General features: G+C 42.4%; 1 protein-coding gene across 1 annotated transcript; it reads right to left on the reverse strand.

Moving 5' to 3' along the window:
• Positions 1-12240: 12240 nt before the first annotated feature.
• LOC124766940 (glycine-rich cell wall structural protein 2-like) lies at positions 12241-61873 on the reverse strand. Its single transcript, XM_047249147.1, has 5 exons — positions 61741-61873; positions 32275-32424; positions 29182-29371; positions 26457-26594; positions 12241-12979 (listed from the first exon to the last, which is right to left on the reverse strand). Exons 1-5 carry the CDS (start codon positions 61793-61795, stop codon positions 12964-12966), a joined length of 549 nt encoding a protein of 182 aa, XP_047105103.1. The 5' UTR covers positions 61796-61873; the 3' UTR covers positions 12241-12963.
• Positions 61874-144179: the final 82306 nt, after the last annotated feature.

Raw genomic sequence — 144179 nt, forward strand, 5'->3', positions numbered from 1 at the left:
GAGTCCGATACGGGTGCGTAGATTACCATACGACTGACTGTAATACCTTCAGTGGCTTCAATATTTAATTACATGGCAAAATCCCAGCAATGTGCTTTCACGCCACACGATAGTCAAGCAGAAAAATTACCTTTGTTAAAAACAGGAAATTTCAACACTTTTGTTTTTAATTACATTACTATGTTAGCTAAGATCGAGAGCATCTTACGTTTTTCGCTCGATCACCTAATAAACGTATCGCCTGAGTTGCACCATTATTTCCTTCTGTTTAAAAATGTGATGGCATTCAAAGCTACATAGTTGTCTACTGGTCTCTTTTTACGTCTTTACTGCAACTGTTCACATCTTCACTGCAGGGTAGTCGGATCACTTACTTGGCCAGTACTGTCCAAGTTACATGTTCGATGAAGCTGTTGCCCCGAATTGTCGCTGAGTCGATGGGCCCGTAACGTACAGCTTACAACGTATCCTCATCATCTTACTTGACTGAACTCGAGACGCCTTGGCTTCCGCTCCATGTGAAACGAAATCCTATAAGATTCCAGCAAACGCGGAAGAATACATCGTGTAATGTTTACAGTAGGTTTATTATTATGATGAACGGAGTATAATATGAAGCATAGTAGTGTGAAGGATAAAAGCCTCTTGTTTACTGTGTGCTGTATCGACGAAAAATTAAATTCAAAGTAGGCGATTTTGTTACAACTGGTAAACATAAGTAAACTTTCCGGAAAGGGTTCACTCCAAAGTGGTCTACAGACACGGTCAAAATTCGAGCAGTTCAGGAGGCCGACCCGAAAACATACTGCTAGATGACTTCATATCGCGACCTGTAACAGCTGGTTTCTAGAGAACAACCACAAAAAAACATATCGATCCACATACCTAGTTGAAAAAATCATACGAAGAAAACGAAACATAGTTTTTGTAAAATGGCTGTGATTTGGCAAAATACAAAATTCCCGATTACTTCGTACGAAAGTGTATGTGTAAGGAGTGAGGCAACCAGATGTTGACATTTGTGATGCTCCAGATTATGAGATTATAATGAGCAGTACCATCTTTATTTTCCGCGAAGTAAGATAAGCCATAACGCCATATATGTTAATCTTCATCTCAACATCCCTTTTTCTCAAGACATACTAGTCATAAAGGGATGAGTTAGGTATCGTTAGAAAGATTTTTAACGGACTTCTGAAACTGTATAACTGATTTTCCTTGAAAACTTGCTGTTTGTAGAAAATTTTAACATATAAGAGACTTTTAACTCACATAGGCCTCCATGGGGCACCATGGATTTGCATCTCCATAACTATATTTGACAAAGTTAACTTATTAATCAGGAATAGTAGACTCCCTTTTAATATTATCTCTTTTCAGATACCATTTCATTTGTTTTAAAGAACTTATAAACTCAATAATTTCTGTATACCATTGTCAAGGATAATAACCGTGACCAATGAGGTACTCCATCATCTCTGCGCGTCGTACAAGTTCACATTTATAAACTTGTATACGTTCCACAATGACAAACAAAATTCTCATCTACCCATTGCTATTAAGGCCTAAAATGCAACTGAAAATGCTTGTAGAGTTTGAAGTTATAGGTTATGTGGCCCTACTGACAGTCCATGATCTTTTCCCCTCGTACAAGCTGGGACAGACATTCCTAATACAAAACACAGTTTTGGATACAGGGAAATGTGTATGCAAGGAAGTATCATGCTTATTATTTCACATCGTTCAGTTCATTTTTAAAGTTTTTTTTTCTCTTCTTTCCCACAACTACCCTTACCCAACGACTACATATATTCCAAACACTGTCATTACGTAAAACTATAAAATTGCGGAAGTTTCACATGGCTCTGCGGGTGTGATTTAATTATGTAATTTTTTTATGTGGTATTTGTGTCTGTTTCACGTTGTAAGGAGGAGATCCAGGCAGGCTATACACAAGTTTTCCACCAACACTGCAAGTCAGCAGTGCGGGCTACTAATCACAAGAGTGCTGAAGGTCCGCGACGCTCTCCGTCGGGTCGTAATTACCAGTGTATAATACAGAGATTGATGTTTGAAATGAGGATATGAGAATGTGTTAGTTCACAAGAAAGTCTCGAGCTTATATGAGCACTGAATGTCTTGTCAACGTAATGTAAATAGAAAAGAGTGTTAGTTAAACATTTGTTAACTACGTTTATTGTTTAGCCTAGTAACTATATCAACGAACAAGACTAACATCTTTGCTGCACTGGAACTTACTTCGAGATAATGACTGACGCATTTATGGTATTATAAGTGTTCTGTTTCAACCTTTTCTAAGAAATGAACGCTACTTTAAAGTTAACGGCGAGAAAATTAATTTGAAAACGTTAATCGAGTCATAATGAACTGAAATCTCGCTTAATTGAAATGAGTGTAAATTAGAATCTTGAATCATTAGAAACAGTGATAACGTAATTTTCTGGAAGTGAATAACGTTGAACAATAGCATAAAATAGTTTCATTTTATTGCTAGAGTGAATGTTTGATCTTGGTGGTCATTCAAAAGTAATCACTGAACAATATGACTACATGATGTTTTCATGCTGCAACAGAATTTGTGAAGCTTACTTATTAACAATTTCAGATTAAAGATGTGTTTGATTATAAAAGAGAAAATAGGTACTTGAATGATTAACTGTTCTTACATTCTCAAATCAGATGTTAACTGACATTTAAGAAGAAAACAGTTTGAATTGGTATATTTCGATGTTACGCAACAGTGCCGTTAAAGAATATTTGTGGCCCATCATTATTATTGTTAATGATTAATGAAAACCACACCAACTGTACTTTTACAAATTTATTGTGTCATGATCGGTTTCATTCCGTTGAACGTCTTGAGGTTGCCGAGCTATGCTGAATTTAAGACACAGAAGGGCTGGCTGTTGTATGTAATGTTAAAGACAACTATGTCTTAACTTCAGCTCAACTCAGCAACCTGAAGACGTTCAAAGGAATGCAACCGATCGCGACACAATAAATGTATGCAAATACAGCTGAGTTGGTTTCCACTAATCATTAAAGTTAGTGTCAGTTGTGGGCTCAACACGATTAAGATTACAAATTCTATCAGACTGATGCGTTATTTTTTAGTGAAACGGAAAAGCAATTTTTGCATTAAGACGAAGATTTATTGGAGGTTTAAAAGACAGTCCCTTGTCAACTAGGCAGAATAAAGAATACGTTTCATATTAAAGAAGTTACAAAATTATTTACAAAGAAATTTTCATTAAGGTGTGGTTCCGCTGAGAAACACGGTCGTTTGCATTATCAGAAAGATTCTTCGAAGAATATTAATACAATCTGCGGACATAGACTTAGTGCTTGAATGGTCCATAATCGACAGTCTAAGGAGGAACTGTGCGAAATGCCTCCTCTTTTCGTATGCAGAAACGCTAATTCTGAAAATGAACTAAAGATGACCTGCGTAGTGCCGACTCCGGTCGATGTCTGTGGAGATAACTAAGGCATTACTTATTCAAGAAACCGCGTCGTACGTTATGTGAGTGACTACGTGGTGTAATACACGAACGTGATGGAAAAGAATATTTTATGAACAAAAAATTAAATTTTTTCCATATGATAATACTATATCATTTTCTGTTAGCTTAGAATACCTGTAACATGAGAAGACACCGTAACAATGAAAAAAATCGTGGAAAACTCGCTAGCACTACCTCAAGTATGTCTAACTTCAGTACATGTAGGGTTTCGCCTTCTATTCTTCTTGGGTGTAGAACTATGTTTTCTGAACATACAACTGTCCACGCGTCTGCGCACTTCCGTCCTCGGCATCACTTCACCATGTTGTAGTTTGGGAAAAAGTTTCATCGTTCGTAGTTTATGAATATCTACATATTTCAGTTTATGAACCTTATGCTATTGACTGTGACGTGTCTTCACCAAGAAACTACCCGATCAACCCAATGCAATGTGGACTCACTCCGCTACAGAGTGAAAATTAATTCTGGAAACAATCCTGCAAGCCGTGGCTAAGCCAAGTCCTCTCCTTATCCTTCCTCCTGGGAGTGCTAGCCCCACATGATATGTGGGAGAACATTGTGAAGTTAAGAATGTTGGAAATGAGGTACTGGTGGAGGACATGTTGTGAGGGTCGTTCTTCAGTAGCCGATGTGTAGCTCAGTAGGTAGAACCGTCATTCACAAAGGGCAAAGGCCCCAGATTAGAGTCCCTATCCGACACTCATTTTTAATCTGTCAGGAACGGTCGATCTTCTCCTTGTTTGTCAAGCAGAAGAACAAAAAGTGTCCCGTTTTCGCTGAGAGATTTCGAATATTGTAATAATTAGCAGAAAAAAACTCTCCATCTATTAAATAAGAGGTATAACTTTTTATTGGATAACTATTTTCTGTCTTTTTAAATTTATACAGATTTTTTGATCAGTATGAGCATGTAGTTTTCACACAGCACTAGCATGAATATTTTCTATCCCTCTGCTTAAAACGTAATTGAATCCAAGTGTTGTCAATTTTTGATTTTTTTAGACATTACTCATAATTCATATTTTTGCCCCACTGAAATGATGACAAAGAAAACTAATTTTACTTTGCATTCCATTATTATGGGGTATAACGATATTCTCTACTAATTCAACGTTTTGCGCTTTTCGACTGTTGGGTAAACGTAAGCACATAGCCTGATTTATCTCTCCAAACACATTGATTAGTCTTTGTGCTACAATACGCTCCCATGATCTACTTCGCTCCAGTGTTAACGATAAAATTTACTGCTAATAATTCGATTAATTTTTATATATAGTGGTTATTCAGGAGGAGGTAACAAGTAATGTGCGTCATATACGTCTCGAAAGAGAGTGTTTTTTATTATCCTACGAGGAGAAGATTTTTGTTAATACAAAATTCCCAAATCTTAACTTTTTCACTTGATAAGGCACATCCAACACTTTAACAGCATACACTTCTATTGATAATCAGGGATCACTTTTCCTAATAGCTCCTGGAGGTCGATTTATTCCTATCTTAGTTCCTTTTATTTTCTGATTATCATCTATGTACCGTATCAACAAAAATCTCTGTTTAAATCTAAAGCCTTTCTCGCATTTTATTTGATACTTCCAGTGTGGAAGTAATCATAAGAAATATCTTTGAACATAATATATGAGGCTGTATTATGGAGTCCAAGAACAATACCAGATCACCTTCTCGAATTACCGTCTTTAAGTTGCCTGAACATCAGATTCATGGACTTAAGATCGTAAGAAATAGTTTCATCTCGATTATTTGACGAACTGTTGGAGAAATTCTATTTCCAGTGAGGCATGTTTTGGAGCTGGACTCCCGCTGAATTACGATGGCTTACTTCTGTCAGCTTTAGAAAAGAGAGAAACTAAATTGGAGAACTGGGTTTAGGGAGGAGAAGTTGGAAATCTAATTTCAAGGTAAGAAATTATATGTAACTAAATCATGCGATAGAACCGGCTACCCGATTACAGTTAAAAACTGTGTTAGTTGATTAGTGGACAGGATGATTTGACGACATCTACAGGCGGTCATGAAATTTTTCGTAGATGCAGTAATCCTTTTGTAATATTTACATTGCAGTGTCTGGAAAATTAAGCTTCAGAAGAGTTGGGATATAACCGAAGTACACAATGCTTAATTATCGAGCACTGGGTTTTGATTTCGAGACCATGTAACAAAAACTGAAATAGGTGTCTTGCGTAAACAAGGATTTTCGCTGACAGCTACAGAGTAAAAGACAAGAATCGCAGTTTTGAGTGTAATGAAATTGTTCATGTATGTAGTAGCACCCGAACAAAATAAAAAAACTCATACATTTTTATGAGCAGATTCGATATGGAGTAGAAATAAACAAAGTAAGCTCTTTCAGTACTCACAATGTGCACAAAACAAAGCAAAGACCCTATACAATCACAGCTGAAATATACTTTCTAAATGGGACATTAAAAACACTGTAATGGTTTTATTTTCACATTTATCGTAGAATATCCTAGGTATTCTATTCTAGAGCGTTTCTACATGTTTCAAAGTCGCTAAAGAAGAAACAGAACTGTTTACAACATTGCATATGGGCGAAAAAACCACATAACAGTTTGCTAAAAAAAGATCCCGTTACTGCTGCATTAACGGCTGCTATAGCCGTTATTAAAACATCATTTGACATGCAGCAAAATTTCGGTATTTTCCTCATTTCCAGTGGTCGGAGGTTTTTCAATGATTGCCAGTGTTGTACCCCTATTAAAGACTGTTTGACTAATTTATTCACACATTTTTCTTTTCACATCAACTATAGTATATCCAATAAGTAAAGGCAAGAAAATCAGTGCTAGGGTGTCTCTTTCACTTTGGACTGCCTGTCTGGGAAGTTCAGGTACTGTGATAACTGTATCATTGGTACTGAAAGTTTAATAATGTGCAAAACTAGAGAAATAGAAAATGCATGTGTCACAGCAGTAGTGCGTGGAAGTTTATTTTCCAGTGTCCTATTGTCAACCGAAGGTGCATGAGCATGCAAAAAAAAAAAAAAGATGATCCTATTATTTCTTCAGACTTGTCGCTGGTTTCTATTTTAGGATGTTTTTAATTGTTCATCTGATTCTATTCGGTTTTAAGTTACTAATAATTAGTTTTTCACTCATGTGCCGTGCTACCAGTAATAAACAGTTACGATAGTTTGAATGTCTTCTTACAGTTATTTATAGTTTCATTACCAATCACAAATTACAACTACTGACTGTCAAAAAATACATAAAGCCTTTATTGTCTTTGAAATAGTGCATAGAGTATACTTGTGAAGCGGGTCAAGATTTAGACCATTGTGATGAAGCACATCTTCCGATGCTACCTTTTCTACTGAATATTTAGATACTGTTTTAGTAACGAAACACGCATTGTGTGATATTCATGAAAGTTTATAATACTCTGAAGTACTTACACATTTTCCATTTTCCGTTTTTGCTTATAAATTATGAGAACGAATTTTGTGAGTTACGTTGTGTAAACATATAATGTAGAAAAGATAGTTATTCTATCAATTTCACTTTAAAAGTGAATGGAAGCATCATTTTGAGGATTATTTTTACCTGTAAACAACGTAATTTGCTTTTATTTCAGTCATTCAGTTGATAACGAATGTCACAGATACTCGCCAGATTTTATTTATCAAACAATGGAAACTCCAAATAAGAATATCAAAAATGTAGGAAAATATGTATTACGACTTACCGTAAAGATGAGACGTCAAGTCGCAGACAGGAACAATTAAATGTCACGTACACAAAGCCTTAGGCCACAGCCCTCATGAGAAAAAGAGAAACAGAGACTATACCCTCACACAAGCAAGCACGCCTCACGCAACTCCGGTAGCTCAGGTCAGAATACATTCTGTTTTTAAATGAAATCTCAGAACGTACGGTTTTGACTTGCAGACTGACGGGTTTCTTTCTTTGGAAAGTTGGCTGTTGCATTTGCAACTTTGAATATTTAATTTGCTACTTTCGCTATTAAGTCTTTTCACCATAGGTTAACTCTAAAGATACATTTCTCTACCCAGCTTATCGATAGCAAATTTGGCACCTTTGGACAGTCTGTGAGGTGTAGAGGAAATATGCTTTGCGTTCAGGCTGAGCCGACCTATCAGGTCACTGCCCACCTCGCTAGCAATCCTGGATCGCGAGTTTGAATAAACACTTTGCATCCTGGCGTGCTTGGAATAAAACTTATTTCGGGCTCTGATGCCGCACCTTGCTGTTTGTTGTATGATGTGGCGCGATTTGCAGTTTGGCTTGTGCAGTACGATTTTGTAAATCGTTTACAGAGAACGTTTGCCTCACGCATAACTATTTTCTCGATTCACATGTTGAAGTTACTGTAACTTACATTATTTGGACGCGCATTTCACATGTAGACATCCGGTATCTGTGTCTTTGTGCGTAGATTATATTTCGAGGTCCTGTACAGAATCTTGCTGTTCTTAATACATCCTAATGGTAGAACAGTAAATTCCGTCACGCTCGCTAAAAGTGACCATTTGCCAACGCTTTGTGACTCGTAGTGATGCTGCTTTGTTTGATTTTGGAATTCTGTGGAACGTGTTTTCTGAGCGCTAATATTACAGATGTCATTGCTATTTAATTACTTTTGTGAAATCAGTTCTCTTATTTTAACTACAAGTATTCTTTCGTATAAAATTTTCCTTGCCAATCATTTTACTATTCAGAAGAGTTCGTGCCGACTCGCACTAGGCAGTCAGCGGAAGATCACTCATGTGAAATGTGTTACTTTCATTCAGCAATTGGTTAATATTTAGTTGCAGTAGGAAATCAATAAACATCAAAATTAACATCGGCTAGGGTCAACAGTGTACTTCACGTTTTTTGCATGATTTTTCAGAGTGAAAGGTAAGTGTAGGTGTTGATGCAGCAGGCACGGCCGCAGCTATTTGTTGTAAATAAACTGTGGTTTACTCGACGTCTCGCATTTGTGACCTGTTACGTGATCTGTTATCCCCACAGCACTGCGCGGGTCTATTAGCACCGTTGCATTACACACTTTCATGCTTGGTGAGATATTTGCTAGTCCTACTCAGATTCAGTTAAGTTCAATTTTTTTGCTGTGCCTATCAAAAATAGTTGCGTGAATTCGTAAATTATGCACTCTCTGTCTAGGCAATAGCCTGCAAAATGTTTAGAGTCAAATGGGTTGTTAATTTGTTTCATGGATCTAAACATTACATATGAGGTCGCATTTTTCTTAATTAAGATCACGTTCGGACTTACTTGGATAGATAACGTAACCTTAATCTTCTGCCTTTGTATCTATTTTTACTTTGATTCCCTCCAGTCTACGACCATTCACCATTCGTGTATTGCCAAGAACCATCAAATTCTGTACAATTTCTTTGTTTTGCGCTTAAATATAAACAATTTAATGCTATTTCCATTTGGTCCTTAACAAGTCAATTTTGTCCTGGAGGAATATCTTAATGACAAACATGTTATTCTTCTCTGCGAAATTAGCTAACCTCTGTCATTTACGATATCGCATCCTAGGTATCCTAACGAAGAACCCTTCTTCAGTTCTTGTCCTACTTTCGAATTAAAATCTCCCGTTATCCAGTCGTTGTGGAATATGCTATCATTCATCAGTTTCTGGAACTGTTCAGATAGGTTGACTGCCTCCAGAGGCGCATTCACTCGCTCGCTACCTAGGCTTTATTCTCGGGGACCGTACCACAAAAATTAAAATATAAAAAAATTCATTGTTTCAAAACAGTGACGCGACTAATCTTGCAATCGTACAAAATGTAGAAGTAACTGATTTATATGGACTTAATCGGCTGAATTTTCAGTATACAGCTGTAGTAAGTTAATTCACCTCTCAGAAGCAACGCTCCCTCGCTTCTAATTGCCGGTGGCGGCGTCCGCTCCAACTCACGAACTTCAGTTGTCAAAATCTCTAACCCCTTTAATTTATACAATTTTTGGAGTTTTAAGTGAGTTCGATTCAACAGAAAGTTGATTTTTCCATACATCATTTTCGAATTGGGATGCACAGATGTTTTAACCTCCTGTCGCGAGGTGTGGGTTCTTAAGCTCTTGTAGCTGGAGGAAACCATTTCCGGATGACTTAATTCGCCAACAATATATGAAGAGAAATACACAATACGCCTTAAGACCCGCATCGTCTGACAAAGAGTTTAGTCAATCTTGCTGCCTTGGCAAGGTTATCCAACCGCTGTGATAGTTTTAATCTAAAAAAATGAATAAATATTTTTAAAGAAACTAGAAACGTATTTTTATGGAGACTATTTTTCGTCTCAGGAGATACAGCATTATAGTTGCACTGTCCATGCTGGTGGAGACGTGTGCATGTTCATATGACACTTAATGTGGCCTGGATGACATGGTCTGTATTTTTCCTAATATTCTGAAATACATTAACGCAAAAACTTTAATAGATACCGAAATGAAATTTTAACCAAGTAAATACTGCACTGTGACCTTAATGTAAAAAAATTTAAATACTATGAAATTCCTCACTCAACGCGGCCCCCCCCCTCCCCCCGCCCCCATGGATCTTGCCGTTGGTGGGGAGGCTAGCATTCCTCAGCGATAGTGGTAACTGAACTGTGCCGTAGGTGCAAACACAGGGGTACCTGTTGAGAGGCCAGACAAACGTGTGATTCCTGAGGAGGGGAAGCAGCCTTTTCAGTAGTTGCAGGTGCAACAGTCTGGATGACTGTTGAACTGGCCTTGTAACATCAAGCAAAACAGCATTGTTGTGCTGGTACTGCAAACGGCTGAAAGTAAGGGGAAACTACACTGTAGTTTTTCCCGGCGGCATGTAGCTTTACTGCATGGTTAAATTATGATGGCGTCCTCTTGGGTCAAATATTCCGGAGGTTAAATAGTCCCCCATTCGGAGCTCCAGGTGGGGACTGCCCAGGAGGACGTCGTTATCAGGAGAAACAAATCGACGTTCTACGGATCGGAGCATAGAACGTCAGATCCCTTAATCGGGCAGGTAGGTTAGAAAATTAAAAAACGGAAATGTGTGGGTTAAAGTTACATATTGTGGCGGGAGGAACAAGACTTCTGGTCAGGAGAAAAAGGGTTATAAATACAAAATCAGGTAGGGGTAATTCAGGAGTAGGTTTAATAATGAATAAAAAGTAGGGAAGCAGATAACTTGGAACAAACAGCATAGTGAACGGATTATTGTAGCCAATACAGACACGAAGAGCAAGCCTACCACAGTCTTAAAAGTTTTTATATGTCAACAAGCTCCGCAGATGATCAAGAGACTGAATAAAAATGTATGATGGGACAAAAGAAATTATTCAGTTAGTTAAGGGAGACAAAAATTTAATAGTAATGGGGGACTGGAATTCGACTGTAGGAAAAGGATGGAAAGGAAAAGTAGTAGGTGAATACGCCGTGGGTGTAAGAAATGACAGAGAAAGCCGCCTGGTAGAATCCAGGGAGAAGAAATAAAAACCTTGGGATTTGACGATGACATTGTAATTCTGTCAGAGACAGCAAAGGACTTGGAAGAGCAACTGAACGGAATGGACAGTGTTTTGATAGCAGCACATAACATGAACATCAACGAAAGCAAAACGAGGATAATGGGATGTGTTCGGATTAAATCAGGTGATGCTGAGGGGATCAGATTAGGAAATGAGACACTTAAAGTAGTAGATGAGTTTTGCTGTTTGGGGAGCAAATTAACTGATGTTGGTCGAAGTAGAGAGAATATAAAATGTAGGCTTGCAATGGCAAGGAATGCGTTTCTGAAAAAGAGAAATTTGTTAGGAAGTCTTTTCTGAAAGTAATTGTATGGAGAGTAGCCTTGTATGGAAGTGAAACATGGAAGATAGGCAGTTTAGACAAGAAGAGAATAGAAGCTTTTGAAATGTGGTGCTAAAGAAGAATGCTACCCATCTGGGTAGGCGATGTAACTATTGAGGGGGTACTGAACAGAATTGGGGAGAAGAGGAATTTGTGGCACAACTTGACTACAAGAAGAGATCGGTTGGTAGGACACGTTCTGAGGCATCAAATGATCGCGAATTTAGCACTGGATGGAGGCGTGGAGGGTAAAAATCGTAGAGGTATAACAAGAGATGAATACAGTAAGCAGATTCAGAAGGGTGTAGGTTGCAGCAGTTACTCGGAGATGAAGAAGCTAGCGCAGGATAGGGTAACGTGGAGAGCTGCATCAAACGTCTTTGGACTGAAGATCAAAACAACAACAACAACATGTCTAATTTTTATTTTAGGTAGGCTTTACTTCCACACCATTTAAAATAAGAGGTCAAAACAATCGGTATACGGATCACTTTCCAATAGAGCTGCCAAGTATTCGTATCAAAATCGTCATTACATTTGGTCACTGAGTTACCCGCAGTACATTTGGTCGAGGGAGTTGTGAACTTTGAATCAACACGTATGTTTCCCAGTATATAGTTATTCCTCATAAAGCGACGCTGCAACAGCTGCCCGGCATAAACGTCAAGAGTGAACACTGTGATGCCTCCTGATTTCCTAACCCGCGTGGCTCCCTCAGTCCTAACTATGATGTAATTAATGGTTCTCCTACTGTTCTTCTGCGAAACACGTTTTTCAGTCCATTGCAAGTCGTTATGTTGTTTGAAATAATTGGCTGCTTAAAGCACTGACATCATTTGAAATGATTTGGTTTTGTTCCTTTTGACAATTTATTGCGAAATATCCATTTGCTGTGAAGAACTTAGAAAACATTCATTTGTCACGGTATGCAAACGCCTGCTGTTATGGTACAGCCCATGAAAATAGTTGTACCCTCATAAGACGATATGTTCACTTAATGCTATGCTAAATGAATTTTTTTAAATTTAAAGACATATATTTCCATTACAAAAGTTATACAAGCATTTGTCTTAATTTTTACTATTACCAATGACTTTTCAGTTTTCAGAATTTATTAAATGTGAGTCAGTTTCAACACGACAATTTCTAATTTATCACCAATTACCAAATACGTATGGCTCATGTGAACATTAATAATGGTTCGTCATTAGTTACCCTATAACAGTTTGTGCTTGGGTCTGTCCTTTTATAAGTGTACTTTTAACACTTGGCTAGAACGCAGTTGCAATATGTTCACTTATGTCATATATTCCACTGAACACACTCACAGAGGTATTTTTTATGGCGAAATTTTTATTGTTTTACAGAACCTAGTTCGATTTTCTGTTTGTAGAAGGAGACACGATGAATAATGAGTGTTCGTAATATGTTAAACACAGTACAACCACGACACACGTACAAAGAGTCAGCCAGATATAACACGATGAGAAACTCTAGCGGAGAGCAGAACGTTGGCAGACAGTTACTCGTAGCGTCGTGGCGAGCTGCTCCTGAGTGGTGTCGACGCCTCATTTTCTTCGACCCCTGGAACAATAGAAAAAAATATATTTCATTATCCCTATTTAGTTTGATCGTATATGTTCCGCAATAACTTTAACATGTATGAAATGAGAGTTTAATACAACTGCATTTGATAGAGACAGTGTTGTTGTTATTTCTTCATTAGCAGTTTTTGCGCCTTTCACGCTTTGTGGTGAAAGACCGGTTCTCACATGTTATTGGGGGTTGGTGACTGCAACTAATATAAACTCCGTCCAAATAGACCTCGGAAGACCCAACCGTACCAGCCCATAGTCCTCAGTCGGTAGGCGTCACGGGATGCGGATATGGAGGGTATGTGATCAGCACACGCTCTAGGCCTAGGCGTTGTCAGCTTTCGTGACCAGAACCGCTGCTTCTGAGTCAAGCAGCTCCTCAACTGATCTCAGAAGAGCTGGGTGCACCCGGCTCGCAAACAGCGCTCGGCAGACTCGGACGGTCACTCATCCAAGTTCTCGCCAAGCCCGACAGCTTCGGTGATCTGACGGGAATATGCGTCACTGCTGACCGGTGTCTGAAGCTGAACAGTATTGACGTGGCGTTCGAGGTCCGACGGATGGATTTTGCTAACGATATTTACGTTGCAAAGATGTTTCCAAGGCCTTACATATCTGTTCCCATACCAGACGTGTTATTCCGGTTTACTGTCACACTAAATGTGTTCAGTATTTATGAGGGTACTTGTGTACTTTTTTGTGAAAAATGTTTTTCAAACGCACTGTGAGTACATTAGTTATTATGGACTGAATCCAAACACCCTATTGTGTCTCTCATACTCGTTTGCCCTAAGCTTCTACCAACATGTCCAACTTTCCCCGACCATTCTACAAGTTTTCACACCACAACTTCAATCGCCTTCCACTCTGACGCTATGGCATCATCTCACAAATCTACCTCACCTGTCAGTCATTATCTGCCCTGTTCCCTCCTCCCAAATGAGGGCCTAGACTTATTCTTTTCCGACGTAAACACAGAACTACTCACCTCGAAACACCTAAATTCCATCCATTATTTTTTTTATGTAGACAGGTCGTTCGTTTTCTGTAAGGGTTTTACACCTGCTAGAAGGAATTATTTCGGCGATACTGCTGACGATGCCACCTCATAATGAATATTAAATTTGTCTGAAAATAGTTGTGTAACTGCCATAAAATTGAATCGCAATTTTCATTGTTTTAACAATCACTGCTACTCTTTAGGCACTTTGTTTGAAATTTGTAATCTTACTGTTACACGCCGGAAAAATACACCGCTGTCCGTTAAAATAGCAGTACGTTTAATGTGTCATGCAGCATACATCAAACTGGCAAGACGCGTAGTACATGCCTGGATATGCGAATATCTGCGTTACATTCTCGAACAAAACGTGACTTCGAAGACAGGGCACAGCGACCTGCCTTAATATTCCAGAAATGAAATGGGCTATCAGACCAAATGTGATCATGGTGCGTACACAGTGGCTCCACGTACCACCAAACCGGGTTCTGAGCCTATTAAAAAGGTAACGTAATATCGTTCGTTCTTCACAGAGTCCCCAAATTCAGGTACGTCTGTCGTGATGTTGGATGCATAACTGGGGCTCGTCTGAAAAGGCGCCAGGTTCTCACTGCTGCGGTTGCAGGCACCACAGTCGGCACACCTCTCTCGCACTCAGCCACTCAATTGAAGCCACAACAATGGTCACCAAGCTGTCAATCCGTGGTGTTCAGTTAGTCGTAGCTTTTTCCTTTTGTATACTTGTCTAGCTGTAAACAAAGCCATTTCCTGACTGAACGTATGTGACGTGGCTGCACGATCCTGTACAGCCGAGTGACCATTTTATATCTCTCCTAACTGGTGCTTGTCAGATGGGGATGCTGAGGTCTGTTATGGCGTTGAATATGGTAGTATTACAGTCGTCTCATCTTAACGGATGATCAATGCATGCAGCACTGTCACAGAATGACAGGCCATAATTCTACTGCTGTCGAATTCTGGCAGGCACCATGTGATGTTCCTTCTTCTTACACGTGTCATAACACAATTTCCTCACGCACAACCAACATTCATATCTGATTTATGAATCAGAAAATTAACAACCAACATTCAAATGTGATTTCTGAATGAGAAAATTATTGCCTACTTTTTCGTTATATACTTTGCGTGGTTGTGTTGATTGATGATCACTTGCATATAGTACACTTCATGCTAATTTGATATCTGTTGCTGCCACCTTAGCGGTGTTACAGTTTTCACGATTTTGTTGGCCAGTAGTGCATTCTCTCAGGACCAAAGAACGGAGAAGAAATAAGAGAACAACTGAGAGAAGAGGATGCTGAGATAGGTTAAAATGTGTTTGATCACACGTAAGAAAATATTTATAAATATCTAATTTTTATATGTGTACAGTCATCCAAGGAATTCAGTGTAGCTGTAAACATTTCGTATTGTGGAACTGAGGTGGAATTGTTTCAAATTACAGGTAATGACACTTAGTTTTGCAGGTAGGCTGTTAACTAAGAAGATAGGTTCTGAGTAACTCACACACACACACACACACACACACACATATATATATATATATATATATATATATATATATATATATATATATATATATATATATATATATATATATATATATATATATATGGTGTTACAAAAAGGTACGGCCAAACTTTCAGGAAACATTCCTCACACACAAATAAAGAAAAGATGTTATGTGGACATGTGTCCAGAAACGCTTAATTTCCATGTTAGAGCTCATTTTAGTTTCGTCAGTATGTACTGTACTTCCTCGATTCACCGCCAGTTAGCCCAATTGAAAGAAGGTAATGTTGGTTTCGGTGCTTGTGTTGACATGCGACTCATTGCTCTACAGTACTAGCATCACGCACATCAGTACGTAGCATCAACAGGTTAGTGTTCATCACGAACGTGGTTTTGCAGTCAGTGCAATGTTTACAAATGCGGAGTTGGCAGATACCCATTTGATGTATGGATTAGCACCGGGCAATAGCCGTGGCGCGGTACGTTTGTATCGAGACAGATTTCCAGAACGAAGGTGTCTCGACAGGAAGATGTTCGAAGCAATTGATCTGCGTGTTAGGGAGCACTGAACATTCCAGCCTATGACTCGCGACTGGGGAAGACCTAGAACAACGAGGACACCTGCAATGGACGAGGCAATGCTTCGTGCAGTTGACGATAACCCTAATGTCAGCGTCAGAGAAGTTGCTGCTGTACAAGGTAACGTTGACCACGTCACTGTATGGAGAGTGCTACGGGAGAACCAGTTGTTTCCGTACCGTGAACAGCGTGTGCAGGCACTATCAGCAGCTGATTGGCCTCCACGGGCACACTTCTGCGAACGGTTCATCCAACAATGTATCAATCCTCATTTCAGTGCAAATGATCTCTTTACGGATGAGACTTCATTCCAACGTGATCAAATTGTAAATTTTCACAATCAACATGTGTGGGCTGACGAGAATCCGCACGCAATTGTGCAATCACGTCATCAACACAGATTTTTCTGTGAACGTTTGGGCAGGCATTGTTGGTGATGTCTTGATTTGGCCCTATGTTCTTTCACCTACGCTCAATGGAGCACGCTATCATGATTTCACACGGGATACTCTACCTGTGCTGCTAGAACATGTGCCTTTACAAGTACGACACAACATGTGGTACATGCACGATGGAGCTCCTGCACATTTCAGTCGAAGTGTTCGTACACTTCTCAACAGCAGATTCGGTGACCGATGGATTGGTAGAGGCGGACCAATTCCATGGCCTCCACGCTCTCCTGACTTCAACCCTCTTGACTTTCATTTATGGGGGCACTTGAAAGCTCTTGTCTACGCAACCCCAGGGCTGCATCAGAGCATCAGGGATTCCATGCGACGGAGGGTGGATGCATGTATCCTCGCTAACGGAGGACATTTTGAACATTTCCGGTAACAAAGTGTTTGAAGTCACGCTGGTACGTTCTGTTGCTGTGTGTTTCCATTCCATGATTAATGTGATTTGAAGAGAAGTAATAAAATGAGATCTAACATGGAAAGTAAGCGTTTCCGGACACATGTCCTCATAACGTATTTTCTTTCTTTGTGTGTGAGGAATGTTTCCTGAAAGTATGGCGGTACCTTTTTGTAACACCCTGTATATTAATGACTTGCCACTCTATATGCACAAAGATGCAAAGCTAGTTCTCTTTACTGGTAATATAAGTGTAGCTATCATACCCAACGAAGAAGAAATAACTGAGGAAATTTTAAATAATCTCATTCAGAAAATTATTAAGTGGTACTCTGCAACAGGACTCTCATTAAGTTTTGATTAAATACAGTATATACAATTCTGTGAAGTATATGACACAACACCATTAATAAATATGAAGTTCGAACAGAAGCCTGTAGCAAAGGCAGATTATACCAAATTATTGGGTGTATGCATTGATGTAAGATTGAACTGGAAGAAACACATTGATAATCTGCTGAAACGTTTGAGTGCATCTACTTATGCTATTAGGGTTATTGCATATTTTGGCGATAAATATGTGTGTAAAATGGCTTACTGTGCCTCTTTTCATTCACTGATTTAGTATGGCATCATATTTTGAGATAATTCATCATTAAGGAAAAAAGTATTCGCTGCACAAAAAATGCAGTCAGAATAATTCCTGGAGCCCAACCAATCTCATCTTGTAGACATTTATTTAAGGAATATGGGATACTCACAGTAGCTCCACAATATATATACATATTCATGTACGAAATTCGTTATTTAGTAACGCATATCAGTTCAAAACCAATAACAATGCGCATAGCTACAACGTTAGGAGAAAGGCTGATATTCACTAGTTTGGGTTACATCTAACTTTGACACAGAAGGGGGAGAATTATGCTGCCAAAAAATTATGTGGTCACTTACCAAACAGTATTAAAATCTGGCAGATAGCCAACCAACATTTAAAAGCAAATTAAGAGAATTTCTGGTTGACAACACCTTTTACTCAGTGGATGAATTTTTAGATATAAATTATTAATCCCACAACTTAAAAAAAGTTTGAATTGTGGCGTGTAAAGAAACCTTTTTCTAAACTGACAAGTTTCACATCATTACAAAGTGTTCTATTCATAACCTATGAAAAAAATATTAATGTAATCTAACCTTTAATGTTCTGTTCGAAGCCAGCTAAGGTGAGCAGATGGAAATGAAGCTTCTAACAGGGTAAAACTGATAGAATGCGCGAGATAATGGCAATGCATTTCGCATGATTTGCAAAGTACACAAGTGGAGATGGATGAAGTTAATCATTTATTGTGATATCTGAACATTCTAAGTGTGATGTTGTGAGATTACTAATGGTAGCTAGCTAAAATCTTGACAGAATGCAGTTAAGATCCGATAGGTCTTTTTTCGAGAAACTAACGCGAAGGTGGAGTTTAGTAACAGCTGGTCTCAAGGCATAGCACCAAAAGTTGCAACCAGTGTACGGAATTGTGTGGGGAGAAAACATTTCCAGGAACAGTGAAAGCAGGTAAACCCATTGACAGGCTTAGGCGAACAGTATGGACTGGGATGACTGAGAAAGCTTGACTGAAAGCACATTGTTTTCCGAATAATATTAATTTTTTTGAGGTGTAATACATTTACAGAAAATTAAAAATACATTATTTTACTTGTCTCGACGAGGAAAGTTCAGCGACTTTTCAAAACACTCTGTACGACATTTATTAACGGAGATACCGCACCGATTAAGAATGACAATTTTCGCAGCCAACAATAAACCACAGTTACAAACTCCAATAGATGCAGAGACTTATGATATCTCAAATGGAAGATAATGTCACCAAATATATTTTACTGAAATTCCATATCTATACATACAGGACATTCGTTTCTGGTTGGCGAATGCGTACACTTCATCATACCCATTGCGTAAGTCTTCACTGTATTTCCAAAGAGTGCTGCCACTCACAGCTGGATGGTACTAGTATCGTTTTTCTCGCTGTGGCCCAGTAGTAACTTAGTTCAAGAGAAAAACAACGCTATAGCAATAAAGTAGTGTGTCAAATATTATAATGAAAGACAGGTTAGACAGAAGTTATTGAATTGGAAGCTAATACTCGCTTATTGTTTTTGTTTTTCTAAGTAATAATAAATCACTTGTATCTTTCATCTATGATGATGTCAGATATGAAATTTTGTCTTTAACGAACATATTTAAGGGCTTCAGGCATTAAATTTATTCTTCATTTTGGTCAGAGGTAAAGTCTGTAATTGAATTGTTTTTGTTATGTTGTAAAACTCTATTTTTATGTATAATGAATCATCAGAAATACAAGGAACTATAAAGCTCAGAAATTACTTAACTGAGGGAGCTTATATTTCAATTGTGCTGTTGTTGTGGTCTTCAGTCCTGAGACTGGTTTGATGCAACTGTCCATGCTACTCTATCCTGTGCAAGCCGCTTCATCTCCCAGTACGTCCTGCAACCTACATCCTTCTGAATCTGCTTAGTGTATTCATCTCTTGGTATCCCTCTACGATTTTTACCCTCCACGCTGCCCTCCAATACTAAATTGGTGATCCCTTGATACCTCAGAACATGTCCTACAAATCGATCCCTTCCTCTAGTCAAGTTGTGTCACAAACTCCTGTTCCCTCCAATTCTGTTCAATACCTCCTCATCAGTTATGTGATCTACCCATCTAATCTTCAGCATTCTTCTGTAGCACCACGTTTCGAAAGCTTCTATTCTCTTCTTGTCCAAACTACTTACCGTCCATGTTTCACTTCCATACATGGCTACACTCCATACAAATACTTTCAGAAACGACTTCCTGACACTTAAATCTATACTCGATGTTAACAAATTTCTCTTCTTCAGAAACGCTTTCCTTGCCTTTGCCAGTCTACACTTTATATCCTCTCTACTTCGACCATCATCAGTTATTTTGCTCCCCAAAGAGCAAAACTCCTTTATTACTTTAAGTGCCTCATTTCCTAATCTAATTCCCTCAGCATCACCCGATTTAATTCGACTACATTCCATTACCCTCGTTTTGCTTTTGTTGATGTTCATCTTATACCCTCCTTTCATGACACTATCCATTCCATTCACTGCTCTTCCAAGTCCTTTGCTGTCTCTGAAAGAATTACAATGTCATCGGCGAACCTCAAAGTTTTTATTTCTTCTCCATGGATTTTAATACCTACTTCAAATTTTTCTTTTCTTTTCTTTACTGCTTGCCTAATATACAGATTGAACAACATCGGGGAGAGGGTACAATCCTGTCTCACTCCCTTCCCAACCACTGCTTCCCTTTCATGTCCCTCGACTCTTATAACTGCCATCTGGTTTCTGTGCAAGTTGTAAATAGCCTTTCCCTCCCTGTATTTTACCCCTGCCACCTTTAGAGTTTGAAAGAGAGTATTCCTGTCAACATTGTCAAAAGCTTTCTCGAAGTCTACAAATGCTAGAAACGTAGGTTTGCCCTTTCTTAATCTAGCTTCTAAGATAAGTCGTAGGGTCAGTATGGCCTCACGTGTTCCAACATTTCTGCGGAATCCAAACTGATCTTCCCCGAGGTCGGCTTCTACCAGTTTTTCCATTCGTCTGTAAAGAATTCGCGTTAATATTTTGCATCTGTGACTTATTAAACTGATAGTTCGGTAATTTTCACATCTGTCAACACCTGCTTTCTTTGGGATTGGAATTATTATATTCTTCTTGAAGTCTGAGGGTATTTCGCCTGTATCATACATTTTGCTCACCAGATGATAGAGTTTTGTTAGGACTGGCTCACCCAAGGCTGTCAGTAGTTCTAATGGAATGTTGTCTTCTCCCGGGGCCTTGTTTCGACTTAGGTCTTTCAGTACTCTGTCAAACTCTTCACGCAGTATCACATCTCCCATTTCATCTTCCTCTACATCCTCTTCCATTTCCATAATAGTGCCCTGAAGTACATCGCCCTTGCATAGACACTCTATGTACTCCTTCCACCTTTCTGCTTTCCCTTCTTTGCTTAGAACTGGGTTTCCATCTGAGCTCTTGATATTCATGCAAGTGGTTCTCTTTTCCCCAAGGGTCTCTTTAATTTTCCTGTAGGCAGTATCTATCTCACCCCTAGTACGATAAGCCTCTACATCCTTACATTTGTCCTCTAGCCATCCCGGCTTAACGATTTTGCACTTCCTGTTGATCTCATTTTTGAGGCGTTTGTTTCCTTTTTGCCTGCTTCATTTACTGCATATTTATATTTTCTCCTTTCATCAATTAAATTCAATATTTCTTCTGTTACCCAAGGATGTTTACTAGCCCTAGTCTTTTTACCTATTTGATCCTCTGCTGCCTTCACTACTTCATCCCTCAGAGCTACCCATTCTTCTTCTACTGTATTTCTTTCCCCCATTCCTGTCAATTGCTGCCTCATGCTCTCCCTGAAACTCTGTACAACCTCTGGTTCTTTCAGTTTATCCAGTCCCATCTCTTTAAATTCCCATCTTTTTTGCAGTTTCTTCAGTTTTAATCTACAGTTCATAACCAATAGATCGTGATTAGAGTCCAGTCCCATCTCTTTAAATTCCCATCTTTTTTGCAGTTTCTTCAGTTTTAATCTACAGTTCATAACCAATAGATCGTGATCAGAGTCCACATCTGCCCCTGGAAATGTCTTACTATTTAGAACCTGGTTCCTAAATCTCTGTCTTACCATTATATAATCTATCTGAAACCTTTTAGTATGTCCAGGCTTCTTCCATGTATACAACCTTCTTTTATGATTCTTGAACCAAGTGTTAACTATGATTAAATTGTGCTCTGTGCAAAATTCTACCAGACGGCATCCTCTATCATTTCATAGCCCCAATCCATATTCACCTACTACGTTTCCTTCTCTCCCTTTTCCTACTGACGAACTCCAGTCACCCATGACTATTAAATTTTCGTCTCCCTTCACTATCTGAATAAATTCTTTTAATTCATCATACATTTCTTCAATTTCTTTGTCATCTGCAGAGCTAGTTGGCATATAAACTTGTACTACCGTGGTAGGTGTGGGCTTCTTGTCTAACTTGGTCTTAATAATGCCTTCACTATGCTGTTTGTAGTAGCTTACCCGCACTCCTATTTTTTTATTCATTATTAAACCTACTCTTGCATTACCCCTATTTGATTTTGTATTTATAACCCTGTATTCTCACGACCAAAAGTCTTGTTCCTCCTGCAATCGAACTTCGCTAATTCCCACTATATCTAACTTCAACCTATCCGTTTCCCTTTTTAAATTTTCTAACCTACCTGCCCGATTAAGGGGTCTGACATTCCATGCTCCGATCCGTAGAATACCAGTTTTCTTTCTCCTGATAACGACGTCCTCCTGAGTAGTCCCCGCCCGGAGATCCGAATGGGGGACTATTTTACCTCCGGAATATTTTACCCAAGACGACACCATCATCATTTAACCATACGGTAGAGCTGCATATATTTCAATTATGTGAAGTGATATATTGTAATTATTAGTAGTGTTTAAGAACGAAACATGTTCGTCGACACTGAACATTCTGTAAAAATGTAAAGCAGTAACAAGTGAGTGAAAATTGTTGTTATTAAACAGGAAGGAACGAATGTGAATGATATTTTGATGTTATCTAGTAAGAAATTTTTTTAAGAAGATTGCTATTCCAAAATATTATTGCTTTTATCCGTTCTTCTGATTGGAAATAGACACGAAATTTCTTACAGTCTGTCAACTGTTTTGTGAGAATACATATAGAATTTTGGTTGGCATGACTGAAAGGAGTGTTGCTGCATTTTCAAATGGTAATTTTGTGCATCATGGATTTGAAAGCGATGATGGAAACAGGATGTTAGCTCTGGTAGAGCAATAAATTTACGGCTGAGGAATGACTGTGGAACCAGATATAAATTTCAATGTGTGTTGCCCAACAAAATTGCACTTACGTGGTTACAACACAACCACACTGCACCTGCTTGTTTGCGATGTAACTACCGTAAAACTGCACCACAGCCATAAATGCCTTTCTCGTTATAGCTAACCTTCTCTTTACATCAACACTTTCAGATTCATTCTGTAGCATAACACCGGTTTAGATCCCAAAGACACGAGTTTCAGCCAAGTCAAACAAAACTCCGTAAGTAACCTCAGAAATTAATTTATCAAAGAATTAATGATACCTCAAGAAGCTACTGTTTTCAAATTACGAAATTTGTAGGAATTGTGATTTTATTTTTGTTGGAGAAGTGATGGTGAAAGACGCTTTTACAAGTGATGGTCAAAATAGAACGTTTGTTCGCTTTGATATTTGCTGTTAATGGAACTGGTTGGGTCATCAAGTGGCACACTGGAGGCTCAGCTGAGCTTAAATGTCCATGGTGCAGTTTTGTGGAGAAAGATCTGTTTCCTATGCAACCGCGCACGTACCTTGGCCAACTTATTCCTGGAAAACAGAGATCTGACTTTGTTTCTCCGTTTGTACATTTCATTTACGTTCCCGCTTCACAGAATATGATTATTTTTATTCAGTCTTAATTTTACTATCAAAAATGCCTCATAGATTTAAGATAAAGTTCTATTGGCCACTGGCATCCTGGAAACAATATTGTTTGTATTTTTAATGATTTTAGTTACGGCTAGTGGTACAGCGTTCGCTTCACCGCCGAAGTCGCATTGTACGTGGCTAATGCTGTAAGGTTACAAAAGTATAACCTTGCTTCAATTAGGCCTTCAGTGTTAATTACGCTTCTCTTCCTATTCCAGTGCGTTGCTCTCGTATTAAAGTTTGTGGTTCTCCAAAGGGTTCAGAGAGAGCAGGATGTTTTTAGGGGAATTGATTGGTTTGACTGTGTAGTGTATCTCAAATTTTTGGTTGTCACAATAGACAATATCTCAGTAATTATTCCACTGAACCGATTTAACATGTTTCTACTTTTTCTTGTGTACTATTCTAATACTTTGATGTGATGCACATTATCTGATCAAAAGTATCCGGAGACCCCTGTGTAATCCGTAATTGACCATTTTATGTCACGAGAGGCGGACCTGCCAGCGTAAAAGGTGTGGGGAACTGTGTTGCCAGTAGAGAAGTAGCAATAGCAGAGTGTGCCAGTGCGAAGTGCTCAATGAATTAGTATTTGGACTAGTCGTTATATATCACATTAGTAACAAATTCATCAGGGAAATTTCAACGCATTAAAGCTGCCGAGGGCTACATTTGGTACTGTGGCAGTAGAGTGAAACGAGAAACAAAAACTACAGCAAGACCAGGCAGACCTCAGGAACTGTCGGATAGGACCCACCGAGCACTGAGGAAGGTGTCTGTAAGAAATCGTGTGAAATTTGCGAAATGAATCGAAATGCTACCAGCTGTCCAACTAGCAATGACTCTGTTTAGGGAGTTAAAACGAATGAGGTATTACGGTCAAGCCACACATCTATGCAGTCAGTGCTACGGCACTGGTGTAAAGAACGGCTACTGGACGGTGGCTGATTGGAAACGAGTGATCTGGAGTGGTTAATCACGTTATATCCTGCGGCAGTGCGCTGGGAGGGTTCTGGTTTGTCGAATGCTTGGAGGAAGTTGCCTGTTATCAAGTGCAATAACAACAGTGAAGTATGGAGAAGACGGTGTTATGATATGGAGGTAATGTCGTCGTCAAGATGTAGACTCCTTACGGTAATTAAGAAAACGCTAAATTTGCGAGGATACGAACATATTTTACTGCATTGTGTGCTGTGTACACTAGAGGAACGGTTCGGAGACTTTGATTGTACCAGCACTCTGTCACAAAGCAGCATCTTTGAGGCAATGTTTTATGGATGGTAAAACTCCTGAAATGGACTGTCCTGTCCACAGTCCCGACCTGAACCCAGTTAAATACTTTGGGATGAGTCAGAATGTCAAACTCAGTCCAGATCTGACACTGGACCACCACAACCTTCCCTGGTATCGGCTCTTGAGGAAAAATGTCAAACTCAGTCCAGACCTGACACTGGACCATCACAACCTTCCCTGGTATCGGCTCTTGAGGAAAAATGTCTTTCAGACACCTAATTCAAACCAGCAGAGTCCAAGCTGTCATAAAGGGGAAGGGCTTACACTCATATTAATGCCCGCTGATAGGTGTCCAAATACTTTTCACGAGACAGTGTACGTTGCGCACTTCATGTTTTTAAGTCCTCAAATGTACGACGATGAACCAAAATATTATGACCACCTGTTCAATAGCACGTTGTTCCACTTTTCCAATGCAATACAACAGCCGGACGGTGGGGCCGAGCGGTTCTAGGCGCTACCGTCTGGAACCACGCTACCGCTACGGTTGCAGGTTCGAATCCTGCCTCGGGGAAGGATGTGTGTGATGTCCTTAGGTTAGTTAGGTTTAAGCAGTTCTACGTTCTAGGGGTCTGATGACCTCAGAAGTTAAGTCCCATAGTGCTCAGAGCCATTTGAACCATTTTTTGTAATACAACAAAAACTCTGCTTGCCATGGATTCTACAAGTTCTTGAAAGGATTCCAGAAGTATGTGGCGCCAAATGTCTCTGCACAGGCAAGCAATTCCCGCAAATTACGGGATGGTGCTACGGGCCAGCACCTGGCGCCGGATATAAATTCCCCCATCTGAGTTTTGAAAGGGAGAATGTATTGGTATCAAATTATGAATAAGATTATGTTTCAAGCTGTTGTTAGTAGAAAATGCTATTCTACAATCGTACTTGTTTTCGAGGAGACGCTGAATCCTGTAAGATGCAGGTCCCAGAAACGGCAAAGAATTTCTTCTTCTTTTCATTACGGTCGTTATTAGGACAAGTAGCAAGAGTCGTGATTGTATTATTAATTTTTGAAAATATCATCCACTATGTTTGGTTCGTATCCATTATTGACTGCAATAGCTTTAGTAAAATTAATCTCAGCATCAATAGTTTCATCAGATAAAGGAGTAGAAACAGCCCTATGAATGGAAGAAACAAAAATTACTTTTTTATGAGAATGAGGATGTATTGAACAGGACGACACTGTTTGATCAGTGCAAATTTATTTGCTAAAAATATTGAAAGAAACTTTTTTATCAGTTATTGATAATGTTCACCGACGGAACTAGTTTTCGAGCTCACATGCGAAAGTAATTTTTTCGTGAAGTTCGATAAAGACTTTGAAGAGGTGATCAGTACCGTTACTAGACCCTCTGTAAGTAATTAAAATGTTGTGTAAATATCTGGAGTATGAAAGAACACCTGCAGCGGCAGCTAGATATGATATACGAAATACTTTTCAGTTTCTTATGTGGTATCTACTATACTCCCCACATCAGTATCACCGTAGTAAAAAATAAAAACATATTGTCGTAAGCGTCGATGTGAATATGTGCTATTAATTAGCATTTGTGATAGTTCAGTTAAGGAAAATCTGGGTTACTACTTTTACTAGTGAATGCTGGAATGAGTGTCTCACCACGCGTAGCTGGAAGACTGGCTTGAGCTGGAAGACTGGCTGAAGGAGCCGCCGGAGGGGTAGTAGCCGCCGCCCCCACCACCTCCACACACGTTGCAGTAGCCGCCACCGCCGCCGCCACCGGGGTGGTACCCGTACCTGTTTATTCATTTATTGCTATCTTATATATATATATATATATTGTCTATAACTATAAAATAGGTCGTGATTACATGATTCTTAGAGTTTGTTACATGATGTAATTGATAAGAAAGATGTCATTCAGTTTTCGGTTATTATCAGTAATGATAATAATAATAGTAACAATAATAATAGTAATAATAAGTATATGTTCAACAATAAACCGAAACGGTATAGGGAATTACAAAAATATGTGCAATAACGATTGTATACGAAGAATTGGAAAAATTATGGATTACAACACAGCAGTCAAATTCAAATGCCTCTACACAAGTGAAAGCATAGCTCCGTATTACAAATTAGACAACCTATTATTAGTACATATAAGAATCATGAAGAAAATTGTCCAATAATAAGCAAAGAACTCTCGAATCAGTGACTAGATGTATCACAGTACAGAAAAGAAAGCAGCTATTTATTGGAAGTTTATACAAGACGAATGACAATAGCGAAAAAAAAACAAACTTTCAAATATCTCTGCGAAAAGAAACTGACAGGAAATGGAGAAATACAAGTAAAGATCGAAAAAGCAGATGAAAGAGACATTTCTCATAAGGAAAGTGAGGGATTCGAAACAGCGCAAGTAAGATAACAGCTGTGAAGTGGTCTGAAGAATGAAAACGGATAAGCGGTGAAAAGAAGAAGAGAATATGGGAGGAAAAAAAAAACCCGGCGAAAAGAAATTACTCCTTTGTTAGCTAAACGGAAGAATTGGAATAGCATCTCACCATCGAACGAAGCGGGGGATGTTGAGATCTGAAAAGGTCAGTGGAACCATATACACTACTGGCCATTAAAATTTCTACACCAAGAAGAAATGCAGATGATAAACGGGTATTCATCGGACAAATATATTATACTAGAACTGACATCTGATTACATTTTCACTCAATTTGGGTGCATAGATCCTGAGAAATCAGTACCCAGAACAATCACCTCTGGCCGTAATAACGGCCTTCACACGCCTGGGCATTGAGTCAAACAGAGCTTGGATGGCGTGTACAGGTACAGCTGCCCATCCAGCTTCAACACGATACCACAGTTCATCACGAGTAGTGAGCGGCGTATTGTGACGAGCCAGTTGCTCGGCCGCCATTGACCAGATGTTTTCAGTTGGTGAGAGATCCGGAGAATGTGCTGGCTACAGCAGCAGTCGAACATTTTCTGTATCGAGAAAGGCCCGTACAGGGCCTGTAACATGCGGTCGAGCATTATCCTGCTGAAATGTTGGGTTTCGCAGGGATCGAATGAAGGGTAGAGCCATGGGACGCTACACATCTGAAATGTAACGTCCACTGTTCAAAGTGCCGTCAATGCGAACAAGAGGTGACCGAGACGTGTAACCAATGGCACCCCATACCGTCATGCCGGGTGATATGCCAGTATGGCGATGACGAATACACGCTTCCAGTGTGCGTTCACCGTGATGTCACCAAACACGGATGCGACCATCATGATGCTGTAAACAGAACCTGGATTCATCCGAAAAAATGACGTTTCGCCATTCGTGCACCAAGGTTCGTCGTTGAGTACACCATCGCAAGCGCTCCTGACTGTGATGCAGCGTCAAGGGTAACCGCAGCCATGGTCTCCGAGCTGATAGTCCATGCTGCTGCAAACGTCGTCGAACTCTTCGTGCAGATGGTTGTTGTCTTGCAAACGTTCCCATCTGTTGACTCTGAGGATAAGATGCCTGTCATCTCGGGTGCTAGTGATACGAGACCGTTGGGATCCAGCACGGCGTTCCTTATTACCCTCCTGAACCCACTGATTCCATATTCTGCTAACAGTCATTGGATCTCGACCAATGCGAGCTGCAATGTCACGATACGATACACCGCAATCGCGATAGGCTAGAATCCGACCTTTATCAAAGTCGGAAACGTGATGCTACGCATTTCTCCTCCTTACACGAGGCATCACAACAATGGTTCACCAGGCAACGCCGGTCAACTGCTGTTTGTGTATGAGAAATCGGTTGGAAACTTTCCTCAAGTCAGCAGGTTGTACGTGTCGCCACCGGCGCCAACCTTGTGTGAATGCTCTGAAAAGCTAATGATTTGTATATCACAGCATCTTCTTCCTGTCGGTTAAATTTCACGTCTGAAGCACGTCATTTTCGTGGTGTAGCAATTTGAATGGCCAGTGTACTTTCACCTGATTATAGCACCTATTCCTGGGTTTCAGGCAGAATCCCCCCTTTCTTCGATGCTGAGGTGCTATTCCAATTTAGCTGTAGAACGTCTGGAATGCCAGTCGAGTTTAGTAGGAATACCAAGTTGTTCAATTTTAGTGGCCATGCCAAGTGGGCTAAGGCATGAATGGGAATTTAGACTGAGAAGGGAAGCATGCTAGGATAGTCCGCGCAGTTGTACAAAACCACTATGCCCGGGGTGGGTTTGAATCCTGGCCTTGGTACAATCATTCATTCGTCGCTTCAGTCCGCATACATACATCATAGACGTTTGAGACTTGGAAAGGTCTGTGGAAGCATATAGTTTCGTTAAAAACAAAGAAAATGAAAAATGGAGAATGAAATACGTACCCGTAGGACGGCCGCTTCTGCACCGTGACGACCACTGGGATCACCACGCCACCGCCCCCGTAACCACCGCCCCCGTAACCACCGCCGTAGCCGCCACCATAGCCGCCTTTGTAGCCTCCGTAGCCACCACACTTCTTGCAGAACGTGCGTTTCGGTCGCGAAATTCCTGCGTCTGCATTTGATTCTGCCCCTGATGAAAAAGTAGAGTTTAGTTAGCTGGACACCACATAATCCACACGGATACTGTGCAAACCACCATGAAGTGCAGGGGTAGTTCATATCGTACCGCTTATTCACGAATGGATCGTGGGGATAATGACAGCTTAAATACCTCTGTGTGCACTGTAACCTTGTATTCCCGCTTCCTATGAGTGCGATACGTAGGGGTTGTACTGAATCCCTAGATTACTCATTTAATGCTCATTCCCGAAAGTTTTTAAGTTGGTTTCAGCGGGGCAGCTGGCGTCCATCGTCAAGCATCCGCCAGTTCAGCCTTTTTCAGCATTAGCGCGGCGCTCTCGCATGGATGAGACAAAGCTGTTACCATACATGCTCCCCCCCTTTGCATACCTGCTATAACCCCTCATATTTCTCTTTGGTATGGGGCGTACACATGCGACCGATGTTGTGGGTGCCTTGAGTGAGTCTTTTGTAAGATATCTTCTCTGTAGACTGATGGGATATTTCAAATATCCTACCGATGAACCAAAGTCGCCCGCCTACTTTATCTACGACTGAATCTATGATCACTCGATTTCATAGCTGTACAAAATGTTGCACTCAGGTATGTAAGAGCTGACTCGCCCCAATTATGTCTCAGACATAATGTAGTCATGGGATTCTAGGCTCTTGCTTGACAGATCACTAATATCAACATCAACAACAAAGTTATATGTACATAATTGTGAGGTACCAGATGATAATTCTGAGAGAGTTGATGTTGAGATTGGTCGTTGATTCTCCCAGTACTTTAATTTTGTGTATGTATTCCAACGGGGAGTTAACAAAAGTTGAAAAACATGGACGAAGGCTGGTGACACTGTGAATTAGTACTCGGTAATATTGTGTCCTACCCACGACGTAATAGTGTACTATTTTCCTTTCCTATCGAAATATGAAGAGTTAAAGATATAATCTTTGTGCCAATTAACTGCGCTGGAAGTCAGCGAATATGTACGCCCAGGATAATGAGAACGGCGTAGCATTGCCATCTGTATTTTGTCCTGTATAAGAATGCGTGCTCGTCTTTTCTTTCTCTCTCTTTAGTCGTGCGCCTTTCCGACAGCATCTTACACTATCAGACTCCTATATTCTTCCATTTTGTTTCAAATGAACTGAAACTGTATTCCTGTTAGGAATTTGTTTAGTTGTGTCATTATTATCGCTAATTGCGATTACCGAAATGACTTTACTAAGAATATTTTTCTTTCGCTCCAGAATCGAGCTGAGATTACTGTAATTTCTACGTGTTTCGCCGAAAATCGGCACAATTCTTTATTTTGTACAAAACTGTGAGATTAGTGTTCGAGATGTCAGCTGTCCTTATAAAAAAACTTACTTTGGAAAATAATAATTGCTTAATTTGGCATTTCCGCTTTCATTTCATAGTAACGATTATCAATCCCCAATTAATAAAATGTTACAGATTTTGCTTTACTATATTTTTTATTACGTTGTCAACGCGATACCTACGAAATTAATTTAGAAATGATCTGAATTTTCTCTCGAGGAGAGAAGACAAGTTTCCATTCCCCTGAGATTTTAAGATCGCAAACTAAACGTTTTTTCAGCTCGTTAAGAGTCTACTGATCTGCACTTCAAACGCCAAGATTAAGAAAGTGATTTGTGTATGCGAATGAGATATTGAAATTCATTTTACTTTTCATCTATTAGCTTTCCTCCTGACAAATCAATTATTGATTACACATTACAAGAATAATAAGTAACCTATTAATTATTTATATTATTATTTATTATTAATATTATTATAATTATTAATTGCGTTTTCGTAATGAATATAATTCTATGGAGACATATTCTGATTTACAGAATAAATTTTCACTCTTCAGCTGAAACTTCCTGGCAGATTAAAACTATGTGCCAGAGTCGCAATCGAACTTGGGGCCTTCGAGCTATCGAAGCACGGGTCACAACCGGCAATCCCCCCCCCAACCGGCCTTTTACGCTTCACATCTTTCACGAAAGCGCACACTCAGATGCAGAGTGAAAATTCAATTTGGAAACAATCTCCTGGCCGGGCCTAGCCATGATCCGCAATATCCTTTCTTCCAGGTGTGCTAGTACTATAATGTATGGAGGGGTGCTTCTGTGAAGTTTCAAAGGTGGGAGATGAGTTACTGGCTGAGGTAAAACTGCGCAGGCGGCTCGTCAGTCATGCTGGGATAACTCAGTCGCAAAAGGCAAAGGTTACACGCTCGAATCCTAGTCCAGCACACATTTTTAATCTGCTCACAAATTTCATATTTTGACCTATTAGTCATGTAACTCAGTGCAAAACATGTCAACCCTCCGACCAAACTCACGGAATGGACCGCAGCCAGTTTAGTTAATCGTAGTAGCTGAGATCCGTAAGTTCGACTTGCGGCGTCAGTTGAACAGGGCTCATATTTGCATTTTTTTACTCGTATTTACCTCAAGCATAGGAAACGCCACACCCTTTATGCCTGGAATGCCGGTTTGGTGTGCAACCGCATAATGGTCAATGGTATCAGTTTCAACGCTGAGATCCACAGAGGGATCAGCTCTATTTGTTGCCAGTAATGTGATTATTTTTACATGAAGAGTGGTCTACCGAACTACCTGTTTTATTTAGTTTTGAGAGAAGTTATTTGGTATTGTTTCGCAGGCTGTATTGCCACGACCACCACTTACGAAATGGTAACTATCCCAAACGACCGTGAGATGATTAGTCTCTCCGAAAGATGACAGTGCGATTTGGTAAAATGTGCACTGGTGAACTTATGTTTTTTTAAAAGGTCTCACGGCTTGGTCGGTGCACAAATCTCTTGCACGAGGAATTCGGTAAGGACACAAGTTAGCCGAACTTTCGGCGTGGGGAGTTGTTGTACTTACCTTGCAAGGGGTCTGCGCCGACCAGGGCGCTGAGTAGCGGTCCGTGTCCCACGTAGCCGCCGGCAGGTGCCTGGCTACCTTGAGGCACAGCCGCGAGCAACGCAGACGGCGGCGCGACGCCAGGCGTCCCTGCCGCTTCCGGGGACAAGTCTGTTCCACAGAAACCAGCAAGAATACTTTACTCATCTGGGCACAATGAGAAACAGGCCTTCTTATTCTGTAAAAAGTTGCTAACATATGTGGTATCTAGCAATTTTCTCTATCTGCATGGACAATAAAACATACATACAGTGAAATGACAAGTCGTGGGATACCTAATATAGTGCCGTATCTCCTTTTTCCAAGGGAAGTGCACCAGATCGACGTAGCATGAACTCAACAGGTCGCTGGAAGTCCCCTGTAGAAATATTGAGCCATGCGGTCTCTATAGCCGTCCATAATTGCGAAAATGTTGCCGATGCGGGATTTTGTGATCGAACTAATCTCTCGATTAAGTCCCGTGATGGGCGATTTTGGTGGCCACATCTTGGCACTAACTGTACGGAATGTTCTTCAAACGATACGCGAATAATTGTGGCCCAGTGATGTGGAACATCGGTTGGGAACATGAAGTCAATGAATGGCTAGGAAATGGTCTCCAAGTAGCCGAACACAACCATTTCCAGTCAATAATCGGTTCAGTGGGGGCCAGAGAATCCAGTCACTTCCATGTATACACAGTCCACACGATTACGGAGCCACCACTTTCTCGCACAGCGTCTTGTTGACACCTTGGGTCCATAATTTTGTGGGATTTGTACCACACTCGAGCCCTGCAATCAGCTCTTAACAAAAGACTCATTTGACCACATCACGGTTTTCCAGTCGTCAAGGGTTGAACAGACATGGTCACAAGCCCAGGAAAGGCGCTGCAGGCGATGTAGTTCTGTTGGAAAAGTCACTCGACTCGGTCGTCTGCTGCCATAGCCCATCAACACCAGATTGTCCGCCCCAGGTATGTGAATGGTCAGCGTGACGGATTGTCACTCCTCTGGGCCCGGGTTCGATTCCCCGCTGGCCCAGGGAATTTTCTCCACCCAAGGATTGGGTGTTGTGCTGTCCTCATCATCATCCTATCACTCTCATCGACTGCAGGTCGCCAAAGTGGCGTCAAATGGAAAGACCGGCACCCGGCGAACGGCCTGCCCGACGGGGTGCCCTAGTCATACGATTAAATAAATAAACGCCAGATGTCACCACACTGTTCTAACGGATACGTTATTCGTAACAGATACGTTCGCCGCACCTCTCACATTAATTTCTGCGGCTATTTCACGTAGTGTTACTTGTCTTTTAGCCCTGACAACTCTACGCAAACGCCACTGTTCTCGGTCATTAAGTGAAGGCCGTCGGCCACTGCGTTGTCCGTGGTGAGAGGTAACGCTTGAAATTTGAAATTCTCGGCACACTCTTCACACTGTGGACCTCGGAATACTGAATTCCCAAGCGATTTCCAACTACCATTCGGCATTCAGAGTCTGTTAATTCCCATCTTGCGGCAGTAATCACGTCGGAAGCCTTTTTACATGAATCACCTGAATACGAATGCACTGTTCTTTCTTACCTTGTGTATGCGACACTACCGCTATCTGTATATGTGTGTGCCGCTATACCCACGACCTTCGTCACTTCAGCGTATGTATGGAGCAGAAATCTGTGATAAATGCTACTCGTTTTGATAATTTATAGACATTTCACCTGTTCACAAATTCATTTTGGATACAAGCAGAAGAGCAGCGGAGTTTAAGGAAATAACAATCGCCTAGTGAGTATGTACTAAAATTAATAGAATTAATTCAGAAAAAACGACGGTTTGTATAGAACTCCATAGTTTATTCACTTATAATACATAAGAATTTGACAAAGTTTCCAGATAATAGCTCTGGGAATTAATGAAAGATGCAGAGTTTGATTACAGTGATTACAATTGGGGGGGGGAGGGTAGGAAATGGAGTGGGGTGGGGCCGGGAAGGGGGTAGAAGATGCCCTGCTACAGTCACAAACTCACAATCAAAAATCTAAGGTTTGCATCGTTCTGGCTATTCCTCTTTCAGTGCCATTACTTTACATTTACCTAGGTTGTAGAACAATATCGAGTTGAAGAGTTTCTGTTTGACGAATTGTGAGTCATCTCTTTACCTAAGACAATCGTTTACAACCGTTCGCTCGACGAAAGATCCGTACCCAAAGACTGGAAAGTTGCACAGGTCACACCAATATTCAAGAAAGGTAGTAGGAGTAATCCACTAAATTACAGGCCCATATCGTTAACGTCGATATGCAGCAGGATTTTAGAACATATATTGTGTTCGAACATTATGAATGACCTCGAAGGAAACGGTCTATTGACACACAGTCAACATGGGTTTAGAAAACATCGTTCCTGTGCAACGCAACTAGCTCTTTATTCACATGAAGTGCTGAATGCTATTGACAAGGGATTTAAGATCGATTCCGTATTTCTGGATTTCCGCAAGGCTTTTGACACTGTACCACACAAGCGGCACGTAGTAAAATTGCGTGCTTATGGAATATCGTGTCAGTTATGTGGCTGGATTTGCGATTTCCTGTCAGAGAGGTCACAGGTCGTAGTAACAGACGGAAAGTCATCGAGTGATTTCAGGAGTTCCCCAAGGTAGTATTATAAGCCCTTTGCTATTCCTTATCTGTATAAACGATTTGGGAGACAATCTGAGCAGCCGTCTTTGGTTGTTTGCAGATGACGCCCTCGTTTATCGACTAATAAAGTCATCAGAAGATCAAAACAAACTGCAAAACAATTTAGAAAAAATATCGGAATGGTGCGAAAAGTGGCAGTTGACCCTAAATAACGAAAAGCATGTGGTCATTCACATGAGTACTAAAAGAAACTCGTTAAACTTCGGTTACACGATAAATCAGTCTAATCTAAAAGCCGTAAATTAAACTAAATACCTAGGTATTACAATTACGAACAACTTAAATTGGAAAGAACACATAGAAAATGTTGTGGGGAAGGCTGCGTTTTATTGGCAGGACACTTAGAAAATGTAACAGACCTACTAAGGAGACTGCCTACACTACGCTTGTCCGTCCTCTTTTAGAATACTGATGCGCTGTGTGGGGATCTTACCAGATAGGACTAAGGAGTGCATCGAAAAAGTTCAAGGAAAGGCAACAAGTTTTGTATTGTCGCGAAATGTGGGACAGAGTGCCACAGAAATGATACAGGATTTGGGCTGGAAATCATTAAAAGAATAACGTTTTTCGTTGCGACGGGATCTTCTGACGAAATTCCAATCATCAACTGTCTCCTCCGAATGCGCAAATATTTTGTTGACACTGACCTACATAGGGCGGAACGATCATCATGATAAAATAATAGAAATCAGAGTTCGTACGGAAAGATATAGGTGTTCATTCTTTCCGCGGGCTATACGAGATTGGAATAATAGAGAATTGTGAAGGTGGTTCAATGAACCCTCTGCCAGTCACTTAAATGTGATTTGCAGAGTATCCATGTAGATGTAGATGTAGATGCAGACAAAGAACAAATCGCCAGCAAAAGTAATTCTTTCTACAGTGCGTTGCGAATTCTAAAATGTTTTATATCTCTTTACCACTCTTTTATAATAGCGCAACATTGATGTTACGTTATGAGCACTTGTTCATTAGAAGAATTGTGTTTCAAAGTAATGACGATGAACAAGTGCTCATACCAATTAAGACAACCATTTTAGAGCACATGTTTAGTGGACATATTTTTCTTGTTTTGGTCCATACTACCAGGTCCCAAAATATGGAAAGCAAAGAGGTTGCAGTAGAAGATATTAGTTTCAAAGTATTAAATATCAAGAATTGCTCATAGCTCTTAAGGTATGCGTTTTAGAGCCCATGTTTTCTTGTCATGTCGCTGAATATTGACCATCACTTATGAAACACCCTATATATGCTCTACCAGGTGGCTCACGCAAGCCGTTTTATGTTTCCCACATGCGTTAGTGCAAGAAGGCTTGCGTCGTCGTTGTTCTCCAAAGGGGAAGTGCACGCGCAAGCAAACATCCACTGAACTGTGCCGCCATCTGCGTGCATTTTCCTCCAGGTTCCGCTCAGATAAGATCGCGTGGCCGTCTGTTTGTATTTCGAGTCAGGTCTTTCAGTTAAACAGGTAACAACTGCAATGTCCTGCAGTGCAGACTAAACCGAGATGCCCTGCAGTGCATCTGAGGTCAGAAGGCTGCATTCACAACGTTGTCCAGTGCGACGTCTACTTTCCGCGCATGTTTTTAGATGTACAGGGATGCCTTAAGAACCGAGAGAGTTTCCAGGTACAACCGCGAGGCACATCATGTTGTCCGGAACATCCCACGCACGGTAAGCATACGCGTGCGTACAGTGTAGTATAAACTAAAGTGTTAGAGTGCTATTGCATTTAGTTTGCCGTATTATTTGCACCTGTAGTAATAATAACACTATTGAGGCAATTATTATTAATATTACAAAAGTCATTAGATCTCGCCCAATAATACCTATTTCTCATCGTAATTAGGACAAAAAAGAGCTGATGTGGCCCTGGGGATACCGAGGTCTTCCGTACAAAGAATTCCGGAGGAACGAAAATGGCAGCCCTTTAATCTGCACCTACTCCAAGAGTTATACGGAAAAGATTTCCAAAATTGGTTAGCGTTCTGCAGACGTTTCGTAAATAAAGTAACTGTAAATCCGGATTTTATCAGGCAGATTTTATGGGGAGATGATTGCTATTTCGCCAATGACGCCACTGTCAATGGACACAATCTACATTACCAGGCTCCTGCAAATCCTCGCTGGTTTTGACCACATCACATGCAAGAGCAATGGGGTGTTAACGTATGATGCAGCAATCTAGGAGACCACATCATCTGACCACTTTATTTGGCTCCCAGACTAACTGGTCGGCTATGTTTGCAATTCCTACAAAATGAACAGAATCTTGGGCATCTCCTAGAACACATCCCACCTCATTTGGCTGTGGAATACTGGTTTCAGCACGATGGTGCACCACTCCGTTATTGTAGAGGGGTTAGGGAATATCTCAGGAATGTGTTCCCCGAACGGTGTATACGTGTGGTGGTTGCTTTCGATCGCCAGCAAGATCGCTTGATTTATCGCCGTTGGATTATTTCTTATGGGGTTATATCAAGGTAAGGGAGTAGGAAACGGAACCGGAAAAGCCGGATTTGTTACAAGAACGAATACGTCATGTTTGCGCTTCAGTATCTGCGGAAATATTAAGAGATGTCAATGCTAATACCGAGAGGCGCTTACATCAATGCATCCAACAAGGTGGACATTCATTTGAATACTTTTGTTATGAATAATGCAGTTTTAAATCTGTGAGTCTGAAACATAGGTTTAAAGGATGATCATTTATTATATTCATTATATTCATTGTTGTTAATTGCAAAGATATGATAGCCTTTATGTAATACTGCTAATTCTGAAGCATGAATTGGTGCATTACATGTTGTTAAAAAATTGGCTGTCATATGTTGATACCCCTTGAAACATATAATTAACATTCTCTGGCTCTTGTGCCTATTATTTTGCTCAAGTACAACCATTCTTCTACAAAGACACTTTTCTCGAGCACAGGAATCGAACCTGGCTCTCTTCCTACAGCAAGAAAGTTTTCTAGGGACGAGCTGTAGGACAAGTTATAGCTGTAAAACGTTTGTTTTCAAGCATTGGTCCTACGTTTCGCAGTGTCCCCTCTCTCTTGGTGTGGAGTCCCCTTTACTGTTCTTCTTATGCAAACCTTTTGGCATCTGTGGTATCCAGGCTTAACTAACGGCAGCGGAGGACGGCGTATGTGGGCCATCTGCTGTATACACTGTATACACTGGAGAGCCAAATAAACTGGTACCCCAACCTAATATCGTGTATGGCCTCCGAGAGCATTCAGAAGCGCAGCAACACAATATAGCATGGACTCGACTAATGTCTGAATTGGTGCTGGAGGGAGATGACACCATGAATCTTGCAGGGCTATCCGTAAATGCATAAGAGTGCGAGGGGATGGAGATCTCTTCTGAACAGCACGTTGCAAGGCATCTCAGATATGCTTAATAATATTCATGTCTGGGAAATTTGATGGCAGGTGGGAGTGTTCCTGAAGCCACTCTATAGCAATACTGGACATGTGGGGTGCGGCATTGTCCTGCTAGAATTGCCCAAGTCCGTCACAATGGACGCGAATGGATGCAGGTGTTCAGGTGGTATGCTTACATACATGTTACCTGTCAGAAGCGTCCCATATCACTCCAACTGCACGCACCCCACACCATTACAGAGTCGCCACCAGCTTGAACAGTCCCTTGCTGAAATGCAGGCTGCTTAGCTTCACGAGGTTGTCTCTATACCCGTCCACGTCCATCCGCTCGATACAATTAGAAGCAAGACTAGTCCGACCAAGCAATATATTTCCAGTCATCAATAGCCCAATGTCGGCGTTGAAGGGCCCAGGCGAGGCGTAAAGCTTTGTGTCGTGTAGTCATCAAGGGTACACGAGTGGGCCTTCGGCCCCGAAAGCCCATGTCGATGATGTTTCATTGAATGGTTCACACGCTGACACTTTTTGATGGCCCAGCGTTGAAATCTGCAGCAATTCGCGGAAGGTTGCACCTCTGTCACGTTGAACGATTCTCTTCAATCGTCGTTGGTCGCGTTCTTCAAAATGTTCAAATGTGTGTGAAATCTTATGGGACTTAACTGATAAGGTCATCAGTCCCTAAGCTTACACACTACTTAACCTAAATTATCCTAAGGACAAACACACGCACCCATGCCCGAGGGAGGACTCGAACCTCCGCCGGGACCAGCCGCACACTCCATGACTGCAGCTCCTTATACCGCTCGGCTAATCCCGCGCGGCGTCCCGTTCTTGCAGGATCCTTTCCTGGACGCAGCAATATTGGAGTTTTGATGTCTTACCGGATTCCTGATGTTCATGGTACACTCGTGAACTGGTCGTTCGGGAAAATCCCCACTTCATCGCTACCTCGGAGATGCTGCGTCCCATAGCTCGTGCGTCGACTATAACCTCTCGTTCAAACTCACTTAAATCTTGATAACCTCTCGTTGTAGCAACAGTAACCGATCTAACAACTGCGCCAGACACTTGTTGTCTTATGTAGGATATGCCGACCGCAGCGCCGTATTCTGCATGTTTAGATATCTCTGTATGCATACAGACACCAGTTTTTTGGCGCTTCGGTAGAGATATGTACGAAAGTTGTTTATGAGTAACAGAAACATGCTTTATATAAGTTCGACGACGTATAGAGTGGATCGTTTTAATACATGATGGCCAATATCTCAACGAGCAGATAGAATTTAACAATCCGAGAATTCCTGTGTCAACGTCCTCATCGCTGAAAAATTTTCCTTCCCTCAAGAGAATCTTTCAACTTGCTGAAAAGGTGTAAATTGCATGATGCAAGGTCTGGACTGCAAGGCAGGTGCTTCCAAACATCCCATCGGAAACGGTGAAATAAAACTTGCGTTGTGCGTCCTGTGTGAGTTGTTGTTGTTGCATTATCGTGCAGGAGAACAATATCTTTGCTCAAGGTTTAAACACTACTGTAGAATTTTCAAAAATATAATTTGTTTTTTATTGACTTAGAAAATCCTTTGAACCTTCTAAAATATGAGGTAAAAAGTCTAATCCTTGAAAAATTATATGTTATGTTAAATGCTGAGCTCCTTCTCTAGCTCCCCGGATGACATAAAAAGGCCTATCTGCGCCAACTCAGTACCCCATGTAGTACCTGGATATAGTTAGAAGCATTTCACAGTAATAACGTTGGCATCAGCAAGCTTCAGAACATGTACTGAAAAGACAGTTCTTTCGCTTTGAATCTTGCGTTTTGTATCCAGTTTTGACAATGATGGTGTACTTGTGATCTTACAGTATATAGTTCTGTCTTTCAAGCAATAATGAGTTGTAATGTACTCGGGCAGAAAAGATACGAAAACATCGTATCATACGGAACGTCGAAGCAGTATGTAATCACAGCGTTCAAAGAATGGATATGAGGTTGAAAGCAGTTCGGAAGGAGTCAGTGCCACTGCTACGAAAATGAAAGACAGTCACTAGGATTATGATGTGAATTACGGATTGAGTTGCAGGATTATAAAGTTTCCTCATTTTCTATGTTATTTCTCAACACATGAAATATAAAACGTGCAATACAGACATCACGTTGCAAGAACGAAGTCCTCGAGGCTTGGGCTTTACAATAATTATTGCTTTTCATGACTGTTCAAAATTTGTTACACCAAGCGGGAGGTTTATACGCAACGCATATGAAATCAGCCGCCGAATCGTCCTAGAAATTTGCGTGCTTGGAGTGGGATTAAACGGAATTGTGAAGTTTCGTGCATTCACGGAATTGCCACGACTGATATTTCGATTGTTCTACGATAAACTATGGAAATGAGTTCAGTCGCCAAGACAACAGTACGACGTGCCAGTCCTGGGATAGCAGATTAATGGCAAGCGTTTTCGAAGAGGAATTATTTCATTGTTCGTACCTATAATACATTTCAAAACATCTAACGCCTTTTTCTCGGAATATAATTTTTCAGAACGACACGAAATTTAATTGCAACAAATTTTATATTTTTTCTAGAAAATTTAACCATGACTTGAAAATTCAAACTGAGCCACGTAGGTGATTTTTGATTTGTTGGTCTGAACAATAGTTACTAACAAATGACTGTCCTCTTTTGGTGGAAACTCTACGACTTTATTAAAAATTCGTCAATTGAAGAAAAATCAATATTTATAATACCTCTATGTGGTTTACTAGCTACACTACTGTAGATTACATATAATTTGTTTGTCAGATTCTAAATGGCACCAGTTACAGTATGTGCCGCAGATCTCCTCAAATTCATCGTACCATTTTGTAATATTCTGCGGCAAAATGTTTTTTAATGTACTTCAATATATGCTTAAGAAGTACCCAAATATTATTTCCTTATCATCTATACTTCGCCCGAAAAAAGCTGTAAGTAAAGCGCTTTTCCTTAGGCTGTTACAATGGTGTAACCCCTTAATGCTTGACGCTGGCGTTGTGCAGCGATGTCAGTATTGCACAGTATTGATGATTGTGCCCTTTTTCATTAACTTCTTCACATGTTAAGAAAACGGTGGCCATGACCTTCCCTACTGATGGCGTAACTTCGCAATCCTTCCGCGAAGGTAGGCAGATGTGTCTCCATTTCATAGACGTTCTAGTTTTTGCCGGTGTGAAACGTCTCACGCTCATAATGATGCGGCCTAGGAGATCACTGCTTTCCACGAAGAAGCATTCAAAGAAGTCCAGAGACGCCATAAGTGTTGCGCCTTTGTGTCCAGCTGACAGCGATCACGGAACCAGGCACGAGCACAATTTCCGATCCTGCAAAAGATCTGAGACGATTTAATGAGCACTGCCTAATGAGACGCGTATCTGCTGAGCAATGTCTGCAATAGTTACTCCTACGATTCCTGCCAGTCAGCTCCTCGACTGCCTCGATAATATTGTCTGCTGGTGATGTCGATAGCCTTTCTTCCCGATCAGCGTCACCCACGTCAGTTGTTGTTGATGATGATGATGACGTTTGGTTTGCTGGGCACTCAACTGCGCGGTTATCAGCGCCCGTACAAATTCCCAACCTTTGCTCAGTCCAATCTCGCCGCTTTCATGAATGATGATGAAATTATGAGGACAACACAAACACCCAGTCATCTCGAGGCAGGCCCACGTCTGTGCCGCCTTGGTCAGATTGTTGGCACCATATCACTACGGCTGTACGTGATATTGCATTTTGTCCATTTGCCACCAGAACATTACGGACTATCAACGTCGTTTTGTCCACTAGAATGGTATTGTCCCACATACTTTAAATTTGGAGTACGTGACAACAAAACGATTATTCACGTTGATGTATTGAATGTATGAGACTGGCGATATGCCACCATAATTTCGAAAAAACATCAGTCACACAATTCCCAAGATTTTAAGGGCTCAAAAGTGCGGAGTTGTCGCACAATCAGCTTAAGAGCTCATGCATCCAAATTGCTCACAAGAATAGTGTACAGAAGAATTGAAAAGAAAATTAAGGTCTGTTAGATGACGATTAGGAAAGGCAAAAGCACCAGAGAGGCAGTTATGACGCTGCAATTGAAAATGAAAGGAAGACTGAAGAAAAAACAAGACATTCACAGGATTTGTCAACCTGGGAAAAGCATCCGACATTGTAAAATGGTGCAAGATGTTCGGAATGCTGAAGAAAACAGGGGTAAGCTATAGGGAAATACAGGTAATATGCAATATGTACAAGCGCCAAGAGAGAACAATAAGAATAGTAGAGATCTATTCTTCGAAGGAGCAATGACGACAATAAAATAAAGATTCAAGAGTGCGATTAAAATGCAGTGAAAGGATATCAATGTTAAGATTCACTGATGACGTTGCTAATCTCAGTGAAAGTGATGAGCAATTACGGGTTTGATGAATAGAATGAAAAGTCTAATGAGTACAGAATATGGATTGAGAGTAATTCGAAGAAAGTTGAAAGTAATGAGAAGTAGCGGAAATGAGAACAGCAAGAAACGTAACTTCCGGACTGGTGATCACGAACTAGATGAGGTTAAGGAACTCTGCTACCTAGGCAGCAAAATAACCCATAACCGACAGAGAGGGACATCAAGAGCAGAATAGCGCTGGCAAAAAGGGCATTCCTGACAAAGACAAGTTTAGTAGTATCAAACACAAGTCTTAGTTTGAGAAAGAAATTTCTGAAAATGTAAGTTTGGAGCACAGCAATTTATCGTAGTGACACGTGGAGAGTGGGAAAACCGAAATGGAAGAAAATAGAAGCATATGAGATATGGTTCCACAGAAGAATTTTGAAAATTAGGTGGACTTATAAGGTAACGAATGAGGAGGATCTCCGCAGAAGCGGAGAGGAATGGAATGTATGGTAAACACTGACGACAAGAAGGGACAGGATGACAGGATATCTGTTAAGACATCAGGGAATGACTTTCATGGTACTAGAGGGAACTGTAGACGGCAAAAACTGTAGAGGAAGACGGAGATTGGAACACATCCAGCAAATAATTGAGCACGAATGGTGCAAGTGCTACTCTGAGATGGACAGTTTAGTACAGGAGAGGAATTCGTGGCGAGACGTATCACACCAGTCAGAGGACTAATGGATCAAAAAAAAAAATCTTTCCAGGTACAACGCCATTTCACTTCGACACTGTCATGTATCTGCTATTCGTATCTTAGAATATACATACTCTCTCCTCTGACAATGTGCCACGCTTGTCGCGCAAGAGTCTTAGCTTGAGACGCCATCTGTAACTTACACTCTGAAGTCATAATGTAGAGCAAGCAGCCATATGGTGAGAAGACGTGCGAATGGGAACCAAACGGAGTATGCTACATTCTCTCGACAACATTCGCTAACATTTACCATTCTTCCAAGCCTCGAAGAAGCAAAGTATTCTTCAAAAGTGGTAATAACATACACTACTGGCCATTAAAATTGCTACACCACGAAGATGACGTGCTACAGACACGAAATTCAACCAACAGCAAGAAAATGCTGTGATATGCAAATGATTAGCTTTTCAGAGCATTCACACAAGGGTGGCGCCGGTGGTGACGCCTACAAAGTGCTGACATGATGAAAAACCGATTTCTCACACACAAACAGCAGTTGACCGCCGTTGCCTGGTGAAACGTTGTTGGGGTGCCTCGTGTAAGGAGCAGAAATGCGTACCATCCCGTTTCCGACTTTGATAGAGGTCGGATTGTAGCCCATCGCGATTGCGGTTTATCGTATCGCGACATTGCTGCTCGCGTTGGTCGAGATCCAATGACTGTTAGCAGATGGAATCGGTGGTTTCAGGAGGGCAATACGGAACGCTGTGCTGGATCCCAACGGTCTCGTATCACTAGCAGCCGAGATGACAGGCATCTTATCCGCATGGCTGTAACGGATCGTGCAGCCACGTCTCGACCTCAGAGTCAACAGATGGGAACGTTTGCAAGACAACAACCATCTGCACGAACAGTTCGACGACGTTTGCAGCAGCATGGACTATCAGCTCGGAGCCCATGGGTGCGGTTACCCTTGACGCTGCATGACAGACAGGAGCGCCTGCGATGGTGTACTCAGCGACGAACCTGGGTGCACGAACGGCAAAACGTCATTTTTTCGGATGAATCCGGGTTCTGTTTACAGCATCATGATGGTCACATCCGTGTTTGGCGACATCGCGGCGAACGCACGTTGGAAGCGTGTATTCGTCATCACCATACTGCCGTATCCCCCGGTGTGATGGTATGGGGTGCCATTGGTTACACGTCTCGGGTACCTCTTGTTCGCTTTGACGGCATTTTGAACAGTGGACGTTACATTTCAGGTGTGTTGCGACCCGTTGCTCTACCCTTCATTCGATCCCTGCGAAACCCTACATTTCAGCAGGATAATGCACGACCGCATTTTGCAGGTCCTGTACGGGCCTTTCTGGATACGGAAATGTTCGACTGCTGCCCTGGCCAGGACATTCTCCAGATCTCTCACCAATTGAAAACGTCTGGTCAATGGCGGCCGAGCAACTGGCTCATTACAATACGCCAAGATCTGTTTGACTCAATGCCCAGGCGTATCAAGGTCGTTATTACGGCCAGAGGTGGTTGTTCTGGGTACTGATTTTTCAGGGTCTATGCACCCAAATTACGTGAAAATGTAATCACATGTCAGTTGTAGTATAATGTATTTGTCCAATGAATATTCGTTTATCATTTGCGTATCTTCTTGGTGTAGCAATTTTAATGGCCGGTCATGTAGACTGACATTTATCCTGAATTTTCTATTAAAATCCTAAAATCTCATACTGAGTAACCTTAATGGTTTCAGATAATTCTAATGCTACATTCTTCGCAGTTCTTGTAGGACGACACTGTCAGCTAAGGAACTGTGAATAGAAAGAATTCTAGGTATCCTATAGACAAACTCTTTACTCGCATTTCGGAAGGTAATACTGGATGCTTGCAACTGACTGTCATAACGCATCCACGTTGCCCATGCTGGCAACCCTGTAACACTTGGTTAGTACACGGGCAATGGAATTACTTCCAGCGTCAGACGACGTCAGTCAAATAAAAAATGGAAAATGAATTTTCGTCTGGCAGCGACACATGGCCTTCAAGAACAATCGTCTGCCTTTGAGGTGCAGCTTAGTTGCGTCAGAAGAATCCTGTGATCGTAGCTTAGATAGTGGACAATTAACTCGAGCTACGTTTTAATTCTCCACGGGTCCATGGAGGCGTCAAGGACACCACGCTCGCTGACTACTGCGGTACTTCTCTGTGGTACAATGGAAACTGTTTTGAAAATATCTATTTTATGATCCACGGCACAAATCTGATTTCGTGGTTTCAATATTGTTTTGACGGGGCATCTGTACAAAACGGTGAGTCTTTAACATATTTGGAGATAAAAGCAAATAGGTACAGGACTAGGGCAGCGCTTCAGTTAGTAAGGATAAAGCCTAAAACGTTGGGGGTAGATTTTAAACGGGAACTAAGTCTTTGATGTATGGGCATCCGAACCCATACAGAGTAAAACGCTGTATACATGTTATCTGGCTATTTGCTTCCAATTTACACCTCTCTCGTAGATTTGCCCCGCAAAAACAATTTTCGGAGTGTGGTGAAGTGTGTTTCGGGTACTACATCCATTTCCTGTCTTTCGTGTTCCAATAGCGTTCCATTTTCGGTCTTTCGTGTGCCAATCAAGTATGGTGCTCAGGATGAAAGATTACGGTTAGCCTAGGTATGGGCTGGAATTTTCTTATCATGGTTGCTTCACGAGATCATTGTGGGACGAAGAAATAAAGAATTTATTGACTCTCTTACTGGCATGAATTGAAGTCATTTCCTCTCACATATGTCAAGGTCATCCTTACTGATGTGTCTACATTTCTGTATCCTTTTGGCAAAGGATTCAATGAACGTTTGAGCATTTAGTCATATTTGTGAAATTGTGGTACCACTGTCATTTACGCAGTTTGGTTATGTTCTTATACTCTTTTACTGTTCTGTTCCAATTGAAACATATGGACCACATCGTAGGTAATATACTGTTTACTGCCTTTACCTTTAATCAGTTCCGTTTACTGCCCTACTTTGACTAGTGAATATTGGAAGGGTATTGGGCTGCTAACTGACAAATGAACTGGAATACTCAATGCTTGTGTATTCTACATCTTCATCTGCATCTAACTCAACATGACTGCTGTGCAGTACACAATTAAATACCTGACATAGGGTTCATCGAACCACCTTCAAGCTTTATCTCTACCGTTCCACTCTTGAACATTGTCAAGGAAAAACGAACACTTAAATCTTACCATGTGAGCTCTAATTACTCTTATTTTATTACGATAGGACTGTGATTGTCGTCTGTGGAGGCGAGCTGACTTCATTCGCAGCTCCAGGCTGTGTTGGCTTCGGTTACATAGCCTGAGGTCACAGTGGATGGGCATCACTGTTGTGGGCGGACGAGGGGATCCAACAGACGTCCAGCACGACCCAAGAGTCCGCCAATCAGTCTGCACCCGTGAACAGCCCAATTACTGCTCACACCAGTGGTCGAGTGGGAGCTCGCCTTGGGACTTCTGGGGGAAGCCAAACATAATGCCTCCCCCGTTAGTCTGACCAACAGAACCTAGGTGCTGTCTGTAACTGACACTATTCCTCAGCTGTATGCAGCCGCTTGTCATGTTTCAGAAGAAGCGTCTCAGTATGTAAGGATCGGGCAGTCACGGAGGGTTGGATTACTGGTAGGTGGGAGCCCCAATGTTAGGCGCATTATGGGGCTCTTTAGGGACACAGCTGCCAAGGAGGGAAAGAAAGCTAGTATGCACTCCGTGTGCATACTAGGTACAGTCATTTTAGAAGTGGGAGGGGTCGTTCCAGATGCTATGAAGAGCACAGGGAGCAGCCAACTGTAGGTGCTTGCTCACGTCGGTTCTAATGATGTATGTCACTTTGGATCAGAAGAGATTCTTGCTGGTTTCGAACGGCTATCTGAAGTGGTAAAGGCTGCTGGTCCTGCTTACGAAATGAAAGCAGAACTCATCATTTGCAGCGTAGCCGACAGAACTGATTGCGTACCTCTGAGCCGACAGAACTGATTGCGTACCTCTGGCACAGAGTAGAGTGGATCGTCTGAATCAGAGGCTCTGACGGTTCTGCGACCATGCAGGCTGCAGATTCCTCTACTTGCGCCAGAGGGCCGTGGGATATCAGGTTCCACAAAACAGGTCAGGATCCCATTACATGCAAGAGGTGGCTAGACGGGTACTGGGGGCTGTGTGACGTGAACTGGCGGTTTGTTAGATTGAAAGCTCTGGCGGAAATACAATAAAGGACTTCTGTGTCAAACTCTGCAGGTCGACCATAGGAAGAACGTAGGTCAAGGAACCACCGGTATAAAAGTTTTAAATTTTTGTAGCTATGTTGGGAAAGTCCCAGAACTCCAAACCCTAATACAAGGCACTGATGTCAAATAGTTAGAGGCACTGAAAGTTGGCTCAAGCTGGAGGTAAGTTCACCTGAATATTTATCAGAGGACCTAACGGTATTCAGAAAGGATAGGCCAAATACAGTTGGTGATGGCGTATTTGTTGCAGTTAGAAGCGATTTATCTTGTAGCGAAATTGAAGTAGATAGTTCCTATGAGTTAGTGTGGGTATAGGTCATTCTTGTCAACTCAAATGATACAACTGCTGAAAGGTTCAAAGAAAACGTGAGTCTAATTTCAAACATGTATCCGACTCATACAATTATAGTTGGGATGACTTCAATTGACCCCGATACGTTGGCTAATATACATGTTTAAATCTGGAGATACGCATAAAACATCATCCTAAATTGCGCTAAATGCATGCTCTGAAAATTGTTTCGATCAGTTTGTTCATGAGCCCACTTGAATAGCAAATTGTTTTGAAAACACGCTTGACCTCTTAGCAACAAATGATCCTGAGCTAATAATGAGAATCAAAACTGATACAGGGATTAATGAATACAGTTTTGTAGTAGGGAGACTGAATGCCCTAACTCCCAAATCTATCAAAATGAAACGAAAAAAATATCCACCCAAAAAAGCAGATATAAATATGCTTGGCGCCTTCCTGAGAGACAGTCTCCACTCTTCCAAATTAACAGTGTAATTGTAGACCAGATGTCGCTTGAATTGAAAGAAATAGTATCGACAGCAATTGAGAGATTTGTTCCAAATGAAACAATAAACGACGGAGCTGCTCCCCCTTAGTACACAAAACAGGTTAGAACACTGTTACAGAAACAATGGAAAAAGCATGCCAAATTTAAAAGAACGCAAAATCACCAAGATTAGAAGCTCGAAATATACCGCGGACTGCAGTGCAAGATGCTTATAATACATTCCACAAAGAAACTTCGTCTCGAAACCTGGCCAAAATCCAAAAAGATTCTGGTCGTGTGTGAAGTAAGCTAGCGGTGAGATACCATCAATGCCTTCTCTGCGCAATATCAACGGAAATATTATCGATGACAGAGCTAGTAAAGCAGAGTTACTAACCACAGCCTTGCGAAATTCCTTCATCAAAGAAGGCGAAGTAGATATTTCAGAATTCTAATCACGAACAGTTGTCAACATGAGAAACTTAGAATTAGATATCCTCGGAGTAACAAAGTAACTTAAATCACTTAATAAAAGCAAGTCTTCCAATCCAGATTGTACACCAAGGTTCTTTCAGAGAATCTGACGCAATAGCTCCATAGTTAACAATCACGTACAACCGCTCGTTCGACATAAGATCAATACCCGAAGACTGGAAGGTTGCATACGTCGCACCAATGTTCAAGAAAGGCAAAAGGTGTAATCCCCTAATTACAGGTCCGTATCATTAACGTCGATATGCAGCAAGTTTTTGAGACATATATTGTTTTTGAACATTATGAATTACCTCGAAGAGAACGGTCTATTGACACATTGTCAACACGGATTTAGAAAACATTGTGATGCACAAGTAACTCTTCACTCACACGAAGTACTGAATGATATCGACAAGCGATTTCAAACTTATTCTATACTTCTAGATTTCTAGAAGGCTTTTGACACCGTACTTCAAAAGCTGCTTGTAGTCAAATGGCGTGCTTATGGAATATCGTCTCAGTAATGCAACTGGATTCGTGATTTCCTTTTAGAAAGTTCACAGTTCGTAGCAACAGCCAGAAAAGTCATAGAATAAAACAGAAGTGATTACTGGCGTTCCCCGAGATAGTGTTATCCTTATAAATTATTTACGAAACAGTCTGAGCACCCGTCTTAGGTTGTTTGCAGATGATGCAGTCGTCTATCGTTTTGTAAAATCATTACAAGATCAAAACAAATTACAAAACACTTAGGAAAGATACCTGCATGGTGATAAAATTGGCAGTTGACCCCAAATAATAAAACGTGCGAGGTCATCCACATGAGCGCTAAAAGGAAACCGTTAAACTTCTGTTACACGACAAACCAATCAAATCTAAAGGCCATAAATTCAATTAAATACCTAGGAATTACAGTCACGAACAACTTAAATTGGAAAAAACTCGTAGAAACTGTTGTGGGAAGGCGAACCAAAGACTGCGCTTTATTGACAGAACACTTACAAGATGCAACTGATATACTAAAGACACTGCCTAGAATACGCTTGTCAGTCCTCTTTCGGAGACCTGCTGCGCAGTGTGGATCCTTACATCCTTACCGGGTAGGACTGACGGAGTACATCGAAAAAGTTCTAAGAAGGGCAGCACGTGTTGTATTATCGAGAAATAGGAGAGGGAGTGTCACGGATATCCTACAGGGCTTTGCGTCGACATCATTAAAACATAGACGTTGTTTCTTGTTGCGGCAGGATCTTCTCACAAAATTTCTCCACTAGCTTTCTCCTCCGAATGCGAAAATATTTTGTTGATGCTGACCTACATAGGGAGTAGCGATCATCATAATAAAATAAGGGAAATCAGAGCTCGCACGGAAGGACATAGGTGTTCTTTTCTTCCGCGCTGTTCGGGAGTGGAATAATAGAGAATTATTGTGAAGGAGGTTCGATGAGCCCTCTGGCAGGCACCAAAGTGGGATTTGAAGAGTAGCTATGTAGATGTAGTTGTAGATCTAGGTCATTTTTCACCCTGTGTAGGTGGGCGCAGCAGAAGTATTTTCACATTCTGAGGAGAAAGTTGGTGTTTGCAATTTCTTGAGAAGACCCTGCCGCAACGGATAACGCATTTGTTTTAATAATTCCCATCCCAATTCACGTATCATATCCGTAGCAGTCTCTTCCTTATTTCGTGATGTTATAAAATGAGCAGGCCTTCCATCGAACTTTTTCGATGTTGTGCGTTGTCCTATCCGAAGCGGATTCCACACCGCGCAGCAAGACTCCAGAAAAGAGAGGGCAAGCGTAATGTAGGTGGTTTCTTTAGCAGACCTGTGATACCTTCCGGAAACAACTCTGTCTCCGAAGTTCACCAAACCGTACGCCTTATGTACGCACGCATAGAACAACGCAATCACTCCCAATGAAGTAGGTAGCAATCGATTATTTTCGAATCCCAGATAGCCGATTAGGCCACTACATATGTTTGGATCTGAGGTATCATTGCTAACCATTTCAGCTTAAAAACTTCTAAAACTGAGAGGCGAATCCAGCGAAGTACAACTGGGGTCATTCAGGGAGACTGCACGCGGAGAATTAGAACAAATACTGAATGTCATCTCATACAAAGCGATGGCTTCCTGAGGGTAACATAGAACAGAAGAATAGCGTGGTTGGTATATGTTCTTCGATAACGGATAGCTAACAAAACTGGTAGAGAAACGGAGACCAACTGCGAAAAGACAGAGAGGAAGACTCCTTAAAGCGATGGTGTAGAAAAGATGGTGTAGAAAAGAGAAAACTACGTATTTTAGAGAATGCAGTAGAACTGTCATTATCAGGGCAGAATGGGGACACATTGTTAAACTATCCATGACCGGTGTATGGTTATAATATCATGAGAAAATGAATAACAAGAAGGGGAAGGAGGAGAGAGGAGAAAGAAAAAGGGAAGCAGAGTAAAATGAGAAACGCTCTGATACTACGATTTTTCAGCTAATAGAGTAAGACCTACACGAAAATATTGTCCATATTGCAGCAGAGTTAACTTTTAGCATCTGAAGAGCCGGAAAAATCAAATGGTTCAAATGGTTCAAATGGCTCTGAACACTATGGGACTTAACTTCTGAGGTCATCAGTCCCCTAGAACTTAGAACTACTTAAACCTAACTAACCTAAGGACATCACACACATCCATGCCCGAGGCAGGATTCGAACCTGCAACCGTAGCGGTCGCACGGTTCCAGACTGTAGCGCCTAGAACCGCTCGGCCTCCCCGGCCGGCCAAGAATCAAATGTCGACGAAAAAGTTTATTTCTTTGCTCATGAGCAATAAAATTATTAATTATATTACCGTTTATCATCTTCACAGTCTACTTGAAATTGCTTGCGGGCGTAGTGGGTTGGCGTTGGATTTAGGCTGTAGAACCTTTTCATCATCGTAATTGGCAAAAGTGAACTGAGCAGCATTACTGAAGAGTCTTGTGGGCGGTTTGTAGCCTCCTTCGTAGATGATCCACTTCCTTTCTAACGTTCCAGATTATATGAGACATAAAAAATGGCTTTCTCCACAACATGTACCTTTTCGTTCCATCTAACATCGCCTCAGATGGAAACGGAAAGATTATGCAGTCAAATATTTTCGCGTTTCTTTCACATTGTGGTACATTCGGTCACGCCCAGGTCAGCTGCCAATTTGTGTACCAGTCATAGAATCTTAATGCATTTCGATAAGATTTATAATACCCTAACGACTGAACCTCCTTGTATACAACCACCTGATCGATTTCAAGCTTGGTACGCATACTCCTCAATGTCAGGTAGCAATCGTTGTGGGGGAAGAATCACCTACCCATCACAGTTCGGGAGATGCGTGAACGACTGAAGCATTGTGCATGACGTTCAAATTTATCACTTGTTTTCTACTAATTGTATTCGTGACACATTTTGCAGACTGTGTGCACTTATGCCACTGAGTGTACCTACACAAATATATCATTGTACGATTGGTGATTCAAGAGATATGACAAGATAATCACTGACGTACGTGAAAAACTGCAGGGTCATGCATGAAGCATTAATACACGTATTATTTAGTACTGAGGCACACATACAGTCGACTCACCTTAAGTAAATGCCTGACACCTGGTAACGCTTTCGTCGGCTTTCAGTTTACAGAAACTGTCTGGGATAATGTTTTTAATGTAGATACTATACTTACAAATTTGTATATTATGCATACTTCTTTGTACGATTGTTTTATTATTGCAAATGTGTTTTTAGAAATTAATGGAAATGAATTTTTTTCGATATTTCACTAAAAACTCAGTACAATTTTTTTGTTTTCATTTCTTACGGAAAGTTGGAAAAATGACTGCCTTGGCAATACAGGGTTTGTGAGCCGTGTGTGTGTGTGTGTGTGTGTGTGTGTGTGTGTGTGTGTGTGTTCCACATTTCCTCCTAAATCATAATCTGATTTCAGCCAAAAATTTGGTGCACATACCCCTTAACGTCAGGAAACAATAGCTGTTGGGCTAAGAACCAGCTGCCTATCGTAGTTCAGGAGACATTTCATAAACACTGAGATGCATGAAAAACTGCCGCACCGTGGATGATGTCTAAATTTATGTGTGTACGTATATATGTATGTGTATATGTTAGGCATCTCCTCTTAAACCACTGGACTGATTTCAACCAAACTTGCTATACATGCCACTTACCGTCTGGAAAAAATCGCTGTGGAAGTGAGAACCATCTATCTATCAAAGGGGTGGGGTGGGTATGAAAAAGCTGTACAGCCGACTACGCGCGAGTTCCTAGTCATCCAGTATTTGAGAATGAGAACATTTAGTGACTTGCAACGAACTTTATACATAATTTCAAACTTTTACGAAACTTTTTCTGGCTGACAGCCCGCTCAGAGTGATCAAAGGAGAAAGTCGTATTGCTTTCAACATTTTCGCTGCTCATGCAGTATAACTGCCGCATTAAACAAGACGTTTTAATATATTACTTCTTTACTGCTAACTGTATCCTCGAGAGATTTAGCAGGCAGTATTTACATATGCGACTGAATGTACTGTCAAAATTATATCCTTGTAAGACATATAATTCAGGAAATACGTCGTCATATACTGAGATGCATGAAAACATGCCACATCATGTATGACATTTTAATTTATTACTTCTTTACTACCAACTCTATTCACAATACATTTAGCAGCTAGTGGGCACATATACCACTGGATGTATCTGCAAAATTACATCATTGTGCAGCTCATGATTCTGGAGATATAACGCCATAAACATTGAGCTGCTTGCAAATAAAACTACACGATGAAATTCTCTAGAGATACAGACGAGGAAGGAGCAGATAGGCAAAGAGAAGGGGGGGAGGAGACGGACAGAGAGAGAGAGAAGCAAGAGGAGATGGACAGAGAGTGGGTGGGGCTGAGGACTTGGACAGAGAGGGAAGGTGGAGGGCATAGATAGGGAGGGGGTGAGGTGGGAGGTGGGAGGAAATAGATAAGGAGGGGGTGAAGTAGAACATGGACAGAGAGAAGGGGAAGGAGGAGATGAACAAATGGGTGAACCTAGTGGGGTAGTACAATGGTTAGCACACTGGACGACAGTTCAAACCCGTGTTTGAACATCCTGACTTAGATTTTCAGTGATTTCCCTAAATCGCTTAAGCCAAATGCCGGGATGGTTGAAAGGCACGGCCGCTACCCTTCTCCGTCGTTCCCTAATCCGAGTCCGTGTTCCGTGTCTAATGACCTCGTTGTCAATGGGCTGTTAACCATCAGTCTCCTCTTACTCCTCCTAATCTGCTAATATATGTATAGCAGAGTACACGGTTTTGCCCGATGTACTCTTCAAATATATATAAGTACTAGCAAAGTGCACGATGTTGCCTAGGTATGTATTTTTCAAATATATCGAGTCAATAAATAGGTCTTCGACTTTGGGTCTAAAGTCTACAGCATCTTGACGCATAGAATCATTGTTTGCAAGTCTCCTCTTACTCCTCCTAATCTGCTAATATATGTATAGCAGAGTACACGGTTTTGCCCGATGTACTCTGCAAATATATATAAGTACTAGCAAAGTGCACGATGTTGCCTAGGTATGTATTTTTCAAATATATCGAGTCAATAAATAGGTCTTCGACTTTGGGTCTAAAGTCTACAGCATCTTGACGCATAGAATCATTGTTTGCGGAATGTGCTACGTTTTTCCATATGCCTATATGTGTTATTCAGCCTGAGACATGAACAACAGCACGTATATGATGCTAGATGATTCGCCGCTATTCCTTGGAAGTCTCAGTCGTATATTTGAAGAATTATTTACATTAGGCTTCAACGAATAAATCTTTCATCCTGAAGGACATATTCAGTAACGATACATTTAAATTCATACCACACCATGATGCTGGAGTCGAACCGGCAGTTTCATTTTATAAGGCCAGAAGTGTTTCTTTTTCACGTTTTAGTACCTCTATTTACTCCCTATAACCATATCAAGCGCTTGCCAGTCAGTCTGTCGCTGCTAGCTCCTCGCTACGCATTGTCACAATGCCATTGTGTTCATATGGGTAACTTTTGGTGGGCCATGGGGCCAGCACACCACTCTACCGGCCCGTGCCAGACGCTGAACTATCTACTTCTCTCTGAAGTAGCTCCTGAACTGGTCTCAGCTACGCGTACATTCTAAGGGAATGAAGCAGCCATTCCGATTCATGGCTCAAGGTTGTTTCAGGCGTAACGACACATTTAAAAAATTATCTAGAATAATTTCTCGTATCTAAAAACTAAACTATTCTTTAAGTGACAATGCTCCTCTGAGAAGCACGGTATATACTCTAGTAACTCCGGAGAATTTTAATGATCGTATAAAATATAAACTGACAGGCAAGTCATATGTCGCGGTAGAGTACAAAAGCTAGTCTGGTTGATGTCCTTAATATTTGTGGTGTGCGAATCGATTTAGTTTACTATTACCATGTCTAGTTTCACAAGTGGAGAAGGTGACATACCGTAGACAACGAGGTCGTTAGAGACGGCGCACAAGCTCGGATTATGGAACGATGGGGAAGGAAATCGGCAGCACCCTTTGAAAGGAACCGTCCCAGCATTTGCCTGAAACGATTTAGGGAAATCACAAACAACGTAAATCTGGATGGCAAGGGGCGAATTTCAACCGTCGTCCTCCCGAACGCGAGTCCAATGTGCTAACCACTGCGTCACTTCGCTGGGTTCCGAGAAGCGACTTAGGCTACTTGTTCACTAAAATTGCAGTACGCATATAGATCTATGGTTCTACATATGTGTCCTGTGACAATTTTTAAAAGTTGAAATGATCCGTGTCTATTGAAAATCGCGTACGCTACTCCGTTGCTCCAGAGACCTTAAGTGAATTGCAATTAGGAGTCAGTTTTTTTCATATAAACGATGTATAATCCAAGATAAAGCGAATCGACACAATAACCTCTTGTATGCAGACTTGTCTTCGAATTGAAACACAAACAATCCACGATTGGATCCATTTGTAGTTTATATTTCATTTTGGAAAGTTGTTCACTTACGAGTAGATCATGAAAGTAGTTAACGCTGCACTATCCGAAATTTGTTAACCATTTGAAAATTCTATATTAATTAGGATGTTAATGAAACAATAAGATCTGAAGTTGTTTCTTATACCTAAAAAAATAATAAAGCAGAACACGTGACTGAATTCTGCCATGGTTAAACACTATATGATCAAAAGTAGTCGGACACCTGGCTGAAAATGAGTTACAAGTTCGTGGCTCCCTCCATCGGTAATGCTGGAATTCAGTATAGTGTTGGGCTGCCCTTAGCCTTCCACTCTCGCAGGCATACGTTCATTCAGGTGCTGGAAGGTTTCTTGAGGAATAGCAGCCCATTCTTTACGGAGTGCTACACTGAAGAGAGGTATCGATGTAGGTCGGTGGGGTCTGGCACGAAGTCGGCGTTCCAAAAGATTCCGCAGGTGTTCTATAGGATTCAGGTCAGGACTCTGTGCAGGCCAGTCCATAATAGGGATGTTATTGTCGTGTAACCACTCCGCCGCTGGCCGTGCATTATGAACAGGTGCTCAATCGTGTTGAAAGATGCAGTCGCCATCCGCCAATTGCTCTTCAACAGTGGGAAGCACGAAGGTGCTTAAAACATCAACGGAGGCCTGTGCTATGATTGTGCCACGCAAAACAATAAGGGGTGCAAGCTCCGTCCATGAAAAAACCACCACAGCATAACACCACCGCCTCCGAATTTTATTGTTGGCACTACACATGCTGGCAGATGACATTCACCGAGCATTCGCCATACCCACACCCTGCCATCGGATCGCCACATTCTGTACTGTGATTCGTCAATTCACATAACGTTTTTGCCACTGTTGAGTCGTCCAATGTCTACGCTCCTTACACCAAGCGAGGCGTCGTTTAGCATTTACCGCCGTGACTTATGGCTTATGAGCAACCGCTCGACCATGAAATCCAGGTTGTCTCACCTCCCGCCTATGGTACTTGCCTATGGTACTTGCAGTGGATCCTGATGCAGTTTGGAATTCCTGTGTGATGGTCTGGTAGATGTCTGCTTATGAGCAACCGCTCGACCATGAAATCCAGGTTTTCTCACCTCCCGCCTATGGTAGTTGCCTATGGTACTTGCAGTGGAGCCTGATGCAGTTTGGAATTCCTGTGTGATGGTCTGGATAGATGTCTGCCTATTACACTTCCTGGCGGTCTCTGCCAGTCAACAGACGAGGTGAGCCTGTAAGCTTTTGTCCTGTACGTGTCCCTTCACGTTTCCATTTCACATCGGAAACAGTGGACCTAGGGATGTTTATGAGTGTGGAAAACTGGCGTACAGACGTATGACACAAGTGACACCCAATCACCTGACCACGTTCAAAGTTTGTGAGTTCCGCGGAGCGTCCCATTCTGCTCTCACACGATGTCTAATGACTACTGAGGTCGCTCATATGGAGTATCTGACAGTAGGTGACAGCACAATGCACCTACGTATGTTTTTGGAGGTGTCCGGATACTTTTGATCGCATAGTGTAATTCAGCTAAGCTTTCGCCGTAACTTTAGGTGAATTCGAAACTCCTTCTGATTTTGCCTGTAAAATTGTAGTTAATTCACAAAGAAAAATTCATAATGAACTACACTGAATCATATACAATTCCTAAGATACTGTTCCGTGACAGACTACTAACGCAGGACGCGACAGAACTATGTCATAGTTATCCGACTTTTCAGAAACCAGCCAAAAAATGGTTTAAATGGCTCTGAGAACTATGGGACTTAACATCAGAGGTCATCAGTATCCTAGAACGTAGAACTACTTAAACCTAACTAGCCTAAGGACATCACACACATCCATGCCCGAGGCAGGATTCGAACCTGCGACCGTATCAGTCGCACGGTTCCGGACTAAAGCGCCTAGAACCGCTCGGCCATCGCGGCCGGCGGAAACCAGCCAATGGAGACTTTGGAATAAATGTTAACATCGGAGCCAATTGTTGACTGACCATGTCATTGATAACATAGATCTACCAGAAATATATTTGCATGAAGATGTACCTGGGCCTATTACACGACACAACTTCGTAATGGAACTTCGGTAACTACTTAAATTAATGGCCTAATGATCTCAGAAATGTACAGGCCAGATAACATAGTCTGGTCAATTGCATCTTTGCCAACATTTGCAGCTCCTTTTACCTGGATTTGAGACTTTAATATTCACCACATCTCTTATGACTCATTGAAAAATGATGGAAATTGAGAGAAATTGACTATATGGAGTCAAAGGCAGTATCAGTTTTGATTCTGCAGAAACGAACAAATTCCAAAGCAGTCAAATGGCACATCCACAGCAATCCTGATCATTTCCACAGATGAGAATGTCTCTTTGGACCGATCAAGAACGGGTTTAAATAAGTTTCAAAACAGTCAACGTCTCCCGACAATTGTCGTCGGACTGGAAATTCAAGAACTAATATCCATTTACAAGAAAATCAGCTGGGTAAAGTATAGTAAACAGTTAGACAATAATCAGCGATATTAACTCGCCGAGCAAGAGAATTACAAGAGATTCGTCGGAATAAGATTGATTTTAAAAAAATGCTGTTGTCCCTTGCTGGCATAAATCTGCCTCTGAAACAGGAAAAATAATCCTAGTGGTACCAAACAGGGACTGGAAGAAGACACGGAAGGAACTAACTTTCACAATCAGTTAAAATTTCGTACTTCAGTAGGATACACGGTCACTGTTAAGACAAATTGGTACTGCAGAGAACGGTTGACAACAAGAATAAAAATAGTCTTAAATGACACTTCATCACAAATAAGGAGCAGAGAAAGTCGCATAAATACAGTCACCAGAAAATAGATAAAGAAAAGAGATAAATAGCTCTGCCAGTAAACTCCAATATAACACCGTCCGCGACATCCGTTTTGTCAACAGTGTGTACGTGAAGCTTTCACAAAGCTGCAGCATTTCTGGATTGGACATATTAGGAGTATGCAAGAACGTGGCTGAGAAAATCTTCAGTGACAGTGCAAAGCCGGTGACCTCCAGAATTGAAGGTGGCCTCTAACACAGGGGTCTTTACACGGGGAATATCAGCAGTTGGTGCTACAGGCCCATAGCATTACTCAACATCTCCTGTACCACTCACTGATGAACGGAGTTCAGGGAGTAATAAACAAGCTGCTGTATATTAAGCAGGTTTCCAAAACAAGCCAAGCTATTACGAACAGGTACTGGCACTGGTAACTTACGTTGAGGATACCGGAAGAAGCTGAAAACATCAGCTTTTAGCGATTTGTGCGTTGCGTATGGTTTCGTAATGGCTAGATGGTGGCCTTAGAAAACTAAACAAGTGCGTACGAAGCAAAGAATTTACCACTGTCGTGAGGGATGCTGTTCTTCAAGTCATCACGAGAAAGTTATCTACAGTGAGGAATCTCAAAGTCCTGTATCATTGCCACACGAATGAATAAATAAAACGGCGTGTGCAGGTCATACTCAAGTTATATGAGTCTAGAGTACGTAAGTGATAAGCAGCCAGAGACAAATTTTAACATTTGCCTGGTAACATTTGTGTGTAGCGGTCATATTTTTTAAATTAATATCCACGACCCATCTTCAGATACTGTCGACACAGGACCAAACACCAAAAAACATACAAAATAAAGCATCTTTCTGAGAATGACACAGTAAACCATACGGAAAAATTTTAAGTGTTTACTAAAAAATATAATTGAGGCAGATAACTGTTGTAAATTGTATTTTATTGTCAGTTGTTCTACTTGCGAAGCAGGTGAAAGAGAATAGAAACGTACAAAAAATTAGACGAGAGGAAGTGCAAAATAGCGACGCAGGAATGGCTAGAGGACAAATGTAGTGATTTAGAAGCATTTTTCAGTACGTGAAAGATAGATACCACTTACAGCAGATAAGACAAGCAGCTGTATGAATATCTAGAGCTCAGATGGAGAACCAGTCCTAGGTAAAGAAACGAAAGAGTCTATACAAGGGAGATGAATTCTATATCGTAGAAATGGAAGAGGCCGTAGATGAAGATGAGATGGGAGGTATGATATTGCAAGGAGAATTTGACAGAGTGCTGAATGATCTAAGACGAAAAAGGCTCCTGGAGTCGACGACATTCCATCAGAATTACTGATAGCCTTGAGAGAACCACCCATGACAAAAATCATCCATCTGGTGCGCAAGATTTATGAGGCAGGGAAATACGCTTAGACTTCAAGAAGAATGTAGTAATTCCATGGAAAGTAGGTGCTGACAGGTGTGCATGTTACCGAACTATCAGTTTAATAAGTCATGGTTGCAAAATACTAACATGAATTCTATGTGGAATAATGGGAAAAATGAAAGAAGCCGACCTCGAGGAATGTCAGTTTGGATTGTGGAGAAATGGAAGAAATGTAGGAACTTGCGAGGCAATACTGACCAGACGACGTATCTTAGAAGGTAGGTAAAGGAAAGGCAAACCTAAGTTTATAGCATTTATAGACTTTGAGAAAGTTTTTGACAAATTTGACTGGAACACTCCGTTTGAAATGCTGAAGGTAACAGGGGTAAAATAGAGGTTGAGGAGGGGGGGGGGGGGGAGGCTATTTATGGCTTGCAGAGAAAACAGGCGGCAGTCACAAGAGTTGAAGGGCGTGAAAAGGAAGCAGGGGTCGAGAAGGGAGTGAGACACAGTACTAGCCTGTATCTAATGTTATTCAATGCGTAAACCGACCAAGCAGTAAAGGAAACCAAAGAAAAATTTGAAGTAGGAATTGAAGTCCAGCGACAAGAAATAAGAGGTCTGCCGATAACTTGTAATTCTGTCAGAGACAACAGAGGACTTGGAAGAGCATTTGAAGGGAACGGACAGTGTCGTGGAAGGAGGATAAAGGATGAACGTCAAGAGAAACAAAACAGAGATAATGGAGTGCAGTCGTACTGAATCAGGTGTGGCCTAGGCAAGTTGGTTACGAAACGAGACATTCAGAGTAGTAGATGAGTTTTGCTATTTGGGCAGCAAATTAACTGAAGATGATAGAAGTAGAGCAGATATAAAATGTAGACTGGCAACAGCAAGAAAAGCGTTTATGAAGAAGAGGAATGTGTTAACATAGAATATAGATATAAGTGGTAGAAAGTCTTTTCTGAAATTCTTTGTCTGGGGGTATAGCGATATACGGAAGTGAAACATAGACGATAAAAGTTTAGAGAAGAGAAGAATAGAATGTTTTGAAATATGGCGCTACAGAAAAATGCAGAAGATTAAATGGGTACAGCAAGCAACTAATGGGAAGGTACTGAATAGTAAGGTGTTCTGTCCAGTAATGGGGAAGAGAAATTTGTGGCACAACTTGACTAGAAGAAGGGGCCGGTTGACAGAACACATTCTAAGACATCAAGGGATCACCAGTTTAGTACTGGGAGGAAATGTGGGGGGTAAAAATTGTAAAGCGACACCAAAAGATGAAAGCAATAAGCAAATTCAGAAGGATATAAGCTCCGGTAATCATTCGGAGATGATGATGCTTGCACAGGATAGGGTAGCATCGTCAGGTGCATCAAACCAGTCTTCGGACCGAGGACCACAACAACACCAGTGCTGTACGGCTGAAGTAACGGAACGAAGGACTGACCTGCGCTAGCGACGGCCAGCAGGCAGAGCGCTGGGAGACCGAACAGAGCCCGCATGCTGCGGCGATCCTCGCTTCGCTGCAGGGTGGGTAGCGTCTGGTTGCGCGGGCACGCCGCGGCCGTTGTGTAAGCGCGCTGCCCGCCGCCGCACTCTCTTATAGCAGACGCCTCCACCCGAGAGCGCCGCCATGTGACGTCACCAGGGTGGGATTACCACCACGGGAGCGTCTCTACGCAGCCTTTATGACGCGTCATAATGACAACGTACTGACACCTCCTAATACCATGTCTGCACAGAGGTCACCCTTCAGCACGTGTCATATTGGTTAGTCGTGATCGGTAGGAAACAACGAGTCTGTGAAGCAACATGACAGTTATAGGAGCTCCCGGAACCACTCAAAACATAATACAGTACGTGAGAGCAAGGTGTTACGTAGTGAAGGAGACATCAGAAGCTGAATTGCTCTACCCATGTATGTAGGGGATTTTGTCTGAACATGCACTCGAATTGCAGACGACGAAATTCACGACATCATTCTGGTGTACAACTTGTGAACAGCACAGGTAGTCCCAGTCTTCAAGAAGGGTCGTCGAGCTGATGCGCAGAATTATAGACCTATATCTCTGACTCGATCTGTTGTAGAATTTTAGAACATGTTTTTTGCTCGAGTATCATGTCGTTTTTGGAAACCCAGAATCTACTATGTAGGAATCAACATGGATTCCGGAAACAGCGATCGTGTGAGACCCAACTCGCTTTAATTGTTCATGAGAACCAGAAAATATTAGATACAGGCTCCCAGGTAGATGCTATTTTTCTTGACTTCCGGAAGGCGTTCGATACATTTCCGCACTGTCGCCTGATCAACAAAGTAAGAGCCTACGGAATATCAGACCAGCTGTGTGGCTGGATTGAAGACTTTTTAGCAAACAGAACACAGCATGTTGTTATCAATGGAGAGACGTCTACAGACGTTAAAGTAACCTCTGGCGTGCCACAGGGGAGTGTTATGGAACCATTGCTTTTCACAATATATATAAATGACCTAGTAGATAGTGTCGGAAGTTCCATGCGGCTTTTCGCGGATGATGCTGTAGTATACAGAGAAGTTGCAGCATTAGAAAATTGTAGCAAAATGCAGGAAGATCTGCAGCGGATAGGCACTTGGTGCAGGGAGTGGCAACTGACCCTTAACATAGACAAATGTGATGTATTGTGAATACATAGAAAGAAGGATCCTTTATTGTATGATTATATGATAGCGGAACAAACACTGGTAGCAGTTACTTCTGTAAAATATCTGGGAGTATGCGTGTGGAACGATTTGAAGTGGAATGATCATATAAAATTAATTGTTGGTAAGGCGGGTACTAGGTTGAGATTCACTGGGAGAGTCCTTAGAAAATGTAGTCCATCAACAAAGGAGGTGGCTTACAAAACACTCGTTCGACCTATATTTGAGTATTGCTCATCAGTGTGGGATCCGTACCAGATCGGGTTGACGGAGGAGATAGAGAAGATCCAAAGAAGAGCGGCGCGTTTTGTCACAGGGTTATTTGGTAACCGTGATAGCGTTACGGAGATGTTTAACAAACTCAAGTGGCAGACTCTGCAAGAGAGGCGCTATGCATCGCGGTGTAGCTTGCTCGCCAGATTTCGAGAGGGTGCGTTTCTGGATGAGGTATCGAATATATTGCTTCCCCCTACTTATACCTCCCTAGGAGATCACCAATGTAAAATTAGAGAGATTAGAGCGCGCACGGAGGCTTTCAGACAGTCGTTCTTCCCGCGAACCATACGCGACTGGAACAGGAAAGGGAGGTAATGACAGTGGCACGTAAAGTGCCCTCCGCCACACACCGTTGGGTGGCTTGCGGAGTATAAATGTAGATGTAGATGTGAAACTCTAAGCCTGCAGCAAGGTCTTACTTCAAATACTATATCTCTCCAAAGTCTCCTGGAATGAGAGTGGGTGAAATGTTGATGAGGACCTTCAGATGGTGGATTCTTTGGTGCCATTCGCGAGAAGTAGACAATACGTTTATTGTTCGCCAAAACTACGGCATTTTCATCATAATTTGTAATGAAATGTAGCTCTAGGCATCCTGTGGTAGATCTAATTATTACGGTCCCCTTCTTCGGAAGAGAATCCGTAGTTCGCAACGACAGGATCATCGAAATTCGTATGATGCCAAAGAATATTACACCTGCAGTTTCGCCGGCCGGAGTGGCCGAGCGGTTCTACGCGCTACAGATTGGAACCGCGCTACCGCTACGGTCGCAGGTTAGAATCCTGCCTCGGGCGTGGATGTATGTGAAGTCCTTAGGTTAGTTAGATTTAAGCAGTTCTCAGTTCTAGGGGACTGATGACCTCAGAAGTTAGGTCCATAGTGCTCAGAGCCACTTTTGAACCTGCAGTTTCTCGAATTCTGAAACGTCTACTGAAATATGGGTCTTACTTACAGTATATTTCGTTTTGTTTCGCATATACCTGTTCACGCTTTTTGTTACAAAATAAGTGTAGACGTTACTTGCCCAAAACTCAAGATTATATTCTGTAAGAGAGCAGCCTTTGATACTGTTCAAACGTGTTTGAATTTGTAAGGGACCAAACTGCTGAGGTCATCGGTCCCTAGACTTACACACTACTTAAACTAACTTGTTCTAAGAACAACACACACACCCGTGCCTGAGGGAAGTCTCGAACCTCTGGCGGGAGGGGCCGCGCAGTCAGTGACGTGGCACCTCTAACCACGAGGCCACTCCGCGGGTCAATCTTCAATACCGATTTAACGATGGTCATTATGAAGATCAAGGGACCATCACCAACGAAGCCACAGTGTACTGACTGCGGTCGTTTAGAGCAGCCAACAAACTCTTTTTTTTTTTTTCAACTTTCCCTAAAATGTATTCCACAAGAACAATATCCGGGCTTATTTTGTCTAGTATATTAAAGTCTTCGTGTCCTCTCAGCACATACCAATCTCCGCTGGTCTCTGCATAGCATTCTCGTATGTGATACAGTCCTTTACATCAAACCTGTCACACTCTAACAGACATCATTACTAATGATCCGTGAATTAAGATCGAAGTGGCTTGTATAATGACAAAGATCGTACGACACAGCGTTCGAGCCCCTTATTTTAGTTAGTAACTTCACAAAAATTTCAATACCTTATTTTTCTGTGTTAACCTGAAAACTCATACAATTATTTATGTAGATGTTAATATTATGTTCGCAAATATCTCGTTTATCAATAGCATGTTTACACATTCTTCAATTTTAAGGATGGTATTTACGCAACTCTGTGGCAAGATCTATTAGAAGGATCACGTGTTAGCTTCTTTCTGCGAAAGTAGGGTTTAGTTTCAAAATATATGGAAGATAATCAAGTTACATCCGGCTCCTGCGGATTTATCATTCAGCTGCTTATGATTTCAGACGTCCTGAAACACATCATTCGTTGGACCAAAACACCACAAAAACAGAAGCAGTAGATATGGAATAAAGAAGAAATTGGGTATCCTCGCAGTTTAATCGTGTCTAGTGCTTCCTGGAATACAACACGAAATGCTTTATTTCTACGTCAATGAGAAATTTTCAACGTAATTCTAAGAGTTATCCCAAACGAAAAAAAAAAAAAAAAAAAAAACAGCTGCGAATGTCCAAATATGTAAGCCTTGAGGCAGCAAAATGGTTGATGAAACACTATATTCGGAGCATACCTGCTTATAGGTGAAAAACATTGGTGCAGGGGAAGACAGTAATGAAACAATATAAAGCATTTGGAACGTGTTTGTTAGTGGAGAGTGTTGGAGAACTGATGGATTAGTCGAACAACGATTGAAAACCTCTTGCAAACGGTCAACGGACAAGGAAGTCATTGATAAATAAGGTAAAGAATAGGAGAGATGGAACTATTACGACATAAGTTGCTGCTATAAACTGTAGTTGAAAGGATGATGGATGAAAGAATCACAGTCGAAGTACTAGATATGAGTACGTAAGAAACATCGTAGAAGATGTACGATGAGACAGTTATACTGAAATGAAGAAGATAGGTTACAAGCGAGAGTAGTGGAGACCTACAGTAAATAAACCGCTGCGCTTCCTCGCTCTGTCGACCTTTCAACGTGCTTACACAACCAGTTATATCGGAGTTCAGCAATGTAACGTGCAACTTGAATCAAAGTGCAAATCGCTTACACAAAGTATTGTCTGGGGTTTAAGTTGCATCACGCGTCGGAAAAAACTGTGACAGACCTAGAATCGAACCCGAAACATTTTTCACTTCTCTAGAACTTATTGAAGAAGCCACCAATGTAAGAAACCTTTGTATAAACTCAGAAACTGTATACGCCCTCTTTAAAATATTTTGTCAGTTAAGGTGAAAGAAATATGAGGTTCAGTTTTTCCTCTCTTTTTCCTTCCCTCATTCATGAGCGAATCGCCTTTTCTCATAGATTACACTCACTTTCAGTGCCATGTCAGTAACAAAGAATAGTGTGCAATATACGAACACGTACGTATTGTCTATTACCGACATCCTAAGACAATGACATCATTGCACGGGCATCAATTTTCTCCGGTGTTGCGACAGATTTCGTCAGACTCTGAAAGCAGACTGAGCTTACTTGAGTCAATATCTAACAGAGTGTGAAGAAAATAAACTCTTAAATCTTTCCTAACGAGCTCTCTTATTTTATTACTATGATCATTACTCCTTACGTAGCGTGTCGTCAATAAAATATTTTCGCATTCCGAGGTGAAAGCTGGTGATTGAAATTTATGTAAAGATCTCGCCGCAACGCAAAACACATTTGTTTTGATGATTAGCACCCCAACTCGCTTATCATATAAACGATACTCTCTCCTCTATTCCTTCTTTGGATTTCTCCGATGTCCTCCGTAAACTCTACCTGGTAACTATCACAAACCGCACCTTGATACTCCAGCAGAGGATGGACAAGTGTAGTTAGCCAGTCTCTTGAATGGACCTGTTGCATCTTCTAATTGTACTGCCAATAAAACTCTTTTTTTGTTTTGCCTTACCCACAACATTATCTGTTCGACCGTTCCAAATTGAGTTGTTTACACGGATAATTCTTGGGTATTTAGTTGAATTGACAGGCTTTAGATCTGTGTAACCGAAATTTACCGGATTTGTTTTAGTACTCACGTGGCTGACCTCACAATTTTCCTTATTTAGAGTCAAAAATGGTTCAAATGGCTCTGAGCACTATGGGACTCAACATCTTAGGTCATAAGTCCCCTAGAACTTAGAACTACTTAAACCTAACTAACCTAAGGACATCACACACACCCATGACCGAGGCAGGATTCGAACCTGCGACCGTTGCAGTCCCGCGGTTCCGGACTGCAGCGCCAGAACCGCTAGACCACCGCGGCCGGCTATTTAGAGTCAATTTACACTTTTCGCACCATACAGATATCGTGTGTAAGTTATTTTCCAATTGGTTTTGATCTTATGATGACTTTATCAGGTGGTAAATGACAGCGTTAATTATCTGCAAACAATCTAAGGGAGTTGCTCAGATTGTCTCCTAAATCGTTTGTAAAGATTAGAAAAAGCAGACTTTCCGTCAACTACTAGGTACAATAACTTTTCTGACAGTAAATCAAGCACCCAGTCGCACAACTAAGACGATAATCCAAAGAGGCGCAATTTGATTACATATCTCTTGTAAGGAACAGTGTAAAAAGCCTAATGAAACGAAACTGAGATGCCCTGTCGATAGGACTCATAACTTCGTACGAATGAAGAGTTAGTTGTGTTTCACTAGAACGACATTTTCTGAATCTGTGTTGACTATTTGTTAATAGAACGTTTCCTCCGAGGTGATTCATAATATTAGAACACAGTATGTGTTCCAAATTCCTAATGCAAATCGACGCCAGTTATATGGGTCTGCAATTCATCGGATTATTCCTAATACACATAAAGTAGACGGAAACAGCAACTTAAGCAATTGCGTTAGAAGCTTCCATTTTGTTTGAGAATTCATTATTCTCATCAAACAACTCGTTCTTTTTGTTGTTGACTCTCTGAGCTCCCAAGACTTTACACCGGTAGATTTAAATTTATAGATGTCGATTATTTTCATAGAGAAACCTTTGAGTAAGGAGTGTGAAGATCTTGTGTAAACATTGTGTGTCTGCGGGGCTAGCCGATAGATATACATACAGCGCTATTCAGTAGGAAAATAGGAGCTTTAGTGTACAATGTCCCATGCTGAACTGCCAGCAAGTTTTTTCCTACAAAAAATAAAAATCTGAGTATACACACTGGATTTCTATTGTTCATTCTGTGGAAACAAGATATCTAGCAATCTGATTCTTGTACAAAAGAGGAATGTTTATGCCTTGCGTCACTGTGATCCAAGCGCTGTAAATAATATAATCATGATTGCAAACCCAGAAATGTTGTTCATGCTGATATTTCAGTTTTGCGATTTTACGTGGTTGGAGCATGATTTAATCTCTCCATATTTTTCTTTTGCTCTCCCGCTCAGACAAATAAGCAGGAAACGCCGTCAAGGCATCGAACATTGATAGAAGTAGCCTGTATTTGTTCATGGGGCAACAGAGTTCACCTTCTCGTTCACAATCCTTTGGTTTGTTGCTGGGAAAGTAGGTCTGTTCAAGCAGTCATTCATTATCGTGAGGTAAACTGGAATCAATGTATTTTCAGTTCATCTACCTCGTTTACATAATTTTCATTCAATTCCTCATAAACTGGAACAATATCTGTAGCACGCTTGAAACAAATGTGGAAGTGAAACAGGTGTACGGATGGCAGAAGTGTGACTTTTGGTTCTCTACCTAGGTTATCTTCTCTGAACTTTTCATTTCAGCCTTAATTGGCACGTGTTTATGGCGCTTTGTAAAAACTATGCTGGTCCATTATTTCTATTTTCACAGTGGAGTTTTTAGAGATTTCCATCACGTCTGTTTCACCCCATTTGTGTTAATATACATTGTAGTAAGAGTCACAACTCAAATTTTGTTTATCTATTGTTGCTACACAAGAGAGAAAAGCATCTAACAGTTTCGTTTCACAGGAAATCAAAGAGTCACATGCGTAGGTAATCAATTCCTTGTGTTACGCTACGTGAACCACTTTCGGATTGTTGCTGCATTAGGTTACTGCCCATCAATAACATATGGTAGCTGCATATATGTTGTAAGAACTGTTTATGTACGAGATGGGACTTGTTCTGTTGTGTTGCATGTCTCCTCTGCTTACTTACAAAGTTAACAGAGTGGCCGCCAACAGGAAACAGCAGTATAAAACAACTAAAAGTCACTGCGCATCACGCAAGCAACGCTTATGTAAGACGCAGCTAGCGCGAAAATGTGGCCCCTGTATTGAGCTTAAGAGAAGTTTATCTGAAGAGCAATAGGTGATGGTCAAACTAGCGGTAATACTTACAGCACGGAATAAAGGATATATGTGAGGTACACAAAGACTGTAATTATTGCCATATCGATTGAAACCATTCTAGACAACTCAGTTCTTTACATTAGGAATCCATACATGGAATTGGTACAGGCGTAGATGAGGTAGTGGGGACCAAGCATAGCGGGGGTGTCTCAATGGTCAGTGGTGGGTCTGGTACTGTTGCTTATACTTTGACTGAAAAAAAGTCACAACATCAAAATGTAATTAATTTACAGTAATGAAATTTCGGGAATACATTTGTCTAGGTACGACATATAAGTGTAAGTTTAACTAGGTCGGTCGATACAGCAACGGTCCATGTTGTTTGTGGATGACGCTCGAGTTCTCGTCCGATGGTGTCCCATTGGAGACAGATCTGGTGATTGAACAAGACAGACAAAACAACACATCTACGTTCTGAAGTGCATATTGGGTTACAACAGTGGCGTGTGGGTGAGTGTTTTCCTGTTGAAAACTACCTTTTGGAATGCTGTTCATGAGTGGTAGCACAATCGGTCAAATTATAAGACAGATGTACAAATTTTCAGTCAGGGTGCGTGGGATAACCACGAGAATGCTCCTGCTGTCATGCGAAATCACACCACAGACCAAAGTTCCAGGTGTATGTCCAGTGTATCTACCACGCAGACAGTTTGGTTGCAGGCCCTCAACTGGCCTGCTTATAACCAATGTACGGTCATCATTTTAGGAACACCTTTCATCAGAAGACACAAAAGATCTCCACCCTGTCCTCAATGGGATCTCGCTTTACACTACTGAAGTCCCAAATGGTGGTAATTTATGGTGAGCGGAATGCACACACACACAGAGTCTTCTGTGTGGATGCACGAATATTCCCCGAACTCTTACGGGACTTGATAAGAATGTCTTCCACGAGTAATGAGTGTGTTGGGGTGGGGCACTACGAATGTAGTGCGTGGACATACAAGGTGAGAACGTGGGTCTCGTGGGAGGAGTGCGCGAGATAGTCCCTGCAGTCGCACTATCCTCTGTGCCCTCGGTGGCTCAGATGGATATGGTGTCTGCCATGTAAGCAGGAGATCCCAGGTTCGAGTTCTGGTCGGGGCACACATTTTCACCTGTCCCCGTTGATATATATCAACGCCCGTCAGCAGATGCAGGTATTAATATAATTCTAATCTCGTCACAGAGAGTCTGACCTGAAGCAGACTACCAAGAAACCGATTTGTAACAGTTAGGTGTGTCACTGCTGCATTGACAGGCGATACGCCAGAGCCATACGCCGAACACGATGGTATTCCCGTTCGCTAATGCCACGTTGCCGCCCGGAGCCAGATCTTCTTGCAACCGTATAGTGTCGTAAACACCGCCGCCGCAGAAGGAACATCCTCGTAGCCTACTATAAGACCTCGATCAAAGTCTGTGAGGTTTTCGTTAATGACGTCTTCGTCACCTTAAAGCTGTTCTTGATTAACATCGACTCACCATGTTCAGTCTCAAAGGTAACTAACTTTCACGGCCGTTACAGCGTGTATTTAAAGCAAATCTGATTTGCATCTTCTTAGTGGCGCTACAGCGCCAGTCTTATGCGACTGATGACAGATTTATTTTTCCAACAGTGTGTATATAAATAATGTAGCTTGTAACATGACTACTTATTCTGAAACGTGTCAGTTTGCTGATGATATTAATTTGATAGTGACGGATGTTGATTGCAACAAATGTAATGTATCAAATAGTGCAGTTAAAGACATATGTTCGTGGCTTTGTAGAAAATAAATTGAATCTAAATCACAGTAAGTAAAACTGACATATTATAGTAAAACTACAATTAAAATAAAACTGACATAGTAATTGCATAGAAAATGCATATGGTTAGTGAGTCTGAACAGTTTAAACTCCTAGGTGTTCAAATAGATGGTCAGCTGTCATGGAATGCCCATTCAGAATCTTCTTCATATAGTGAAAGCTGCTATATTTACCATTAGAAGAGTGTTTCCATTGTGAGGTGGTCCTCCACGGCAAATCACTCTGCTTTGCTTATTTTCGTTTTCTTATGACTTGCAGTATTGTATTAGTATTATATTTTGGGGTAGCTCTTCCCATTTACAATGGGTATTTTTGGCTCAGAAACTGGCAGTTCGAGCAATGTGTGGTTTAAGTTCGTGAACCCCCTGTCGATACCTGTTTAGGAATCTGGGAATTTTGAGATGGGTTACTCAATAAATCTTTTGTTTAATGTCGTTTGTTGTTGCCAATATTATTTTATACCCAACAATTAGCAACTGTCACTCAGTTGATACTCGGCAGAAATCCAATTTGCATTTCGATTGCATCTCCTTGACTCTTGTCCAGTAAGGTGTGTAGATATGTCCGAGAGTTGAGGGAAATGAAAGATTATTGTGTTATTTGCCCTGGGGACGTGGCTGTCTAAGGTTGTTGATTCCGGTAGAAAGTTCTTCGACAGTGTCTCGAGAGGAATGGTCAATATTCAGGAGGGACAATCATCCGAAGCAAAAAGGTCTAGTAATCATGGTCTCTAAACTCCATCCCTTAAGAGCTATGGGCGTTTCTTCATCTTCTATAATGTAACCAAATCTTTTCTACTCCACGACTGCTGATCGATGTATGACAAGTAATAATGGTCATAGGAAATACCAAGCAAGCTATAGGAGATGAAAGGCAAATCATCAGCAGCTATCTTCAGCTTAGTGGTAGTTGTCCTGATAGTTTACTGTGGTGTCACCGCCAGACACCACACTTGCTAGGTGGTAGTTTAAATCGGCCGCGGTCCATGTAGTACATGTCGGACCCGCGTGTCGCCACTGTGATCGCAGACCTAGCGCCGCCACCAAGGCAGGTCTCGTGATACGAGAGTGGACTCGACCCCAGTTGTACGAGAACCAAGCTACCGCCCAGTTGTACGCGAACCTAGCTATCGCCCAGTTGTACGAAGCCTTTCTCTCTCATTAGCCGAGAGACAGAATAGCCATCAGAAGTTAATGGCTACGAACTAACAAGGAACCATTTGTATCAGTGCCTATAGCTTCGAGTATTCAAGAGAGATGTATTCCAAGGAATCAATAAAAGTTAAGTAAAAAGCATCTACATACTTTTCTTCTTATTCATTCATAAGTTCTCATGTTCCAGACTTCACGCCCGTCTGCGTTATGCCGAGCGTGCACTAGCGGCCACAGCGTTAGTCTATAGTTCATTTTCAGAAATCAACTCCACGGTGTCGGTCCAGCTACCGACACTACATTTATTGGCGACGAGGATGGGATAAGGGAACTTTTTCTGATTGCTTACATTTAATTGTGTCATGGCTTCGCCACATTCTCCAGATGTACTGTCCGAATTTTATCGCTTGCAGAATCAGCAGACGCAGGCGTTACTGGATGCCCTTGGACAGCTCGTCCAGGGTCAACGTGCGCTGCACACCGATGCGGCCGCCGCCGCTTCTTCGCTACCGCTGCCACTGAACGCTGTTGCACCTCCCTTTCGACCATACGTGGCAGCCGATGAGACCTGGCAAGAGTGGTCTCGTCAGTTCGCCTTTCACATGGCTGCCTACAGAATTCAAGGTAATGAGCGGCAGCCGTTTTTGCTTTCTTGTGTCGGTGTGTCCACATACCGTGTGATAGTGAAATTGTTTCCCCGACGAGACGTAGCAACTCTGTCCTACGAGGAAATTTTGTCTGCCTTAGATGCCTATTTCAAAGAAACAGTTAATGTGGTTGCAAAACGGTATACGTTTTTTCGTACAAAACGTACGGCCGGTCAAACTAATAGGGAGTGGGTAGCAACATTGCAAGGACTTACTAGGGACTGTGCCTTTGAATGTGACTGTGGTCTTTCTTATTCAGATACAATGGTGCGTGATGCAATTGCACAGAACGTTTCTGATGTTCGCATACGGGAGCAAATTTTGAAACTAGTTAATCCCTCCCTTCAACAAGTGATAAACATCTTGGATCGACAGGACACACTTGACTGTGCTCAGGAATCTTTTGCAACTTCGCCAGCTGTGTGTAACATTAACCGGCCCGCCGGGCGCGCTCGCGCAACGCGGCCCGGTCAACTGCCCTCGCGGCCGTCCGCACAGCTGCCGCCGCGTGCTAAGCCAGGTGTGCCGCGCCAGCCCACAAATGCAGTGAAATCATGCCCGCGGTGTGCTACTAGACATTCGCGTGAACATTGCCCGTCACGCCAAGCTATTTGCTTTTTCTGCAATAAGAAAGGACATGTTCAAAGTGTTTGCCAGAAAAAGCTCAGATCAGACAGTCACGATCATTCCAGGCCCTTTGCTTCGCGCCGGAATCGAACCAAGGTCACTCAGGCTCGTGGACCTTCGCCTATGGACATTCATGTCGTTAATTCCACTTCGTCCAGTGACACTTTCTCTAACTGTAACTGTGTTCGTCCCACAAAAACTGTGCGTCGAAGTCGCCGGAAATCACGTCAATTCGCCAGTGATTCTGTACCAGTGTCTCTTCCAATTGCACAAAACAGTCGCTCTTGTCGTCAGCAGGACAATAAACTTTTTGTGGACTTAGACTTTGAAGGCCAAGTGATACCATTCCAGCTCGATACCGGAGCTGCAGTTTCATTGCTCAATCACGACACATACAAACAACTGGGCGCACCTCCGTTGCGTGCCGCAAATGTTCAACTAACTACATATTCCGGACAGAAAATTCCTGTGTTAGGACAGTGCAGCCTTCTTGCAACATACAAGGGACAAACAAAACTTGTGTCATTTTACGTTCTTCGTTCTTCTTCTGCAGTGAACTTGTTTGGTCTCGATTTATTTAAGTTGTTTAACATGTCTATTGTAAATCAGGTCCTATCAGTGAATCAGACTGTGCCTACAGACAGTGTTTCTCGGCTGTGTGACGAATTTGCAGACATTTTTGCACCGGGCTTAGGTTGCGCTAAAAACTATGAAGCACATTTAGAACTGAAGGTAAACGCGCAACCGAAATTTTTCAGGGCGCGCAATGTTCCCCACGCATTGCGTGATGAGGTCGCAAGAACGTTACACGATCTCGAATCACAGGGTGTAATTGAACGTGTGCAAGCTTCTCTCTGGGCCTCACCCTTAGTAATTTTGCCAAAACCTTCCGGAAAATTGAGACTTTGCGTGGACTTCAAGGCCACAGTGAATCCACAGCTAGTGACTGCTACTTTTCCTTTGCCCCGCCCGGAAGATCTTTTTGCTAAACTGTGCCCGGGAAAATATTTTTCAAAGTTGAACCTAGCCGGTGGACGACGAATCCCAGCGCGTATTGGTGGTTAACACGCATCTTGGATTGTACCGCTTCAAAAGACTGCCATTCGGGTGTGCATCCGCCCCTGCCTTGTTTCAGCAATATTTACAAACTATTTGTGCGTCGGTCCCTACTGCAGCAAACTATCTGGACGATATAGTAATCTCCGGACAGACAGAAGAAGATCATCTTGCGAACTTACGAACATTATTTCAGGTCTTGCGGCAAAATGGTCTTCGCTTGAGGAAGGACAAATGTGTGTTTTTTGCTCGTGACTTACCATACCTGGGACATGTCATTAATGCCCAAGGCATACATCCGAGTCCAGAGCACCTCCGTGCCATACAAGACTTGCCGTCCCCTCAAAATCTCAAACAGCTACAGAGTGTGTTGGGTAAAATTAATTATTACCATAAATATGTGCGCAATGCCTCTTCCATTTCAGCTCCGCTTCATCGCTTACGCCGTAAAGGTGTTCCGTTCGTCTGGACGCCGGAATGTGAACGCGCCTTTCGCCAGTTGAAATCGGCGTTGCTTTCTAATACTTGCCTTACGCCTTTCGATCCCCAGAAACCCCTTTTGTTGATGGTAGATGCATCGGATTTCGGGATTGGTGCTGTACTTGCGCACAAAGTTGGCTCCCATGATCGCCCTATTGCCTTTGCGTCCAAATTGCTCTCGTCTGCGCAAAGAAATTATTCCCAGATAGAGAAAGAAGCTTTGGCTCTCGTGTTTGGTGTTACTAAGTTCCATGATTTCTTGTATGGTCGTCACTTTACCATCATCACAGACCACAAACCTTTGACATCGCTTTTTCATCTCGATTTAGTTAGTTTAGCATTCCTTTTCAGCAATCCCCATCACGGTGTCGGTCCAGCTACCGACACTACATTTACTACCTTTCTTTAAAGCATGTATTAGATTGAATGAACTGTGAGTATCAGTTGTTAATACAACGTACACACACTGATGTCCATCAACATTACAGCACCAGGATCATTAGAAAATAACAAAATTTTCTTTCCTGTGCTATGCACCATTGTGAGTAAATTTGTAGGTAATTTACATACATTACTGGGTGCGAAATATATCACACAGTGCTACTACCTCTGGAGCAACAACGGCTCTAACCTGCCTAGGCTCCGAGTAAGAGTTCACTAATCGTAGTGGCTGGCGACTGATGGGGTGACAGTCTCTAGGCTGAGACATCTGTGAACCGGCTGACCAAGGCAACACTCGAATACTCTCTGTATCGCGGTAGGCCACGATGGCACGGGCAACATGCGTCCTGTTGAAATATAACATTATGGACAGCGCACAGCCACCGGTGTTGACATCCCAGAAATGTTGTGGCTGATGTGTAAATTACTGGCTAGGCCGATCAGAGATGATCTTGCAAATGTACATGATACCATCATGCCAGATGTTTTGTCCACATGACGAAGACATATCCAGTCTAGTTACGTTTGTCCTCGACGGAGCCTCCACATAAGGGGAAAAAAAAGGAAAACTGGGTTTAGCGCCTCGTCGACATAGAGGTCATTAGAGACAGGGCACAAGCTCGGATTGGGTCAAGGACTGGAAAGAAATCGGTTGTCGTACCCTTTCAAAGGAACGATTCCGGTATTTTCCTGGAGCGATTTAGGGAAATTACGGAAAACCTAAATCTGGATGGCTGGACGCGGATTTGAACCGTTGTCCTTCCGAATGTGAGTCCAGTGGCTTAACCACTGCGCCACTTCACTCGGTGAAATGAGGATACGTCCGTCGGGTTCCTACGCACAGAACCATGAACCGACTGGTGACATTCTTGTAGCCAGTGATGTCGATGGGTGTACTGCTGTCAGCACACCTTTCCCTGCTGCTGCGGCAACAGAATTCGACACAGTTGTCTCTCTGCTGACAGTCTTTGATGGTCCAGACATCGTCGCACTGTCTGTGTAGATACTTATCTCACTGAAAAAAAGTAACAACATTTTCTGACTTAAGATTCGTGACGTGGCCACACGATCCTGCAAGGCCAAGCGAACAATATGTTTGACCTCTCGGACGCTTGCCACATGGGATTGAACATACCCTACATGGTGTCAATTAGAGCCCTCCTGAACCCTGCAATTACATAATTGCATCACACTCGTCGGATACTGATCAGCGTGAGCAGCAATGAAATAGAACCACAAACCACTATCTCGACAGGCTAAGATCCCGTGCTGACGAATTGCGACGAATTTCGATCAGCAAACAATATTCACATGAGATTTCTAAATGAGAATACCGCTACCAAGTCTTTCATTGTAAAGATTGTAATGAGTGCGAATATTTCTTTTAGTGACTGAGGTTGGTCACCTCACATCTGGATTTACGTCATTCGCACACTAATAATTACAGCTATTACAAGTTGTATGTTTCTAGATTGTATAGCACCTCAAAGCACAAGTGGCAACAGCGAGCTATAAATTTTTATTTTCTACTGGGCAGCAGATCAGGTGTTGAAGTGTCGACTGGTGGACGTAAAAGGTTAGTGTGTACTGGCAGGCGTACTGCGCGTAGTGGTACGGCCGTATACAAAACAACAGGTCGTAAAGTTTGTAATGTGTTTGCGAGAAGACTGTTAGACGCAGAGAAAAAACAATTAACACACTGATGTGTGCACATGTCAAGGAATGACATATAAAAATATCTGCCCTTGTACCCGTTACACCCTGTATACAGAATGCAGCTGGAATTACTCTAATCTACTTTGTGTATTGCACTGAAATGCTAATCATTTGTATACACAGGCTTGTAGTGCAATTCGTGCCGGTATGACGTTTGATGCTTGCCCTCTTCACGCTATTGTAACTTTAGTGTCCAGGCATGTAACTTGCTTCTGATGACTGTACTGAAGTAAATTTCGAGTTGTTGCACATTCTCGAAAGTTTCCTTTCGGTACAGAGTCTGCGGAACATAATGAATGTATGACATAAATGGATTAATTAGTCAATGTTGTGCAGTTTATTCGAACAAGGTAGCTGAGTGTCTATAGTATCACTGTTCACGACAGAAATCACTACGAAGAGTTACATCAAGCCAGCTGTCAGTGACAAGCATCCACGAAGTCCAAGAGAATAGTGCGATCGCGATAATGTAATATGCGTGGCATGGCACCTTAATTCATTCACCTTTTGAGAAGAGACGATTCTGCAATCACATTGCGACACGAAGCGCAGCAACTGAAAGGCATTTGGGAGAGATTAATTTGATCCTCTAGCGCATCTTTCATGTTGTTACGAACAAGACACCGTTGTTACCTAACGTTCATACTCAATGAAAGTGAAAACTTCTCTATTTCTACCGATAAATATCAGTTCGACCATGGGTGGAAGTTACATGTATTGCTTCCCAACGAACGCGACTGAAACACCGACGAAGAACACGGTGAAGCAAAGGTTTCAGTGAAGCACCTTGTGTGACTTCAGCCAAATGTTGATCACAGTATCAAGCATCATTCGATCGGCCCCTGTTGCTGCAGCACTGTTTGCTTATTTCATATTTATGCATTAATGCATTTATCATGGTGCCGCTGCAGCAAGTGACCTTTTTGTTACTGATGTCTTACGGCAATAACATTGTGTAGAGCCTGCCTTTGTGTAGCACTGGCCTCAAGTAAAATAATTGTGTTTTGAGCCAAATACATTTTGGGGTTTGGCCTTGCCACTCCCTGATCCTCGTTCTCTAACCGTCCGGGAAGCGACAGTCGGCGAATTCTGATGGCTGTTCTACATCTGCATCTACATCTGTACCCCGCAAGCCGCCTTACGTTGTGTAGCTTGTGTAGCTGAGGCTACCAGTGTGATTTCCTCATTTTTGTGTTCCAGTCGCGTATGGTTCGCGGGAAGACCGATTGCTGGTAAGCGTCCGTGTGGCCTCGAATTTCTCTAATTGAGAGATCTACAAAGGAGGAACCAATACACTGACTGAGTCTTCTAGGAATGTATGCTTTTGGAACCTTAATAGTGAAACATCTGCCTTACTAGTGACTAATTTTATGTGGTCGTTCCACTTTAAGTCGCTCCTAGATAGTGAATGGAAGTAACTACTTCCAGTGACTGCCCTGCAAGTCTGTAATCATTCAAAAAATGGTTCAAATGGCTCTGAGCACTATGGGACTTAACTTCTGAGATCATCAGTCCCCTAGAACTTAGAACTACTTAAACCTAACCAACCTAAGGACATCACACACATCCATGCCCGAGGCAGGAGTCGAACCTGCGATCGTAGCAGTCGCGCGGCTCCAGGCTGTAGCGCCTAGAACCGCTCGGCCATCCCGGTCGGCTATAATCATTCATTAAGAGGCCTCTCTGTCTATGTATTCGCAATACGTTCCATTTATGTGAGGATCATTTGACACTTTCTGCAACAAACGTCCATCCTCTGCAGATCTTTCTGCATTTCGCTACAGTTTTCTAGCATTGCGACTTCACTATATACAACAGCATTATCCGCGGAAAGCCTCATGAAAAAATGTTCAAATGTGTTTGAATTCCTGAGGGACCTTACTGCTGAGGTCATCGTTCCCTAGACTTACACACTACTTAAAATAACTTATGCTAAGCACACACACCCATGCCCGACGGAGGACTCGAACCTCCGGCGGGAGGGACCGTGCAATCCGTGACGTGGTGTCTCAAACCGAGCGGCCACTCCGCGGCCGGCCTCATGGAACTTCCGACGTTATCCAGTAGATCATTTATATACACCGAAGCCAAAGGAACTGGTATAGGCATGCGTATTCACATTCAGTGATATGTAAAGAGGCACTGCGGTCGGCAACGCCTGCGTAAGGCAACAAGTGTCTCGCGCAGTTGTTAGATCGGTTATTGCTGCGACAATGGTTATCAAGATTTAATTGAGTTTGAACGTGGTGTTATAGTCAGGGCACGAGCGATGGGACACAGCATCTCCGAGGTAGCGATGAAGTGGGGATACTCACGTACGACCATTTCACGAGTGTACCGTGAATGAATCCGGTAAAACATCAAATCTCCGACATCGCTGCGACCGGAAGAATATCCTACAAGGATGGACCCAACGACGACTAAAGAGAATCGTTCAGCCTGACAGGAATTGCTGCAGATTTCAATTCTGTGTCATTAACAAGTGTCAAGATGCGAACCATTGAACGAAACATAATCGATATGGCTTTCGGAGCCGAAGGCCCACTCGTTTAACCTTGATGACTGCACGACACAAAGCTTTACGCCTCGCCTGGGTCTGAAAACACCGACATTAGACTGTTGATTGGCAACACATTGCCTGGTCGGATGAGTCTCGTTTCAAATTGTATCGAGTGGATGGATGTGTACGGGTATGGAGACAACCTCATGAATCCATGGACCCTGCATGTCAGCAGGGGACTGTTCAAGCTAGTGGAGGCTCTGTAAAGGTGTGGGGCGTGTGCACGTGGAGTGATATGGGACCCTTGATACGTCTAGATGCGACTCTGACAGGTGATATCTACCTAAGTAACCTGTCTGATCATCTGCATGTCCATTGTGCATTCCGATGGACTTGGGAAATACCAGCAGGACAATGCGACACCCAATACATCCAGAATAACTACAGAGTGGCTCCAGGAAGAATCTTCTGAGTTTGTACACTTCCGCTGGCCACCAAACTCCTCAGACATATATATTATTGAGCATATCTGGTATGCCTTGCAACGTGCTGTTCAGAAGAGATCTCCACCCATTTGTACTCTTACGGATTTATGGACAATGCTGCAGGATTCATGGTGTCAGTTCTCTCCATCACTACTTCAGGCATTAGTCGAGTCCATGCCACGTCGTGTTGCGGCACTTCTCCGTGCCCGCGGGACACCTGCACGACATTAGGCAGGTGTACCAGTTTTTCTGGCTCTTCGGTGCATAAATTCTGACAGGTACTGGTCCTATAACACTCCCGTGGGACGCGCCCGATGTTACTTCTACGTCTGAAGACTTCTCTCGGTTCAGAATTACACGCGGTGTTCTTTTTATTAGAAACTCTAGAATCCAGTCACGTAGTTGGTCTGATATTCCATACCCTCGTCTTTTGTTCATTAGGTAGCAGTGCGGACTTGTATTGAATGCCTTCCGGAAGTCGAGGAACACGCTTTGTACCCGGATGCCTGTACCTGTCATCTTCTGAGTCTCGTGGACGAACAAAGCGAGCTGGGTTTCACACAAACTTTGTTTTCGGAAGCAATGTTGGTTCCTGCGGAGGAGATTTTCGGTCTTCAGAGATGTCAAAATATCAAACTACGCGAGGACAAACATGTTCCAACATTCTACAACACAACGCTATCAGAGATACAGCCCTATAGTTTTGTGCGTCTGTTCGATAATCCATCTTGAAACGGGAAAGACCTTTGCTTTTTTTACAATCGTTAGGAACGCTTCTCTCTTCAAGAGACCTAGCACACACTACTGCGAGAAGAGGAGCAATTTCTTTTGCATACTCTTTGCAGAATCTAATTGGTTTCCCATCAGGTCTGGTGGCCTTTACTCTGTTGGGCAATTTCTGTTGTTTTCTATCCCTTGCTCACTTATTTCGAGATCCGTCATTTTGTCGTTCGCGCGACGATTTAAACGAGGAACTATAGTGTGAGCTTCCGCTGTGAAACAGTTTTGGAAAAAGACGTTCAGTGTTTCGGCCTTTTCTCCGTTTCACTGCCATTATGCTCTCGGAGTGTCTGGACAGATGAGTACGGTTCGTGTGAGCTACAGCGTCCGTTTCCCGGTCTCCGGTGATGGGAAGATTTCTCACGCGTGGAGCGAAGTGCCCGCTCTTTGACGAATGCAGCCGGGTTCGACCTAGCCGTTTTTAAAGACTAATGTTTCCTTGAGAATTGCTGGCGTTTCCTAGTACCCTTAGGGAAACAAATTCCTGAATGTGGAGCGAAGTGTTCAGTCTTTGCTTAATGCAGTCCCCTCCGCGGAATCACGTATTTTTAAGGTTGGCGTTGCTGTCCACCGAGCGTACACGGGCTGTCCAGAAAGATGCCATCTGGCAGAGGGTGGAGCAATTGACTGGCTGGAGGTGTTGTATATCGAACGATACGGACTTGGTGAGGGCTATTAGAAGATGATAAATTGCGGTTTGATCTAATAGGGATCTGAAGTGCTTGTGTTAATGTGAGATTCCTTATTCTTTTGACTTGAGACTGTGATCCTGTGTTGTTTATGGAGAGATGGTAGGAACGGTTGGTGACATAGTAGTGACTGATTGCGGTGATTGTTGTCCAATCCAGCGGACAGATTTGACAGCTTTTTTGTGACAAGGAAGGCACGGGGATTGAGTGTCGCCATCGTGGATGAGGAAGACGGAAAGTAGTTGTCGACGATGGTGGGCAGATGTTCTGAATTGAAACATTTGAGGGTTTGCGATCGTTCGAACAGAGGGTTCCGGATTTAAGTCCCGCCAGAGGATGTCATCACTTTGAAGATGGTTCAAATGGCTCTGAGCACTATAGGACTCAACTGCTGAGGTCATTAGTCCCCTAGAACTTAGAACTAGTTAAACCTAACTAACCTAAGGACATCACAAACATCCATGCCCGAAGCAGGATTCGAACCTGCGACCGTAGCGCTCTTGCGGTTCCAGACTGTAGCGCCCCTAACCACACGGCCACTTCGGCCGGCTTCACTTTGAAGAGGATGGTAGAATTTTGTTACGACCGTTTTTCTTTTTAGAAGCTTGACGGGATTCTGAGAACGCCGTTGATCAAAAGACTTTTGGTAAAATGTTTCAAGGAATGTTTCAAGGAACTAGTATGTTAATTTAATCAACTTTCACTCTCAAGATATCCTGTGGTACATCGAGCTGATTTGTGCATTGCGATGTATTGCCAAAGGTACCTTGTTGAAACTGAGGCAAGACACCGGTGTCATGAATAGTCTGAGAACCTTATCGGTGAATGGGATTGGTAAATATTAAGTAATTATATTTTTCCGGGCTGAATATGGTAAATGTTATGGGAAATGCAAAAGGAGACTATAAAACTTATGTATTTAGCTGTAAATCTGTTCACTTTATGTGATTCTTACGACAGTGAATTGTCTATAGTTGAGCTACTGTTCCTTTTAGCAAAGGCAGTCACAGAAACAGTCGTAATGGTATTGTATGTAGGATGGAAAGCGTAACAATTTTCAGAGAGCAACTGATGTGTACTTTCAATGAAAGGTATCAAATTGTAATTAATTTTCCTCAAATTACGATCGGTAAGTTAAAAAATTTTATAATTTTGAAAGGTTGGTAATGTTGAGTGGTAACGGAAAGAGTTTCAGATTGATGCTTTTTAACTGATAGTGGAATTTTTCTTATTTATTTCTGTTGAAACTTCTGAATGTCTCTGGCTTAAATTAATGTTTGATGGTCAAAGAAGCCAAATATTGAATATCCAATTCTGCAGCGGACACACTATTAGCATTAGGAGTAACACTGGTTACCAATGCCTTTTAATTAAATTCGGAAAGCTTTCTGAAATTACGTCTATGATTTTCTTTTTGTAATTATGATCATCAATTATTTCAGTGGAGTTTTTCTGTGTTGTGTTACTGAGAGTGAATAAAGTGTTAAAGTTTCTTTTTGGCTTTCGGTATAGGACTAGTTAGCTCTAATCCCTATAAATCCTTGTCCCTATCTCGTCAGACATGTGACTAACATGCATAATAAAAAGTATTAACTTTTCTTATAATGCTCTTCGTGGTACTGAATACAAAACTAAGAAGTAAGATAAAGAGAATAACATAATGGTTCTTACAAACATATTGGATTTTCACTGAAATGACAGTAAGAAAACCTGAATTGTTTGCTGAATGAAGTGGTTCGATACACTAAGTCCCTGCATGGTCATCTCCACAGTTTCCAAAAATATGCTGTTTATCCTCACAAATCGAAGCAACAGTTCTCGGTTACATAACACGTTTAGAAGCAGCTTCACATGAAACAGTAATAATTTTGGCCTCTTGACATTAGTGTTAACTTTCACTAAGCCGGGCAGCACGTAATCGTACCCTGCTACCTCCCACTTGGGCAACATGGATGAAAGGGAAGTTCGACGCCTTAACAGGACATAATTTTCTAGCAAATACCGTGTCTCTATATAAAACAGTCTTTGTGGTGGCTACATAAGGCTACAGTCAACTCATTCCATACGTGTGCCTTGTTTCGCAACTCCACAGATTCAGTTACTCTCACTGAACTCGCTTACAGGAAGAAATTCATGTAAAGGACGCAATTTGTTTCGGTCCACACCACTAATCAAATCGATCTTATTATTCGCCTCTAATAACCTCGTAATCGACAGAAACTTCCATTCCCAGGTTTCGTTTATCTATTACTCACGCCTATTTATCTGTTGGATGTATTACTAGGAATTAGCACTTGACCGGCATAGTAAATGGCGAATATTCTCACGATTAATGTTAGAATCAGCCGAGTTTATTACTAACGCTTTGTGATCTTCATCAAGAGATTGCTATTTTGTAGTTTTCATGTTACATATTAACTCTGCATGAAGTATTAAATGATTCTTCAATTGATCAGTAGCGTACAGTAGCATTTTTAATGTTCGTCAAGCGATTAGTTGCCATCTGTTGCATGAGCGGACTGCCGTGGGAGGACGAACCTAAAGGAAAAAATCAACTGCAAAGCGCGGTGTAGCGCGGACAGTTGCGGTTTTCTACTCTCACGCCTAGTTGCCTGTGGAGGATCATCGACCAAATAATACTCATGTTACTTAACTGTGAGAAGCAAACTGTGAAAAAAATTATAGAAACAGAAGTAATACAGCACAAAAGCAGGTTACGAGGATATTGGGGACAACGGTAAAATTTTCTGTTGTGGCGATACGTTTTTGAAGAAACCAATAAAAATAATGCGTCGAAACATTTTGGTGGCTTTTTCAGTGGTGATATAGTGTATATTATTAAATAATACGTTGCACCATAACATGATTTGGTATGAACCTACGTCGCTTGGGCCCGCTTGTGCGTTGTCATTCGAACGCGGATGATGGAAAAAATTTTCACTGGCAGGGGAAGAAGAGGTGGTGGCGTTTAGTCTCTAATCACCAGATTTTGCGCCAATGTCATGGTTCAAATGCCATACCTCAGTGCAGTTTCTCATGAAGTTTGAGGGCATGTGACTCTGTTGATGGTGATACGTCCATCGCATGGGGACCTTAAGCTTAGCGGCCCTCTTGGTGCTAATCGCGAGGAGTAGGCTATGTGCTGACACCGGGTTTCACCCTCTCCCTTTTCTATTCATCATAATCGTTCAACATAAACATTATACTACACTCTACACACGTATCACACAGGCACACACACACACACACACACACACACACACACACACACACACACACACACACAATACATAGATGTAGTACTACAAATATCGCAATGGAGCATGTTGCATATAAGTAAACAAAATTAATGTGCCTTCATTTTTTTTCCCTTGCTCAAGATTTCGTTATTGCTTCGATTCTCCTTTCCCTTTTTGTCTTATGTCCCCGTAAAGCTGATAATTCTAATTCCAAAACCTACTATACAAATATTTCATAGCTGTTGTTGCAGCGATTAGCTTCTGTTCTGAGCAGCTGAAGTAGACAGAGTGATCGAACCAGCTGAATACTACGAAAGCCAAATTCTGTCAGCAACTAATATCAAGAGCCACTGAAAAAGCAATGACTATTTTTCAAAGCAGCACTAAGATTTGTGAGAATCTATTTCGTCATTCTAGGCACAGCCTTTTTTTTAAAACTGCACGACACTCTCCGTTATCATATTAGCATTTATTTCGTGTGTATGTGGGCGTTTCCGGTTACGTGTGAGCTATGCAGTACACTTATTTTGACGTAGTTGACTTGTCCACCTCACATCGATATTTCAGAGCAAAACTTTAAACTTACCTGTATGGTCCCACTCCATTGGAAACAAGAAATTAACACTTCAAAGTCCTGGAATAAAACCATCCTCTCTTGTGCAATGAGACTGCTGGCTACTTGTGAGGGAGGCTCGTTTATCGTATAGGGCAATATATCGGTCGACATTTCCTGCGGTGGAAAAGTATGCTATGTGTTGTTCGTTACTTCATTTCTGGTCCTTCCTCATTCACCATCATATACAGTATCAAAACAATAATGCGTTGCAGTAAACTCCACACTGACAGAGTATCCAATACCACTCACCCTCCACTCTTCCCTTTTTGTCTGATTCTTTTTCCAGAGCTGTTGTTTCTGTGTTCAGTGGCATAACCATCAAAACTGCTACGGCTGCTAACGTTACAGAAATGGTTTCCTAACGAGGTTGCCGTTGCCGATAGCCTGGGTGTCGGTGTACAATTGATGCATTATGTGTACTAGGGAACGAAATTCAGCTATAAAGCAGAGCTTTACCCAAGACCGCATGTGAAGCCGCATAATACGACGTCCAGAATTAACCATGTATAAAATGTAAAGTATTAATAAAACATGAATATTAGACGTGTATTATGTCTACAGCCCTTCTCTAGCGTTAGATATCAGCCAACTTACATCTTTGTAATTTAATGTTCCTAAAATCAGGCTCAGAGGTTTCGGGGTTAGATTACTTTTCTGCATGTTTTGCGTCAGTTTAAGGACATAGAGTCAACAGACTCACAGATATAATCTCATTGGAAATGTGACTAAGTAATGAAATCTTACATAATCGTGTTTTGCGTTAATTTTGGTCTCTGTTTAAATTCAGTATCTGAAAAACACTGATATAGGGGTATTATCCATCCAGAAATTTATCTGTGAAGTAGAAGGAGTTGCTAAGCAAAAATGATTTCACTTATTCTTTAAGACTGTTTCCACTATCTGCCATAGTTGTCCTGAGTGCTACAACACCCAAGCAGGGGTGGTGAGTCGTTCTTCTGGTTGTCATAATGGCGTAGCTGCTCTCCGACCAGGTCAGTATGGGGTCTAAGGGTTGGCTGGGATCGGATGTGGAGGTGGCCGCAGGTCAGGAAAATGTTATTCATCTAGCTAGAGCAGATACAGACGCGCGCCCTCGTCCGGTGGGCGCCTCTTTGTGTCGATCAGTGGCCAACTGACGGCACATTTCTGTACTGGTGCAGGCACAAGTCTTTCGGAGCACACTGCTCAGCGTACATTGTTGAACATGAGGCAACCGCAGCAGACGACCAGCGCGTTTTCCCATGTCGCCCGATGGCTTCCTCAATTGTGATTGTAGTCGCCACGGGATGTTTAGATTGGACCGTGGATCCATGGAAATGTGTCGCCTGGTCGGATGAATCACGTTTCTTGTTACGTCAGCTCGGTGGTTGTGTTCGGATACACCGTCATCCAGGCGAACAGCTGCTCGAAACGAGCACTGCACCGTGGACACAGCCTGGTGGGGGCAATATTACACTGTGAGGATATTCTTCAGGACTTCTTTGAGATCTGCGGCAATAGTGGAAGACACAGTAGCAGACGTGGACTATGTGGTCATTAATGCGGATGACCTGCACCCCTACGTACACCACTGGCCATTAAAATTGCTCCACCAAGAGGAAATGCAGATGATAAACGGGTATTCATTGGACAAATATATTATACGAGAACTGACATGTGATTACATTTTCACGCAATTTGGGTGCATAGATCCTGAAAAACCAGTACCCAGAACAACCACCTCTGGCCGTAACAACGGCCTTGATACGCCTGGGCATTGAGTCAGAGCTTGGATGGCGTGTACAGGTACAGCTGCTCATGCAGCTTCAACACGATACCACAGTTCATCAAGAGTAGTGACTGGCGTATTGTGACGAGCCAGTTGCTCGGCCACCATTGACCAGACGTTTTCAGTTGGTGAGAGATCTGGAGAATGTGCTGGCCAGGGCAGCAGTCGAACATTTTCTGTATCCAGAGATGCCCGTACAGGACCTGCAACATGCGGTCGTGCATTATCCTGCTGAAATGTAGGGTTTCGCAGGGATCGAATGAAGGCTAGAATCACGGGTCGTAATACATCTGTAATGTAGCGTTCACTGTTCAAAGTGCCGTCAATGCGAACAAGAGGTAACCGAGACGTGTAACCAGTGGCACCCCATACCATCACGTCGGGCGATACGCCAGTATGGCGATGACGAATACACGCTTCCAATGTGCACTCACCGCGATGTCGCCAAACACGGATGCGAGCATCATGATGCTGTAAACAGAAACTGGATTCATCCGAAAAAATGACGATTTGCCATTCGTGCACCAAGGTTCGTCGTTGAGTACACCATCGCAGGCGTTACTGTCGGTGATGCAGCGTCGAGGGTAACGGCAGCCATGGTCTCCGAGTTGATAGTCCATGCTGCTGCAAACGTCGTCGAACTGTTCGTGCAGATGTTTCTTGTCTTGCAAACGTCCCCATCTGTTGACTCAGGGATCGAGACGTGGCTGCACGATCCGTTACAGCCATGCGGATATGATGCCTGTCATCTCGACTGCTAGTGATACGAAGCCGTTGGGATCCAGCACGGCGTTCAGTATTGCCCTCCTGAACCCACCGATTCCATGTTCTGTTAACAGTCATTGGATATCGACTAACGCGAGCAGCATGCCGCGATACGATAAACCGCAATCGCGGTAGGCAACGATCCGACCTTTATCAAAGTCGGAAACGTGATGGTACGCATTTCTCCTCCTTACACGAGGCATCACAACAACGTTTCACCAGGCAACGCCGGTCAATTGCTGTTTGTGTATGAGAAATCGGTTGGAAACTTTCCTCATGTCAGGACGTTGTTGGTGTCGCCACTGGCGCCAACCTTGTGTGAATGCTCTGTAAAGCTAATCATTTGCATATCAGAGCATCTTCTTCCTGTCGGTTAAGTTTCACATCTGTAGCACGTCATCCTCGTGGTGTAGCTATTTTAATGGCCAGTAGTGTACAGCACTTAATACCCTTCCCGACGCCGAGGGTGTCTTTCGGCAGGATAACTGTCGCTGCCACAAGGCCAGAATCATCCTACAATGGTCTGAGGAGCTTGGTAGTTCACTCAAGCTAATGTCTTGGCCACCAGATTTATCTGGTCTGAACCCGGTGGAATACAGCTAGAACGCCATCTGGCGCCAGCTCCACGCCCGCAAACCACAAGCCCGTAATTTACGGCAGTTACGTGACCTTGCGCAGACATCCGGTGCCACATACCTCCGTAAACGTACCAAGGCTTGCGGAATCTGTGCCGGGCGGAATCGTGCTGTATTGCGTTCGAGGTGTTGTTGCAAGATCTAATTAAAATGTGATTAAGTAATAAAAATGAGTAATAAAGAAATGTTATTTAATCATATAGATGAGAGTATGCGTCTATATTTATAAGTTGTGATACCTGTGGATCCAGCTCTAAAATTCCATCATTTAGTTCCCAAACGCAGCATTAAATCAGCTTCCTACAGAGTATTGTTTTTATACAGAACTGTTCTCTATCGTTATAGTTTTGCTAATCAGTTATGACAGTACCTTGTATTTCTTATTTTGTTTAAGAGGCGATGACGTATGAATTGTTCATCGGATCCTGTGTAGAAGTTCGGTCGCCGTGCAGTGACCTAGACCTATATCTCTAACGTCGAACAGTTGTAGAAATTTGGAACACGTATTATGTTCGAGTATAATGACTTTTCTGGAGACTAGAAACCTACTCTGTAGGAAGCAGCATGGGTTTCGAAAAAGACGGTCGTGTGAAACCCAGCTCGCGCTATTCGTCCACGAGACTCAGAGGGCCATAGACACGGGTTCACAGGTAGATGCCGTGTTTCTCGACTTCCGCAAGGCGTTCGATACAGTTCCTCACAGTCGTTTAACGAACAAAGTAAGAGCATATGGACTATCAGACCAATTGTGTGATTGGATTGAAGCCTTCCTAGATAACAGAACGCAGCATGTCATTCTCAATGGAGAGAAGTCCTCCGAAGTAAGAGTGATTTCAGTTGTGCCGCAGGGGAGTGTCATAGGACCGTTGCTATTCACAATATACATAAATGACCTTGTGGATGACATCGGAAGTTCACTGAGGCTTTTTGCAGATGATGCTGTGGTGTATCGAGAGGTTGTAACAATGGAAAATTGTACTGAAATGCAGGAGGATCTGCAGCGAATTGACGCATGGTGCAGGGAATGGCAATTGAATCTCAATGTAGACAAGTGTAATGTGCTGCGAATACATAGAAAGATAGATCCCTTATCATTTAGATACAAAATAGCAGGTCAGCAACTGGAAGCGGTTAATTCCATAAATTATCTGGGAGTATGCATTAGGAGTGATTTAAAATGGAATGATCATATAAAGTTGATCGTTGGTAAAGCAGATGCCAGACTGAGATTCATTGGAAGAATCCTAAGGAAATGCAATCCGAAAACAAAGGAAGTAGGTTACAGTACGCTTGTTCGCTCATTGCTTGAATACTGCTCAGCAGTGTGGGATCCGTACCAGATAGGGTTGATAGAAGACATAGAGAAGATCCAACGGAGAGCAGTGCGCTTCGTTACAGGATCATTTAGTAATCGTGAAAGCGTTACGGAGATGATAGATAAACTCCAGTGGAAGACTCTGCGAGAGAGACGCTCAGTAGCTCGGTACGGGCTTTTGTTGAAGTTTCGAGAACATACTTCCACCGAGGAGTCAAGCAGTATATTGCTCCCTCCTACGTATATCTCGAGAAGAGACCATGAGAATAAAATCAGAGAAATTAGAGCCCACACAGAAGCATACCGACAATCCTTCTTTCCACGAACAATACGAGACTGGAATAGAAGGGAGAACGGATAGAGGTACTCAAGGTACCCTCCGCCACACACAGTCAGGTGACTTGCGGAGTATGGATGTAGATGTAGGTGTAGATGTAGATGTAGATATGGACTTCACTTCCTTGTTGCAGATTTCTTTTTCTAAAAGCAATGAAATAATTTCTGATATGCATTTTTCTCTTCTGTAATTCGCTTATTATATCACTCCATGAACGTACACGCGGATAGGACACAACTGCAGTTATATATAATACGAGGCGACATTGCCACCCATTTTCATACGGGCCCACTATCTGACAACTCACGACTGACAGTCCGTGACGCATGTCTAGGCTCAACAATCATAACAAGAACAGCTCACCTCAGATATATATATATATATATATATATATATATATATATATATATATATATATATATATATATATATACAGGGTGAGTCACCTAACATTACCGTTGGATATATTTCGTAAACCACACCAAATACTGACGAATCGATTCCACAGACAGAACGTGAGGAGAGGGGCTAGTGTAACTGGTTAATACAAACCATTAAAAAATACACGGAAGTATGTTTTTTAACACAAACCTACGTTTTTTTAAATGGAACCCCGTTCGTTTTGTTAGCACATCTGAACATGTAAACAAATACGTAATCAGTGCCGTTTGTTGCACTGTAAAATGTTAATTACATCCGGAGATATTGTAACCTAAAGTTGACGCTTGAGTACCACTCCTCCGCTGTTCGATCGTGTGTATCGGAGAGCACCGAATTACGTAGGGATCCAAAGGGAACGGTGATGGACGTTAGATACAGAAGAGACTGGAACAGCACATTACGTCCACATGCTAACACCTTTTTATTGGTCTTTTTCACTGACGCACATGTACATTACCATGAGGGGTGAGGTACACGTACACACGTGATTTCCGTTTTCAATTACGGAGTGGAATAGAGTGTGTCCCGATATGTCAGGCCAATAGATGTTCAATGTGGTGGCCATCATTTGCTGCACGCAATTGCAATCTCTGGCGTAATGAATGTCGTACACGCCGCAGTACATCTGGTGTAATGTCACCGCAGGCTCCCACAATACGTTGTTTCATATCCTCTGGGGTTGTAGGCACATCAAGGTACACATTCTCCTTTAACGTACCCCACAGAAAGGAGTCCAGAGGTGTAAGATCAGGAGAACGGGCTGGCCAATTTATGCGTCCTCCACGTCCTATGAAACGCCCGTCGAACATCCTGTCAAGGGTCAGCCTAGTGTTAATTGCGGAATGTGCAGGTGCACTATCATGCTGATACAACATACGTCGACGCGTTTCCAGTGGGACATTTTCGAGCAACGTTGGCAGATCATTCTGTAGAAACGCGATGTATGTTGCAGCTGTTTGGGCCCCTGCAATGAAGTGAGGACCAATGAGGTGGTCGCCAATGATTCCGCACCATACATTTACAGTCCACGGTCGCTGTCGCTCTACCTGTCTGAGCCAGCGAGGATTGTCCACGGACCAGTAATGCATGTTCCGTAGATTCACTGCGCCGTGGTTTGTGAAACCCACTTCATCGGTAAACAGGTAGAACTGCAACGCATTCTCTGTTAATGCCCATTGACAGAATTGCACTCGATGATTAAAGTCATCTCCATGTAATTGCTGATGTAGCGACACATGAAACGGGTGAAAGCGGTGACGATGCAGTATGCGCATGACACTACTATGACTCAGTCCACCGGCTCTCGCAATGTCCCGTGTACTCATGTGTGGGTTCATGGCAACAGCAGCTAACATACCAACTGCACCCGCTTCTCCTGTGACGGGCCTGTTACGGACCCGTTTGCGTGCTACGACCATACCTGTTGCATACAGTTGGCGATAGATGTTTTGCAATGTGCGGCACGTTGGATGCTCTCTGTCCGGGTACCGTTCTGCATACACCCTGCAGGCTTCAGCTGCATTTCGTCGACACTCGTCATAGATGAGTATCATCTCCGCCTTTTCAGAGTTCGAATACACCATGGTCACAGTACCTACAACACTACACTATCACAGACGTCTGGTAACACGGTGTACTACAGTTGGTCTGCGTGCGGAGACGAATGCAGAATAACAATAGCAGCAAGCGCTACATGCGGACACTGCGACAGCTAGACCAAACCACAACAGTGCACTACAGCCACACTCGTAAACACGGTCGTCATCGTAAACATGTCCCTGCAGATGCTGCCCGCCGACCGTGGCCCGTGTTTGTTACAACACGCAACTGAACGTCGGAGGTTTCAAGCGTCAACTTTAGGTTACAATATCTCCGGATGTAATTAACATTTTACAGTGCAACAAACGGCACTGATTACGTATTTGTTTATATGTACAGATGTGCTAACAAAACTAACGTTGTTCCATTTTAAAAAACGTAGGTTTGTGTTAAAAAACATACTTCCGTGCATTTTTGTATGGTTTGTATTAAACAATTACACTAGCCCCTCTCCTCACGTTCGGTCTGTGGAATCGGTTCGTCAATATTTGATGTGGCTTACGAAATACATCCAGCGGTAACGTTAGGTGACTCACCCTGTATATCTTATTCAATCACTGCTCGTAACTTGTTCTTAATCCGTGACAGCACGGCTTTCTCCGACGTCCTAACGCCCTAGTTGAATATACCTATGTACTATTTCAGATTATTTAATTTACTTACATTTCACTGAGAAAATAAAAGTAAGTAAAGGAAGAATTGCGTGGATATTTTTTACTTCCGGTTCAGATAATTGTAACTTGTCACTGCGACCTGAGTCCCACTAATGAAGACATGGTCATAATGTTTTCTCACATCGCTGTATCGGATCGAGAAAGTACAGCTGACCGGTTTCTATCAATGTGCAGGAATGAACCACTTCATCGTATCGTCATAAAAAACTCACATGCAGTCTTACGCGACGAAATAAAATTTGTATTATGAATTAAAACTTGTACCAAGAGCAAAGTTTGAATACTAGCCTCCTGTTCAGTAAGCAGATGCGCTAACCACTACCCCACGCTGTCACATTGGTTTTGCATTACTGCATGGACTATCCTTGCACGCCTCCTTCCGCAATCCCAATTCCCGTTCACGTCTCACAATCAGCCCACTTGGTATTCCCCCTAAACTCGATACTGGATTAGATAGGAGGCATGCTTGGATAGCCCGTTTGGTCGTGCAAAGCTACCGTGCCAGGGTGGCGTAGTGGTTAGCCCCTATGCCTCGTGAGTAGCAGACTCGGGTTCAAAACCTAGAGTTAATACAAGTTTTCATTTCTCTCTTCACTCTGGATACATACATTATAGATGTTTGAGATGAGAAGGTCTGGAACCAAATAGTTCCATTGATTAAATAACTCATTTTTCAAACTACAGGAAATGGTTCTTATAACGTAAATCCAAGTTTATCACGCATCTGGGAGACGTCATATCATAACTATACCGGAAAGATTTGACGCTGGTGTTGAGGTAGAAATCTACTAATTCTACGTAATAAACGTAAATACTCTTCTGGGCTACAGGCTACCGGCAGTTTAAACATTCAGTTGGTTCCGCGAATCTTTGGACCACAGATTACTTAGGTCACGTTTTGGAACGAAATTACGCTTCGAAGTTCCGGTTGCGGACGGTGTATGGGAAATTGCGTTATTATGATTACTGTTGGTAATTTCTGTCTAGTGGATTCAGTTTTCAGTTATTCGTATCGAAGTAATTTTGTGAGGACTGTTCTTTACCTGAAGTTATAGAAAGTAAGAGCCACTGAACTCATGTCATCTGAACCACTACGCATATTATACTGCCAAGAAAGAGAATGTTTTATATTCGCATTAGGAGATTTAGTAACTTCATTAAAAGAAAACCTTTCCATCTTAAGACAGCTTCGTGGCTACGTGCATTTCACATCACATACTGCTTCTTGTATATTGCGCTATGTTAGTAGCTTTTATTTTTGTGTCGTCTAATTACAACTGAGTGAAACTCAATTTTTGAGCCATTTGCGTTTCGGCTTTATTCTTTGCAACGCATCTTCAGTGGCTTGGAATTCGTACATATTTTTGTTTATGCTATTTAGTTTAAATTTTGAGACTATGTATATACAGGCTATCAACAATTCTGGCGGTTGGCTTTCCTATGATGTAGTAATAATGTAAATTTCTACTTGCAGGTGTTCTTCTTCTTGTAACTGCTATCTGAAATTATGTTTTTCATTCTTCACGGCACTAGGAACTGAAAAATTGCATTGATGGTAGTATGGCTGCTTGGCTCTGCCGACTGTCGATTTTTATTGCCGAAGATCGAATGTTACTGCCAACTATTGAGTGTAATGTTATTATAACTGTTAGCTTTGTGTGTGTGTGTGTGTGTGTGTGTGTGTGTGTGTGTGTGTGTGTGTGTGTGTGCACGCAAACTGATCACGAATTTCACACAATTACAGTCAATATTTGGCAATAGCATTCGATCTTTGGCAGCAACAATAGACAGGTGGCAACAGAACATAGCGTCAAAACAAGTGTTCAGTTCCTAATACTGTGAAGTCCGAAAAATTAAATTTCAAACAGCAATTATAAGAAGAAGAACACCACCGAAAATGGAATAAAAATATCACGTGTAGAACAACATCCACAGGCCTGTAAGTAGAACTTCACATTATTACTACATTATAGAAAATCCAACTGCCAGAGCTACTTATTGTCTGCATACACATCGTCCCAAGATGAGAACTAAAAGATATAAACAAAAAGTGTACATATTCCAGGCCACTGAAGATGCCTTGCAAAGAATAAAGGCGAAACGCATAGTCCACGAAAATTGTGTTTCATTCAGTAATTAGACAGCCCAAAATTAAAATCCTCAACAAACCGCATTATTTCTCGCAACGGAGGACGGAAGGACTACAGGAGTTGAAGATGTTACTGCTTCTTCTATTTTCTATTATATTTTCGTCGTAATTTTTCTAGAAGTCCATCTCACTTTCAGATACCACAAATAAAACGATTTATAATATAACCAACAACGGAAATTATACTGTTTTAGTTCCAGTCGCTGCTTTTTCACCAACTAAAAGTGATGTATTAGTGTCTCATACATTACGAACAAAAATTTTCCTTTATCATTCTGCCAAATGTTACCTGCAATAACCTTTTGGCGATAGCGCATCAAATGTTAGACATAAAAAATTAGATACGATGGTGAAAGACACCAGCTTCTAACTTGTTTAACGTATATTGACATCAACATTACTATTATGTGAAATGTTTATCACTTCAGTTGGAGCTAGTATTTATTGTTTACTCGCAACAAGATATTATTCATAGTCATAAATTCCACCTAAAGGCAGTCACCTGTTACTCACTAAAAAGAGTGTTCATCCATTGTTTCTCATATCCTCTCACTTAGAATATTGATGAAACATAGGATCATGTTAATGCCTAAATGCGTATTTGATTATTGTTAAAGTTTCCTCATGATGTTGCCCAGCTTCGTGGTAGCATTAGATTTTCTGATGGGACTTCCAATACGAATTATGATGCAAAAGTAACTAAAAAAACCTCTTTAAGCAGTTTATCTAGAAGAACAATGAAACTCTGTGTTGTTATCACGCATCTCCGTGCAGAGTGATAAAGCACAGTTTCGCTCGAAACAGGCACTAGTGAAAGCAAAAGAAAATCAGCTGCGTGAATACTATATTTCATAATGTCAGTGCATGTTAAGGAAATGTTAAAGATCATGACAGATTTAAAGAGGCTCTTTTTGCGATTGAACGCCGAGGAAGTCAAGGTTAGGGCAGGTAGGCTGTGATGACGTACGCGATATGTATGAAGGCCACACGAGAAGCAACAGTGATTAGGATGATGCAAACAAGCGTACGGAATTGGAAATAGCCCACCAAATTACCGACGGAAGCAGAAACAATACCTAAGCTGCTCAATGGAAAAAAGTATTAAGGGGGCATATATAATGTCTCTAACTAACGAAAATTAAATATGTTAATAGAATTTTGTCGGATGACTAATTTCAATGAAGAAAATCTACCTCTGTTTTGTAAGTAGATTCGCAATGCGTTTGGAATATGTTTTATTAGAAATGATACATGGGAAAGATAATGGGTAAGTCTCAGCATGTCGTAAGAAATACACCTTGAATTTTGAATGTCGCGCTGATCTAAGTTACAACATACAGTGTCACAACTAACTGCCCATTTGACATCATATTCTTATCACGTTTCAATAAATTGCGCTGGTATCCGACTGCTGACGTTAAGAACTGTCAATGAGCACCTTTTCTGACGTTAAGAACTGTCAGTCAGCTCATTTGCACTAACTACTTCCGTACGACAATTAGCGCCGTTCTTGAATATTCCACCTACAGTCAAAACTTTCTATTGAAGACGACGAACAGATCCTGCACCGTAGCACTGCGAAGTTTTTCCTACACCACCCGAAGTAACACCTGATAACCTTAGCAACATTTACCCGGTCAGAAAGCCTTACACGATACAAGACGTCTCCTGTCTTCTAGTTCTTATTTATTCCGGCTACTGGCTCGCTCAGAGGATTTAATTTTTGGTTGATGTTACTTTCCTGAAGCGACAGTATTTGGCCAACAATAAATTGTTTCCATTATGATGTGTCACTTCCTTTTCATAAATGGCCTTCAAAAGATCTTTCAAAAATCAGCTTATAATTGTTCACATTATTTCTTTCTGTCTTTTATAAAGTAATTTTACCTACAACTATTTTAACCCCTCCGGAACACTGTTGCACAATACAAACTGTACACTTGGCTTAGTACAGCGCTTATATAACACCTATTGACCTTTGTACTTCACGTTACCAATGTGGCTATCAAGTCTTCAATAATTTAATAACCGATTCAAACCTCCATTTTGGGGGGGGGGGGGGGGGGGAGTAATATGCATATATGTCTCGGCACGACAGCGTATAAAAATTGTACCGAGTAAGGCTCCATGCATTCAGCATCCAAAGTAATCGACTGTCAAACATGAATGGTTTCTACCAGTTCGTTTTAACGTTACGTTACCATTAGCATGTTGCGTTGGTATCAGTTTCACATTGTAAAAAGTATACAGCTTCTTTTATTTTTCCATTAACAATAGTTTTCTTACACTTCATGTTAAAAATCAGTACACCATTTGTATTGGAATTAAACATATATTTATTAGTTTATGGCATATGTAATAGCTTTGGTAGAGATCCGACCAGGCGCAGTTATTTCGCCTTACAGACCTACAAATGTTGCCCATTGTACATTAACATTGTGCTTTCTTCTTCCCCTATTTAGAACGAAGCAAAGTATATATCGAAATGACACAGCATAGTACGGTTGTTGAGACACAGAGTGTAGTACTTCGTTTACAATTCTTTTCTTGCTGCTGTCTGGTACAAACTTTCCAATTGTATGCTATTTTGCATCTCACTTCAAATGTGTAACTTCACTGAGTCAGTGACTGTGATAAACGCGTTTTGACTATGCAGAGTGCTTTTAATATCTTTACATATTTTTGTCTTTGAAAGAACTAGGCTCACGTGTCTGTTACGTCGTAATTACGACGAGAGATTGTCAGCGTTGTAGTACCTTAACGGTGGATTTGACTGCTGTTTGAGAACTGCATTTGCAGTTATCGACCTTTGTCAAATGAGTCATTGGCGAGGAGCAGAATGGGCTCGGGTTGTCGCAAGCTCTTCGCACGGTTTGTCGGTTCCTTCTACTGCAGACGCAGTCGGCAGAGAAACTTAGTATCAAGCGATCACCAGATACCCAAATCATGAGCTGCTTCACAGAAGTAATTTCTGGGAAATGTCCTCGAACAGATTTGAGGCACTGCCTTTCTCTGATAAACAGAGCCAACACGCCATGCCTCTCTTGCGCGAACAGCAGATCTCCCTTATCGATGTCATGGCAACCTTAAAATGAGAAAGAAAGTGTTGCCTAGTCCACACAACTTACATGTCAGGAACGTTTCATGGTTACCATTGTGGAAACGTCGTCACAAGACGGGTCAGGATCAAACGTCCACTCTATGACATACGCTGGTCGTTTCGACGCAGAGAATACATGGTGTCTGACAAGAATCATCCCACTTTGCAGCGCCTCTCTTGATGGAGGGGTATTTGTAGTGCTTGCGGCCATTCTGTTAATGAAGCATACCCATCTGGTACCTAAATATGAGACAATATTGTCTTGAAATAGGTAGTACATAGGCTATATGACGTGAGCAGCAAATTGAAACATACAGCTGAAGAAATACAGTTCCTTACAATAAAAGTGAAACACCCAGATATCACGCTAATGCCTGATGTTTATGTAACTTCGTACGCGTTCAAATCTTCGGTGTATACGTACATGATTAGGTTTGCAACTTTCTGAGACGGATGGAAGAGCCAGCAGGATGCATTTGTTGTTCGTGTTGTTGTTACCAGGCCTGGTAGAACTATAACGGGCGCAACCAGCGTCATGTTGAATGATTACTATTAAGGACACAGAGATGCTGCGTACCCGTTGGAGACAATGTTAGCAGCAGCTGACAGAGTGCCAAAGGAGGCTCATTGTGTGTCTCCATTCAGCCAGCTTGTTGTATTATGCAATATCCAGATAAGTGGGACATTAAGGTGTGGCAGTGGTCCGATATTCGACTGTATGAGAACGTAAGGGCAGGAATACTCGTCAAGGTTCCGACTGACCACTTCTGACACGACAAGTGAGGAACGTCGTATTGTGCACCAAACGCATCGTGGTACCTTCATATCTGCCTCTACCATCCAAACTAAATAAATAAAATTAAATAAAATTGGCTTCCTTCAATATTGTCCGTCACTCTGCACCTTTAGTGGGAAACTAGCAACTGCCGAACTAGAGAATTACAGTCCCTTGCATAGGCTTTGTTTGGAGTGCTGTCGTGACCGGGAAGCAGATGGTGTCACATAGTGTACAGAAATGAATCGCGATTCTGCACTACCCCTTATGACCATCGTCAGCGAGGATGGAAGCAATCTGGGGGAGATCTCCCATTCTCATGTTATTTTGGAGAGATACAATGGTGTTAGTGCTGGCATGATGGTGCGGGGAGACCTCAGGTAAGACATCATGTCATGGCTGGTAGTCATTGGAGGGACAGTGACAGAGGGAGTTCTACGCCCCAACGGCACGTAACGGGCATTCTGTATCCTCATGCGACTGTTCTTAGTACACTACTGGCCATTAAAATTTGCTACACCAAGAAGAAATGCAGATGATAAACGGGCATTCATTGGACAAATATATTATACTAGAACTGACATGTGATTACATTTTCATGCAATTTCGGTACATAGATCCTGAGAAATCAGTACCCAGAACAACCACCTCTGGCCGTAATAACGGCCTTGATACGACAGGGCATTGAGTCGAACAGGTACAGCTGCCCATGCAGCTTCAACAGGGTATCACAGTTCATCAAGAGTAGTGACTGGCGTATTGAGACGAGCCAGTTGCTCGGCCACCATTGACCAGGCGTTTTTAATTGGTGAGAGATCTGGTTAATGTGCTGGCCAGGGCAGCAGTCGAACATTTTCTGCATCTAGAAAGCCCCTTACAGGACCTGCAACATGCGGTCGTGCAAAATCCTGCTGAAATGTAGGGTTTCGCCGGGATCGAATGAAGGGCAGAGCCACGGGTCGTAACACATCTGAAATGTAGCGTCCACTGTCCTAAGTGCCGTCAGTGCGAACAAGAGGTGACCGAGACGTGTAACCAATGGCACCTCATACCATCACGCCGGGTGATACGACAGTATGGCTATGACGAATACACGCTTCCAATGTGCGTTCTCCGCGATGTCGCCAAACACGGATGTGACCATCATGATGCTGTAAACAAAACCTGGATTTATCCGAAAAGATGACGTTTTGCCATTCGTGCACCTAGATTTGTCGTTGAGTACACCATCGCAGGCGCTCCTGTCTGTGATGCAGCGACAAGGGTAACCGCAGCCATGGTCTACGAGCTGATAGTCCATGCTGCTGCAAACGTCGTCGAACTGTTCGTGCAGATGGTTGTTGTCTTGCAAACGTCCCCATCTGTTGACTTAGGAATCGAGACGTGGCTGCACCATCAGTTATAGCCTTGCGGATAAGATGCCTGTCATCTCGACTGCTAGTGATACGAGGCCGTTGGAATAAAGCGCGGCGTTCCGTATTGCCCTCCTGAACCCACCGATTCCATATTCTGCTGTCAGTCATTGGATCTCGGCCAACGCGAGCAGCATACGATAAACCCAATCGCGATAGGCTACAATCCGACCTTTATCAAAGTCGGAAACGTGATGGTACGCATTTCTCCTCCTTACATGAGGCATCACAACAACGTTTCACCAGGCAACGCCGGTCAACTGCTGTTTGTGTATGAGAAATCGGTTGGAAACTTTCCTCATGTCAGCACGTTGTAAGTGTCGCCACCGGCGCCAACCTTATGTGAATTCTCTGAAAAGCCAATCATTTGCATATCACAGCATCTTCTTCCTGTCGGTTAAATTTCGCGTCTGTAGCACGTCATCTTCGTGGTGTAGCAATTTTAATGACCAGTAGTGGGCCATTGTTCAACAGGGCAATATTCGTTCACACATGGAATTATCCCTATGAACTGTACGTGATGCTGAGGTACTCCCGTGGGCTGCAACATCCGCCGATTCCTCCCTGATAGAGCATGTGTGGGACCAGGTCGGGCGTCGTCTCCAGCCAAGTGCCAGTATCAGGGATATCAAGGATCAGTTACAGCAGTAGTTGGACAACTCCCGTCAGGAGAGAATGCACCCATCCCAACTGGATTAGTGCTTGCATCCAGGCCAGCGGGGGTGCGACATAAAGCTGACTACTGGTAAGTGGACTCATTCTGTCAGTTACTTTGTAAATGTGACTCAGTTTTGTTACCATTTAAATATTGTGTGATACCCTCATAATCCGTGATGTTTCATTTCGTCTCCTACTCTTCTTCTAGGTCTTTATATTTTTTGTCAGGCAGTGTAAATACATAGCCGATACTCCTACGAATTTTTGGTGTGTTGTTCCATTGCATACGCCCACTAATAAGAGATCTACAGATCATGTTCTCCTTCTGCATTCACTATTCAGAGTTTTTGAAAAGGCAATGAATAATGAGATCACTGGAGACGAAGCATTGCATCCTTACTGACTCGAATGTGCATAAAGTTTCATGCCAAGTACTGGGCAGGTAACGAAAAGTTTGTGATTCTGTTCCTACAAAACCTTGTTGAGTACATTTACAGAGCCGGTATTGGACAAAAACTGTGGGACACCTCTGGTGGCTGCATCGTGTATTTCATTTAGGAATCATGTGAAAAGTCTAATGAGAACTTAGACCGCTAGCGAAGTATCTGTATAATCATTCTTCCCTTTCTCCACACACGAAATGAACAGTGTAGAGAATCGCTAATATTTACATAAAGCACTCCTCCCACCATGTACTGTACGGTAGCTTGCCGAGATGTATCTAAGTGGAAGGCAGAATCATAGGTTTATGCGAAAGACAAATCACCATTATGAATATCACGTGCCTCCTGCTGGATATTACAGTGTGGAGAGGTTAGGAATTGAGCCCACGACAGCGACGAGTCTCGCGATCAGGAACTTGACGTGACCGCCTCTTCTTCCGTTGGCGGTCCGATACCTGCAATGAAACTTTTTCGCACCACCAGGATTCGAAATGTCGAGCTCCTCTCACATTTTTCCGGTTGTGTGGGCCGGTGAAGCGAGGAATTGCTTATAAGTATACGTCATAAGCTGACTTGAAGTCCAGTTCAGCCACATTGGTACAGCTTAAATTAGCAAATACTTGGACTGTTAACAATGTAAGGGCTGGTTTTCTCATGCACCATTGTCCACCTCTCTAATGCCATCCATGTCGACGGATCGTTAAGCTTCAACCTTTCGCCAAACCATCCGAATTCTCTCGTTGTCCTCAAGCAAGCCCCTATCCAAATTAGAGAGAATTTAACTGCAGCCCATTGGATGTAAATTACAAATATAAATAAATTTCTAAGCTTTAAAATTCTAAACGCATTGGAAAACCTTCTCATGAACACGGATGACTCCCCTGCATCTGAATCTGAAATATACACGTGATTAGCTCTACGTGTAGACCATTAACTACATCCAGGTATGTTGTTCCAATGCATCCGCCCACAAATAAGAGATCTACAGATCATGTTCTCCTTCTGCCATTGAGAGTTTTTGGAAAGGCAATGAATAATAAGATCACTGGAGACGAAGCACTGCATTCTTACTGACACGAATGCGCAAAAACGTTTCGTGCCAAGTATTTGGCTGGTAACGAGAAAAGAGCCAGGGACGTCAAGTTCCTGATCGCGAGACTACGTCACTGTCCTGCGTTAAATTCTAAACTTGCCTGCATCGTAACATCCCAAGAAGCATGGCTTTAATGATTTAAGAAATCAAGGCTAAGTGGACGCCGAGAAGCGTGGACTCGAATTAAATCTTGACGTCCTCAGAACGTGAGTATACACTTGTATCACAGCAACAGGGTGAAGTGAATGGACTGTGAAAAGAAGAATAAAACAGGAAATTCTGCGTCAGGCATAAGCAGGGGTTGGAGTTCCCTTTAAAATGGCAATTAAAACCTTATTTTAAGTTTTGAAGTAGCGTCACTTATGTAACTTAATCCAATATACACTGTCTGATTAAAATCACGTGGACATCTTTAATTGGGCATTGATATGGCATGCATGCACCCTACACCTTTACAGATTCTTGAACACTGTTGGGGACACTTTCTTTTTGAGATGTCTGAATGTCTGCGGAACAATGGTTGCCCAGTCTTCTTCCAGAGTCGAAATCAGAGAAGATAGTGATGTCGAGTGAAGTCGAAGGTCTACCAGAAGCATTTCATTGGGTTCTAGTAGGGACTCTGGGCATGCCAGTCCACTTATGTGGATATTAACGTGGGGTATGCCAACCCTACGCCTTTACAACGGCTTGCATACTGTTGAGATGTCTGAATGTTTGTGGAGGAATGACACCTCATTCGTCCTCCACTGCTGAAACCAGAGAAGATAGTGATGTTGAGCGCTGGGGTCCCAAGCAAAGTCATATTGGGTTCAGGTCGGAACACTGGGCCTGACAGTCCATTTAAGGAATGTTATTGTCCACAAATTGTCTGCCTCACGGTTGCCAGTTTATGACATGTTATATCGCCATGCTGATACAATCACCGTCTCCTAGCTGTTCCTCTATTGTACGGAGCACAGAACACTATAAGATGTGTTCATATCCTTCCTCGTGTAGCTTTTCCTTAAGCCCAATAACCCCCATTCCGTAACACCGCGTCATCCGTATTTCACTACTGGCACAACACATTGTGGCAGGTGACATTCTATAGGCATTCAATAAACCCAATCGCTGCTTTCGGATTCGCATAGGGTAAATCGTGTTTCATCATTTCAAATCATTCGTTTACAGTCATTCACTGTACGGTGGCGTCGTTGTATATATTTCAAGTCGTGACTAGGTTAGCATTGGCTACAAAAATGTGTGGCTTGTAAAGAGCTGCTCGACCATTCTACCACATTCTTTTTAAGTTCTTACGCACAGTTATTGTGCTCGCAGACCTTCTGGTAGCACTTTGGTAATTCCTTCAGCTGACTTCCTGCAATTTTTTACAACTAGCCTCCGCATCGCTCTACGGTTCCAGTTAGACAGTACACTAGGTTTGCCTGGTCCTGGTTCTTGAAGTTCTATGACGCTATAGATAGTACGATAATGAATAGCTTAGCAGGAAGTTCAGTTGAAGAGGAATGCACACATCTAAAAACTACAATCACAGAAGTTGGAAAGACACGCACAGGTACAAGGAAAGTAACTGTCAAAGAACCATGAGTAATGCTTCAACTGATCACTGAAAGAAGGAAGTACAAAAATGTTCAGGGAAATTGAGATATACAAAAATAAATGTCGGTTAGGAATGAAATAAATGGAAATGCAGGGAAGCTAAGGCGAAATGGCTGCAGGAAAATGTGAAGAACTCTAAAACGAAATTATTGTCGGAAGGACTGACTGAGCATATACAAAAGTCAAAAAGACCTTCGCGGAAAATAAAAGCAAGGGTGAAATCACTAAGAGTGCAGTTCTAGTGTTAAATGCATAGGAGAGATCTGATAGGTGGAAACAGTACGTTGAAAGCGTCTATGAGGGGAGGAATTGTCTGATGATGTGATAGAAGAAGAAACAGGAATCGACAGTTAAGAGATAGGGGATCCAGTATTAGAATCAGAACTTAAAAGAGCTTCGGAAGACTTAAGATTAAATAAGGCAAAAGCGATGGACAGCATGCTTCACGATTTTCCCTGGACTGTGTATCATGAACAGCAGCGACCTACATTGCAGACTGCTAGACGCTAGCTCTAGCATCTGTCTGGCACTCTGCAGCAGTTACTGGAAGGTCAAAAATGTGTGCCTGACAGGGAATCGGGAATCGAATCCTGTCTTTCGAGGATAATGCTTTTATCGATTTAGGAAGAACGACTGACTTCATATTTTATTCAGACAGCTAGCAACTCATATTGCCATCTTATTACAGAAACACAGCATTAATACCATAACCTCCATTAACATACACTTAATGTTTTTGTTTACTATGTACACTACTAGCCATTAAAATTGCTACACCACGAAGATGACGTGTTACAGACGCGAAATTTAACCGACAGGAAGAAGATGTTATGATACGCAAAAGATTAGCTTTTCAGAGCATTCACACAAGGTTGGCGCCGGTGGCGACACCTACAACGTGCTGACATGAGGTGGTTTCCAACCGATTTCTCATTCACAAACAATAGTTGACCGGCGTTGCCTGGTGAAACGTGTTGTGATGCCTCGTGTAAGGAAGAAAAATGCGTACCATCACGTTTACGACTTTGATAAAGGTCGGGTTGTAGCCTGTCGCGATTGCGGTAAATCGTATCGCGACATTGCTGCTCGCGTTGGTCGAGATCCAATGACTGTTAGGAGAATATGGAATCGGTGCGTTCAGGAGGGTAATACGGAACGCCCTGTTGGATCCCAACGGCCTCGTATCACATAGCTGTAACGGATCGTGCAGCCACGTCTCGATCCCTGAGTCAAGAGATGGGGACATTTGGAAGACAACAACCATCTGCATGAACAGTTCGACGACGTTTGCAGCAGCATGGACTACCAGCTCGTAGACCATGGCTGCGGTTACCCTTGTCGCTGCATCACAGACAGGAGCGCCTGCGATGGTGTACTCAACGACAAATCTAGGTGCACGAATGGCAAAACGTCATCTTTTCGGATAAATCCAGGTTTTGTCTACAGCATCATGATGGTCACATCCGTGTTTGGCGACATCGCGGAGAACGCACATTGGAAGCGTGTATTCGTCATAGCCATACTGTCGTATCACCCGGCGTGATGGTATGAGGTGCCATTGGTTACACGTCTCGGCCACCTCTTGTTCGCACTGACGGCACTTAGGACAGTGGACGTTACATTTGAGATGTGTTACGACCCGTGGCTCTACCCTTCATTCGATTCCTGCTAAACCCTACATTTCAGCAGGATAATGCACGACCGCATGTTGCAGGTCCTATACGGGCCTTTCTGGATACAGAAAATGTTCGATTGCTGCCCTGGCCAGCACATTCTCAAGATCTCTCACCAATTGAAAAAGTCTTGTCAAGGGTGGCCGAGCAACTGGCTCGTCACAATACGCCAGTCACTACTCTTGATGAACTGTGGTATCGTGTTGAAGCTGCATGGGCAACTGTAACTGAACACGCCATCCAAGCTCTGTTTTACTCAATGCCCAGGCGTATCAAGGCCGTTATTACGGCCAGAGGTGGTTGTTCTGGGTACTGATTTCTCAGGATCTATGTACCCAAAATGTGTCAAAATGTAATCACATGTCAGTTCTAACATAATATATTTGTCCAATGAATACCCGTTTATCATCTGTATTTCTTCTTGGTGTAGCAATTTTAATGGTCAGTAGTGTACTACATTTTGATTCTCAACACACTTCCTTAAACAAAACAATATGTTATTGGCTCACAGTGCAGATATAATATCGTAGATTGTCTGCTAAATCGTTTTTTGAGTGAAGAACTGCAGGTGGCCTATAACACACTTATTGCTAAATCCCAGCTATTACGAACTGTGACCTTTCTGACAGGAAATCACGAGTCCACTCAGAAGACGATACTCCGCAGTCACTCAGTTTGCTTAAAAGCTGCTTGTCAGAAGGCGTCAGATGCTTTCTGTTAATCTAGAAATATGAAATGAACTTGTCATATTCTCTCGGTAGCATTCAGTCCTTGTGTCAATAAAGCGACAATTGTACTTCACAAGAACGATAGCAGGGTGATTTCATGTTATTTAATAACTAGATCTTAAACGCAAATGTAATTTAGGCAAAATATTTTAAGGTTTCCATGTACTTGATTAAGGAATTCGTCACCTTCATGGAAGTTGAGTGGAAGCTTTAAGAAGCAACATCTGTATTGAGATACCTCTCCAGCGACAACTCCTGATGTCCTGCGCAGCACCTATCTGAAGTATTTCACGGAACAGCAAAATCCCATTCACTGTAAGTCCTCTAGAAGCAGTGTTCTCCCCTGCGGCGAGGGACTACTTCCGCTGCCGTAACATCAGCTAATCACCAAACACCGTCTCTTAATGCAGTGGCTTTCCCTTTCATTTACCTATCCGCATTGCTTTCACCCTCTGTCTAACGTTACGTCTTTTCTAAACAACCTTCTAGTACCTGCGGATTTTCACAAGAGATATTCTCTTTCAAGCTTGAGATGGATAATCACTTCTACATTCTGTTTTGCTAAATCAATTAACACGTCCATAATTTAATGTTGAAATATTCATGAATTAATGGCGTAAATGCTGTATTTTCAAATGAGTTGCGACTGAACGTTCACAAAAAAGCTTCCACAGTCGCAGCTTTTTCTAAGAAAGCCAATTTCCGGAAGTTCATTGCATGTTTTATACCTGTTTGTCTACATCTATTTTCCTAACATTCATATTATTTCATCACTCAGAACTGAAAAAATAACGATTTTCTCACTTTGATAAAATTTCAAAATCCTTTCTGCACTATGCGTGCCATTGTCATGATCAAATACGATGAGAAGCCGTGATGATGCCTTTTGCGTAGGCGCTATGCCTCTGTTACTTTAGCACGCACTTATATGTTGGAACTATTCCGTGTCTGTCAGGCTGTGGCCGAACTGTGTTAAGCTCTTCCTTGTAGACATGTCTTATATATTTTTGCTAAATTGTTGACACTGCCAGATACCGTACCTTCAAATTAGGTACTCGAAAGGAATATTTTCTTAAATTTTATACATAGGTCCAGAAAACACTCTCCATGTAGGAAAAAAACCACAAGTTCATAGTCAGCTATCAGTATTTTGCTTAATTATTGATATTTACAGCATTTAACAATCACGTTCTGAACATATATGGTGAATTAAATGAAAACCTAGTTTCTACAAGAAATCAGTGGAAAATGGCTTTCCTAGACTGATGTCTGAAATATTCTTCAGTGATACTGACAACGGGAAGATCGAGTCAAAAACTAAATAACTGAAGACTAAGAACTATCATGGATATGATGAACTATCTAGCAGAACACTAAAGTGCTGTACTGCACATGTTAGCCCTGTATTTAACCATATTTGTAATTTTTCCTTCAGGAATGGTCAGTTTTCTGAACGATTAAAGTACTCTGTAGTAAAGTCACTTTATGAAAACGGAGAAAGGGGTAATGTAGATAATATTAGACCTACTTTTATGTCATCAGTGCTTGCTAAAGTTACTGAAAAGGCCTTTTGTATAAAATCATAGACTATTTCATTTCACACAGTTTGCTCTCATATGTACAGTTTGGTTTTAGAATTGGTTTAGCAACTGAAAATGCCATATTCTCTTTTCTCTGCGAGGTGATGGGTGGATTAAACATCTTCTTTTATGTAACTCAGGCGTATAATTGTGTTGGTCTCAAAATATTGCTCCAGAAGTTGGACCATTATGGAATACGGCTGATTCTAAAATATTTATGTTTGCTGATGACACTACCTTGGTAGCAAAGGATATTGTGTGCAACGTTGGCACTCCTTCAAATAGTACATTTCAAGACATACGTTCAGGGCTTGTCTAAAATAAACTAATGCTAAATCAATGTAAGATTCAGTTTTTACAGTTTCTAGCACACAATTCAACCAAACGTGATGTTCTAATTGCCCGCGAAGGGCATATGATTAGTGAGACTGAACAGTTTAGATTTATAAGCGTTCAGACAGACAGCAAACTGTCATGGAAAGCCCATGTTCAGGGTCTTGTTCAAAGAATTAAAATGCTGCCATTTTTACTTTTAGAATAGTAACTGAAGTAAGTGACAGCTCGACACGAAAAATAGTCTACTTTGCTTATTTCCATTTGCTTATGACATATGGTATTACATATTTTGAGTAAACCCTTCCCACTTTCAAACGGTGTTTTTGCCGTAGAAACGAGCGGTTCAAGTGATAAGTGGTGTAACTTCACGAACCTCTTGTCGATACCTGTTCATTAGTATGGGTATTCTGACACCTGCAACAATAATTAAAATATCTTAGCAATAATCCATCGCGTTCAAATCTAAACTGAGGAGTCTCTTCATGAGTCACTCCTTCTATTCTGCCAAGGAGTTCCCTGAAAAATTAAGCTCATTCCTGTGCTACACGTAATTGGCTCTGAGCACTATGGGACTTAACATCTGAGGTCATCACTCCCCTAGAACTTAGAACAACTTAAACCTAACTAACCTAAGGACATCACACACATCCATGCTCGAGGCAGGATTCGAACCTGCGACCGTAGCGGTCGCGCGGGTCCAGACTGACGCGCCTAGAACCGCTAGGCCACAGTGGCCGGCCCTGTGCTAATTGTTGATTCTGTTTATAAAAAATTCCAGCTTTCTGTCTTTTTAGCACTCATAAACATCTCATTTTGTCTATTATTACTTTTCTGTAGTGATTTCATGTACCGACGTGTTCCATTACCATTAAGATTTGCCCCTCAATTTGGTCCTACGGAACTATACGAGTAGAATAAAAATTGTTTTTATGTAATAATGACTACACCAGCTTTTTATTGAATAGCGATATGTACATACACAGATGATGGTAGTACCATGTACAGAATGTACACATTGGTGGAACTGTCATTTGTACTCAGGTGATTCGTGTGAAAAGGTTTCCGATATGATTATGGCTGCACGACAAAAATTAACCAACTTTGAACGCGGGATGGTAGTAGGAGCTGGACACATGGGACATTCCATTTCGGGAACTTTAGGGAATTTAATATTCTGAGATTGACAGTGTCAAGAGTATGTCGAGAATACCAAATTTCGGTCATTGCTCCTCGCTACGGACAACGCAGTGGCCGACGGCGTTCGCTTAACAACCGAGAACAGCAGCGTTTCTGTACGGTTGTCAGTGTTAACAGACAAGAAACAATGCCTGAAAAAGCTCAGTACGACATTGCGGCTACACTTTCGCCGTTATGGAGAGCTATCGATGCAGCGTGGCTCAACCTTTCCGCAGGGGACCTCCTACTTGACTTCATGTCACGTCGAGGACTGCACTATGCTGGGCAAAAGAGGTCTCACGCCATGCTAGGAGATATCCATGACTTGTCACCACAGTTTCTATGGCTACAGCCGACACATTCACCGCGAAAGAATCAGCAACTATATCGATACTTAGAACAATTATTATTTATTATTCAGTCACAAATTTTTAACGACAAGAAAAGTTTCGATCTCTCTGCATTATCTTCAGATCTAAGTAGTTAGCTGGAGATAAAAAGGGAATTGATTTAGAGCTTCCTATGGAGTGAAACAAAATAATACCGACCACCCGGGATGGGATTGCAGAGGTCATCTTGAGGAAAAATTTGAGGATAAGAACGCACCTATGCAACCATCAACCAACAGCCTAATGGTAGTCTAACTTATAGAGTCCAAAGCCTGCTGAGAGGGAACCTTTGGCAATAAACGTGTACCATGACTGACTGTTCCATTACCGTCGTCGAAGATCCTAGCAGTGGGCGTGACAGCCTTCAGTACATGAGGCGGCATCGAACGCGTAGCCGCATGTCGTAACACTGTACAGTCCGTTAAGGGCAACGTCACCGAAATAACTCACATTAGCCTACGAAGGAATGACCTAAACGCAAGCGTCTGTCCCTATAAATTCGACGCTCTGTAGCGTAATTACTCAAGCTGACGTAGAAAGTGATCCACCCAGAAGATATGGTCGGCTGTCAATGTAACGTCGTACACCTACACAAGGTCGGCGGGTATTACTGTCGCAGTTCTCTTTGACAGGCAGAAAGCCAAAAGACTGCATTAGTGTAGTACGTGTTTAGCGTTGTTAACAATAATGGTAGGTCATATAAAGGGCGTGAACAACGTCTCGTGTTGAGTAGTCGCTGTGAAGAACACAGAGATGACACGAACGTGTGTAAAGCACCTGCCAAAGGCTGAAGCGGGTCTCCTTTTGGCCACCTGCTCGAATCGTTCAATATTCACGTTTGTGGAGCATTCGGATGTCACAGTGACACAGTATAGTTGACTACATGAGAATGTGAGGACAGGTGTACTCGTCAAGGTTCTCGTCGAAGATCTCTGACCAGCGCAAGGGAGCAACCATTTTTGGGCTTGCCATCCGGGAGCAAGTAATGAGCTCCCTGAAGTATTCTGTGTCGCTCCACACCATTTTTTGGACACTAGTGGCAGCTGGACAAGGTATTTACCTTCCCGTGCATCAGCTGCTGTTAATACCACAACACAAATGGGAACATTTGGAGTTATGTTGCGACTGGAAAACATGGACTGCTGGTTAACGACGCCTCACTGTGATCAGCTATGAATCTCGGTTCTGCACTACACGAGATGACCACCATCGTCCAGCATGTTGGCGACCTGAGGAGAGGTCCTGTCCTACCAAGGTTATAAAGAGCACAGCAATATTACTTCTGGCATCATGGTTTGGGGAGTCATCGGGTATGGCTAGTCTGGTAGTGATTGAAGGAATTCGGACGACAGGACTGTACGTCACGGACTTCCTTCAGCATCATATGTTACCTCTGATTCAGCAGTGTCATGGTACCATTTTGCTATAAGTCAACACTCGTCCACACATGCCACAGGTGTCCTGAACAGTCAGAGCGATGTTTAGCTACTCCCATACCCGGCAAGAACACCAGGTATGTTCATGATGGAACACGCGTGGTTCAAAATGGTTCAAATCGCCCTGAGCACTATGGGACTTAAACTTCTGAGGTCATCAGTCCCCTAGAACTTAGAACTACTTAAACGTAACTAACCTAAGGACATCATAAACACCCATGCCCGAGGCAGGATTCGAACCTGCGACCGCAGCGGTCGCGCGGTTCCAGACTGTAGCGCCTAGAACCGCTCGGCCACTCCGGCCGGCTACAATCCTTCCCGTATCTATTGGCCTTTCCCAAGTTTACCTCCTCCTCCTGCGATACTTGTGCAGAGCATTCGCTTTTATTAGCTGTAATTTATTGCAGAATTCAGTTAGTCTTGCTCCTCTTTCGTTCCTACTACCAAGCGCATATTCCGTTTACTCACTGAATTACCCATTGAGCATCCTCATATACTTTCTCTATCTCTTTATCTGCTGCTTGCGATGTCGGAATGTATACCTGAACTGTTGATGAGATTTTGATGAGAACAACCCTATCAGTTAACTGTTCACAGTAACTCACTCTCTGCTCTACCTTCCTATTCATAACGAAACCTACTCCAGTTATACTTTTTCCTGCTGCTGTTATATTGCCTTGTACTCAACTGACCTGAAACTCTTGTCTTCTTTCCATTTCACGTTACTGACCAACACTGAATTTAGATTCTGCGTTAGCATTTCCCCTTTTCAGATTTTCTAGCTTTCCTACCGAGCTCAAACTTCTGACATTCCACGCAACTGCTCGTGGAAAGTAATTCTTTCCTTTGCAGTCCCCTTGGCAGTCCCCTCAAGGAGTTACAAATGAGGGAATATTGCTGAATATTTTGCCAATGGAGTGATCATCATAACACTTTTTCAATTACAAATCACACGTCCTCTGTATAGACGTTATGTGTCTTTAAAGCAGTAGTATCCATTTTCCTCTTCATCCTCATGCCGTTGATCATTGATGATCAGGCAGTGACCTGAGATTTTGTCCGCTCCTACGCATGTTTGACAAAGCCGTTGGCGGAATGAGTGTGACTTCTTATACCGAAAGTCTTCGGCCACCATCGCTGATGATTTTTATTCAAAATTTAAGCAAGTGCTACGTTCTAACCAAGGACAGATAACGTTTCGATTACTAGTCATAGACGCTACCCGTAGACCACGGTTCGAGGGTAATAGCCAGTTACTTCCATAAAATATCTGGAAGTATGAGAACAGAGCGATTTAAAGTACAAGGACCACATAAATCTAATGGCATGAAAGCCAGCTACCAGACTGGGATTTATTGGGAGAATGGTAAGGAAATGTGGATCCGCCCACAAGGGAATTAGATTACAAACCGTCGTTCGAGCAATACCTGAATATTGCTTGTCATCCTGGGATCCATACTACTTTGGATTGGGAGAGGAGATAGAGAATATCCAAAAAAACAGCATGTTTAATTACAGGTTCATTTAGAAAGCGCGAAAGCGTCACGGAAGATCTCAGCACTGCAACTGCTACCGACATTTTCGTCCACACTTGACGTATTATGGAAGTCGTGATGAGGGGTATTTGTTTGGGTTGACTCCGACTACACATAGCAAAAACGAAATTGTAAACCTCTGCCGAAACTCTTGAGAAAATGAGGCTTAGACTCTCAGCAGTGACACAACCATACATCTCGCGTAAGGTCTATGAAGGAAAAATTAGAGATTCGAGGTCATGCCAGACTTGACAGCAACAATTCTTCCCACGAACCTTTCTCGATTTGAGAAGGTAAAGAGGCAGTGACCGTGGTACACACCAAGACATGGCATGAGGAGTATGGATGTAGCTGTAGAAAAGAACACTGCTTATCTCCTTCCCTGTCCTCTACCATCGGAGCTTGTTTTCCACGCATAATAACGTCATCGATGAGACTTTAAATCTTAATCTTCCTTCGGTCTCCTGCATGACTGTCTCTTTGGCATCTAGTAAAAGAATCTTCCTGAGAGCATTACACTACCAAACGATCCGTCATAGCCTATTTCGTGACTCCAGACTCCAATTTACTATTACATCTATTGTATTTGCCAGGCGTCTAATAGGCTGGACTGATATTTCTGACGGAGGTGACATAGTACACGGATTATTAATAGCTTGTTGGCTTGTTTTCAAGACAGACCTAGCATTATGCATAAGCGTGTTCGTTCTTACTAAACTTTTTAACACAGTAAAATTCCACGCAGGAACATAATTCAGGTCTGAATCTGTACGTTTTCTGACAATATACATTCCCCGCAATAAAGATGTGCCCAAAGTCACGTCGCACAAAATTACGTTTTTTCGAACATTTATATTTTTCAACTTAGACACTAGTACACGGTTTTTCCACATAGCATTCTTCAGCATTTTGAACACTTCTATAAAAAAATTAACCAACATCAAAACTATGAAGAGAATTTTTCACTTCTATCAGTCTCTGCTTATGTGAAAATTTCGTGCACATTGAAGAGCCAAAGCAAATGTCAAATTTAGATTGTTGTCTGTCCCCATTTACCGATACCATAGGGAGGTGCCTTATATAGACGAGATATACCTTGATGATAAGTCGTTAGTGACGAGAGCTGAGTTTCGCTGTTGTGTTTGATACAATTCTCCGTAGTACTGCGTCCCTTTTCTGCACAGAAAAGTGCATGATCCCTGTGTAGAATGACTAGGTAAAGAGGATATTGGAAGTCAGCGCAGTAACTGTGCACAAGAACACGCATTCAGCATGCAAGAAGATGTATTCATTATGCTTGCATTGCAGAAGATCCCACCCAGTGCTTCTAAGATTCAGAACTGTGACACATTACAGCGCCAAAAGGGCATCTCTAGGAGCTGACAAGACAGGAAAACCATGGCAAAAGATGTACTGATTTCGCAATGATTGCACCCAGCAGAAATTCTGTCAGCTGAGAAACACAAGCCAACCCAGCTACTACCCTTACCAACTAATTTAGACTCTCAGCCTCAGTTTGGTTCATTACGCTCAGTTACGCAATTGATATTAGCCACTATTAACGAGAAGACGTCCACGTTCCCTCACAGTCTGTCGGGTTTTGCTCCCATTAAGGTGCGTGCTGCAAACTGAGCTGACTGTATGCTATGGACTAGGCCCCTCACACCATCGGGCCACCTGCTGGCTGGCTACCATTCGTTAATGGCTGCCTTCCTAATTGGTCATGTGTTCGAACCTGGTCCATCTAATTGCCCAGCCACCACTGGCTGAGCGGGCACACTGTTGCTCTTTGTCATCATGAGCAGGTATACACTCTCTCTATTCATCACCTAGTACAGGCACACGCCATCATAATAAGCTGTGCTGGAGGGTGCAATTTCACCCCTCCTGCCCCACTGTGCTTCCCTCTGGGCTGCAGAAGCAGGTCAGCAGTTGTGGCCACTTCCACTGTCCACCACTGGTAGCAGACACTACCTTGCACCAACACCTCTGCTGCCGTGCTCACAGCAGCGCCCTGCGTATAGCTGCTACTGGCCGTTAATACACTCCTGGAAATGGAAAAGAGAACACATTGACACCGGTGTGTCAGACCCACCATACTTGCTCCGGACACTGCGAGAGGGCTGTACAAGCAATGCACGTGCCCGTCGACCTGGGACCGGACCGCAGCGACGCACGGATGCACGCCAAGACCGTAGGATCCTACGCAGTGCCGTAGGGGACCGCACCGCCACTTCCCAGCAAATTAGGGGCACTGTTGCTCCTGGGGTATCGGCGAGGACCATTCGCAACCGTCTCCATGAAGCTAGGCTACGGTCCCGCACACCGTTAGGCCGTCTTCCGCTCACGCCCCAACATCGTACAGCCCGCCTCCAGTGGTGTCGCGACAGGCGCGAATGGAGGGACGAATGGAGACGTGTCGTCTTCAGCGATGAGAGTCGCTTCTGCCTTGGTGCCAATGATGGTCGTATGCGTGTTTGGCGCCGTGCAGGTGAGCGCCACAATCAGGACTGCATACGACCGAGGCACACAGGGCCAATACCCGGCATCATGGTGTGGGGAGCAATCTCCTACACTGACCGTACACCACTGGTGATCGTCGAGGGGACACTGAATAGTGCACGGTACATCCAAACCGTCATCGAACCCATCGTTCTACCATTCCTAGACCGGCAAGGGAACTTGCTGTTCCAACAGGACAATGCACGTCCGCATGTATCCCGTGTCACCCAACGTGCTCTAGAAGGTGTAAGTCAACTACCCTGGCCAGCAAGATCTCCGGATCTGTCTCCCATTGAGCATGTTTGGGACTGGATGAAGCGTCGTCTCACGCGGTCTGCACGTCCAGCACGAACGCTGGTCCAACTGAGGCGCCAGGTGGAAATGGCATGGCAAGCCGTTCCACAGGACTACATCCAGCATCTCTACGATCGTCTCCATGGGAGAATAGCAGCCTACATTGCTGCGAAAGGTGGATATACACTGTACTAGTGCCGACATTGTGCATGCTCTGTTGCCTGTGTCTATGTGCCTGTGGTTCTGTCAGTGTGATCATGTGATGTATCTGACCCCAGGAATGTGTCATAAAGTTTCCCCTTCCTGGGACAATGAATTCACGGTGTTCTTATTTCAATTTCCAGGAGTGTACGTACCCTGCGCCATCTTCATGTTGGCCTGTTGCTGACGCCTAGACAATTTGCTGACCATGGTCGCCTACATCATGTTGGCTGAAGACTACCTCACTAGCTGCGCCTCAATCACTGTAAATGCTAGCGAATAAAAGATTCTACTATAAATGTTTCAAATGTTTCCTTGACCTGTCACTGTCCAGCTCTTCCCACTGTACCACTGCAGCCACACTCTGTGAGTTGAATTGCATTGCATCCTGACGTATCGAAGACAGCTTCACCTGTGACTGTAGAGGTCATACCACCCAGCTTGTACATTATGGTACCATAAATATTTTGTGTTTCGCGCATCCACCACTGTTTAAAGGCACGATTTTAGGGAGAATTCCCCTAACAGATGGTACAATTGTTGTTTATCAAAACACAACCGGTTTCGCAGCATAAACCGCATCATCAGGTGCACTCTACATGGTAAAAAGCAAAGTATAGTGCCACCACATTTTGTGGATAGTAATGTCTAAAATACACTTAAAAGGTCAAAAGATCATAGCTATATACGTAGGTATATATAGTACATCACTCGTAGTCAAAATTTATTGTTCATTGAATACTGTCACTACAATGGCGAGCGACAGGTAATTAAGATGCGCTCCGTTCTTTAAGGTTTGACAACATCTACAAAGAAAGAAAAAAAATATTTTATAGTGAGCGGATGCTAAAAGATTTTAAAAGTGGCCTGATAAGTGATAAAAAATTGTCACTGCTAACATGATTAGTCGCGGCACCACACAACTGGCTATGTGGAATGTATCAGGGGGCAGTGACTTACCAGTGAGATGGCAGCGCAACTCGGGGCCGGGGAAAATGAAAGCGGCCCGCCAGCTGGCTGGCGGAAGGGAAGCTATCCATGTGGATAATGTGACGTCACATGCTCATGACTAGGAGCACTGGGTCGCTACCTTTACAAGGGAGAGTAATATAGAATTCTATTACATACCACTACCTAATCATGTAGACAATCAGCCAGAATACTATGGCGCTTCTAACTGGTTATTCAGCAGAAACTGTGCGATTCGTTTTTATATCTAAAAATTTCTACTTGCTTTAATATTTCCAAAATCTGGCTTTTAGCGTCCACTGACTATAAAAGATTTTTCTTTTCTTTTTTCTTTTTAGTTGGAGGCAGATTTTAAAGAATGGAGCACTTCTTCGTTGCCTTTCACTCGTCATAGTAAAAAAAAATATTCACTGAACAGTAACTTTTTATTAGGAGCAACGGATGTGCCTATTATTTTTTATCGTTGTGAGTATATTTTGGACAATATTAATTTTAATATCTACAAAATTTGGTGACACTGTACTTTGCCTTTTACCATGTAGGTTGCACCTGATGACGTGTCTTTAGGCTGCGAGACCGGTTGTGTGTTAATAGACAACATTTTATCAGCTGTTAGCGAAATTCTTCCTAAGAGCATTCTGGTATCAGAAGTGGTATCTGCAACGCCGTATCACGAGGATCTGAAGAATGAGTAGACATTTCAGCAACCGTAGGAAAGGCTCTTGTAGCGCTATAGAAGCAGAATGGTACCAGACTTTTCCGGGAGCAGCTCTGTGTACTGTCCCAAAGGCCGAACGAATCTGTGGAAAGTTTTCTTGATGGCATACGATACGAACTGCTCAGACCTATCAGTTGACAGAAGATAGTGGGTCAAACTCCTTTATTCTTCAGGAAGTGAAGCATAGTACATAGGAAGTTTTTCTGTGGGGGCTCAACTGACTTGCCTAGGAGAGTGCAAATGGAAATTCCAAACAATCTGACCGCCACCATCAGGGTAGCAACGGTTTTAAGGTATGTATATAAGGCGACGGGAAAATGGGATAAACGCATTGTATTTCTTACAGACATAAGGTCATTTAGATATGGGCGCACGGGTCACATTGAGCAACAATGTCACAGTCATAATGTAATAGGTACGAAGTAGTTGGGCACCTCCAACAAGCGTGTAGGACTAAAAAACAGAGTGGAAAAGGGTGTAATAAATGGTAGTAAATCACCATCAGTAACACCACATCCACCGGACGGTGTTCCCAAAGATGTATGCAGAGGTGCGGTGTTGCTTAGTTGGCGTGATAAACGGTAAAGAAAACAAGTTATTGTTAGACACAAGCTCTCACGTGTCAACGGCAAGGATACTCTGAATCCACCCGACGGTATTCCCAATGACGTAAGCAGAGATGGAGTGTTGATTAGTTGGCGTGGTTAACGGTAAGAACACAAGTTACTATTAGACACAGGGGTTCACATGTCAATGGCAATGATACAGAAACTCACGCTCAGGCCACAAGCCAGATATCTTAAGCACTCAGGTCGCCCAAATAAGTACCACAGGTAAGCTGACGTATATACTTTGATGATATTTGCTGCATGTGCTTAATTGCGCAAGAGATACAGACGAGGGGTCTTTCGAGAGTGGGGGGAGGGGGAGGGGACTGGCATGAGGACATAACAATAACCGCCACTGTGAACGTGGGTTCCTCAAAAATTCCTATCTTGAGCTTGTTATTCTTCTTTTCGATCCTCAGGTCCAGAAAATTTAAGACTCCTCGTTGCTCATGCTGTACTGTAAAAACTATGTCCTTATGCTTCTTACTGAAGTCACTCACTAACTCATTTATATCTTCTTCGGACCCCCGTATGCACATTTACAGTACAACATGAGCAACATGAAGATAAGAAAAAAAGAATGATGAAATGAAAACCCTTAGACAAATAGCTGCAGAAGATGGTTTTGACACGGGTTTCATAGATCGGTTGGGTGTAGCAAATAGGCCTGGTAAGCAGCAAAATGATAAAAATACAGCAAATACAGAATTATGCCGTATGGGAGACCTTCTCACATAAATTAGGGATTAGAATCGCTTTCAAAACAGACAACAAATCAGGTCAGAGCTGAGGCATAAGATCGACACAGTTTTGAACTGGATGAAGAAATCTGGAGTTCATGAAATAAAATGTCTGGACTGTGAAGCTAGATTTGCGGAGCAGACGGGACAGAACTTTAAAATTAGATCTAAAGAGCTTAATAGTAGAGAGAACGACTCATCAGTTGTAGCAAAGCACCTCAGGAATGAGCAGGATTCTTTAGGGGATATAACGGAAAGCACGAGGCTGTTGCGCATTGCAGAAAATGGGTGACTGCTGACAAATTTCGAAGAGGTAGAGAATTATTATGCCTTGAAATAGGACAGCGTCGGTGTTTTAAATGAGAGGCCGAATGTGCCTAAAGTGCATTTTTGGGCACATTTCAGTAATCATCTGCTTAAGAATCAGCCACCAACATATTTTACCTAGTGACACAGGATTTTCGCATGCTATTTCCGTTCAGATTGCAGCGTAGAGATAGTTTCAAGTTAGAATGGACTAGGACCAGACAGGCATTTTTCAAAGATTTTAGGACACACAGTAGTATCGTTGATTTGAGCATTAGGATTTTAGTAAATATCATCGTTGGTAGGTGATGGCAGAGGCTTTCAGTTTGAAGTTGTACCTCGGGATGTTTTATGAACTGAGTTGACAATGCACTTGTGCAGCTTGTTTTTAAGTTGTGACGAGACCTTATGGCATAAAATTTTTTTAAAGGTATGTTATAACCGAGGAAGTCTGTAATCCTTATATGTCTGTCGATAAAAGGAGGACTGTTTTATCTGGTTTCCTTGTTTTTAGTCCTTGAAAATGAGATAATGTTGTCCCGAAATATGTTGTGTCAATAATCACATGACTGACAAATGTGGTGAATATCCTCAATATTGCTCGAATAACAGTTGTCTGATGGCATCACTTCAGCTATTGCCATTAGCAGCTGCAAGCTGCTGCCGAGCTGAATCTGAATGCTGACGATTTGGCACCATCGAGCCACCTGCTGGGTGACTTCCATCTGCTGGAGCTGCTTTCCTGGTGGGCTGTGGGTTCGAGTGTGGCCCATCTAGCTGACCAGCTACCACCTCGTGAGCGGGAACGATGTCGCTGTTGGTAGCGCTGGGCAGGTATACGCTGTTCCTGCCATAGTCCAGTGCAGGCACAGGTCTTTGTCATCCGTCATGTTCGAGGCCGCAGTTTGACCCAGTTATCACGGTGTACCTACTGCCAAAATGCAGAAGCAAACCAGCGACCGTGGCCCCTTTACACTGTCCAACGCTGACAGCTGCCACCGCCTTGCATCAATGCCTGTGCTGCCAAGCTGACCGCAGCACCCCACCAGAACTGCCACCACATTTAGGTACACGTCTAGCTATGCCCTACTCTAGACTGTTGCGATGTCTGCACGCTTCCTCAACCATGGTGGCCTACATCACACAGCCCATTGACCGCTTCCACAGTTTCAGTGCACATCACTGTAGTTGCTAAGGCATGAAAGACTTACTCAACTAGTAACATTTCCATGCTGGATCATTGTACAATACCTGTCACCACACCACTATAGCCACATCTGGTACGTGACTCTACTGCATCCTGACATATTGCTGCGAGCTTCAGCATCCATCATAGAGACCTCTACAACAGTGTTGGGGATATTAGGCCTACCAGTGTCTACATTAGCCTTGCTGAATAGCATCTGCGCCAGATAGCGAAAACATAAGAACTTAGCAGCTGCTTACAGTTAGAAGTGCAGAACATATAGCCATGCACTAATGCAACAGCTACAATGAACAGAAAGAAAAGTTATAGTGATGTAGCACACTCTACATGAAATCATTTTAGCCAGCTAAACGGGACACAAACGTTATGTCTATGACAAATTATGATTTCCAGATGTGAAATTAAGGAAAATCCATAAAAATATCTCAATGAAAACTGCTCAACATCGAGAATACATATTATTTCAGCCTCATATCAAATTATACGTATAGCCGTATCGAATAAAGCAGACATGTAAATTCGCCTCTGTGTCTCACTGGATAAGGGTGAGTTGTCGTATCAGATGTGATCTTTTTGGGTCCCAGAAGAAATTTATAGAAACAGGCTGAAGCTAATGGATTCATGTCCGATATATCAGCAACAATGTACAGTATATGGAGCCTTCTTGATGTTATACAAGTCGTTAGATATGCTTGCTGCACTAAAAAGGAGTGTAGAATACGACGAATAGATACTCAAACTTCATTCATCCAGTTTTTCAAAAGAGAACAAACACTTTACACACAATACCAAATCTTTATGAAACATTTTCTCGCTGATTTCCCCATAAAGTGATGAAAAGAACAATGTTTATCGCTTCCCACATTTTCATTGTTAATGCAGTAAAACTGTCGCATGAAGCATGAAGTTTCAGTTTATTACTTCCTTACCCCCCCATGAACCATGTACCTTGCCGTTGGTGGGGAGGCTTGCGTGCCTCAGCGATACAGATAGCCGTACCGTAGGTACAACCACAACGGAGGGGTATCTGTTGAGAGGCCAGACAAACGTGTGGTTCCTGAAGAGGGGCAGCAGCCTTTTCAGTAGTTGCAAGGGCAACAGTCTGGATGATTGACTGATCTGGCCTTGTAACAATAACCAAAACGGCCTTGCTGTGCTGGTACTGCGAACGGCTGTAAGCAAGGGGAAACTACGGCTGTAATTTTTCCCGAGGGCATGCAGCTTTACTGTATGATTAAATGATGATGGCGTCCTCTTGGGTAAAATATTCCGGAGGTAAAATGGTCCCCCATTCGGATCTCCGGGCGGGGACTACTCAAGAGGATGTCGTTATCAGGAGAAAGAAAACTGGCGTTCTACGGATCGGAGCGTGGAATGTCAGATCCCTTAATCGGGCAGGTAGGTTAGAAAATTTAAAAAGGGAAATGGATAGGTTAAAGTTAGATATTGTGGGAATTAGTGAAGTTCGGTGGCAGGAGGAACAAGACTTCTGGTCAGGTGACTACAGGGTTATAAACACAAAGTCAAATAGGGGTAATGCAGGAGTAGGATTAATAATGAATTGGAAAATAGGAATGCGGGTAAGCTACTACAAACAGCATAGTGAACGCATTATTGTGGCCAAGATAGATACGAAGCCCACACCTACTACAGTAGTACAAGTTTATATGCCAACTAGCTCTGCAGATGACGAAGAAATTGAAGAAATGTATGATGAAATAAAAGAAATTATTCAGATTGTGAAGGGAGACGAAAATTTAATAGTCATGGGTGACTGGAATTCGAGTGTAGGAAAAGGGAGAGAAGGAAACGTAGTAGGTGAATATGGATTGGGGCTAAGAAATGAGAGAGGTAGCCGCCTAATAGAATTTTGCACAGAGCACAACTTAATCATAGCTAACACTTGGTTTAAGATTCATGATAGAAGGTTGTATACATGGAAGAACCCTGGAGATACTAAAAGGTATCAGATAGATTATATAATGGTAAGACAGAGATTTAGGAATCCGGTTTTAAAATGTAAGACATTTCCAGGGGCAGATGTGGACTCTGACCACAATCTATTGGTTATGACCTGTAGATTAAAACTGAAGAAACTGCAAAAGGTGGTAATTTAAGGAGATGGGACCTGGATAAACTGAAAGAACCAGAGGTTGTACAGAGTTTCAGGGAGAGCATAAGGGAACAATTGAAAGGAATGGGGGAAAGAGATACAGTAGAAGAGGAATGGGTAGCTCTGAGGGATGAAGTAGTGAAGGCAGCAGACGATCAAGTAGGTAAAAAGAAGAGGGTTAGTAGAAATCCTTGGGTAACAGAAGAAATATTGAATTTAATTGATGAAAGGAGAAAATATAAAAATGCAGTAAATGAAGCAGGCAAAAAGGAATACAAACGTCTCAAAAATGAGATCGACAGGAAGTGCAAAATCGCTAAGCAGGGATGGCTAGAGGACAAATGTAAGGATGTAGAGGCTTATCTCACTAGGGGTAAGATAGATACTGCCTACAGGAAAATTAAAGAGACCTTTGGAGATAAGAGAACCACATGTATGAACATCAAGAGCTCAGATGGAAACCAAGTTCTAAGCAAAGAAAGGAAAGCAGAAAGGTGGAAGGAGTATATAGAGGGTCTATACAAGGGCGATGCACTTGAGGACAATGTTATGGAAATGGAAGAGGATGTAGATGAAGATGAAATGGGAGATACGATACTGCGTGAAGAGTTTGACAGAGCACTGAAGGACCTGAGTCGAAACAAGGCCCCGGGAGTAGACAACATTCCATTGGAACTACTGACGGCCTTGGGAGAGCCAGTCCTGACAAAACTCTACCATCTGGTGAGCAAGCTGTATGAAACAGGGGAAATACCCTCAGACTTCAAGAAGAATATAATAATTCCAATCCCAAAGAAAGCAGGTGTTGACAGATGTGAAAATTACCGAACAATCAGTTTAATAAGCCACAGCTGCAAAGTACTAACACGAATTCTTTACAGACGAATGGAAAAACTAGTAGAAGCCGACCTCGGGGAAGATCAGTTTGGATTCAGTAGAAATACTGGAACATGTGAGGCAATACTGACCTTACGACTTATCTTAGAAGAAAGATTAAGGAAAGGCTAACCTACGTTTCTAGCATTTGTAGACTTAGAGAAAGCTTTTGACAATGTTGACTGGAATACTCTCTTTCAAATTCTAAAGGTGGCAGGGGTAAAATACAGGGAGCGAAAGGCTATTTACAACTTGTACAGAAACCAGATGGCAGTTATAAGAGTTGAGGGACATGAAAGGAAAGCAGTGGTTGGGAAGGGAATAAGACAGGGTTGTAGCCTCTCCCCGATGTTATTCAATCTCTATATTGAGCAAGCAGTAAAGGAAACAAAAGAAAAATTCGGAGTAGGTATTAAAATCCATGGAGAAGAAATAAAAACTTTGAGGTTCGCCGATGACATTGTAATTCTGTCAGAGACAGCAAAGGACTTGGAAGAGCAGTTGAACGGAATGGATGGTGTCTTAAAGGGAGGGTATAAGATGAACATCAACAAAAGCAAAACGAAGATAATGGAATGTAGTCGAGTTAAGTCGGGTGATGCTGAGGGTATTAGATTAGGAAATGAGACACTTAAAGTAGTAAAGGAGTTTTGCTATTTGGGGAGCAAAATAACTGATGATGGACGAAGTAGAGAGGATATGAAATGTAGACTGGCAATGGCAAGGAAAGCGTTTCTGAAGAAGAGAAATTTGTTAACATCGAGTATAGATTTAAGTGTCAGGAAGTTATTTCTGAAAGTATTTGTATGGAGTGTAGCCATGTATGGAAGTGAAACATGGACGGTAAATAGTTTGGACAAGAAGAGAATAGAAGCTTTTGAAATGTGGTGCTACAGAAGAATGCTGAAGTTTAGATGGGTAGATCACATAACTAATGAGGAGGTATTGAATAGGATTGGGGAGAAGTTTGTGGCACAACTTGACCAGAAGAGGGGATCGTTTGGTAGGACATGTTCTGAGGCATCAAGGGATCACCAATTTAGTATTGGAGGGCAGCGTGGAGGGTAAAAATCATAGGGGGAGACCAAGAGATGAATACACTAAGCAGATTCAGAAGGATGTAGGTTGCAGTAGGTACTGGGAGATGAAGAAGCTTGTACAGGATAGAGTAGCATGGAGAGCTGCATCAAACCAGTCTCAGGACTGAGGACCACAACATCAACAACAACAACACTTCCTTACTACTAAGTCTATTCGCAATACATTTCACAGACAGTATACACATACATCGTTGAATGTACCTAGAAACGATTATCATTGGACGGCATATAGTTCAGGATATATGACATCGCAAACAACGAGATGCATGAAAAATTGCCTCACCAGGCACGGCGTTCTAATTTGTTACTGCTGTACTACTATATCTATTCACAACACATTTCAAGTACAGTAGGCACATATACCACTGGATGTACCTGCACAAATATTTCAAATGTACGGGACATGGTTCAGAAGATACGAGGTCATAAACATCGAGCTGCGTCAAAATGAAACTGCACAGCGCAATTCACTAAAGATACAACAGAAATATGTCTGTAAATACATGTGAATTATGTTAAATATATCGCGGACAAAGCCACGGGCCGGCCGGTGTGGCCGTGCGGTTCTAGGCGATGCAGTCTGGAACCGCTTGACCGCTACGGTCGCAGGTTCGAATCCTGCCTCGGGCATGGATGTGTGTGATGTCCTTAGGTTAGTTAGGTTTAAGTAGTTATAAGTTCTAGGGGACTGATGACCACAGATGTTAAGTCCCATAGTGCTAAGAGCCATTTTCAAAGCCACGGGTAGAAAGCTCATTCTAAGCCCCTGGAACGATTTCAACGAAATTTCGTATACATATCATTTACGATCTGAAACGAAATGCTGCGAAGGTAAGAACCATGTGCCTTCTATTGGTGTGTGGGTGGTAACATGGAGAGAGAAATGGGGAGAAAGAGATTGACATACATAGGGCGGGCTAGGAGGAGATGGACATACAAAGGATGGGGAAGGAGGAGATGGACAAAGAGAAGGGGAGGACGAGATGGAGAGGGGACAGGAGGTGATGGATGCAGAAAGGAGAAAAACAGAGAATGGGGGTAGAGCAGGTGGACAGCGAGAGGGAGGGGAGCAAGTGGATAGAGAAAGAGAAGAGAAAGGGACAGGGAGAGGGTGGGGTGGAGAAGATGGACCGAGAGAGGGTAGAGAAGGAGTTGGTAAGGGAAAAGGCGAAGGTGGAGATGGACAGACAGAGGGACAGGAGGAGATCTAAAGAAAGTGTGTGGAGGAGTTGGGCAGAAAGATGGGGTGGAGGAGATGGTCAGATAGGGTGGGAAGGAGGAGATGGATTAATAGAAAATTGGAATAAATACATAGAACGACAACGCCCGATACTCAGCTATCTCTACAAATACACAGATAAGAGCAAGTGTCTGGACATTGTTTACACGAAGGTATTGCATACATTTGTGGCTCTCCATACGCATAGTGACAGTTATGATCTTCCCATGATTGGCATATAGACAACAATAGTGAAATTATTTTCTCCCTTTTCTGGAACATATTGTAATTCGCTACTCGGCCTGGTAAACACACACATCAAAAAAATTCTGCATCACCCCGGTTCCCAGAACACTTGAAGATAAAGGTGTGGACCACAGAGACAGTCCCTTTGACTGTCCAGAGATGTCACTAAACCCGCCCACAGATGTAAACAACCATGCATGAGCAGCGCCTATTAGACGGAGAGGGTCCGTCAGCCAATCAGCGCCAGTCATTCCACCAGGAATGCGGTACACGGCTCGTGTTGTCAATAGTTCAACCATGCCTAGGCGGTCATACCGCGGTTTGATCGCGTCCGCATTGTTACTTTTGCCAGGAATGGCTCTCAACAATGGAAGTGTCCAGGCGTCTTGCAGTGAACCAAAGCGATGTTGTTCGGGCATGAAGGAGATACAGAGAGACAACAACTGTCGATGACATGCCTCGCTCAGGCCGTCCAAGGGCTACTACTGCAGTGGCTGACCGCTATGTACAGATTATGGCTCGGAGGAACCCCGACAGCAACGCATGTTGAATAATACTTTTCGTGCAGCCATAGGACGTCGTGTACGACTCAAACGGTGCGTAATAGGCTGCATGATGCGCAACTTCACTCACGACGTCAATGGCGACGTCCATTTTTGCAACCACGACATCATGCAGCGTAGTACAGATAGGCCCTACAACATGCCGAATGGACTGCTCAGGATTGGCATCACGTTCTCTTTGCCTTCAACCAGCCAGTCGTCGGGGACGTTTTTCGAGGCAACCCTGTCAGTCTGAACGCCTTAGACACTGTCCAGCGTGTGCAGCAAGGTGTAAGTTCCCTTCTGTTTTGGGGTAGCATTGCACGGGGCCGACGTACGCTGCTGGTGGTCATGGAAGGCGCCGTAACTACTGTACGATACGTGAATGCCATCGTCCGACCAATAGTGCAACCACATCGGCAGCATATTGGCGAGGCATTCGTCTTTGTGGACGACAATCCGCGCCCCCATCGTGTACATCTTGTGAATGACTTCCTTCAGGATAACGACATCGCTCGACTAGAGTGGCCAGCATGTTCTGCAGACATGAACCCTATCGAACATGCCTCTATCGAACATGAACTCTATGGAACATGCCTGGGATAGATTGGAAAGGGCTGTTTACGGATGACGTGACCCACCAGCCAGTCTGAGAAATCTAAAGTCGAATCGCCGTTGAGGAGTGGGACAATCTGGACCAACAGTGCCTTGATGAACTTGTGGATAATAGGCCAAGACGAATACATGCATGCGTCAGTGCTAGAGGACGTGCTACTGGCTATTAGAGTTGCCGGTGTGTACAACAATCTGGACCACCACCTCTGAAGGTCTCACTGTATGGTGATACAATATGCATTGTGTGGATTTGATGAGAAATAAAAAGGGCGGAAATGATGTTTATGTTGATCTCTATTCCAATTTTCTGTGCAGGTTCCGGAACTCTCGGAATTCCGGAACTCTCGGAACAGAGATGACATAAAACTTTTTTGATGTGTGTATGTTTTACGTGAAGTAAACGAGGGAATTGTGAGCGATATGAGTTCTTCCAGCTTTTATTATCGTCTCAAAACTTTTTTTTTTTTTCGGTGTCGAGAAATTTGCTGGACAGCAAATGGCTCGCCCCGCAAGACTTGCAAGACATAATTTTTGTGACGGCTAATACGCGTGGACAGCGAGTTTGGGTACTAACTTTTTTTTATAAATTACTGTTTAACCGCAGGTAACACGGTGGGACACAGCTAGTCTTAACATAGCACAATTCTGACTAAATGTTTTCTGTCATATTGGTCAGTTATTTTAATTCCTTCACGGGTGCTGCACTCTCAGGTCCCTTCCCAAAATACAAAAAACTGAAGCAGATTTCACAGCCAATAGAGGCATTCAGGATGTCTGTGCACGAGTGAGAATGTAGGATTTCCCACGTCAGTAGGTATACGGGGGCTGACCTCCATGTCGATGTTGCGGGCGGTTTTTACGTGGCCTGTAATTTTCTTCCCGCAGTTGCGCAAAACGTTCACTTCATACGTGCTTGTAGGTAAGAGTGTAAATTACGTAGGAGCGGTTTGTAGATGAGTAATGCTACTGCAATACTGCAAGTTCCCTTTTTGTGGTGCCACTGGGTGAGGTGTTGCAAAGATAAAGACACTCGACTTGTATTGCGAAGGATAGCTCGGCTATGGAGATCTGTTTTTCTCAAGTTCACTTGGAAATATCCCGACCGGTATCCTGATACATCTTTTTCACAATATGTGTTTTGATTCGTCTCTAATGTGACGAAACATTCCAGTCTTCTCTCCTTGTATCCTTCCTCAGTCCTTCCGCAAAATAAAACCGGTATGGTGCAATGTCTAAATGACGTGAAAGAGAAAACTTCACATTGACAAACATTTCTTCTAGAAGCTAATAGAAAATAGTTAATGAAACTGGTAGTTTCCATACACACATCATTCAGTAGTCTTTCTAACCTTTTTCAGTTTTTGATCTCGATGCCTTTAGATGCGTTCTTGACGCGGATAACGTGTAGTAGAGTAATATTCGATCTGCAAGTGGTAAAAAAGGAAAAGAAGGTTCTAATGTGTAAATATATTAATTGATCAAATGACAGAAAATTTCTCTACGTTTTTCTAGGTAAGATATTTCGAATTAAAGTTTACTAGCGCAGCCAAAATAAAATTTCGCAGCCCAATGATAAAGTAGATCATCGTGTGGTAATTTCTAGTATTCGGACTACGATACAATCCATTGAATACCGGTGGTGCACAGTGACCGTTGAATATTTAAGTGTCAGAAATTTCTAATTTATTGCAGATCTAGATTTCGACTGTAACATAGACGCAGTCAGTGGTAAAATACAGAAACAGGAAGAACCAATAATAACAGGTCCTTTCCTTTATGGTTATTTCATACACTCTTGCCCTATGTAGGCACGCGGGGAGGGGGGGGAGGGACTGGCAGTAGCACAAATATCCCACTCTTTAGCCAGTAGAACTTAACACTAACTTTGATACTAAAACCAAAAAGCAAGGAGACATATGTACCATGAATTTAAAATGATTGAAAAGGTGACATGATTGGGATCAATATTAATAATATAAAGCTGTCTTCATGAATTGTTTAAACACGGTGATAGAAATGTAGACCGACAGAACAGTTAAAACAATTGAAAAATAATTGAACAATAAACATCTGAAAAAACACTGGAAATCACTCGACAGGACAGAAGATATACTGACCATTAAAAATCTAACACCACGCACTTTCATTAATACTGAAAAAGGATCTGCCCTGGGACGATGAATTGTAAATGACAAGAAGGATGAGTATGGAGTGAGACAGTGGAGTGGTGATGATGAGAACGCGAACTGGGAAGAGGTGGAGACAAGACAGGGATGACTGTGGGGGCAAGTAGAGAGAGACAGCTAGTATTGGGAGCTGTAAATTGCAGAGTAAAAGATAACGGGGGTCGGCAGGAAGGCGAAAAGGATGAGGTGTGGTAGGTGGAGAGGAGGAGGAAGAAGCCGTGGGGGTGCGGGGAATAGGATAGGATGGATTTAGAGTTGATAGGACAGGTATATGTCAGTGCAGAGTTCGCGGTCTGGGAGAGGGAGACGGTTGAAATTTCTTTGGGAGGGGATGTGAAGAGTGTGCAAGAGAATGGTTGGTGTGATATGCAAAGTTGAGGGGACACAATAAGACTGGTGGAGTAGAGTTTATGGATGATGTAGGCTGCTCGGAGGTGTTCAGCGTGAGAGAGGAGAGGTGGGAATTTGATAATGATCCCTGGGGGAGAAGGTAAGTGGATGCGGAAAGCGTGGAGGGGGTCTTGACATTCGAGAATCTGCAGGGACTTATAGAACTTAGGAGGGCCAGAGACGCATGCAACATTTTCAAAACCAAGGATGGGGCGCGTAAGGAGGTTGTAAGTGTGTAAGAAGGCGGAGAGGTGTAGTCCCCATGTTCTGCCGTTTAGGAGTGTTACTAGCTGTAGCCCAATATGTGTGGTCGAAGGGTAGCGTTTCTAATTAGTAATCAAAACGTCCCCGCTCCTATATTCGAACCCCACTACAACTAAAATTTCGAATAAAAATCATCATTGGCGGCCGAAGGCTTCGGGTATGATAAGTCATCCTCATTCTGACAACGGCCTTGTCAAAGAGGGCGGAGGAGCTGACAGAGGTACACATAATGTCTATCAATAGTACATATGGCCTGCAAATGAAAAAGTAACGTGATGATCTCTCCATTGGCAAAATTTCCAGAATACTCTCCCATTCGGATCTCTGGGAGGAGACTGCGAAGAGAGAGGTGATCGTGAGAAAGAGATTGGGTAACCAACGGGAGGTCAACCTTCTACGAGTCGGGACGTGGATTGTCATAGGCCTGAAGGTGGTAGGGATGACAGAAAATCTGAAAAGGGGAATGCTCAATCTAGATATAGTGTTGGTCACTGAAATGAAAACGAAAGAAGACAACGATTTCTGGTCAGATGAGTGCAGGGTAACATCAACAGCAGCTGAACATGGTATAATTGTAGTACGATTCGTTATGAACAGGAAGGCAGGGTAGAGAGTGTGTGAAGCGTAGCACCTTACATCACGCCTATTGAGACCGAACATAATACAGTGTGAGTCACGCGAAGGACAGGTGGCGTCAGATGCTCCAGTCTATGTAGTTTCTATGCGACCTGGTAGAGGTCACTAGATGACGGACGCTGTTTGAGCTGCAGTCAAAATACTATAATTTTTATTTGCATTCTGTTCGTTTAATTTTCGAAGTGTTTATTAGTTGATACTATAATTGCGCTTATTTGCAGGAGGGAATGAAGGTGTGAATGTCAAATAATGTTTTATATAAAGTTCTTATACTATACGTTGAAGTAGCTTCTCTCTTGAGGAATGTTCGAGAACGACCTGTGTGTTATTCTTACCGAGGAATTTGTTATAAACTGTTTCGTCAGTTTATGGTACTGGGGAAGCGAGATTATGGTTTCAGTAAAGTGGTTTTGTAAGAGCGAACTAATTTTAAATCTGTGAGTTTCCAAAAATTGTTTTTGTTGATTTTCTGTTCCGATTCACTGACAAATTTTGATTGGTTCTGTAGATGCGCGGGATTGAGCTGGTTTGCTGCTGCGTTCCGATTGGCTGTGATGTTTCTGCGCCAATCAGAACTTACCATATTCGAGCGTATTTTGGGAACTACAAACTTCTTGTGTGTAGAGAGATGAATAGTCGGGACTTGGATCTCATAGAGATCAGACTTACTGATAGGCGTTCCAAAGAATTATTTGAATATTGTGAGATTTTGGTATCAAAAATGTTTGAAAAGTGCCGTAAAGCTCGGGGAGAGTTCGATTTAATGCACGGTGTGGAATTCAGAACTTTTGGTGACATTTTAAATGACTAAATGCCGCGCGGCGTATTGTTTATTTGCGAACGTGAACATTTTGTTACGTGAGGCTGACTATAGCTAAAAGAAACAACCAATTTGTAGCCTTTCGGTGACGGATAATTAATAAATACCATACACTGGCTACGGTTATGGATGATGTGTGCGTGGGGACTTTTCAGACTTTGTACAGCTTAGAGTAAGGCTTGGTAGTAAATGGTGTACGCAAGCGTACCGTAATAGAGTGAAATTATTCGCACATCAGTACTTTCATTTAACTATTATTAACCTTCCACCGACAAAACAAATTTTAGTGCGACCTGTAATTACGGCGTGTACAGTTCTTTTTTCTATAACCTTTTCCGGCTGAGAAATGCATTTCGGAAACTTCAAGGTGGGGTGGGTGTGAGAAGAGGTTCACCACAAGGTGAGTGGAACTTTATGCGCAGCAGCAACGCAACGCACCGCCTTATGTGTTACTGTGAACAGTTTTGTGATATTGTTGTTCTCATCAGGATCGACAGCAAATCAACACTGACAACATTAGTTCAGATATACATGCCAATGTCGCAAGCTGAAGATGAAGAGATAGGGAATGTGCATGGGGATATTGAATGGGAAATGAAAATCTAATGATCATGGGGGACTGGAAGGCGGTTGTAAGGGAAGAAGCAGAAGGAAATGTTAATGGAGAACAGGGGCTTGGTACTAGGAATGAAACAGGAGAAAGACTAATTGAGTTCTGCAACAAATTTCAGCAAGCAATAGCGAATACCTTGTTCAAGAAACACAGGAGGAGGAGGTATACTAGGGAAAGGCCTGCAGATACGGGAAGATGGTCAGGTTGGCTCTGAGCACTATGGGACTCAACTGCTGTGGTCATAAGTCCCCTAGAACTTAGAACTACTTAAACCTAACTAACCTAAGGACAGCACACAACACCCAGCCATCACGAGGCAGAGAAAATCCCTGACACCGCCGGGAATCGAACCCGGGAACACGGGCGTGGGAAGCGAGAACGCTACCGCACGACTACGAGATGCGGGCAGATGGTCAGGATGAGATTCCAAAATCAGATACTGGACTGTAAGGACTCAGATCACATTGCAGTAGTGATGAAAAGTAGGCTGAAGTTTAAGCGATTAGTCAGGAAGAGAGAGTACAAAAAGATGTGGGATATGTAAGTACTAAGGAATGAAGAGATACGTTTGAAGTTCTCTAAGGCTATAGAAATTGCGATAAGGAATAGTTCAGTAGGCAGTACAGTTGAAGAGGATTGGAAATCTCTAAATAGAGCAGTAATAAGAGTTGGAAGGAAAAACACAGGTACAAGGAAGGTAACTTGAAGAAACCATGGATAACAGACTAAATATTTAGTTGATCGATGAAAGAAGGAAGTACAAAAAATTCAGGGAAATTCAAGAATATAGATATACAAGTCGCTGAGGAATGAAACAAATAAAAAGTGCAAGGAACCTAAGGCGAAATGGCTGCATGAAAAATGTGAAGAAATCGAAAAAGAAAGGATTATCGGAAGGACTGACTCAGCATATTGAAAAGTCAACGCAGCCTACGGTGAAATTAAAAGCAAGGGTGGTAACATTAAGAGTGCAACGGCAATTCCACTGTTAAATGCAGAGGCGACGACGGATGGGTAGAAACAGTACACTGAAGGCCTCTATGAGGAGGAAGATTTGTCTAATATAGAACAAGGGACAGGAGTTGATTTAGAAAAGATAGGAGATTCAATGTTCGAATTGGAATTTAAAAGACCTTTGCAAGATCTAAGATCAAATAAGGCGGAAGGGATAGATAACATTCCATCAGAATTTCTAAAAAGGGGCAATAAAACGACTATTCACGTTGGTGCGTAGACTGTACGAGTGTGGCGATATTCCATCTGACTTTCGGAAAGATATCATCCACACAATTCCGAAGACTGCAAGAGCTGACAAGTGTAAGAATTATCGCACAATCGGCTTAACAGCTCTGAATCCAAATTTCTGACAAGAATAATATACAGTAGAATGGAAAAGAAAATTGAGGATTTCTTAGATGACGATCAGTTTGCTTTATGTAAGGTAAAGGCACCAGAGAGGCAATTCTGAGTTTGTGGTTGATAATGGAAGCAAGACTAAAGAAAAATCAAGACTAGTTCATAGGATTCGTTGTCCTGGGAAAAGCGTTTGACAATGTAAAATCGAGATAGATGTTCTAAGTTTTGAGGAAACTATGGATAAGCTATAGGAAGACACGGATAATAACCAATATGTACAAGAGTCAAGAGGGAATTAGAAAAGAGGTAGACCAAGAACGAAGTGCTCAGATTAAAGAGGCTGCTGTAAGACAGGAACATAATCTTTCGCCCCTATGGTTCAATCTATACATCGGAGAAGAAATGATGTAAGTAAAAGTTCATGAGTTGAATTAAAATTCAAGGTTAAAGGATATCAACGTTACTATTCACTATGACATTGCTATCCTGAGTGAAAATGAAGAAAAATTACATGATCTTCCGAACGGTGTGAACAGTCTAACGAGAACGGAATGTTGATCGAGAGCAAATCGATAGAAGACGAAAGTAATGAGAAGTAGCATAAGTGAGAACAGCGAGAAACTTAACATCAGGAGGGATGGTCACGAAGTAGATGAAGTCATGGAATTCTGCTACCTAGACGGAAAATTAACAAATGACGAATGGAGCAAGGAGGACATCAAAAGCAGATTAATACTGGAAAAAAGGACATTCCTGGCTAAGAGAGGTCACTAACATCAAACATTGGCCTTAATTTAAGGAAGTAATTTCTGAGCATATACGTTTGGAGCACCAGATGAATGTTTAAAATTACGTGGACTGTTAAAGTGAGTAATGAGGTATTACGCAGAATCAGAGAGGAAAGGAATATGTGGAAAATACTGACAAGTAGATGGGACAGAATGATAGTCTGTTGTCGGTTTTCTGTTGGATGATTAGTAGGTGAGGTTTCCACGTTAGTTGTCTGCCGAAGACTAGTCCAAGGTATGTTGGTTAGCTGGCTGGGACGGTCGTAAATAGTGAGGTAAAAGTCATGTAGAGGGAAGGTTCGGGTAGTGCGTCCTACAATTATTACTTGGGTTTTGGAGGGGTTAATCTTAAGGAGCCATCGATTAGAACAGGAGGTAAACTGATCGAGTTGGTTTTTAAGGGATCGTTGGGGTTTCTGGAGCGTAGGATAAAGGGCAAGGAAAGCGGTGTCATCAGCATACTGAAGGAGGTGGAAGCGAGGAGGTGGATGAGCACATCAGTAGAGTATCAGAGGTAAAGGAGAGGGGAGTGAACGGAACCTTGTGGCACTCCTTCAGTAAGGTGGAAGGTACTGGAGTTGGTATTGTTAACAATGACATACGGTGGGCGGTAGGAGATGGAGGATGCAGTAAAGCGGGCGTAGCTTGTTGAACCTGAATACGTCTGGAGTTTGAGAAGGAGGTCGGAATGTCATACGCGATCGTATGCTTTCCCTTCATCAATGGAGACAAAGATGGCGGATTTACTGTTGTTGAGCATATCCCAGATATACTGCATTTTGAGATTCATTTAACGGTCTTCAATGAAACTGAGATATAGCTTCTTGGATGTATACTCCAATATGGGACCCTACAGGTCCACAATGAATTCTCGCTGTCTGTGCTGGTTGTAAGCTATCACGTCAGTCTTGTTTCATCCGCGTAAATGTTAGCGTGAGTTTGTCACTAGTTTATCCTGTGACATGTTTGCACCTACATAACTCTTTTGGCGATAAAACGTTATCGCTATGTTCCCTGTTATATGGATTCATACAACAAATCGGTATATAAATTTTGTAGCTGTTCTTGATTCTTTCTGTTTTCCTTATTTTTATTTTTATTTTAGGACCTACCAGTACTCTGTTACAGTTAGGAACAGGAAAAAAGCTTTTTATTTTGAAGCCAAATTCGGCGTTACTTTGTGAATATTTCAGTGGTTTTTTTTCTGATTTCATTGTTATTATTTGGTGCTATATTTTGTCGATTTTCTACATTGTGAGCGTGGGGTTGATCTGAGATTCTGTTATTCTGCACAACGGATTAATCTGAGATGTACCCTTTACCATGTGGGTCCTGCAAGATGCAATTTCCACTCCCACACTACCACAGAAGTCAAACAGTCGCTCCTAACGTTCTAAAGAGAAATGCCTGAAAAACTGTCAGCAATAAATATCTTCTGGAGTCGTCCGCTGTGAGGAAATGACACAAAAATTCGCAAAATTTCTTATGTAACTAGTGGGATACTTGGGTACTGGAGTAGTTCTAGTTAGTGTAAGAAAACCTGAAACTAACGAAAATTATTATTTATTTTTCAAAAATTCTGAGAAATCATAATGGCACTTTTAGTTATGAATTGAACAAGTTATATCCTGGTTCTTTTTGGAATGTGAAGTTACCTCTCAAGGATAGGATTCGCTAATGAAATTTCTATACAAAGTTTAACATTGTTATTGACTTGGCAGAATGGCTGAGAGGGGCGTCTACTCAACTTGAATAATTATCCTTTAGAATGCTGCTAGCTACGATCGAGGCTGTCGCATGTGAAATGCACTGAAGTATACTGTTGAGGAGGAAATATGGGGCTTGCAAGAGCTGCAGCGCACAATACCGTAAGCTGTGATGACTGCTGTCTGCGCCGCTCACTGCTAACAAATAAGATAACTGTCGTTCTATCTGGACTGACCTTCGTCAACCAAACTCTCCCTACGCCTTGATGAAGTCAAGGACTCCTATTCACCCCTAGTCGATTGGCATGGTACACTGGTCAGATAACCAGTCCACTGCGATGCCACTCAATATTCGCTCGTAGGCGTTTAACTATAACTCTGTCCATTCACACCGCACAATAAGTGTGTCAGCCAACACAGTGAACAACGCTTAATCTCAAGGACTCAATATAGAGTCGCACTTCGATTCGCTTTCGACAGAGGTGCTCTCCCAGTGAAGTACTGAGGAGAGACTTGTTCCTTGCTCCAAGAGCGACAATGGAACGGCCCCTCTCCACGCCAGATGTGAAGGGGTATATCTTTCGGTCTCTTCCATTACTCCTTCAGCTCAAGGCGTCAGAAATATCGTCTGCCAATCAGCATTGCTCTTCTAAAACGGGAGAATGACGTTTCGTTTAAGGCGACCAATCTGGAAACCTGTAGCATTGGCGTTTGGCGTTTGCTGTCTCCCTGTGAAAATCTCTGAAACTGTGTGCTATTTGTAAAGAATGCGTAGGCTGGCCGCTCCCACACAATGTAGCGTAATTTGCTTTTAAGCTGAACATGGGTTCGTTCCCCCTTTTCACTCCGGCCCACGCTGTCCGCTCCACGGGCGGTCACCAGCCGACATAGGCTGCGTCGTCCTCTGATGGGAGCCTCCCGGTGTGTGGTCTACCTCTCTCGAACTAAAAGCTCCTGTGACCGTCGTGTCTGGAATGTAAGTGTGTACGCCAGCCTCGAGTATTCCAACCACGGTGCGCTTACTTGTTATTTGCATATTGTTTACATAAATTCATACAACATTGACTTTATCTTATCGAGTTTGGGTTCGAATGAAGCGTCTTGATGTGCGGAATATGATTGTGAGGGCGGAATATGTAAGCAATGAAGGTCAGGAGACCACGACGTCTTACAAAATCCACATCTACAACTGCATGGATACTCTACAAATCACATTTAAATGCCTGCCAGAGGGTTCATCGAACCACATTCACAATTCTCTATTATTTCAATCTTGTACAGCCGCGGAAAGAAAGAACATCTATATCTTTCACACTAGCTTTGAATTCCCTTATTTTATCATGGTGATCGTTTCTTGCTATGAAAGTCGGCGTCAACAAAATACTTTCGCAATCGTCATTTGATGATAGGAATTTCGTGAGAAGATTCCTCCGCAACGAAAAACGACTTTGTTTTAATGATGTCCATCCCAAATACTGTATCATTTCAGTAACACTATCTCCCTTGTTCCGCGATAACACAAAATGTGCTGCCCTTCTTTGAACTTTCTCGACGTATTCCGTCAATCCTATCTGGAAAGGATCTCACATTGCGCAGCGATATTTTTAAAGAGGATGGACAAGTGTAGTGTAGGCGGTCTCCTTAGTAGATCTGATACATTTCCTAAGCGTCCTGCCAGCCTTCCTCACAACATTTTCCGTGTGTTCCTTCCAACTTATGTTGTTCGTAGTTGTAATTCCTAGGTATTTAGTTGAATTTACGGTCTTTAGATTTGACAGATTTAACGTGTAACCGAAGTTTACAGGATTCCTTTTGGCACTCATGTGGATGACGTCACACTTTTCGTTATTTAGGGTCAACTGCCAATTTTCGCACCATACATGTATCTTTTCTAAATCGTTTTGCAATTTGTTTTGATTTTCTGTTGACTTTACTAGTCGATAAACGACAGCGTCATCTTCAAATAACCTAAGACGGCTGTTCACATTGTCTCCCAAATCGTTTATACAGATAAGGAACAGCCAAGGGCCTATGACAGGACCTTGGATAACGCCAGAAATCACTTCTGTTTTCCGTCAGTTACTACGAACTGAACTCTGACCTTTCTGACAGGAAACCTCGAATCTAGTCACATAACTAAGGCGATATTCCATAGCCATGCCATTTCACTACAAGCCGCTTGTGTGGTGCAGTGTCAAAAGCCTTCCGGAAATCCAGGAATACGGAATCAATTAGAAATCCTTTGTCGATAGCACTCAACACTTCGTGCGAGTAAAAAGCTAGTTGTGTTTCTGTGCTATTCAGTTCATTTTGTTGCCAAATTCTCTTTGGCGATTTCACTGTTATTTTGTTTTGCCAATTTTTACGTTTTTTTCTTTCTCCGTTTAATTTTATGTAATTTCGGTGTTTTTTATTGATTTTTTTTCCAGTGTTACTTTTTCGATGTCATCTTTTACCAAATTCGGTATTATTATTTCCAGTTGCGGTGCTACTTTATGCACCAGTTTCGAAATTATTTTCTTGCTAAATTCGGAGAAATTTTTTAACCAAAATTGATGTTATTTTTTGTCAGATTCGGTGTTATTATTGTCAGTTTAGGTGTTTTTACCAAATTCGATGTGTTTGTCTAATTTTTGTGTTTTCATTCCGTTTTGTTCTTTTCTTTGCCATTGTGCGTGTTATTTTTGTGCAATTTCGTTTTTATTTTTTGCCAGATTCGGTGTTACCTTTTTGTAAGTTCAGTGTAACTTTGATGCCAGATTTTTTTTCACCAGATTCGTTGGTACATTTTTTTGCCAGATTTGGTCTTACTTTTTTAGTCAGATTCAGTGTTCCTTTTGCCAAATTCAGAATATTTAGTTTTCAGATTTGGTGTTTTTTTGCCAATGTCACAGTTAGTTTTTCCCAATTTTGGTGCGTTTATTCTCGAAGTGATAAAACTTCACTACCCCTCGTACCCCACGTAACGACTGCTTTTTGTGGTGTGCTGCAACATTCGACATTTTTTTCCAACGTGTTGTGATGAAGATCTCCCTTCATTGTTGAGTAATTTGGGTTTAAAGTGTCCAATAACTGATTTCTCTTCCGGGAACAACTTATTTCTGTTAGCATCATTTTGGTTCCGTTAAACTCTGCTCTCTCTCTCTCTCTCTCTCTCTCTCTCTCTCTTTTCAACTGCCAAGGGTCTAGATGCTTTAAATCTGGGCTGTTTCCCACCATATTTTCGACATGTGCAAGAGTTTTATGTATTGCCTCTAAATCAGCATGAAGGTCGTGCAGAACGTATAATGTCGAAAGTAACCTTCGCATTGCACTATATGATCAAAAGTATCCGGATACTTGGCTGAAAATGACTTTCAGTTTCGAGGCGCCCTCCGTCAGTAATGCTGGAATTCAGCATGGTGTTGGCCTACCCCTAGCCTTGATGACAGCTTCCACTCTCGCAAGCATACGTTCAGTCAGTTACTAGAACGTTTCTTGGGAAATGGCAGCTCATTTTTCACGGAATGCTCCACTAAGGAGAGGTATTCATGTAGGTCGATGAGGCCTGGCACGAAGTCGGCGTTCCAAAACATCCCAAAGGTGTTCTATAGGATTCAGTTCAGGAGTCTGTGCAAGCCAGTCCTTTTACAGGGAGCCGGCCGGTGTGGCCGTGCGTTTCTAGGCGCTTCAGTCTGGAACCGCGTGACCGCTAAGGTCGCAGGTTCGAATCCTGCCTCGGGCATGGATGTGTGTGATGTCCTTAGGTTAGTTAGGTTTAAGTAGTTCTAAGTTCTAGGGGACTGATGACCACAGCAGTGAAGTCCCATAGTGCTCGGAGCCATTTGAACCATTTTTACAGAGATGTTATTATCGTGTAACCTCTCCGCCACAGGCCGTACATTATGAACAGGTGCTCGATGGTGTTGAAAGATGCAATCGCCATCCCAGAATTGCTTTGCAACAGTGGGAAGCAAGAAGGTGCTTAAAACATCAATGTAGGCCTATGCTGTGGTAGTGCCACGCAAAACAACAAGGGGTGCAAGCCTCCACCATGAAAACCTCCACCGCACCATAACACCACCGCCTCCGAATTTTACTGTTGTCACTACACACACTGGCAGACGACGTTCACCAGACATTCGCCAAACGCACACCTTGCCGTCCGATCGCCACATTGTGTATCGTGATGCGTCACTCCACACTACGTTTTTTCACTGTTTAATCGTCCAGTGTTTACGCTCCTTACACCAAGCGAGGTGTCGTTTGGCATTTACCGGCGTGATGTGTGGCTCGACCATGAAACCCAAGTCGTCTCACCTCCCGCCTAACTGTCATAGTACTTGCAGTGGATCCTGTTGGAGTTTGGAATTCCTGTACGGTGGCCTGGATGGATGTCTGCCTACCATACATTACGACCCTCTTCAACTGTCGGTGATCCATATCAGTCAACAGACGAGGTGGTCCTGTTCACTTTTGTGCTGTACGTATCCCTTCACGTTTCCGCTTCACTATAGGGATGTTTAGGAGTGTGAAAATCTCGCGTACAGACATATGATAGAAGTGACACCCACACACTTGACCATGGTCGAAGTCCTTGAGTTCCGCGGAGCGCCCCATTCTGCTCTCTCATGATGTCTAATGACTACTGAGGTCGCTGATATGGAGTACCTGGCAGTAGGTGGGAGCACAATGCACCTAAGTTGAAAAACATATGTTTTTGGTGATGTCCGGATACTTTTGATCACATAGTGTATGTGTCACTATCAAGTAACATCGTTCGATGAAACTTAGATCAGACATAGAGAGAACTGCTGCGGTACAGTACGGTACTGAACATAACTGAGAGAAATACGCAATGAGACGAACCAAAATGATTTACTGAAAGACAATAATTACACTGATATGTCCTCGTTCATTATGGTCCCCTGGACATTGCAAATTGTGGGCCATGATTCTTAATAGGATTTGTGATGAACACGGCGGCAATACACGCTCTGCGACATGCTGCCATGCTGGCCAAAAGGGTTGGTAAGGAGTTCTTGTGGCAGGGCGTTCCATTTTTACACCAGGCGGCTGACGGCTGACATCTGCCGGATGCTGGTTGTTTCATGTGGACGTGCTACAGTACGTCTCCCCAATACATCCCACATGCATTCGATGAATTTAAGCCGAGAGAATGGACAGGCCAGTCCATTCGCTGAATATCCTCTCGTTCCAAGAGCTCCTACACCTGTGCTGTTCATTGCAGAGGCGCATTGTCATCCACTAAAGACGAAGTCAGGGCCGAGTGCACCACTGAAAAGACACACATAGGAAGGAGTACAGTGTCAGTTCAGCAGTCAATGTACCATGATGTCCAAAGACTTGAAGATCAATACGCCCATTCCTTCTCACACTATAACACCTATACCACGGAAACGTTCAAGTTACACAAAGTATCTGAATGCATTACGTGTGCCCACGTATCACCTTCTGATGGAGTGACCAGTTGCACACCAAAATATTTAGAGTTAGCTGCGGTATTCACATTCCTGGTAGGAACTGGGACGTTTATATTGCATCATAGGAATTTATTCTGTACAACCAGTAGATTTCGAACTTTTTTTTTTCATTTATCTTACCTCTCTTATTTCCCCTAAGATTGGAGCGGGCTGTTCCGGTTCCGGTCCATCATAGAGTCGCTGTTCAATTCAGTATAGTGCCAGACAAGATGATACTGAGGCAGATGGGGCATCCCAATTGGGGATAAATGGGAGGGCCTTCCTAGTTCGGGCATACTCCTTACAACCAAAGGAAATTTGCTGAAAAGCTTTGTCGGAACTGGAAGACGGAAACCATATTAATTTATTTCTGGGACACTGTCCTTCGTCGAGAACATTTTGGCATTCGGTGTTGGAAGATGGAGATTAATATCTCCTGAAAAGATTTGGCCGTAACGAAAACCACCTCTCTTTCGATGACTGCCACTCCATCTTGCGTATCGTATCCGGACACTCTCTTCTCTATTTCGTGATAATACAAAAATGAGCTGCCCTTCTTTGAACTTTCTGTATCATATCTGGTGAGGATCCCATACGGCGCAGCAGTACTTTGGACAGACGTATTATAGACAATCCCTTCAGTTCTGCCAATAAAACGCAGTCTTTGGTTCGCCTTCTACACAACATTATTCCAGTTTAAAGTGTAAGTAATTGTTATCCCTAGGTATTTGACTGAATTGACAGCCTTCAGATTTGTTTTGATTTATCATGTTTCCTTTTAGTACTAATGCGGATGATCTCACACTGTTGCTTAATCAGAGACAACAGCCACTTTTCGCACCACGTATATAGTTTGATAAATCACTTTGCAACTGATTTTGATCTTATGATGTCTTTACTAGCATCATCTGTAAACAAATTCATACGGCTGCTCAATTTGTCTCCTAATTCATTTCTATAGATTAGGAGCGGCAGAGCGCCTAAAACACTTCCTTGTAGAACTGCAGGTATCACTTCTCCTTTACTTGATGACTTTACGTAAGTTACTTCAAACTGTGACCTTCCCGATGGGAAATTACGAATCAAGTTACACAAATGAGACGATATTCCATAGGCATGCGATTTGTTTAGAAGCTGCTTGTGGGAGAACGTGTCAGAAGTCTTCTGGAAATCTAGAAATATGGAAACAATTTGAGATTCCCTCTTGATAACACTTATTACTTCATGAGAATAAATAGCCATTAGTGTTTGATAATAACGATATTTTCTGGGTCCTTGCTGACTACCCGTCAATTGATTTCTTCCTTTCCTGTAATTCATAATGTTTGAACACAGAGTGGGTTCCAAAATTGTACTGCAAATCACCGTCAGTGATGTGAGACTGTAATTCAGCGAATTGTTCCTGTTTCTTTCCTTGAATATTGGTGTGACGTGTCCAACATTTCACTTTTTAGGTACGGCTCTTTCATCAAGTGATCGGTTTTATATGACTGCTAAGTATGGAGATTGAGGCAAAAGGCTGGGTACATCCCTATAAATGTCAAACGGTTTGAGGAATCAAAATGGCATCTGGTAGGGGATTTTCTGTAGATGAGGACGTAACTGATAGGCGCTATAATAGCGACAGTAGCGGCCATCTCGAAATCCGCCATTTTGGCTTTGGTAGATTGGTTGGTTGGTTGATTTGCGGGAAGGGACCAAACAGCGAGGCCATCGGTTCCATCGGATTAGGGAATGACGGGGAAGGAAGTTGGCCGTGACCTTTCAAAGGAACCATCCTGGCATGTACCTGCAGCGATCTAGGGAAATCACGGAATACCGGAGGCGTGTTTGAACTGTCGACCTTCCGAATGCGAGTCCAGTGTGCTTCGATTTGTGTTACGTGTTTCAAATGGTAACGGGGTCATCTCGCACATCATTTTGAACTGCCTCTTCCTCAGGAAAACACATGTATAATCTGTTTTAAGATATCTTTATTTGTGTAGGAGTCGTGACCTGTTAAACTTTGATATTGCAGGTAGGTGAGCAATTTGTTTACTGTTGCAGGTGATCCACAATGACACTTACACTCCACGAACGCATTGAAATTATGTTCATGAGTGATGGACACCATAGCAGAGAGGTTTCTGCTGACCTCAGCGCCTGCACCCTAAGAGAAATGACATTTCACATATGACAGTGTCCAAGTTATTGGGAAATTTTGTGCAACAGGTTCTGTTGTGGACAAGTCAACCAGTGGACGTCCAAGAACAATCACTGACGAGGAGACTGCAGCAGCAATTATGGCATAGTTTGTGAAAAGTCCACGTCGCAGTACGCCCTGGCTATCAGCAATGTCCGGTGTCAGTCAAAGTTCAATCCTGCGTGTGTTGCACACATACCAGTGGCGACCGTACAAGTTACAGTTGCAATATCGTTTCTCAGGGGATGACCATGAACGGCGGGTGCGATTTGCAGAATAGGCTCTAGGTCAGTGTAACAAGAATCCGAACTTCTTTCGACGGGTATTGTTCAGTGACCAAGCTAATTTCCATGTAAAAAGAGAAGTAAACAAACAGAATCACCGTTACTGGTCAGACGAAAACTCCTCGCGTATGGATCCCTGTAAAGGGGCCGGTGGTGTAAAAGCAATGGTTTGCTGTGGTATTTGGGACACAAGAACCGTGT

The sequence above is a fragment of the Schistocerca piceifrons genome, chromosome 1 (assembly GCF_021461385.2).
Source record: "Schistocerca piceifrons isolate TAMUIC-IGC-003096 chromosome 1, iqSchPice1.1, whole genome shotgun sequence".
Classification (NCBI taxonomy): Eukaryota; Metazoa; Arthropoda; class Insecta; order Orthoptera; family Acrididae; genus Schistocerca; species Schistocerca piceifrons.

Coding starts and splice junctions, on each gene's coding strand:
- LOC124766940 (XM_047249147.1), bottom strand. CDS start 61,795: ATGCGGGCTCTGTTCGGTCTCCCAGCGCTCTGCCTGCTGGCCGTCGCT. Junction 32,425..61,740: donor GCTGGCCGTCGCTAGCGCAG/GTCAGTCCTTCG, acceptor TCTGTGGAACAG/ACTTGTCCCCGGAAGCGGCA. Junction 26,595..29,181: donor CAGAAGCGGCCGTCCTACGG/GTACGTATTTCA, acceptor ATGAATAAACAG/GTACGGGTACCACCCCGGTG.